At 40.2% G+C, this 144,179-nt stretch overlaps 3 protein-coding genes across 5 annotated transcripts in view; all 3 read left to right on the top strand.

Annotated features, from left to right (window-relative positions):
* Positions 1–35,672: 35,672 nt before the first annotated feature.
* On the top strand, positions 35,673–102,011 carry LOC110517777 (uncharacterized). Its single transcript, XM_090194550.1, has 16 exons — positions 35,673–35,724; positions 36,289–36,333; positions 42,562–42,822; positions 43,200–43,442; positions 48,980–49,105; positions 52,285–52,303; positions 52,622–52,626; positions 52,936–53,109; positions 64,437–64,784; positions 65,091–65,393; positions 68,221–68,343; positions 70,011–70,049; positions 74,061–74,093; positions 98,558–98,848; positions 99,120–99,161; positions 101,612–102,011. The coding sequence occupies exons 1-16, from the start codon at positions 35,700–35,702 to the stop codon at positions 101,956–101,958; spliced, it is 2,424 nt and encodes an 807-aa protein (XP_090050676.1). The 5' UTR covers positions 35,673–35,699; the 3' UTR covers positions 101,959–102,011.
* A 10,728-nt stretch (positions 102,012–112,739) lies between these two features.
* Positions 112,740–118,138, top strand: alkbh5 (alkB homolog 5, RNA demethylase). Its single transcript, XM_036973711.2, has 7 exons — positions 112,740–113,573; positions 114,612–114,782; positions 115,625–115,766; positions 116,174–116,390; positions 116,466–116,546; positions 116,674–116,796; positions 117,718–118,138. Exons 1-7 carry the CDS (start codon positions 113,358–113,360, stop codon positions 117,863–117,865), a joined length of 1,098 nt encoding a protein of 365 aa, XP_036829606.1. The 5' UTR covers positions 112,740–113,357; the 3' UTR covers positions 117,866–118,138.
* A 6,409-nt stretch (positions 118,139–124,547) lies between these two features.
* The window catches only part of mief2 (mitochondrial elongation factor 2), a 23,794-nt gene continuing 4,162 nt past the window's right edge, over positions 124,548–144,179 (top strand). The window contains exons 1-8 of one of the 3 annotated variants that reach the window (XM_090194650.1): positions 124,564–124,760; positions 127,148–127,420; positions 127,862–128,022; positions 128,355–128,520; positions 134,667–134,773; positions 137,946–138,122; positions 141,756–141,919; positions 143,147–143,299. In XM_090194650.1, coding sequence (XP_090050776.1) covers positions 127,366–127,420; positions 127,862–128,022; positions 128,355–128,520; positions 134,667–134,773; positions 137,946–138,122; positions 141,756–141,919; positions 143,147–143,299 — 983 coding nt within the window. In that variant the 5' untranslated portion in view covers positions 124,564–124,760; positions 127,148–127,365. Of the gene's footprint in view, positions 124,761–127,147; positions 127,421–127,861; positions 128,023–128,354; positions 128,521–134,666; positions 134,774–137,945; positions 138,123–141,755; positions 141,920–143,146; positions 143,300–144,179 lie in introns of all 3 variants that reach the window. The other 2 variants (XM_036972504.2, XM_036972506.2) reach the window with 2 other exon arrangements.

Genomic DNA, 144,179 nt, shown 5'->3' with positions numbered 1-144,179 from the left:
TGTATCTAGAGGTCATGCTATATATAGTGTATCTAAAGGTCATGCTATATATAGTGAATCTAGAGGTCATGCTATATATAGTGTATCTAGAGGTCATGCTATATAGTGTAGAGGTCGTGCTATATCTAGTGTAGAGGTCATGCTATATATAGTGTATCTAGAGGTCATGCTATATATAGTGTAGAGGTCATGCTATATATAGTGTATCTAGAGGTCATGCTATATATAGTGTAGAGGTCGTGCAATATATAGTGTAGAGGTCATGCTATATATAGTGTATCTAGAGGTCACGCTATATATAGTGTATCTAGAGGTCATGCTATATATAGTGTAGAGGTTGTGCTATATATAGTGTAGAGGTCATGCTATATATAGTGTAGAGGTCATGCTATATATAGTGTAGAGGTCATGCTATATATAGTGTAGAGGTCATGCTATATATAGTGTAGAGGTCATGCTATATATAGTGTATCTAGAGGTCATGCTATATATGGTGTATCTAGAGGTCATGCTATATATAGTGTAGAGGTCATGCTATATATAGTGTATCTAGAGGTCATGCTATATATAGTGTATCTAGAGGTCATGCTATATATAGTGTAGAGGTCATGCTATATATAGTGTAGAGGTCATGCTATATATAGTGTAGAGGTCATGCTATATATAGTGTAGAGGTCATGCTATATATAGTGTATCTAGAGGTCATGCTATATATAGTGTAGAGGTTGTGCTATATATAGTGTAGAGGTCATGCTATATATAGTGTAGAGGTCATGCTATATATAGTGTAGAGGTCATGCTATATATAGTGTAGAGGTCATGCTATATATAGTGTAGAGGTCATGCTATATATAGTGCAGAGGTCGTGCTATATATAGTGTAGAGGTCGTGCTATATATATATAGGCTATCTAGAGGTCATGCTATATGTAGTGTAGAGGTCATGCTATATATAGTGTATCTAGAGGTCATGCTATATATAGTGTATCTAGAGGTCATGCTATATATAGTGTATCTAGAGGTCATGCTATATATAGTGTAGAGGTTGTGCTATATATAGTGTAGAGGTCATGCTATATATAGTGTAGAGGTCATGCTATATATAGTGTAGAGGTCATGCTATATATAGTGTAGAGGTCATGCTATATATAGTGTAGAGGTCATGCTATATATAGTGTATCTAGAGGTCATGCTATATATAGTGTATCTAGAGGTCATGCTATATATAGTGTAGAGGTCATGCTATATATAGTGTATCTAGAGGTCATGCTATATATAGTGTATCTAGAGGTCATGCTATATATAGTGTAGAGGTTGTGCTATATATAGTGTAGAGGTCATGCTATATATAGTGTAGAGGTCATGCTATATATAGTGTAGAGGTCATGCTATATATAGTGTAGAGATCATGCTATATATAGTGTAGAGGTCATGCTATATATAGTGTATCTAGAGGTCATGCTATATATAGTGTATCTAGAGGTCATGCTATATATAGTGTAGAGGTTGTGCTATATATAGTGTAGAGGTCATGCTATATATAGTGTAGAGGTCATGCTATATATAGTGTAGAGGTCATGCTATATATAGTGTAGAGGTCATGCTATATATAGTGCAGAGGTCGTGCTATATATAGTGTAGAGGTCGTGCTATATATATATAGGCTATCTAGAGGTCATGCTATATGTAGTGTAGAGGTCATGCTATATATAGTGTATCTAGAGGTCATGCTATATATAGTGTATCTAGAGGTCATGCTATATATAGTGTATCTAGAGGTCATGCTATAGTGTATCTTGAGGTCATGCTATATATAGTGTATCTAGAGGTCATGCTATATATAGTGTATCTAGAGGTCATGCTATATATAGTGTATCTAGAGGTCATGCTATAGTGTATCTAGAGGTCATGCTATATATAGTGTATCTAGAGGTCATGCTATATATAGTGTATCTAGAGGTCATGCTATATATAGTGTAGAGGTCATGCTATATATAGTGTATCTAGAGGTCATGCTATATATAGTGTATCAAGAGGTCATGCTATATATAGTGTAGAGGTCATGCTATATATAGTGTATCTAGAGGTCATGCTATATATAGTGTATCTAGAGGTCATGCTATATATAGTGTATCTAAAGGTCATGCTATATATAGTGTAGAGGTCATGCTATATATAGTGTAGAGGTCATGCTATATATAGTGTAGAAGTCATGCTATATATAGTGTAGAGGTCATGCTATATATATAGTGCAGAGGTCGTGCTATATATAGTGTAGAGGTCGTGCTATATATATATATAGGCTATCTAGAGGTCATGCTATATGTAGTGTAGAGGTCATGCTATATATAGTGTATCTAGAGGTCATGCTATATATAGTGTATCTAGAGGTCATGCTATATATAGTGTATCTAGAGGTCATGCTATAGTGTATCTAGAGGTCATGCTATATATAGTGTATCTAGAGGTCATGCTATATGTAGTGTATCTAGAGGTCATGCTATATATAGTGTATCTAGAGGTCATGCTATAGTGTATCTAGAGGTCATGCTATATATAGTGTATCTAGAGGTCATGCTATATATAGTGTATCTAGAGGTCATGCTATATATAGTGTATCTAGAGGTCATGCTATATATAGTGTATCTAGAGGTCATGCTATATATAGTGTATCTAGAGGTCATGCTATATATAGTGTAGAGGTCATGCTATATATAGTGTATCTAGAGGTCATGCTATATATAGTGTATCAAGAGGTCATGCTATATATAGTGTAGAGGTCATGCTATATATAGTGTATCTAGAGGTCATGCTATATATAGTGTATCTAGAGGTCATGCTATATATAGTGTATCTAGAGGTCATGCTATATATAGTGTATCTAGAGGTCATGCTATATATAGTGTATCTAGAGGTCATGCTATATATAGTGTATCAAGAGGTCATGCTATATATAGTGTAGAGGTCATGCTATATATAGTGTATCTAGAGGTCATGCTATATATAGTGTATCAAGAGGTCATGCTATATATAGTGTAGAGGTCATGCTATATATAGTGTATCTAGAGGTCATGCTATATATAGTGTATCCAGAGGTCATGCTATAGTGTATCTAGAGGTCATGCTATATATAGTGTATCTAGAGGTCATGCTATATATAGTGTATCTAGAGGTCATGCTATATATAGTGTATCTAGAGGTCATGCTATAGTGTATCTAGAGGTCATGCTATATATAGTGTATCTAGAGGTCATGCTATATATAGTGTATCTAGAGGTCATGCTATATATAGTGTAGAGGTCATGCTATATATAGTGTATCTAGAGGTCATGCTATATATAGTGTATCAAGAGGTCATGCTATATATGGTGTAGAGGTCATGCTATATATAGTGTATCTAGAGGTCATGCTATATATAGTGTATCTAGAGGTCATGCTATATATAGTGTATCTAAAGGTCATGCTATATATAGTGTAGAGGTCATGCTATATATAGTGTAGAGGTCATGCTATATATAGTGTATCTAGAGGTCATGCTATATATAGTGTATCTAGAGGTCATGCTATAGTGTATCTAGAGGTCATGCTATATATAGTGTATCTAGAGGTCATGCTATATATAGTGTATCTAGAGGTCATGCTATATATAGTGTAGAGGTCATGCTATATATAGTGTATCTAGAGGTCATGCTATATATAGTCTATCTAGAGGTCATGCTATATATAGTGTATCTAGAGGTCATGCTATATATAGTGTATCTAAAGGTCATGCTATATATAGTGTAGAGGTCGTGCTATATCTAGTGTAGAGGTCATGCTATATATAGTGTATCTAGAGGTCATGCTATATATAGTGTAGAGGTCATGCTATATATAGTGTAGAGGTCATGCTATATATAGTGTATCTAGAGGTCATGCTATATATAGTGTAGAGGTCGTGCAATATATAGTGTAGAGGTCATGCTATATATAGTGTATCTAGAGGTCATGCTATATATAGTGTATCTAGAGGTCATGCTATATATAGTGTAGAGGTTGTGCTATATATAGTGTAGAGGTCATGCTATATATAGTGTAGAGGTCATGCTATATATAGTGTAGAGGTCATGCTATATATAGTGTAGAGGTCATGCTATATATAGTGTAGAGGTCATGCTATATATAGTGTATCTAGAGGTCATGCTATATATAGTGTAGAGGTCATGCTATATATAGTGTATCTAGAGGTCATGCTATATATAGTGTATCTAGAGGTCATGCTATATATAGTGTAGAGGTCATGCTATATATAGTGTATCTAGAGGTCATGCTATATATAGTGTATCTAGAGGTCATGCTATATATAGTGTAGAGGTTGTGCTATATATAGTGTAGAGGTCATGCTATATATAGTGTAGAGGTCATGCTATATATAGTGTAGAGGTCATGCTATATATAGTGTAGAGGTCATGCTATATATAGTGTAGAGGTCATGCTATATATAGTGTAGAGGTCATGCTATATATAGTGTATCTAGAGGTCATGCTATATATAGTGTATCTAGAGGTCATGCTATATATAGTGTAGAGGTTGTGCTATATATAGTGTAGAGGTCATGCTATATATAGTGTAGAGGTCATGCTATATATAGTGTAGAGGTCATGCTATATATAGTGTAGAGGTCATGCTATATATAGTGTAGAGGTCATGCTATATATAGTGCAGAGGTCGTGCTATATATAGTGTAGAGGTCGTGCTATATATATATAGGCTATCTAGAGGTCATGCTATATGTAGTGTAGAGGTCATGCTATATATAGTGTATCTAGAGGTCATGCTATATATAGTGTATCTAGAGGTCATGCTATATATAGTGTATCTAGAGGTCATGCTATATATAGTGTAGAGGTCATGCTATATATAGTGTATCTAGAGGTCATGCTATATATAGTGTATCTAGAGGTCATGCTATATATAGTGTAGAGGTCATGCTATATATAGTGTATCTAGAGGTCATGCTATATATAGTCTATCTAGAGGTCATGCTATATATAGTGTATCTAGAGGTCATGCTATATATAGTGTATCTAAAGGTCATGCTATATATAGTGTATCTAGAGGTCATGCTATATATAGTGTATCTAGAGGTCATGCTATATAGTGTAGAGGTCGTGCTATATCTAGTGTAGAGGTCATGCTATATATAGTGTATCTAGAGGTCATGCTATATATAGTGTAGAGGTCATGCTATATATAGTGTATCTAGAGGTCATGCTATATATAGTGTAGAGGTCGTGCAATATATAGTGTAGAGGTCATGCTATATATAGTGTATCTAGAGGTCACGCTATATATAGTGTATCTAGCGGTCATGCTATATATAGTGTAGAGGTTGTGCTATATATAGTGTAGAGGTCATGCTATATATAGTGTAGAGGTCATGCTATATATAGTGTAGAGGTCATGCTATATATAGTGTAGAGGTCATGCTATATATAGTGTAGAGGTCATGCTATATATAGTGTATCTAGAGGTCATGCTATATATGGTGTATCTAGAGGTCATGCTATATATAGTGTAGAGGTCATGCTATATATAGTGTATCTAGAGGTCATGCTATATATAGTGTATCTAGAGGTCATGCTATATATAGTGTAGAGGTCATGCTATATATAGTGTAGAGGTCATGCTATATATAGTGTAGAGGTCATGCTATATATAGTGTAGAGGTCATGCTATATATAGTGTATCTAGAGGTCATGCTATATATAGTGTAGAGGTTGTGCTATATATAGTGTAGAGGTCATGCTATATATAGTGTAGAGGTCATGCTATATATAGTGTAGAGGTCATGCTATATATAGTGTAGAGGTCATGCTATATATAGTGTAGAGGTCATGCTATATATAGTGCAGAGGTCGTGCTATATATAGTGTAGAGGTCGTGCTATATATATATAGGCTATCTAGAGGTCATGCTATATGTAGTGTAGAGGTCATGCTATATATAGTGTATCTAGAGGTCATGCTATATATAGTGTATCTAGAGGTCATGCTATATATAGTGTATCTAGAGGTCATGCTATATATAGTGTAGAGGTTGTGCTATATATAGTGTAGAGGTCATGCTATATATAGTGTAGAGGTCATGCTATATATAGTGTAGAGGTCATGCTATATATAGTGTATCTAGAGGTCATGCTATATATAGTGTATCTAGAGGTCATGCTATATATAGTGTAGAGGTCATGCTATATATAGTGTATCTAGAGGTCATGCTATATATAGTGTATCTAGAGGTCATGCTATATATAGTGTAGAGGTTGTGCTATATATAGTGTAGAGGTCATGCTATATATAGTGTAGAGGTCATGCTATATATAGTGTAGAGGTCATGCTATATATAGTGTAGAGATCATGCTATATATAGTGTAGAGGTCATGCTATATATAGTGTATCTAGAGGTCATGCTATATATAGTGTATCTAGAGGTCATGCTATATATAGTGTAGAGGTTGTGCTATATATAGTGTAGAGGTCATGCTATATATAGTGTAGAGGTCATGCTATATATAGTGTAGAGGTCATGCTATATATAGTGTAGAGGTCATGCTATATATAGTGTAGAGGTCATGCTATATATAGTGCAGAGGTCGTGCTATATATAGTGTAGAGGTCGTGCTATATATATATAGGCTATCTAGAGGTCATGCTATATGTAGTGTAGAGGTCATGCTATATATAGTGTATCTAGAGGTCATGCTATATATAGTGTATCTAGAGGTCATGCTATATATAGTGTATCTAGAGGTCATGCTATAGTGTATCTTGAGGTCATGCTATATATAGTGTATCTAGAGGTCATGCTATATATAGTGTATCTAGAGGTCATGCTATATATAGGGTATCTAGAGGTCATGCTATAGTGTATCTAGAGGTCATGCTATATATAGTGTATCTAGAGGTCATGCTATATATAGTGTATCTAGAGGTCATGCTATATATAGTGTAGAGGTCATGCTATATATAGTGTATCTAGAGGTCATGCTATATATAGTGTATCAAGAGGTCATGCTATATATAGTGTAGAGGTCATGCTATATATAGTGTATCTAGAGGTCATGCTATATATAGTGTATCTAGAGGTCATGCTATATATAGTGTATCTAAAGGTCATGCTATATATAGTGTAGAGGTCATGCTATATATAGTGTAGAGGTCATGCTATATATAGTGTAGAGGTCATGCTATATATAGTGTAGAGGTCATGCTATATATAGTGCAGAGGTCGTGCTATATATAGTGTAGAGGTCGTGCTATATATATATATAGGCTATCTAGAGGTCATGCTATATGTAGTGTAGAGGTCATGCTATATATAGTGTATCTAGAGGTCATGCTATATATAGTGTATCTAGAGGTCATGCTATATATAGTGTATCTAGAGGTCATGCTATAGTGTATCTAGAGGTCATGCTATATATAGTGTATCTAGAGGTCATGCTATATGTAGTGTATCTAGAGGTCATGCTATATATAGTGTATCTAGAGGTCATGCTATAGTGTATCTAGAGGTCATGCTATATATAGTGTATCTAGAGGTCATGCTATATATAGTGTATCTAGAGGTCATGCTATATATAGTGTATCTAGAGGTCATGCTATATATAGTGTATCTAGAGGTCATGCTATATATAGTGTATCTAGAGGTCATGCTATATATAGTGTAGAGGTCATGCTATATATAGTGTATCTAGAGGTCATGCTATATATAGTGTATCAAGAGGTCATGCTATATATAGTGTAGAGGTCATGCTATATATAGTGTATCTAGAGGTCATGCTATATATAGTGTATCTAGAGGTCATGCTATATATAGTGTATCTAGAGGTCATGCTATATATAGTGTATCTAGAGGTCATGCTATATATAGTGTATCAAGAGGTCATGCTATATATAGTGTAGAGGTCATGCTATATATAGTGTATCTAGAGGTCATGCTATATATAGTGTATCAAGAGGTCATGCTATATATAGTGTAGAGATCATGCTATATATAGTGTATCTAGAGGTCATGCTATATATAGTGTATCTAGAGGTCATGCTATATATAGTGTATCTAGAGGTCATGCTATAGTGTATCTAGAGGTCATGCTATATATAGTGTATCTAGAGGTCATGCTATATATAGTGTATCTAGAGGTCATGCTATATATAGTGTATCTAGAGGTCATGCTATAGTGTATCTAGAGGTCATGCTATATATAGTGTATCTAGAGGTCATGCTATATATAGTGTATCTAGAGGTCATGCTATATATAGTGTAGAGGTCATGCTATATATAGTGTATCTAGAGGTCATGCTATATATAGTGTATCAAGAGGTCATGCTATATATGGTGTAGAGGTCATGCTATATATAGTGTATCTAGAGGTCATGCTATATATAGTGTATCTAGAGGTCATGCTATATATAGTGTATCTAAAGGTCATGCTATATATAGTGTAGAGGTCATGCTATATATAGTGTAGAGGTCATGCTATATATAGTGTAGAGGTCATGCTATATATAGTGTAGAGGTCATGCTATATATAGTGTAGAGGTCATGCTATATATAGTGCAGAGGTCGTGCTATATATAGTGTAGAGGTCGTGCTATATATATATATATAGGCTATCTAGAGGTCATGCTATATGTTGTGTAGAGGTCATGCTATATATAGTGTATCTAGAGGTCATGCAAAAAATATAGTGTATCTAGAGGTCATGCTATAGTGTATCTAGAGGTCATGCTATATATAGTGTATCTAGAGGTTATGCGTAATATAGTGTATCTAGAGGTCATGCTATATATAGTGTATCTAGAGGTCATGCTATATATAGTGTATCTAGAGGTCATGCTATAGTGTATCTAGAGGTCATGCTATATATAGTGTATCCAGAGGTCATGCTATATATAGTGTATCTAGAGGTCATGCTATATATAGTGTAGAGGTCATGCTATATATAGTGTATCTAGAGGTCATGCTATATATAGTGTATCAAGAGGTCATGCTATATATAGTGTAGAGGTCATGCTATATATAGTGTATCTAGAGGTCATGCTATATATAGTGTATCTAGAGGTCATGCTATATATAGTGTATCTAAAGGTCATGCTATATATAGTGTAGAGGTCATGCTATATATAGTGTAGAGGTCATGCTATATATAGTGTAGAGGTCATGCTATATATAGTGTAGAGGTCATGCTATATATAGTGTAGAGGTCATGCTATATATATATATAGGCTATCTAGAGGTCATGCTATATGTAGTGTAGAGGTCATGCTATATATAGTGTATCTAGAGGTCATGCTATATATAGTGTATCTAGAGGTCATGCTATATATAGTGTATCTAGAGGTCATGCTATAGTGTATCTAGAGATCATGCTATATATAGTGTATCTAGAGGTCATGCTATATATAGTGTATCTAGAGGTCATGCTATATATAGTGTATCTAGAGGTCATGCTATAGTGTATCTAGAGGTCATGCTATATATAGTGTATCTAGAGGTCATGCTATATATAGTGTATCAAGCGGTAATGCTATATATAGTGTAGAGGTCATGCTATATGTAGTGTATCTATAGGTCATGCTATATATAGTGTATCTAGAGGTCATGCTATATATAGTGTATCTAAAGGTCATGCTATATATAGTGTAGAGGTCATGCTATATATAGTGTAGAGGTCATGCTATATATAGTGTAGAGGTCATGCTATATATAGTGTAGAGGTCATGCTATATATAGTGTAGAGGTCATGCTATATATAGTGCAGAGGTCGTGCTATATATAGTGTAGAGGTCGTGCTATATATATATATAGGCTATCTAGAGGTCATGCTATATGTTGTGTAGAGGTCATGCTATATATAGTGTATCTAGAGGTCATGCAAAAAATACAGTGTATCTAGAGGTCATGCTATATATAGTGTATCTAGAGGTCATGCTATATATAGTGTATCTAGAGGTCATGCTATAGTGTATCTAGAGGTCATGCTATATATAGTGTATCCAGAGGTCATGCTATATATAGTGTATCTAGAGGTCATGCTATATATAGTGTAGAGGTCATACTATATATAGTGTATCTAGAGGTCATGCTATATATAGTGTATCTAGAGGTCATGCTATATATAGTGTAGAGGTCATGCTATATATAGTGTATCTAGAGGTCATGCTATATATAGTGTATCTAGAGGTCATGCTATATATAGTGTATCTAAAGGTCATGCTATATATAGTGTAGAGGTCATGCTATATATAGTGTAGAGGTCATGCTATATATAGTGTAGAGGTCATGCTATATATAGTGTAGAGGTCATGCTATATATAGTGTAGAGGTCATGCTATATATAGTGCAGAGGTCGTGCTATATATAGTGTAGAGGTCGTGCTATATATATATATAGGCTATCTAGAGGTCATGCTATATGTAGTTTAGAGGTCATGCTATATATAGTGTATCTAGAGGTCATGCTATATATAGTGTATCTAGAGGTCATGCTATATATAGTGTATCTAGAGGTCATGCTATAGTGTATCTAGAGATCATGCTATATATAGTGTATCTAGAGGTCATTCTATATATAGTGTATCTAGAGGTCATGCTATATATAGTGTATCTAGAGGTCATGCTATAGTGTATCTAGAGGTCATGCTATATATAGTGTATCTAGAGGTCATGCTATATATAGTGTATCAAGAGGTAATGCTATATATAGTGTAGAGGTCATGCTATATGTAGTGTATCTATAGGTCATGCTATATATAGTGTATCTAGAGGTCATGCTATATATAGTGTATCTAAAGGTCATGCTATATATAGTGTAGAGGTCATGCTATATATAGTGTAGAGGTCATGCTATATATAGTGTAGAGGTCATGCTATATATAGTGTAGAGGTCATGCTATATATAGTGTAGAGGTCATGCTATATATAGTGCAGAGGTCGTGCTATATATAGTGTAGAGGTCGTGCTATATATATATATAGGCTATCTAGAGGTCATGCTATATGTTGTGTAGAGGTCATGCTATATATAGTGTATCTAGAGGTCATGCTATATATAGTGTATCAAGAGGTCATGCTATATATGGTGTAGAGGTCATGCTATATATAGTGTATCTAGAGGTCATGCTATATATAGTGTATCTAGAGGTCATGCTATATATAGTGTATCTAAAGGTCATGCTATATATAGTGTAGAGGTCATGCTATATATAGTGTAGAGGTCATGCTATATATAGTGTAGAGGTCCTGCTATATATAGTGTAGAGGTCATGCTATATATAGTGTAGAGGTCATGCTATATATAGTGCAGAGGTCGTGCTATATATAGTGTAGAGGTCGTGCTATATATATATATAGGCTATCTTGAGGTCATGCTATATGTTGTGTAGAGGTCATGCTATATATAGTGTATCTAGAGGTCATGCAAAAAATATAGTGTATCTAGAGGTCATGCTATAGTGTATCTAGAGGTCATGCTATATATAGTGTATCTAGAGGTTATGCTTAATATAGTGTATCTAGAGGTCATGCTATATATAGTGTATCTAGAGGTCATGCTATATATAGTGTATCTAGAGGTCATGCTATAGTGTATCTAGAGGTCATGCTATATATAGTGTATCCAGAGGTCATGCTATATATAGTGTATCTAGAGGTCATGCTATATATAGTGTAGATGTCATGCTATATATAGTGTATCTAGAGGTCATGCTATATATAGTGTATCAAGAGGTCATGCTATATATAGTGTAGAGGTCATGCTATATATAGTGTATCTAGAGGTCATGCTATATATAGTGTATCTAGAGGTCATGCTATATATAGTGTATCTAAAGGTCATGCTATATATAGTGTAGAGGTCATGCTATATATAGTGTAGGTCATGCTATATATAGTGTAGAGGTCATGCTATATATATATATAGGCTATCTAGAGGTCATGCTATATGTAGTGTAGAGGTCATGCTATATATAGTGTATCTAGAGGTCATGCTATATATAGTGTATCTAGACGTCATGCTATATATAGTGTATCTAGAGGTCATGCTATAGTTTATCTAGAGATCATGCTATATATAGTGTATCTAGAGGTCATGCTATATATAGTGTATCTAGAGGTCATGCTATAGTGTATCTTGAGGTCATGCTATATATAGTGTATCTAGAGGTCATGCTATATATAGTGTATCTAGAGGTCATGCTATATATAGTGTATCTAGAGGTCATGCTATATATAGTGTAGAGGTCATGCTATATATAGTGTATCTAGAGGTCATGCTATATATAGTGTATCAAGAGGTCATGCTATATATAGTGTAGAGGTCATGCTATATATAGTGTATCTAGAGGTCATGCTATATATAGTGTATCTAGAGGTCATGCTATATATAGTGTATCTAAAGGTCATGCTATATATAGTGTAGAGGTCATGCTATATATAGTGTAGAGGTCATGCTATATATAGTGTAGAGGTCATGCTATATATAGTGTAGCGGTCATGCTATATATAGTGCAGAGGTCGTGCTATATATAGTGTAGAGGTCGTGCTATATATATATATAGGCTATCTAGAGGTCATGCTATATGTAGTGTAGAGGTCATGCTATATATAGTGTATCTAGAGGTCATGCTATATATACTGTATCTAGAGGTCATGCTATATATAGTGTATCTAGAGGTCATGCTATAGTGTATCTAGAGGTCATGCTATATATAGTGTATCTAGAGGTCATGCTATATGTAGTGTATCTAGAGGTCATGCTATATATAGTGTATCTAGAGGTCATGCTATAGTGTATCTAGAGGTCATGCTATATATAGTGTATCTAGAGGTCATGCTATATATAGTGTATCTAGAGGTCATGCTATATATAGTGTATCTAGAGGTCATGCTATATATAGTGTATCTAGAGGTCATGCTATATATAGTGTATCTAGAGGTCATGCTATATATAGTGTAGAGGTCATGCTATATATAGTGTATCTAGAGGTCATGCTATATATAGTGTATCAAGAGGTCATGCTATATATAGTGTAGAGGTCATGCTATATATAGTGTATCTAGAGGTCATGCTATATATAGTGTATCTAGAGGTCATGCTATATATAGTGTATCTAGAGGTCATGCTATATATAGTGTATCTAGAGGTCATGCTATATATAGTGTATCTAGAGGTCATGCTATATATAGTGTATCAAGAGGTCATGCTATATATAGTGTAGAGGTCATGCTATATATAGTGTATCTAGAGGTCATGCTATATATAGTGTATCAAGAGGTCATGCTATATATAGTGTAGAGGTCATGCTATATATAGTGTATCTAGAGGTCATGCTATATATAGTGTATCTAGAGGTCATGCTATATATAGTGTATCTAGAGGTCATGCTATAGTGTATCTAGAGGTCATGCTATATATAGTGTATCTAGAGGTCATGCTATATATAGTGTATCTAGAGGTCATGCTATATATAGTGTATCTAGAGGTCATGCTATAGTGTATCTAGAGGTCATGCTATATATAGTGTATCTAGAGGTCATGCTATATATAGTGTATCTAGAGGTCATGCTATATATAGTGTAGAGGTCATGCTATATATAGTGTATCTAGAGGTCATGCTATATATAGTGTATCAAGAGGTCATGCTATATATGGTGTAGAGGTCATGCTATATATAGTGTATCTAGAGGTCATGCTATATATAGTGTATCTAGAGGTCATGCTATATATAGTGTATCTAAAGGTCATGCTATATATAGTGTAGAGGTCATGCTATATATAGTGTAGAGGTCATGCTATATATAGTGTAGAGGTCATGCTATATATAGTGTAGAGGTCATGCTATATATAGTGTAGAGGTCATGCTATATATAGTGCAGAGGTCGTGCTATATATAGTGTAGAGGTCGTGCTATATATATATATATAGGCTATCTAGAGGTCATGCTATATGTTGTGTAGAGGTCATGCTATATATAGTGTATCTAGAGGTCATGCAAAAAATATAGTGTATCTAGAGGTCATGCTATAGTGTATCTAGAGGTCATGCTATATATAGTGTATCTAGAGGTTATGCTTAATATAGTGTATCTAGAGGTCATGCTATATATAGTGTATCTAGAGGTCATGCTATATATAGTGTATCTAGAGGTCATGCTATAGTGTATCTAGAGGTCATGCTATATATAGTGTATCCAGAGGTCATGCTATATATAGTGTATCTAGAGGTCATGCTATATATAGTGTAGAGGTCATGCTATATATAGTGTATCTAGAGGTCATGCTATATATAGTGTATCAAGAGGTCATGCTATATATAGTGTAGAGGTCATGCTATATATAGTGTATCTAGAGGTCATGCTATATATAGTGTATCTAGAGGTCATGCTATATATAGTGTATCTAAAGGTCATGCTATATATAGTGTAGAGGTCATGCTATATATAGTGTAGAGGTCATGCTATATATAGTGTAGAGGTCATGCTATATATAGTGTAGAGGTCATGCTATATATAGTGTAGAGGTCATGCTATATATATATATAGGCTATCTAGAGGTCATGCTATATGTAGTGTAGAGGTCATGCTATATATAGTGTATCTAGAGGTCATGCTATATATAGTGTATCTAGAGGTCATGCTATATATAGTGTATCTAGAGGTCATGCTATAGTGTATCTAGAGATCATGCTATATATAGTGTATCTAGAGGTCATGCTATATATAGTGTATCTAGAGGTCATGCTATATATAGTGTATCTAGAGGTCATGCTATAGTGTATCTAGAGGTCATGCTATATATAGTGTATCTAGAGGTCATGCTATATATAGTGTATCAAGCGGTAATGCTATATATAGTGTAGAGGTCATGCTATATGTAGTGTATCTATAGGTCATGCTATATATAGTGTATCTAGAGGTCATGCTATATATAGTGTATCTAAAGGTCATGCTATATATAGTGTAGAGGTCATGCTATATATAGTGTAGAGGTCATGCTATATATAGTGTAGAGGTCATGCTATATATAGTGTAGAGGTCATGCTATATATAGTGTAGAGGTCATGCTATATATAGTGCAGAGGTCGTGCTATATATAGTGTAGAGGTCGTGCTATATATATATATATAGGCTATCTAGAGGTCATGCTATATGTTGTGTAGAGGTCATGCTATATATAGTGTATCTAGAGGTCATGCAAAAAATACAGTGTATCTAGAGGTCATGCTATATATAGTGTATCTAGAGGTCATGCTATATATAGTGTATCTAGAGGTCATGCTATAGTGTATCTAGAGGTCATGCTATATATAGTGTATCCAGAGGTCATGCTATATATAGTGTATCTAGAGGTCATGCTATATATAGTGTAGAGGTCATACTATATATAGTGTATCTAGAGGTCATGCTATATATAGTGTATCTAGAGGTCATGCTATATATAGTGTAGAGGTCATGCTATATGTAGTGTATCTATAGGTCATGCTATATATAGTGTATCTAGAGGTCATGCTATATATAGTGTATCTAAAGGTCATGCTATATATAGTGTAGAGGTCATGCTATATATAGTGTAGAGGTCATGCTATATATAGTGTAGAGGTCATGCTATATATAGTGTAGAGGTCATGCTATATATAGTGTAGAGGTCATGCTATATATAGTGCAGAGGTCGTGCTATATATAGTGTAGAGGTCGTGCTATATATATATATAGGCTATCTAGAGGTCATGCTATATGTTGTGTAGAGGTCATGCTATATATAGTGTATCTAGAGGTCATGCTATATATAGTGTATCAAGAGGTCATGCTATATATGGTGTAGAGGTCATGCTATATATAGTGTATCTAGAGGTCATGCTATATATAGTGTATCTAGAGGTCATGCTATATATAGTGTATCTAAAGGTCATGCTATATATAGTGTAGAGGTCATGCTATATATAGTGTAGAGGTCATGCTATATATAGTGTAGAGGTCCTGCTATATATAGTGTAGAGGTCATGCTATATATAGTGTAGAGGTCATGCTATATATAGTGCAGAGGTCGTGCTATATATAGTGTAGAGGTCGTGCTATATATAGTGTATCTAGAGGTCATGCTATAGTGTATCTAGAGGTCATGCTATATATAGTGTATCTAGAGGTCATGCTATAGTGTATCTAGAGGTCATGCTATATATAGTGTATCCAGAGGTCATGCTATATATAGTGTATCTAGAGGTCATGCTATATATAGTGTAGAGGTCATGCTATATATAGTGTATCTAGAGGTCATGCTATATATAGTGTATCAAGAGGTCATGCTATATATAGTGTAGAGGTCATGCTATATATAGTGTAGAGGTCATGCTATATATAGTGTAGAGGTCATGCTATATATAGTGTAGAGGTCATGCTATATATAGTGCAGAGGTCGTGCTATATATAGTGTAGAGGTCGTGCTATATATATATATATAGGCTATCTAGAGGTCATGCTATATGTTGTGTAGAGGTCATGCTATATATAGTGTATCTAGAGGTCATGCTATATATAGTGTATCAAGAGGTCATGCTATATATGGTGTAGAGGTCATGCTATATATAGTGTATCTAGAGGTCATGCTATATATAGTGTATCTAGAGGTCATGCTATATATAGTGTATCTAAAGGTCATGCTATATATAGTGTAGAGGTCATGCTATATATAGTGTAGAGGTCATGCTATATATAGTGTAGAGGTCCTGCTATATATAGTGTAGAGGTCATGCTATATATAGTGTAGAGGTCATGCTATATATAGTGCAGAGGTCGTGCTATATATAGTGTAGAGGTCGTGCTATATATAGTGTATCTAGAGGTCATGCTATAGTGTATCTAGAGGTCATGCTATATATAGTGTATCTAGAGGTCATGCTATAGTGTATCTAGAGGTCATGCTATATATAGTGTATCCAGAGGTCATGCTATATATAGTGTATCTAGAGGTCATGCTATATATAGTGTAGAGGTCATGCTATATATAGTGTATCTAGAGGTCATGCTATATATAGTGTATCAAGAGGTCATGCTATATATAGTGTAGAGGTCATGCTATATATAGTGTATCTAGAGGTCATGCTATATATAGTGTATCTAGAGGTCATGCTATATATAGTGTATCTAAAGGTCATGCTATATATAGTGTAGAGGTCATGCTATATATAGTGTAGAGGTCATGCTATATATAGTGTAGAGGTCATGCTATATATAGTGTAGAGGTCATGCTATATATAGTGTAGAGGTCATGCTATATATATATATAGGCTATCTAGAGGTCATGCTATATGTAGTGTAGAGGTCATGCTATATATAGTGTATCTAGAGGTCATGCTATATATAGTGTATCTAGAGGTCATGCTATATATAGTGTATCTAGAGGTCATGCTATAGTGTATCTAGAGATCATGCTATATATAGTGTATCTAGAGGTCATGCTATATATAGTGTATCTAGAGGTCATGCTATATATAGTGTATCTAGAGGTCATGCTATAGTGTATCTAGAGGTCATGCTATATATAGTGTATCTAGAGGTCATGCTATATATAGTGTATCAAGCGGTAATGCTATATATAGTGTAGAGGTCATGCTATATGTAGTGTATCTATAGGTCATGCTATATATAGTGTATCTAGAGGTCATGCTATATATAGTGTATCTAAAGGTCATGCTATATATAGTGTAGAGGTCATGCTATATATAGTGTAGAGGTCATGCTATATATAGTGTAGAGGTCATGCTATATATAGTGTAGAGGTCATGCTATATATAGTGTAGAGGTCATGCTATATATAGTGCAGAGGTCGTGCTATATATAGTGTAGAGGTCGTGCTATATATATATATAGGCTATCTAGAGGTCATGCTATATGTTGTGTAGAGGTCATGCTATATATAGTGTATCTAGAGGTCATGCAAAAAATACAGTGTATCTAGAGGTCATGCTATATATAGTGTATCTAGAGGTCATGCTATATATAGTGTATCTAGAGGTCATGCTATAGTGTATCTAGAGGTCATGCTATATATAGTGTATCCAGAGGTCATGCTATATATAGTGTATCTAGAGGTCATGCTATATATAGTGTAGAGGTCATACTATATATAGTGTATCTAGAGGTCATGCTATATATAGTGTATCTAGAGGTCATGCTATATATAGTGTAGAGGTCATGCTATATATAGTGTATCTAGAGGTCATGCTATATATAGTGTATCTAGAGGTCATGCTATATATAGTGTATCTAAAGGTCATGCTATATATAGTGTAGAGGTCATGCTATATATAGTGTAGAGGTCATGCTATATATAGTGTAGAGGTCATGCTATATATAGTGTAGAGGTCATGCTATATATAGTGTAGAGGTCATGCTATATATAGTGCAGAGGTCGTGCTATATATAGTGTAGAGGTCGTGCTATATATATATATAGGCTATCTAGAGGTCATGCTATATGTAGTTTAGAGGTCATGCTATATATAGTGTATCTAGAGGTCATGCTATATATAGTGTATCTAGAGGTCATGCTATATATAGTGTATCTAGAGGTCATGCTATAGTGTATCTAGAGATCATGCTATATATAGTGTATCTAGAGGTCATTCTATATATAGTGTATCTAGAGGTCATGCTATATATAGTGTATCTAGAGGTCATGCTATAGTGTATCTAGAGGTCATGCTATATATAGTGTATCTAGAGGTCATGCTATATATAGTGTATCAAGAGGTAATGCTATATATAGTGTAGAGGTCATGCTATATGTAGTGTATCTATAGGTCATGCTATATATAGTGTATCTAGAGGTCATGCTATATATAGTGTATCTAAAGGTCATGCTATATATAGTGTAGAGGTCATGCTATATATAGTGTAGAGGTCATGCTATATATAGTGTAGAGGTCATGCTATATATAGTGTAGAGGTCATGCTATATATAGTGTAGAGGTCATGCTATATATAGTGCAGAGGTCGTGCTATATATAGTGTAGAGGTCGTGCTATATATATATATAGGCTATCTAGAGGTCATGCTATATGTTGTGTAGAGGTCATGCTATATATAGTGTATCTAGAGGTCATGCTATATATAGTGTATCAAGAGGTCATGCTATATATGGTGTAGAGGTCATGCTATATATAGTGTATCTAGAGGTCATGCTATATATAGTGTATCTAGAGGTCATGCTATATATAGTGTATCTAAAGGTCATGCTATATATAGTGTAGAGGTCATGCTATATATAGTGTAGAGGTCATGCTATATATAGTGTAGAGGTCCTGCTATATATAGTGTAGAGGTCATGCTATATATAGTGTAGAGGTCATGCTATATATAGTGCAGAGGTCGTGCTATATATAGTGTAGAGGTCGTGCTATATATATATATAGGCTATCTTGAGGTCATGCTATATGTTGTGTAGAGGTCATGCTATATATAGTGTATCTAGAGGTCATGCAAAAAATATAGTGTATCTAGAGGTCATGCTATAGTGTATCTAGAGGTCATGCTATATATAGTGTATCTAGAGGTTATGCTTAATATAGTGTATCTAGAGGTCATGCTATATATAGTGTATCTAGAGGTCATGCTATATATAGTGTATCTAGAGGTCATGCTATAGTGTATCTAGAGGTCATGCTATATATAGTGTATCCAGAGGTCATGCTATATATAGTGTATCTAGAGGTCATGCTATATATAGTGTAGATGTCATGCTATATATAGTGTATCTAGAGGTCATGCTATATATAGTGTATCAAGAGGTCATGCTATATATAGTATAGAGGTCATGCTATATATAGTGTATCTAGAGGTCATGCTATATATAGTGTATCTAGAGGTCATGCTATATATAGTGTATCTAAAGGTCATGCTATATATAGTGTAGAGGTCATGCTATATATAGTGTAGGTCATGCTATATATAGTGTAGAGGTCATGCTATATATATATATAGGCTATCTAGAGGTCATGCTATATGTAGTGTAGAGGTCATGCTATATATAGTGTATCTAGAGGTCATGCTATATACAGTGTATCTAGACGTCATGCTATATATAGTGTATCTAGAGGTCATGCTATAGTTTATCTAGAGATCATGCTATATATAGTGTATCTAGAGGTCATGCTATATATAGTGTATCTAGAGGTCATGCTATAGTGTATCTTGAGGTCATGCTATATATAGTGTATCTAGAGGTCATGCTATATATAGTGTATCTAGAGGTCATGCTATATATAGGGTATCTAGAGGTCATGCTATAGTGTATCTAGAGGTCATGCTATATATAGTGTATCTAGAGGTCATGCTATATATAGTGTATCTAGAGGTCATGCTATATATAGTGTAGAGGTCATGCTATATATAGTGTATCTAGAGGTCATGCTATATATAGTGTATCAAGAGGTCATGCTATATATAGTGTAGAGGTCATGCTATATATAGTGTATCTAGAGGTCATGCTATATATAGTGTATCTAGAGGTCATGCTATATATAGTGTATCTAAAGGTCATGCTATATATAGTGTAGAGGTCATGCTATATATAGTGTAGAGGTCATGCTATATATAGTGTAGAGGTCATGCTATATATAGTGTAGCGGTCATGCTATATATAGTGCAGAGGTCGTGCTATATATAGTGTAGAGGTCGTGCTATATATATATATAGGCTATCTAGAGGTCATGCTATATGTAGTGTAGAGGTCATGCTATATATAGTGTATCTAGAGGTCATGCTATATATAGTGTATCTAGAGGTCATGCTATATATAGTGTATCTAGAGGTCATGCTATAGTGTATCTAGAGGTCATGCTATATATAGTGTATCTAGAGGTCATGCTATATGTAGTGTATCTAGAGGTCATGCTATATATAGTGTATCTAGAGGTCATGCTATAGTGTATCTAGAGGTCATGCTATATATAGTGTATCTAGAGGTCATGCTATATATAGTGTATCTAGAGGTCATGCTATATATAGTGTATCTAGAGGTCATGCTATATATAGTGTATCTAGAGGTCATGCTATATATAGTGTATCTAGAGGTCATGCTATATATAGTGTAGAGGTCATGCTATATATAGTGTATCTAGAGGTCATGCTATATATAGTGTATCAAGAGGTCATGCTATATATAGTGTAGAGGTCATGCTATATATAGTGTATCTAGAGGTCATGCTATATATAGTGTATCTAGAGGTCATGCTATATATAGTGTATCTAGAGGTCATGCTATATATAGTGTATCTAGAGGTCATGCTATATATAGTGTATCTAGAGGTCATGCTATATATAGTGTATCAAGAGGTCATGCTATATATAGTGTAGAGGTCATGCTATATATAGTGTATCTAGAGGTCATGCTATATATAGTGTATCAAGAGGTCATGCTATATATAGTGTAGAGGTCATGCTATATATAGTGTATCTAGAGGTCATGCTATATATAGTGTATCTAGAGGTCATGCTATATATAGTGTATCTAGAGGTCATGCTATAGTGTATCTAGAGGTCATGCTATATATAGTGTATCTAGAGGTCATGCTATATATAGTGTATCTAGAGGTCATGCTATATATAGTGTATCTAGAGGTCATGCTATAGTGTATCTAGAGGTCATGCTATATATAGTGTATCTAGAGGTCATGCTATATATAGTGTATCTAGAGGTCATGCTATATATAGTGTAGAGGACATGCTATATATAGTGTATCTAGAGGTCATGCTATATATAGTGTATCAAGAGGTCATGCTATATATGGTGTAGAGGTCATGCTATATATAGTGTATCTAGAGGTCATGCTATATATAGTGTATCTAGAGGTCATGCTATATATAGTGTATCTAAAGGTCATGCTATATATAGTGTAGAGGTCATGCTATATATAGTGTAGAGGTCATGCTATATATAGTGTAGAGGTCATGCTATATATAGTGTAGAGGTCATGCTATATATAGTGTAGAGGTCATGCTATATATAGTGCAGAGGTCGTGCTATATATAGTGTAGAGGTCGTGCTATATATATATATATAGGCTATCTAGAGGTCATGCTATATGTTGTGTAGAGGTCATGCTATATATAGTGTATCTAGAGGTCATGCAAAAAATATAGTGTATCTAGAGGTCATGCTATAGTGTATCTAGAGGTCATGCTATATATAGTGTATCTAGAGGTTATGCTTAATATAGTGTATCTAGAGGTCATGCTATATATAGTGTATCTAGAGGTCATGCTATATATAGTGTATCTAGAGGTCATGCTATAGTGTATCTAGAGGTCATGCTATATATAGTGTATCCAGAGGTCATGCTATATATAGTGTATCTAGAGGTCATGCTATATATAGTGTAGAGGTCATGCTATATATAGTGTATCTAGAGGTCATGCTATATATAGTGTATCAAGAGGTCATGCTATATATAGTGTAGAGGTCATGCTATATATAGTGTATCTAGAGGTCATGCTATATATAGTGTATCTAGAGGTCATGCTATATATAGTGTATCTAAAGGTCATGCTATATATAGTGTAGAGGTCATGCTATATATAGTGTAGAGGTCATGCTATATATAGTGTAGAGGTCATGCTATATATAGTGTAGAGGTCATGCTATATATAGTGTAGAGGTCATGCTATATATATATATAGGCTATCTAGAGGTCATGCTATATGTAGTGTAGAGGTCATGCTATATATAGTGTATCTAGAGGTCATGCTATATATAGTGTATCTAGAGGTCATGCTATATATAGTGTATCTAGAGGTCATGCTATAGTGTATCTAGAGATCATGCTATATATAGTGTATCTAGAGGTCATGCTATATATAGTGTATCTAGAGGTCATGCTATATATAGTGTATCTAGAGGTCATGCTATAGTGTATCTAGAGGTCATGCTATATATAGTGTATCTAGAGGTCATGCTATATATAGTGTATCAAGCGGTAATGCTATATATAGTGTAGAGGTCATGCTATATGTAGTGTATCTATAGGTCATGCTATATATAGTGTATCTAGAGGTCATGCTATATATAGTGTATCTAAAGGTCATGCTATATATAGTGTAGAGGTCATGCTATATATAGTGTAGAGGTCATGCTATATATAGTGTAGAGGTCATGCTATATATAGTGTAGAGGTCATGCTATATATAGTGTAGAGGTCATGCTATATATAGTGCAGAGGTCGTGCTATATATAGTGTAGAGGTCGTGCTATATATATATATAGGCTATCTAGAGGTCATGCTATATGTTGTGTAGAGGTCATGCTATATATAGTGTATCTAGAGGTCATGCAAAAAATACAGTGTATCTAGAGGTCATGCTATATATAGTGTATCTAGAGGTCATGCTATATATAGTGTATCTAGAGGTCATGCTATAGTGTATCTAGAGGTCATGCTATATATAGTGTATCCAGAGGTCATGCTATATATAGTGTATCTAGAGGTCATGCTATATATAGTGTAGAGGTCATACTATATATAGTGTATCTAGAGGTCATGCTATATATAGTGTATCTAGAGGTCATGCTATATATAGTGTAGAGGTCATGCTATATGTAGTGTATCTATAGGTCATGCTATATATAGTGTATCTAGAGGTCATGCTATATATAGTGTATCTAAAGGTCATGCTATATATAGTGTAGAGGTCATGCTATATATAGTGTAGAGGTCATGCTATATATAGTGTAGAGGTCATGCTATATATAGTGTAGAGGTCATGCTATATATAGTGTAGAGGTCATGCTATATATAGTGCAGAGGTCGTGCTATATATAGTGTAGAGGTCGTGCTATATATATATATAGGCTATCTAGAGGTCATGCTATATGTTGTGTAGAGGTCATGCTATATATAGTGTATCTAGAGGTCATGCTATATATAGTGTATCAAGAGGTCATGCTATATATGGTGTAGAGGTCATGCTATATATAGTGTATCTAGAGGTCATGCTATATATAGTGTATCTAGAGGTCATGCTATATATAGTGTATCTAAAGGTCATGCTATATATAGTGTAGAGGTCATGCTATATATAGTGTAGAGGTCATGCTATATATAGTGTAGAGGTCCTGCTATATATAGTGTAGAGGTCATGCTATATATAGTGTAGAGGTCATGCTATATATAGTGCAGAGGTCGTGCTATATATAGTGTAGAGGTCGTGCTATATATATATATAGGCTATCTTGAGGTCATGCTATATGTTGTGTAGAGGTCATGCTATATATAGTGTATCTAGAGGTCATGCAAAAAATATAGTGTATCTAGAGGTCATGCTATAGTGTATCTAGAGGTCATGCTATATATAGTGTATCTAGAGGTTATGCTTAATATAGTGTATCTAGAGGTCATGCTATATATAGTGTATCTAGAGGTCATGCTATATATAGTGTATCTAGAGGTCATGCTATAGTGTATCTAGAGGTCATGCTATTTATAGTGTATCCAGAGGTCATGCTATATATAGTGTATCTAGAGGTCATGCTATATATAGTGTAGAGGTCATGCTATATATAGTGTATCTAGAGGTCATGCTATATATAGTGTATCAAGAGGTCATGCTATATATAGTGTAGAGGTCATGCTATATATAGTGTATCTAGAGGTCATGCTATATATAGTGTATCTAGAGGTCATGCTATATATAGTGTATCTAAAGGTCATGCTATATATAGTGTAGAGGTCATGCTATATATAGTGTAGGTCATGCTATATATAGTGTAGAGGTCATGCTATATATATATATATAGGCTATCTAGAGGTCATGCTATATGTAGTGTAGAGGTCATGCTATATATAGTGTATCTAGAGGTCATGCTATATATAGTGTATCTAGACGTCATGCTATATATAGTGTATCTAGAGGTCATGCTATAGTTTATCTAGAGATCATGCTATATATAGTGTATCTAGAGGTCATGCTATATATAGTGTATCTAGAGGTCATGCTATATATAGTGTATCTAGAGGTCATGCTATAGTGTATCTAGAGGTCATGCTATATATAGTGTATCTAGAGGTCATGCTATATATAGTGTATCAAGAGGTAATGCTATATATAGTGTAGAGGTCATGCTATATGTAGTGTATCTATAGGTCATGCTATATATAGTGTATCTAGAGGTCATGCTATATATAGTGTATCTAAAGGTCATGCTATATATAGTGTAGAGGTCATGCTATATATAGTGTAGAGGTCATGCTATATATAGTGTAGAGGTCATGCTATATATAGTGTAGAGGTCATGCTATATATAGTGTAGAGGTCATGCTATATATAGTGCAGAGGTCGTGCTATATATAGTGTAGAGGTCGTGCTATATATATATATAGGCTATCTAGAGGTCATGCTATATGTTGTGTAGAGGTCATGCTATATATAGTGTATCTAGAGGTCATGCAAAAAATACAGTGTATCTAGAGGTCATGCTATATATAGTGTATCTAGAGGTCATGCTATATATAGTGTATCTAGAGGTCATGCTATAGTGTATCTAGAGGTCATGCTATATATAGTGTATCCAGAGGTCATGCTATATATAGTGTATCTAGAGGTCATGCTATATATAGTGTAGAGGTCATACTATATATAGTGTATCTAGAGGTCATGCTATATATAGTGTATCTAGAGGTCATGCTATATATAGTGTAGAGGTCATGCTATATATAGTGTATCTAGAGGTCATGCTATATATAGTGTATCTAGAGGTCATGCTATATATAGTGTATCTAAAGGTCATGCTATATATAGTGTATCTAGAGGTCATGCTATATATAGTGTATCTAGAGGTCATGCTATATATAGTCTAGAGGTTGTGCTATATCTAGTGTAGAGGTCATGCTATATATAGTGTATCTAGAGGTCATGCTATATATAGTGTAGAGGTCATGCTATATATAGTGTAGAGGTCATGCTATATATAGTGTATCTAGAGGTCATGATATATATAGTGTAGAGGTCGTGCTATATATAGTGTAGAGGTCATGCTATATATAGTGTATCTAGAGGTCATGCTATATATAGTGTATCTTGAGGTCATGCTATATATAGTGTAGAGGTTGTGCTATATATAGTGTAGAGGTCATGCTATATATAGTGTAGAGGTCATGCTATATATAGTGTAGAGGTCATGCTATATATAGTGTAGAGGTCATGCTATATATAGTGTATCTAGAGGTCATGCTATAGTGTATCTAGAGGTCATGCTATATATAGTGTATCTAGAGGTCATGCTATATATAGTGTATCTAGAGGTCATGCTATATATAGTGTATCTAGAGGTCATGCTATATATAGTGTATCTAGAGGTCATGCTATATATAGTGTATCTAGAGGTCATGCTATAGTGTATCTAGAGGTCATGCTATATATAGTGTATCCAGAGGTCATGCTATATATAGTGTATCTAGAGGTCATGCTATATATAGTGTAGAGGTCATACTATATATAGTGTATCTAGAGGTCATGCTATATATAGTGTATCTAGAGGTCATGCTATATATAGTGTAGAGGTCATGCTATATAGTGTAGAGGTCATACTATATATAGTGTATCTAGAGGTCATGCTATATATAGTGTATCTAGAGGTCATGCTATATATAGTGTATCTAGAGGTCATGCTATAGTGTATCTAGAGGTCATGCTATATATAGTGTATCTAGAGGTCATGCTATATATAGTGTATCTAGAGGTCATGCTATATATAGTGTAGAGGTCATGCTATATATAGTGTATCTAGAGGTCATGCTATATATAGTGTATCAAGAGGTCATGCTATATATAGTGTAGAGGTCATGCTATATATAGTGTATCTAGAGGTCATGCTATATATAGTGTATCTAGAGGTCATGCTATATATAGTGTATCTAAAGGTCATGCTATATATAGTGTAGAGGTCATGCTATATATAGTGTAGAGGTCATGCTATATATAGTGTAGAGGTCATGCTATATATAGTGTAGAGGTCATGCTATATATAGTGTAGAGGTCATGCTATATATAGTGTAGAGGTCATGCTATATATAGTGTAGAGGTCATGCTATATATAGTGCAGAGGTCGTGCTATATATAGTGTAGAGGTCGTGCTATATATATATATAGGCTATCTAGAGGTCATGCTATATGTTGTGTAGAGGTCATGCTATATATAGTGTATCTAGAGGTCATGCAAAAAATACAGTGTATCTAGAGGTCATGCTATATATAGTGTATCTAGAGGTCATGCTATATATAGTGTATCTAGAGGTCATGCTATAGTGTATCTAGAGGTCATGCTATATATAGTGTATCCAGAGGTCATGCTATATATAGTGTATCTAGAGGTCATGCTATATATAGTGTAGAGGTCATACTATATATAGTGTATCTAGAGGTCATGCTATATATAGTGTATCTAGAGGTCATGCTATATATAGTGTAGAGGTCATGCTATATATAGTGTATCTAGAGGTCATGCTATATATAGTGTATCTAGAGGTCATGCTATATATAGTGTATCTAAAGGTCATGCTATATATAGTGTATCTAGAGGTCATGCTATATATAGTGTATCTAGAGGTCATGCTATATATAGTCTAGAGGTTGTGCTATATCTAGTGTAGAGGTCATGCTATATATAGTGTATCTAGAGGTCATGCTATATATAGTGTAGAGGTCATGCTATATATAGTGTAGAGGTCATGCTATATATAGTGTATCTAGAGGTCATGATATATATAGTGTAGAGGTCGTGCTATATATAGTGTAGAGGTCATGCTATATATAGTGTATCTAGAGGTCATGCTATATATAGTGTATCTTGAGGTCATGCTATATATAGTGTAGAGGTTGTGCTATATATAGTGTAGAGGTCATGCTATATATAGTGTAGAGGTCATGCTATATATAGTGTAGAGGTCATGCTATATATAGTGTAGAGGTCATGCTATATATAGTGTATCTAGAGGTCATGCTATAGTGTATCTAGAGGTCATGCTATATATAGTGTATCTAGAGGTCATGCTATATATAGTGTATCTAGAGGTCATGCTATATATAGTGTATCTAGAGGTCATGCTATATATAGTGTATCTAGAGGTCATGCTATATATAGTGTATCTAGAGGTCATGCTATATATAGTGTATCTAGAGGTCATGCTATATATAGTGTATCTAGAGGTCATGCTATAGTGTATCTAGAGGTCATGCTATATATAGTGTATCCAGAGGTCATGCTATATATAGTGTATCTAGAGGTCATGCTATATATAGTGTAGAGGTCATACTATATATAGTGTATCTAGAGGTCATGCTATATATAGTGTATCTAGAGGTCATGCTATATATAGTGTAGAGGTCATGCTATATAGTGTAGAGGTCATACTATATATAGTGTATCTAGAGGTCATGCTATAGTGTATCTAGAGGTCATGCTATATATAGTGTATCTAGAGGTCATGCTATATATAGTGTAGAGGTCATGCTATATATAGTGTATCTAGAGGTCATGCTATAGTGTATCTAGAGGTCATGCTATATATAGTGTATCTAGAGGTCATGCTATATATAGTGTATCTAGAGGTCATGCTATATATAGTGTATCTAGAGGTCATGCTATATATAGTGTATCTAGAGGTCATGCTATATATAGTGTATCTAGAGGTCATGCTATAGTGTATCTAGAGGTCATGCTATATATAGTGTATCCAGAGGTCATGCTATATATAGTGTATCTAGAGGTCATGCTATATATAGTGTAGAGGTCATACTATATATAGTGTATCTAGAGGTCATGCTATATATAGTGTATCTAGAGGTCATGCTATATATAGTGTAGAGGTCATGCTATATAGTGTAGAGGTCATACTATATATAGTGTATCTAGAGGTCATGCTATATATAGTGTATCTAGAGGTCATGCTATATATAGTGTATCTAGAGGTCATGCTATAGTGTATCTAGAGGTCATGCTATATATAGTGTATCTAGAGGTCATGCTATATATAGTGTATCTAGAGGTCATGCTATATATAGTGTAGAGGTCATGCTATATATAGTGTATCTAGAGGTCATGCTATATATAGTGTATCAAGAGGTCATGCTATATATAGTGTAGAGGTCATGCTATATATAGTGTATCTAGAGGTCATGCTATATATAGTGTATCTAGAGGTCATGCTATATATAGTGTATCTAAAGGTCATGCTATACATAGTGTAGAGGTCATGCTATATATAGTGTAGAGGTCATGCTATATATAGTGTAGAGGTCATGCTATATATAGTGTAGAGGTCATGCTATATATAGTGTAGAGGTCATGCTATATATAGTGCAGAGGTCGTGCTATATATAGTGTAGAGGTCGTGCTATATATATAAATAGGCTATCTAGAGGTCATGCTATATGTTGTGTAGAGGTCATGCTATATATAGTGTATCTAGAGGTCATGCAAAAAATATAGTGTATCTAGAGGTCATGCTATAGTGTATCTAGAGGTCATGCTATATATAGTGTATCTAGAGGTTATGCTTAATATAGTGTATCTAGAGGTCATGCTATATATAGTGTATCTAGAGGTCATGCTATATATAGTGTATCTAGAGGTCATGCTATAGTGTATCTAGAGGTCATGCTATATATAGTGTATCCAGAGGTCATGCTATATATAGTGTATCTAGAGGTCATGCTATATATAGTGTAGAGGTCATGCTATATATAGTGTATCTAGAGGTCATGCTATATATAGTGTATCAAGAGGCCATGCTATATATAGTGTAGAGGTCATGCTATATATAGTGTATCTAGAGGTCATGCTATATATAGTGTATCTAGAGGTCATGCTATATATAGTGTATCTAAAGGTCATGCTATATATAGTGTAGAGGTCATGCTATATATAGTGTAGAGGTCATGCTATATATAGTGTAGAGGTCATGCTATATATAGTGTAGAGGTCATGCTATATATAGTGTAGAGGTCATGCTATATATAGTGTAGAGGTCATGCTATATATAGTGCAGAGGTCGTGCTATATATAGTGTAGAGGTCGTGCTATATATATATATAGGCTATCTAGAGTTCATGCTATATGTAGTGTAGAGGTCATGCTATATATAGTGTATCTAGAGGTCATGCTATATATAGTGTATCTAGAGGTCATGCTATAGTGTATCTAGAGATCATCCTATATATAGTGTATCTAGAGGTCATGCTATATATAGTGTATCTAGAGGTCATGCTATATATAGTGTATCTAGAGGTCATGCTATAGTGTATCTAGAGGTCATGCTATATATAGTGTATCTAGAGGTCATGCTATATATAGTGTATCAAGAGGTAATGCTATATATAGTGTAGAGGTCATGCTATATGTAGTGTATCTATAGGTCATGCTATATATAGTGTATCTAGAGGTCATGCTATATATAGTGTATCTAAAGGTCATGCTATATATAGTGTAGAGGTCATGCTATATATAGTGTAGAGGTCATGCTATATATAGTGTAGAGGTCATGCTATATATAGTGTAGAGGTCATGCTATATATAGTGTAGAGGTCATGCTATATATAGTGCAGAGGTCGTGCTATATATAGTGTAGAGGTCGTGCTATATATATATATAGGCTATCTAGAGGTCATGCTATATGTTGTGTAGAGGTCATGCTATATATAGTGTATCTAGAGGTCATGCAAAAAATACAGTGTATCTAGAGGTCATGCTATATATAGTGTATCTAGAGGTCATGCTATAGTGTATCTAGAGGTCATGCTATATATAGTGTATCCAGAGGTCATGCTATATATAGTGTATCTAGAGGTCATGCTATATATAGTGTAGAGGTCATACTATATATAGTGTATCTAGAGGTCATGCTATATATAGTGTATCTAGAGGTCATGCTATATATAGTGTAGAGGTCATGCTATATATAGTGTATCTAGAGGTCATGCTATATATAGTGTATCTAGAGGTCATGCTATATATAGTGTATCTAAAGGTCATGCTATATATAGTGTATCTAGAGGTCATGCTATATATAGTGTATCTAGAGGTCATGCTATATATAGTCTAGAGGTTGTGCTATATCTAGTGTAGAGGTCATGCTATATATAGTGTATCTAGAGGTCATGCTATATATAGTGTAGAGGTCATGCTATATATAGTGTAGAGGTCATGCTATATATAGTGTATCTAGAGGTCATGATATATATAGTGTAGAGGTCGTGCTATATATAGTGTAGAGGTCATGCTATATATAGTGTATCTAGAGGTCATGCTATATATAGTGTATCTTGAGGTCATGCTATATATAGTGTAGAGGTTGTGCTATATATAGTGTAGAGGTCATGCTATATATAGTGTAGAGGTCATGCTATATATAGTGTAGAGGTCATGCTATATATAGTGTAGAGGTCATGCTGTATATAGTGTATCTAGAGGTCATGCTATAGTGTATCTAGAGGTCATGCTATATATAGTGTATCTAGAGGTCATGCTATATATAGTGTATCTAGAGGTCATGCTATATATAGTGTATCTAGAGGTCATGCTATATATAGTGTATCTAGAGGTCATGCTATATATGGTGTATCTAGAGGTCATGCTATAGTGTATCTAGAGGTCATGCTATATATAGTGTATCCAGAGGTCATGCTATATATAGTGTATCTAGAGGTCATGCTATATATAGTGTATCTAGAGGTCATGCTATATATAGTGTAGAGGTCATGCTATATATAGTGTATCTAGAGGTCATGCTATATATAGTGTATCTAGAGGTCATGCTATATATAGTGTATCTAGAGGTCATGCTATATATAGTGTAGAGGTCATGCTATATATAGTGTATCTAGAGGTCATGCTATATATAGTGTATCTAGAGGTCATGCTATATATAGTGTATCTAGAGGTCATGCTATATATAGTGTATCTAGAGGTCATGCTATATATAGTGTATCTAGAGGTCATGCTATATATAGTTTATCTAGAGGTCATGCTATATATAGTGTATCTAGAGGTCATGCTATATATAGTGTATCTAGAGGTCATGCTATATATAGTGTATCTAGAGGTCATGCTATATATAGTGTATCTAGAGGTCATGCTATATATAGTGTATCTAGAGGTCATGCTATATATAGTGTATCTAGAGGTCATGCTATATATAGTGTATCTAGAGGTCATGCTATATATAGTGTAGAGGTCATGCTATATATAGTGTATCTAGAGGTCATGCTATATATACTGTATCTAGAGGTCATGCTATATATACTGTATCTAGAGGTCATGCTATATATAGTGTAGAGGTCATGCTATATATACTGTATCTAGAGGTCATGATACATATAGTGTAGAGGTCGTGCTATATATAGTGTAGAGGTCATGCTATATATACTGTATCTAGAGGTCATGCTATATATAGTGTAGAGGTCATGCTATATATACTGTATCTAGAGGTCATGCTATATATAGTGTAGAGGGCATGCTATATATAGTGTAGAGGTCGTGCTATATATAGTGTAGAGGTCATGCTATATATACTGTATCTAGAGGTCATGCTATATATAGTGTAGAGGTCATGCTATATATAGTGTAGAGGTCATGCTATATATAGTGTAGAGGTCATGCTATATATAGTGTAGAGGTCATGCTATATATAGTGCAGAGGTCATGCTATATATAGTGTAGAGGTCATGCTATATATACTGTATCTAGAGGTCATGATACATATAGTGTAGAGGTCATGCTATATATAGTGTAGAGGTCATGCTATATATACTGTATCTAGAGGTCATGCTATATATACTGTATCTAGAGGTCATGCTATATATAGTGCAGAGGTCATGCTATATATAGTGTAGAGGTCATGCTATATATAGTGTAGAGGTCATGCTATATGTACTGTATCTAGAGGTCATGCTATATATACTGTATCTAGAGGTCACGCTATATATACTGTATCTAGAGGTCATGCTATATATAGTGTAGACGTCATGCTATATATAGGTTAGAGGTCATGCTATATATAGTGTAGAGGTCATGCTATATATAGTGTATCTAGAGGTCATGCTATATATAGTGTAGAGGTCGTGCTATATATAGTGTAGAGGTCATGCTATATATAGTGTAGAGGTCATGCTATATATAGTGTAGAGGTCATGCTATATATAGTGTATCTATAGGTCATACTATATATAGTGTATCTAGAGGTCATGCTATATATAGTGTAGAGGTCGTGCTATATATAGTGTAGAGGTCGTGCTATATATAGTGTAGAGGTCATGCTATATATAGTGTAGAGGTCATGCTATATATAGTGTATCTAGAGGTCATACTATATATAGTGTAGAGGTCGTGCTATATATAGTGTAGAGGTCGTGCTATATATAGTGTAGAGGTCATGCTATATATAGTGTAGAGGTCATGCTATATACAGTGTATCTAGAGGTCATGCTATATATAGTGTGGAGGTCATGCTATATATAATGTAGAGGTCATGCTATATATAGTGTAGAGGTCATGCTATATATAGTGTAGAGGTCATGCTATATATAGTGTAGAGGTCATGCTATATATAGTGTAGAGGTCGTGCTATATATAGTGTAGAGGTCATGCTATATATAGTGTATCTAGAGGTCATGCTATATATAGTGAATCTAGAGGTCATGCTATATATAATGTATCTAGAGGTCATGCTATATATAGTGTAGAGGTCGTGCTATATATAGTGTAGAGGTCATGCTAAATATAGTGTAGAGGTCATGCTATATAGAGTGTATCTAGAGGTCATGCTATATATAGTGTATCTAGAGGTCATGCTATATATAGTGTAGAGGTCATGCTATATATAGTGTATCTAGAGGTCATGCTATAGTGTATCTAGAGGTCATGCTATATATAGTGTATCTAGAGGTCATGCTATATATAGTGTATCTAGAGGTCATGCTATATATAGTGTATCTAGAGGTCATGCTATATATAGTCTATCTATAGTTCATGCTATATATAGTGTAGAGGTCATGCTATATATAGTGTATCTAGAGGTCATGCTATATATAGTGTATCTAGAGGTCATGCTATATATAGTGTAGAGGTCATGCTATATATAGTGTATCTAGAGGTCATGCTATATATAGTGTATCTAGAGGTCATGCTATAGTGTATCTAGAGGTCATGCTATATATAGTGTATCTAGAGGTCATGCTATATATAGTCTATCTAGAGGTCATGCTATATATAGTGTATCTAGAGGTCATGCTATTTATAGTGTATCTAGAGGTCATGCTATATATAGTGTAGAGATCATGCTATATATAGTGTAGAGGTCATGCTATATATAGTGTAGAGGTCATGCTATATATAGTGTAGAGGAGACTCATTTAGATAGACATCACTTGGATGTGTGATTTGATCCCTCATTTAGATAGACATCACTAGGATGTATGATCAGGATCTGATCCCTCATTTAGATAGACATCACTAGGATGTATGATCAGGATCTGATCCCTCATTTAGATAGACATCACTAGGATGTATGATCAGGATCTGATCCCTCATTTAGATAGACATCACTAGGATGTGTACATCTGGCAGTGACATGACCAGAGTGCTCATCTCTGGCAGATTGTGGGCCAGGCTTGTGAGAGCTAGGTTCACTGAGTTGGGTGAACCTGCAGAAAAAGAGAGTCAGGGGGGTGTAAATCAGATTGCATAGCAGAGAAGGTATGGTGAGATTCGAAATGGTCGGTAATCTGTTTGTTGACTTGGCTTTCGAAGACCTTAGAAAGGCATGGTAGGATAGATATAGGTCTGTAGCAGTTTGGGTCAAGAGTGTCCCCCCCCTTTGAAGAGGGGGATGACCGCAGCTGCTTTCCAATCTTTGGGAATCTCAGAAAGAGCAGGCTAGTAATAGGGGTGGCAACAATTTCGGCAGATAATTTTAGAAAGAAAGGGTCCAGATTGTCTAGCCCGGCTGATTTGTAGGGGTCCAGATTTTGCAGCTCTTTCAGAACATCAGCTGAACGGATTTGGGAGAAGGAGAAATGGGGAAGGCTTGGGCGAGTTGCTGTGGGGGTTACAGTGCTGTTGACCGGGGTAGGAGTAGCCAGGTGGAAAGCATGGCCATCCGTAGAAAAATGCTTATTGAAATTCTCAATTATGGTGGATTTATCAGTGGTGACAGTGTTTCCTATCTTCAGTGCAGTGGGCAGCTGGGAGGAGGTGTTTTTATTCTCCATGGACTTTACAGTGTCCCAGAACTTTTTTGAGTTAGTGTTGCAGGAAGCAAATTTCTGCTTGAAAAAGCTAGCCTTGGCTTTTCTAACTGCCTGTGTATAATGGTTTCTAGCTTCCCTGAACAGCTGCATATCACGGGGGCTGTTCGATGCTAATGCAGAACGCCATCAGTTGTGTTGTTACAAGGTAGGTGTTGTATACAGAAGATAGCCCTATAAATCCATATTATGGCAAGAAAAACTCAAATAAGCATTCTTCTCTCTCTACCCCCCTTACATCACCACACGGTCTTTCACACCTCCCAGCCCTTCTCAGCAGAGAGGAAGTGGGCAGTGTGGAGGGAATAGGTGGGGTGGACAGGATATAAGTCATTAAAGAGTTTAGAGAGAGGAAGTGATAGAATACATTGAGATGGAACACACCTGTCTTCTACTCTGTGAGTAACTATATGGTTTAATACTTGTATAGTTTAATATCTTTATGGTTTAATACCTGTATAGTTTAATATCTGTATAGTTTAATATCTCTATAGTTTAATATCTGTATAGTTTAATATCTCTATAGTTTAATATCTATATAGTTTAATATCTCTATAGTTTAATATCTCTATAATTTAATATCTATATAGTTTAATATATATATATAGTTTAATATCTGTATAGTTTAATATCTATATAGTTTAATATCTCTATAGTTTAATATCTCTATAGTTTAATATCTGTATAGTTTAATATCTATATAGTTTAATATCTCTATAGTTTAATATCTCTATAGTTTAATATCTCTATAGTTTAATATCTCTATAGTTTAATATCTCTATAGTTTAATATCTATATAGTTTAATATCTCTATAGTTTAATATCTGTATAGTTTAATATCTCTATAGTTTAATATGTGTATAGTTTAATATCTGTATTGTTTAATATCCATATAGTTTAATATCTGTGGAACAGCTCAGTGTTTACATCATGTACCGTAGTGATTTTCCTCTGTGTTTCAGTGCTGTTCAGTGCACTGGTATACTCCGGCCTCGGTCATAATGGAGGTACGTATCTATTCATTCATCACCTGCTCAATTTTCCTCCTCCTCTTATTCTCCTCTTCTCTCTCTCTGTTTACTCCTGCTACTCCTCTCATATCAAGTCTCTCCCTCCTCTTCTCCTCCTCTTCTTCTCCTCTTCTCTCTCTCTCTGTTTACTCCTGCTACTCCTCTCATATCAAGTCTCTCCTTCTCTTCTCCTCCTCTTCTTCTCCTCTTCTCTCTCTCTCTCTACTCCTGCTACTCCTCTCATATCAAGTCTCTCCCTCCTCTTCTTCTCCTCTTCTTCTCCTCTTCTCTCTCTCTACTCCTGTTTCTCTTCTCATATCAAGTCTCTCCCTCCTCTTCTTCTCCTCTTCCTCTCCTCTCCTCTTCTCTCTCTCTACTCCTGTTTCTCCTCTCATATCAAGTCTCTCCCTCCTCTTCTTCTCCTCTTCCTCTCCTCTTCTCTCTCTCTCTACTCCTGCTACTCCTCTCATATCAAGTCTCTCCCTCCTCTTCTTCTCCTCTTCTTCTCATCTCCTCTTCTCTCTCTCTCTCTACTCCTGCTACTCCTCTCATATCAAGTCTCTCCCTCCTCTTCTTCTCCTCTTATTCTCCTCTCCTCTTCTCTCTCTCTCTCTCTCTACTCCTGCTACTCCTCTCATATCTAGTCTGTAGTTGTGATTCTCTGTCTGGTGTTGTGATCTTGTGTGTGTGTGTTGTGTGTGTTGTGTTTCTGCAACCAGTCAGTGAGCAGTACATAGGTTACTGAGTAGCTTACGCATGAGCAGGGCCAGAAGGAAGGTCTTGTGGTCAAGCAGGTAAAGCGTTTCTCTTCTCAGTTCCCTTCTCAGTTCTCTTCTAGCTAGACAAGACGACAACAAAAAACTGCACAGGAATACAATTGGGAGGTCTGTCTCCAACAACGTAGCAGACACAAGCTAGTTGTTTCTCTCTGTGAGGTCACCTTCCTGACAACCAAAGCTTGTTGTTTCTCTCTGTGAGGTCACCTTCCTGACAACCAAAGCTAGTTGTTTCTCTCTGTGAGGTCACCTTCCTGACAACCAAAGCTTGTTGTTTCTCTCTGTGAGGTCACCTTCCTGACAACCAAAGCTAGTTGTTTCTCTCTGTGAGGTCACCTTCCTGACAACCAAAGCTTGTTGTTTCTCTCTGTGAGGTCACCTTCCTGACAACCAAAGCTAGTTGTTTCTCTCTGTGAGGTCACCTTCCTGTCAACCAAAGCTAGTTGTTTCTCTCTGTGAGGTCATCTTCCTGACGTTCTAATTGTTTGGAGCAGATTTAGATTGTAAAATTCTTTCTTTAATCTTAAATGTGATTTAAGACGGCGCCGGAGTGGATGGCTGCTGTTTTATGGGCTCTGTGCTATTTTGTTCGTTTATTTTGCATTGTTTGTAACTTATTTTATGCATAATGTTGTTGCTACCCGTCTCTTATGACCGAAAAGAGCTTCTGGAAATCAGAACAGCGATTAGTCATTTTGAACTAGACAAATCATTTTTCTTTAAATGAGTCAGACGAGATGGATTTACTCCAGACAAAACCTTTTCCTCTTCAGTAGACTGAAAAGATTTAGCATGGGTCCTCAGAGCCTCAAAAGGTTTTACAGCTGCACCATCGAGAGCATCCTGACGGGTTGCATCACTGACTGGAATGGCTACTGCTCTGCCTCCGACCGCAAGGCACTACAGAGGGGAATGCATTCAACCCGGGACATCACTGGGGCTGAGCTGCCTGCCATCCAGGACCTCTATACCAGGCGGTGTCAGAGGAAGGCCCTTAAAATTGTCAAAGACTCCAGCCACACTAGTCATAGACTGTTCTCTCTGCTACCGCATGGCAAGCTGTACCAGAGTGCCAAGTATTCAGACTCCTGAACAGCTAATCGAATGGCTACCCAGACTACTCCCTGCTGCTACCCCCTGTATATAGTCTCCACATTGACTCAGTACCGGTACCCCCTGTGCATAGCCTCTACATTGACTCTGTACCGGTACCCCCTGTGCATAGCCTCTACATTGACTCTGTACCGGTACCCCCTGTGTATAGCCTCCACATTGACTCTGTACCGGTACCCCCTGTATATAGCCTCCACATTGACTCTGTACCGGTACCCCCTGTATATAGCCTCCACATTGACTCTGTACCGGTACCCCCTGTATATAGCCTCCACATTGACTCTGTACCGGTACCCCCTGTATATAGCCTCCACATTGACTCTGTACCGGTACCCCCTGTATATAGCCTCCACATTGACTCTGTACTGTAACACCCTGTATATAGCCTCCACATTGACTCTGTACCGATACCCCCTGTATATAGCCTCCACATTGACTCTGTACCGGTACCCCCTGTATATAGCCTCCACATTGAATCTGTACCGGTACCCCCTGTATATAGCCTCCACATTGACTCTGTACCAGTACCCCCTGTATATAGCCTCCACATTGACTCTGTACCGGTACCCCCTCTATATAGCCTCCACATGGACTCTGTACCGGTACCCCCTGCATTTAGCCTCCACATTGACTCTGTACCAGTACCCCCTGTATATAGCCTCCACACTGACTCTGTACCATAATAATAAGTCAACAGTTCACTGTAATACCTGTTGTGTTGGTTAAGGGCTTGTAAGTCACCAGTTCACTGTAATACCTGTTGTGTTGGTTAAGGGCTTGTAAGTCACCAGTTCACTGTAATACCTGTTGATTCTGTACTGTACTGTACTGATTCAGCACCTTTCTGGATGTGAGTCAGTGCTTTTTACCAGACTATTCTCTCTGTGATGACACCTGGATGTGAGTCAGTGCTTTTAGACTATTCTCTCTGTGATGACACCTGGATGTGAGTCAGTGCTTTTAGACTATTCTCTCTGTGACGTCACCTGGATGTGAGTCAGTGCTTTTAGACTATTCTCTCTGTGATGTCACCTGGATGTGAGTCAGTGCTTTTAGACTATTCTCTCTGTGATGACACCTGGATGTGAGTCAGTGCTTTTAGACTATTCTCTCTGTGACGTCACCTGGATGTGAGTCAGTGCTTTTAGACTATTCTCTCTGTGATGACACCTGGATGTGAGTCAGTGCTTTTAGACTATTCTCTCTGTGATGACACCTGGATGTGAGTCAGTGCTTTTAGACTATTCTCTCTGTGATGACACCTGGATGTGAGTCAGTGCTTTTAGACTATTCTCTCTGTGATGTCACCTGGATGTGAGTCAGTGCTTTTAGACTATTCTCTCTGTGATGACACCTGGATGTGAGTCAGTGCTTTTAGACTATTCTCTCTGTGATGTCACCTGGATGTGAGTCAGCTTTTAGACTATTCTCTCTGTGATGTCACCTGGATGTGAGTCAGTGCTTTTAGACTATTCTCTCTGTGATGTCACCTGGATGTGAGTCAGTGCTTTTAGACTATTCTCTCTGTGATGACACCTGGATGTGAGTCAGTGCTTTTAGACTATTCTCTCTGTGATGTCACCTGGATGTGAGTCAGCTAGTGCTTTTAGACTATTCTCTCTGTGATGACACCTGGATGTGAGTCAGTGCTTTTAGACTATTCTCTCTGTGACGTCACCTGGATGTGAGTCAGTGCTTTTAGACTATTCTCTCTGTGATGACACCTGGATGTGAGTCAGTGCTTTTAGACTATTCTCTCTGTGATGACACCTGGATGTGAGTCAGTGCTTTTAGACTATTCTCTCTGTGATGACACCTGGATGTGAGTCAGTGCTTTTAGACTATTCTCTCTGTGATGTCACCTGGATGTGAGTCAGTGCTTTTAGACTATTCTCTCTGTGATGACACCTGGATGTGAGTCAGTGCTTTTAGACTATTCTCTCTGTGATGTCACCTGGATGTGAGTCAGCTTTTAGACTATTCTCTCTGTGATGTCACCTGGATGTGAGTCAGTGCTTTTAGACTATTCTCTCTGTGATGTCACCTGGATGTGAGTCAGTGCTTTTAGACTATTCTCTCTGTGATGACACCTGGATGTGAGTCAGTGCTTTTAGACTATTCTCTCTGTGATGTCACCTGGATGTGAGTCAGCTAGTGCTTTTAGACTATTCTCTCTGTGATGACACCTGGATGTGAGTCAGTGCTTTTAGACTATTCTCTCTGTGATGACACCTGGATGTGAGTCAGTGCTTTTAGACTATTCTCTCTGTGATGACACCTGGATGTGAGTCAGTGCTTTTAGACTATTCTCTCTGTGATGACACCTGGATGTGAGTCAGCTTTTAGACTATTCTCTCTGTGATGTCACCTGGATGTGAGTCAGTGCTTTTAGACTATTCTCTCTGTGATGACACCTGGATGTGAGTCAGCTTTTAGACTATTCTCTCTGTGATGTCACCTGGATGTGAGTCAGTGCTTTTAGACTATTCTCTCTGTGATGTCACCTGGATGTGAGTCAGCTTTTAGACTATTCTCTCTGTGATGTCACCTGGATGTGAGTCAGTGCTTTTAGACTATTCTCTCTGTGATGTCACCTGGATGTGAGTCAGTGCTTTTTACAAGACTATTCTCTCTGTGATGACACCTGGATGTGAGTCAGTGCTTTTAGACTATTCTCTCTGTGATGACACCTGGATGTGAGTCAGCTAGTGCTTTTTACAAGACTATTCTCTCTGTGATGACACCTGGATGTGAGTCAGTGCTTTTAGACTATTCTCTCTGTGACGTCACCTGCCTGCAGTCTCAGTCAGCCTCTTCAACAGCCAACAGTTTGAATGACTGAGTCAATGATTTGGTTTAGTTGGAAAGACTACTGTGTAACAGAGGTGGTTTGTTGAAACACGCCCCCACGTGATGACAAGTAACCTGGTCTGAGACATGATGACTTGTATTGGGTACACGAGGCTTAAGCTCAGCGGGCTAAAACAGCCATTTGCAGTGCAGGAGATCTGGGTTCAAACCAGGGTCTCATATTGAATCTGGTGTAGACTGGTAGAACTAATCAATGGGTTTCATATTGAATCTGGTGTAGACTGGTAGAACTAATCCAAGGGTTTCATATTGAATCTGGTGTAGACTGGTAGAACTAATCAATGGGTCTCATTGAATCTGGTGTAGACTGGTAGAACTAATCAATGGGTTTCATATTGAATCTGGTGTAGACTGGTAGAACTAATCCAAGGGTTTCATATTGAATCTGGTGTAGACTGGTAGAACTAATCCAAGGGTTTCATATTGAATCTGGTGTAGACTGGTAGAACTAATCCAAGGGTTTCATATTGAATCTGGTGTAGACTGGTAGAACTAATCAATGGGTTTCATATTGAATCTGGTGTAGACTGGTAGAACTAATCAATGGGTCTCATATTGAATCTGGTGTAGACTGGTAGAACTAATCAATGGGTTTCATATTGAATCTGGTGTAGACTGGTAGAACTAATCAATGGGTCTCATATTGAATCTGGTGTAGACTGGTAGAACTAATCAATGGGTTTCATATTGAATCTGGTGTAGACTGGTAGAACTAATCAATGGGTCTCATATTGAATCTGGTGTAGACTGGTAGAACTCATCAATGGGTGTCATATTGAATCTGGTGTAGACTGGTAGAACTAATCAATGGGTTTCATATTGAATCTGGTGTAGACTGGTAGAACTAATCAATGGGTCTCATATTGAATCTGGTGTAGACTGGTAGAACTAATCAATGGGTCTCATATTGAATCTGGTGTAGACTGGTAGAACTAATCCAAGGGTTTCATATTGAATCTGGTGTAGACTGGTAGAACTAATCAATGGGTTTCATATTGAATCTGGTGTAGACTGGTAGAACTAATCAATGGGTCTCATATTGAATCTGGTGTAGACTGGTAGAACTAATCCAAGGGTTTCATATTGAATCTGGTGTAGACTGGTAGAACTAATCAATGGGTTTCATATTGAATCTGGTGTAGACTGGTAGAACTAATCAATGGGTTTCATATTGAATCTGGTGTAGACTGGTAGAACTAATCAATGGGTCTCATATTGAATCTGGTGTAGACTGGTAGAACTAATCAAAGAGTAACTTGGATGTGAGATTGATACAGCTCTCAGACTGACCCTTTCTCTCTCTTTCTGTCTCCCCTTCCTCTATCTCTCTCTGTCTCCCTGTCTCCCCCTCCTCTCTCTTTCTGTCTCCCCTTCCTCTCTCTCTCTCTGTCTCTCTGTCTCCCCCTCTGTCTTTCTGTCTCTCTGTGTCCCACTCCTCTCTGTCCCCCCCTCTCTCTTCCTCCAGTATCTCTGAGCGTCCATCCCAACCAATCTCAGTTCTTTGAATATGAGTCTTTAACTGTGAGCTGTGAGGTTCAGGGGAGCTCTGCTGGATGGACACTGAAGAGATACACATCGACTGGGAAGCTTTCAGCTTGTGGAAGCGACTGGGGAAAACAACAAGGTTCTTCATGCATCGTGTCACTAATACTATCAGACAGTGGAGTGTACTGGTGTGAGTCTGGGTCTGGAGAACACAGCACTGCTGTCAACATCACAGTACACGGTGTGTCCACAAATCTACTAATATTATAGTGTTTAGTGTTTAATCTGGTTTCAGATAGCTGATGTTATGTTTATATATGATGTTTATATATTATATACAGCTGGAGCTGTGATCCTGGAGAGACCTGTTTATATATTATATACAGCTGGAGCTGTGATCCTGGAGAGACCTGTTTATATATGATGTTTATATATTATATACAGCTGGAGCTGTGATCCTGGAGAGACCTGTTTATATATGATGTTTATATATTATATACAGCTGGGGCTGTGATCCTGGAGAGACCTGTTTATATATGATGTTTATATATTATATACAGCTGGGGCTGTGATCCTGGAGAGACCTGTTTATATATGATGTTTATATATTATATACAGCTGGAGGTGTGATCCTGGAGAGCCCTGCCCTTCCTGTGACTGAGGGAGATTCTGTGACTCTGCGCTGCAGATATCAGGGAACTCCCTCTGACCTCACAGCCGATTTCTACAAAGATGGATCCCTCGTCAGGACCGAGACTACTGGAGAGATGACCATCCCTGCAGTATCCAGGTCAGACGAAGGACTCTACAAGTGTTCCAACTCTGAAGGAGAATCACCGGAGAGACGGATGACTCTGACAGGTGTGAATTAAATCCCTCTTTGTACCATTAAGTTGATGCCTACGGTAAATACATCCATTAAACCTACAGTAAATACATCCATTAAACCTACGGTAAATACATCCATTAATTTGAAAACTGCGGTAAATACATCCATTAAACCTACGGTAAATACATCCATTAAACCTACGGTAAATAAATCCATTAAGTTGAAACCTACGGTAAATACATCCATTAAACCTACGGTAAATACATCCATTAAACCTACGGTAAATACATCCATTAAGTTGAAACCTACGGTAAATACATCCATTAAACCTACGGTAAATACATCAATTAAACCTACGGTAAATACATCCATTAAACCTACGGTAAATACATCCATTAAGTTGAAACCTACGGTAAATACATCCATTAAACCTATGGTAAATACATCCATTAAACCTACGGTCAATACATCCATTAAAGCTACGGTAAATACATCCATTAACATCCATTAAACCTACAGTAAATACATCCATTAATTTGAAAACTACGGTAAATACATCCATTAAACCTACGGTAAATACATCCATTAAACCTACGGTAAATACATCCATTAAACCTACGGTAAATACATCCATTAAGTTGAAACCTACGGTAAATACATCCATTAAACCTACGGTAAATACATCCATTAAACCTACGGTAAATACATCCATTAAACCTACGGTAAATACATCCATTAAGTTGAAACCTACAGTAAATACATCCATTAAACCTATGGTAAATACATCCATTAAACCTACGGTAAATACATCCATTAAGTTGAAACCTACGGTAAATACATCCATTAAACCTACGGTAAATACATTCTTTAAGTTGAAACCAACGGTAAATATATCCATTACACCTACGGTAAATACATCCATTAAACCTACGGTAAATACATCCATTAAGTTGTAACCTACGGTAAATACATCCATTAAGCCTACCGTAAATACATCCAGTAAACCTACGGTAGATACATCCATTAAGTTGAAACCTACGGTAAATACATCCATTAAGTTGAAACCTACGGTAAATACATCCATTAAGTTGAAACCTACGGTAAATACATCCATTAAACCTACGGTAAATACATCCATTAAACCTACGGTAAATACATCCATTAAACCTACGGTAAATACATCCATTAAGTTGAAACCTACGGTAAATACATCCATTATACCTACGGTAAATACATCCATTAAACCTAGGGTAAATACATCCATTAAACCTACGGTAAATACATCCATTAAACCTACGGTAAATACATCCATTAAACCTACGGTAAATGCATCCATGAAGTTGAAACCTACAGTAAATACATCCATTAAGTTGAAACCTACAGTAAATACATCCATTAAGTTGAAACCTACGGTAAATACATCCATTAAGTTGAAACCTACAGCAAATACATCCATTAAGTTGAAAACTACGGTAAATACATCCATTAAGTTGAAACCTACGGTAAATACATCCATTAAGTTGAAACCTACGGTAAATACATCCATTAAGTTGAAACCTACGGTAAATACATCCATTAAACCTACGGTAAATACATCCATTAAGTTGAAACCTACGGTAAATACATCCATTAAGTTGAAACCTACGGTAAATACATCCATTAAGTTGAAACCTACGGTAAATACATCCATTAAGTTGAAACCTACGGTAAATACATCCATTAAACCTACGGTAAATACATCCATTAAGTTGAAACCTACGGTAAATACATCCATTAAGTTGAAACCTACGGTAAATACATCCATTAAGTTGAAACCTACAGTAAATACATCCATTAAACCTACGGTAAATACATCCATTAAACCTACGGTAAATACATCCATTAAGTTGAAACCTACGGTAAATACATCCATTAAACCTACGGTAAATACATCCATTAAGCCTACGGTAAATACATCCAGTAAACCTACGGTAGATACATCCATTAAGTTGAAACCTACGGTAAATACATCCATTAAGTTGAAACCTACGGTAAATACATCCATTAAGTTGAAACCTACGGTAAATACATCCATTAAACCTACGGTAAATACATCCATTAAACCTACGGTAAATACATCCATTAAACCTACGGTAAATACATCCATTAAGTTGAAACCTACGGTAAATACATCCATTATACCTACGGTAAATACATCCATTAAACCTAGGGTAAATACATCCATTAAACCTACGGTAAATACATCCATTAAACCTACAGTAAATACATCCATTAAAACTACGGTAAATGCATCCATGAAGTTGAAACCTACAGTAAATACATCCATTAAGTTGAAACCTACAGTAAATACATCCATTAAGTTGAAACCTACGGTAAATACATCCATTAAGTTGAAACCTACAGCAAATACATCCATTAAGTTGAAAACTACGGTAAATACATCCATTAAGTTGAAACCTACGGTAAATACATCCATTAAGTTGAAACCTACGGTAAATACATCCATTAAGTTGAAACCTACGGTAAATACATCCATTAAACCTACGGTAAATACATCCATTAAGTTGAAACCTACGGTAAATACATCCATTAAGTTGAAACCTACGGTAAATACATCCATTAAGTTGAAACCTACGGTAAATACATCCATTAAGTTGAAACCTATGGTAAATACATCCATTAAACCTACGGTAAATACATCCATTAAGTTGAAACCTACGGTAAATACATCCATTAAGTTGAAACCTACGGTAAATACATCCATTAAGTTGAAACCTACAGTAAATACATCCATTAAACCTACGGTAAATACATCCATTAAACCTACGGTAAATACATCCATTAAGTTGAAACCTACGGTAAATACATCCATTAAACCTACGGTAAATACATCCATTAAACCTACGGTAAATACATCCATTAAACCTACGGTAAATACATCCATTAAACCTACGGTAAATACATCCATTAAGTTGAAACCTACGGTAAATACATCCATTAAACCTACGGTAAATACATCCATTAAACCTACGGTAAATACATCCATTAAGTTTAAACCTACAGTAAATACATCCATTAAACCTACGGTAAATACATCCATTAAAGCTACGGTAAATACATCCATTAAACCTACAGTAAATACATCCATTAAACCTACGGTAAATACATCCATTAAGTTTAAACCTACAGTAAATACATCCATTAAACCTACAGTAAATACATCCATTAAACCTACAGTAAATACATCCATTAAACCTACAGTAAATACATCCATTAAACCTACGGTAAATACATCCATTAAACCTACAGTAAATACATCCATGAAACCTACAGTAAATACATCCATGAAACCTACAGTAAATACATCCATTAAACCTACAGTAAATACATCCATTAAACCTACAGTAAATACATCCATTAAACCTACGGTAAATACATCCATTAAACCTACAGTAAATACATCCATTAAACCTACAGTAAATACATCCATTAAACCTACAGTAAATACATCCATTAAACCTACGGTAAATACATCCATTAAACCTACGGTAAATACATCCATTAAACCTACAGTAAATACATCCATTAAACCTACGGTAAATACATCCATTAAACCTACAGTAAATACATCCATTAAACCTACAGTAAATACATCCATTAAACCTACGGTAAATACATCCATTAAACCTACAGTAAATACATCCATTAAACCTATGGTAAATACATCCATTAAACCTACGGTAAATACATCCATTAAACCTACGGTAAATACATCCATTAAACCTACAGTAAATACATCCATTAAACCTACAGTAAATACATCCATTAAACCTACAGTAAATACATCCATTAAACCTACGGTAAATACATCCATTAAACCTACGGTAAATACATCCATTAAACCTACGGTAAATACATCCATTAAACCTACGGTAAATACATCCATTAAACCTACGGTAAATACATCCATTAAACCTACAGTAAATACATCCATTAAACCTACGGTAAATACATCCATTAAACCTACGGTAAATACATCCATTAAACCTACGGTAAATACATCCATTAAACCTACGGTAAATACATCCATTAAACCTACGGTAAATACATCCATTAAACCTACGGTAAATACATCCATTAAACCTACGGTAAATACATCCATTAAACCTACAGTAAATACATCCATTAAACCTACGGTAAATACATCCATTAAACCTACAGTAAATACATCCATTAAACCTACAGTAAATACATCCATTAAACCTACGGTAAATACATCCATTAAACCTACGGTAAATACATCCATTAAACCTACGGTAAATACATCCATTAAACCTACGGTAAATACATCCATTAAACCTACGGTAAATACATCCATTAAACCTACAGTAAATACATCCATTAAACCTACGGTAAATACATCCATTAAGTTTAAACCTACGGTAAATACATCCATTAAACCTACGGTAAATACATCCATTAAACCTACAGTAAATACATCCATTAAACCTACAGTAAATACATCCATTAAACCTACAGTAAATACATCCATTAAACCTACAGTAAATACATCCATTAAACCTACGGTAAATACATCCATTAAACCTACAGTAAATACATCCATTAAACCTACGGTAAATACATCCATTAAACCTACGGTAAATACATCCATTAAACCTACAGTAAATACATCCATTAAACCTACGGTAAATACATCCATTAAACCTACAGTAAATACATCCATTAAACCTACGGTAAATACATCCATTAAACCTACAGTAAATACATCCATTAAGTTTAAACCTACAGTAAATACATCCATTAAACCTACAGTAAATACATCCATTAAACCTACGGTAAATACATCCATTAAACCTACAGTAAATACATCCATTAAACCTACGGTAAATACATCCATTAAACCTACAGTAAATACATCCATTAAACCTACGGTAAATACATCCATTAAACCTACAGTAAATACATCCATTAAACCTACAGTATATACATCCATTAAACCTACGGTAAATACATCCATTAAACCTACAGTAAATACATCCATTAAACCTACGGTAAATACATCCATTAAACCTACGGTAAATACATCCATTAAACCTACGGTAAATACATCCATTAAACCTACGGTAAATACATCCATTAAACCTACGGTAAATACATCCATTAAACCTACGGTAAATACATCCATTAAACCTACAGTAAATACATCCATTAAACCTACGGTAAATACATCCATTAAACCTACAGTATATACATCCATTAAACCTACGGTAAATACATCCATTAAACCTACGGTAAATACATCCATTAAACCTACAGTAAATACATCCATTAAACCTACGGTAAATACATCCATTAAACCTACAGTAAATACATCCATTAAACCTACAGTAAATACATCCATTAAACCTACGGTAAATACATCCATTAAGTTGTATTTTGCAGTAACAAATATATTCATTTCAGGGGGAAAGAAATCCTTCAGTTAAAATGTGTGTATTAGTGTGTATGAAAGATTTTGTCAACTTTCTCCCCTGTCTCCAACCCCAAGACCCCACTACAGTGCCGGTGTTGTCCATGTCTCTGCCCAGGCTGCTGGGTAGTCTACTGGTGGTGTGTCCCTACCTGCTGGTGACCGTCATACTGCTGGTGAAAGGCAACAGACGTAGGGCTCAAGGTAAGAACCTGAGTTCATACATTCCACTGGCTCCAACAACCTGTTGTCCAAATACATTATAACGGGGTCACGACGCTGAACCATGGCATAGTGTTGATTACTGTATCTTTGATTGAACCATGTTGTAATGTGTTGATAACTGTAGCTCTGATTGAACCATGTCTTAGTGTTGATTACTGTATCTCTGATTGAACCATGTTGTAATGTGTTGATAACTGTATCTCTGATTGAACCATGTCTTAGTGTTGATCACTGTATCTCTGATTGAACCATGGCTTAGTGTTGATTACTGTATCTCTGATTGAACCATGTTGTAATGTGTTGATAACTGTATCTCTGATTGAACCATGTTGTAATGTGTTGATAACTGTATCTCTGATTGAACCATGTTGTAATGTGTTGATAACTGTATCTCTGATTGAACCATGTCTTAGTGTTGATCACTGTATCTCTGATTGAACCATGGCTTAGTGTTGATCACTGTATCTCTGATTGAACCATGTCTTAGTGTTGATCACTGTATCTCTGATTGAACCATGGCTTAGTGTTGATCACTGTATCTCTGATTGAACCATGGCATAGTGTTGATCACTGTATCTCTGATTGAACCATGTCTTAGTGTTGATCACTGTATCTCTGATTGAACCATGTCTTAGTGTTGATTACTGTATATCTGATTGAACCATGTCTTAGTGTTGATTACTGTATCTCTGATTGAACCATGTCTTAGTGTTGATCACTGTATCTCTGATTGAACCATGTCTTAGTGTTGATTACTGTATCTCTGATTGAACCATGTTGTAAAGTGTTGATAACTGTATCTCTGATTGAACCATGTTTAAAGTGTTGATAACTGTATCTCTGATTGAACCATGTTGTAAAGTGTTGATTACTGTATCTCTGATTGAACCATGTTGTAAAGTGTTGATAACTGTATCTCTGATTGAACCATGTCTTAGTGTTGATTACTGTATCTCTGATTGAACCATGTCTTAGTGTTGATCACTGTATCTCTGATTGAACCATGTCTTAGTGTTGATCACTGTATCTCTGATTGAACCATGTCTTAGTGTTGATCACTGTATCTCTGATTGAACCATGTCTTAGTGTTGATTACTGTATATCTGATTGAACCATGTCTTAGTGTTGATTACTGTATCTCTGATTGAACCATGTCTTAGTGTTGATCACTGTATCTCTGATTGAACCATGTCTTAGTGTTGATTACTGTATCTCTGATTGAACCATGTTGTAAAGTGTTGATAACTGTATCTCTGATTGAACCATGTTTAAAGTGTTGATAACTGTATCTCTGATTGAACCATGTTGTAAAGTGTTGATTACTGTATCTCTGATTGAACCATGTTGTAAAGTGTTGATAACTGTATCTCTGATTGAACCATGTCTTAGTGTTGATTACTGTATCTCTGATTGAACCATGTCTTAGTGTTGATCACTGTATCTCTGATTGAACCATGTCTTAGTGTTGATAACTGTAGCTCTGATTGAACCATGTTGTAGAGTGTTGATAACTGTATCTCTGATTGAACCATGTCTTAGTGTTGATAACTGTATCTCTGATTGAATCATGTCTTAGTGTTGATCACTGTATCTCTGATTGAATCATGTCTTAGTGTTGATAACTGTATCTCTGATTGAACCATGTTTAAAGTGTTGATAACTGTATCTCTGATTGAACCATGTTGTAAAGTGTTGATTACTGTATCTCTGATTGAACCATGTTGTAAAGTGTTGATAACTGTATCTCTGATTGAACCATGTCTTAGTGTTGATTACTGTATCTCTGATTGAACCATGTCTTAGTGTTGATCACTGTATCTCTGATTGAACCATGTCTTAGTGTTGATCACTGTATCTCTGATTGAACCATGTCTTAGTGTTGATCACTGTATCTCTGATTGAACCATGTCTTAGTGTTGATTACTGTATATCTGATTGAACCATGTCTTAGTGTTGATTACTGTATCTCTGATTGAACCATGTCTTAGTGTTGATCACTGTATCTCTGATTGAACCATGTCTTAGTGTTGATTACTGTATCTCTGATTGAACCATGTTGTAAAGTGTTGATAACTGTATCTCTGATTGAACCATGTTGTAAAGTGTTGATTACTGTATCTCTGATTGAACCATGTTTAAAGTGTTGATAACTGTATCTCTGATTGAACCATGTTGTAATGTGTTGATAACTGTATCTCTGATTGAATCATGTCTTAGTGTTGATCACTGTATCTCTGATTGAACCATGTCTTAGTGTTGATCACTGTATCTCTGATTGAACCATGTCTTAGTGTTGATCACTGTATCTCTGATTGAACCATGTTGTAGAGTGTTGATAACTGTAGCTCTGATTGAACCATGTTGTAGAGTGTTGATAACTGTATCTCTGATTGAATCATGTCTTAGTGTTGATCACTGTATCTCTGATTGAACCATGTCTTAGTGTTGATCACTGTATCTCTGATTGAACCATGTTGTAGAGTGTTGATAACTGTATCTCTGATTGAATCTTGTTGATTGACAGGTGACTAACCCTACTGATTCTATGTAATACTGTATATCTCTAAGTAACTAAACACAGTATTTCCATGTGATTAACAGGGGTTAAACCCTACTGATTCTATGTAATACTGTATATCTCTAAGTAACTAACCACAGTATTTCTGTGTAATTAACAGGGGTTAAACCCTACTGATTCTATGTAATACTGTATATCTCTAAGTAACTAAACACATACTACATTACTACAGTATTTCCATGTGATTGACAGGGGTTTAACCCTACTGATTCTATGTAATACTGTATATCTAAGTAACTAAACACAGTATTTCTGTGTGAGTGACAGGTGACTAACCCTACTGATTCTATGTAATGTAATACTGTATATCTCTAAGTAACTAAACACAGTATTTCTGTGTGATTGACAGGGGTTTAACCCTACTGATTCTATGTAATACTGTATATCTCTAAGTAACTAAACACAGTATTTCCATGTGATTAACAGGGGTTAAACCCTACTGATTCTATGTAATACTGTTTATCTCTAAGTAACTAAACACAGTATTTATGTGTAATTAACAGGGGTTAAACCCTACTGATTCTATGAAATACTGTATATCTCTAAATAACTAAACACAGTATTTCCGTGTGATTGACAGGTGACCGTTTTGTAGAACAGTGAGGCTGAGAAACACCTGATCACCATGACAACCTGACAACACTCAGAATAGAACACACAACATTCTAATTCTGGACCTGTTATTTACACCCAAAACATTTATTCTTCTCCTGACCCATAATAGTGGCATTTAAATAAATAAATAAAAATACGATTTATTTAACTGCTTTGATGTATTTGTCTTATTTTAAGCTGTTTCAATATATGTTGTGTTGTATAATTCATTCAGCAGCAGTCCTTTTAAATGGGTAATCTGCAGATCAAAAATACAATTCACCCAGCCACTGTTTTGGTAAACAGCTGTGTAACCTATACAGCCGACGTGTGTTTTTGTTCATGACATTGATATGACTACGACTATCTGAGAATATAACCGATTGATTTGAATATACAACTAATATAGGCCTCGTGTTTTTTATTTTTCAATTTAACATCTAGATACTATCTGACATTTTGTAACATAAATTCATTTCCTCATTCCTTTCTCCGTGCTTCCATAACCAACTAAACTCACGGTGAACCAAAGTGAAAGTAATTTTGTTTTGTGTCACTCTTCTACTTGCCGTCTTTCCTTGAACACGTTTGTGTCGCATTTAATTGTTATATTGGTCCTAGATTATGTTCCTATGAGACTTTTGTGCTTTTTTTCCCGGGTTTACTGACCGGAACTCAGTTTTAATTTCCTATTACAAACAGCTTTTAGCAACAATATTTAACAAAACAAAAACATGTGAAATGAAGACGTCAGCAGCTTGTTGTTTCGGGGGAATTATTCTGTGCATCGGCCTTTCGTTGAGAGCAGCAGGTAGGTTTAAACTTTAATTATAGTTTTTAATTCCGATACCAGAGAAATTTTATTAAAAAACCGGCACTTGTTTTTATCAAACCCTCCCGTTGATTTTCGGCCCCATCGTCAAAAAGACAGAACGACATGTTTTTTATTTCCTTACGCTCACAACGTAAGTAAATACTCTGTCCAGCGTCATGTCTGGAGACCATTCCAAGGCGACAGGTGTCGTTGACAACAAACCTTGGTTACATTCCAAACACTTAACAGACACACCTTCACATCTGATGACGAGTTTACACTTGCAAGGGGAGGGAGGAAGGAGGAAGGAGAAGGCCTATTCTGTTTACAAATTTACGAAGAAGACTGAAAAGTTGTATTTTGTTTATGTCTACAGTAACTAAGATGCTGTGTTACAGGTCTGCTCTGACTGTACACGTTTATTGTTCTATTTAGTTATTAACATATTTCCAAGTGAAAAAGGTCTTAGGAACGTGTATTTGTAAAACCTTTTTTATTCCATTTTTTGGGTGATCAGTTTTCATATGCAATTAAAATAGTAGGTACCCTTTAATTTAAATTATTATTTTGTATTTTATTTCTCAGAATAGTTCCTGATTACACTAAAGAGGGTTTTTGGTCTCTCTTACTACAGAGAACCCTTGGTTTGGTCTTGAACATCATTTTCTGTTCAGTTGAATTTCAAACGCCGGATAACGTCTAGCTCAGAGTTGATGGAATCAGCTATTTTCACTTTAAATTGACTTAAATGGTGCAGATCTCAGTTCCTTGTCGTTTACATTCACTGCTCCTACAGTTATTCATTTTATATAATCTTTGTTTGTTTTGTCTTTGTCTATAGTTTCTCTTAATGCTAGGGGGGGATACGAAACAATGTAAAAAGCACAAGGCCTTATTTTTATTTGCTAAACAATTTAGAACAGATTTAGAGTCTCACTCAATTTCGGCTGAGGCCAACTTCTGGAGGTCACAGTGGGGCGACGATATTTGTCTTTCCCATGGATCTGAACGCTCCGCTGGTGTCACTACAATGAAAAATACCTAATATTCTACACTCTGTGACCCCTTTGGTGGTAATATTCTACACTCTGTGACCCCTTTGGTGGTAATATTCTACACTCTGTGACCCCTCTGGTGGTAATATTATACACTCTGTGACCCCTTTGGTGGTAATATTCTACACTCTGTGACCCCTCTGGTGGTAATATTCTACACTCTGTGACCCCTCTGGTGGTAATATTATACACTCTGTGACCCCTTTGGTGGTAATATTCTACACTCTGTGACCCCTTTGGTGGTAATATTCTACACTCTGTTACCCCTTTGGTGGTAATATTCTACACTCTGTGACCCCTTTGGTGGTAATATTCTACACTCTGTGACCCCTTTGGTGGTAATATTCTACACTCTGTGACCCCTTTGGTGGTAATATTCTACACTCTGTTACCCCTTTGGTCACTTTATTTGTCTTGTGATCCGTTACAATGACATTACACTCATTACTGTAAACCTCTACGGGCACAACACCAAACATGAGAATGATGAGTTACAATGACATTACACTCATTACTGTAAACTTCTACGGGTACAACACCAAACATGAGAATGATGAGTTACAATGACATTACACTCATTACTGTAAACTTCTACGGGTACAACACCAAACATGAGAATGATGAGTTGCTTGAATCTATAGAGAAACATATACTTCATTGGTTATCTAAATGTATCTATTATCTACGTTTCCCAATTCGTTATTATTGATAGGAGGGGACTTTAACATCACTATAGGTAATTCAACTGATATATGGCCCTCAGGTAGGCCAACCAATCAGAATTTGGGTGTAATACTTTTTATGGAGAAGTTTGATCTTACTGATATATGGAGAGAGAGGTTTCCAACAAAACAGGTTCCAGACAACCCAGAATAGATTTAGGTTTATATCGAAATGTATTGAAAGTGAGTGTGTTACTACACATATTTGTACTGCTCCCCTCACAGACCATAGGGCTATTTACATTGATATCAACATATTTACCCCTGATACGAACCTTGGTAGAGCATCCTACTGGAAGCTAAATAGCTCGTTATTAAATAATGATTTAGTTAAGTTTGAGGTTAAATATCTGCTTTCACACTTTTGGGAAAGGGCTTGTGAAGAAAAATCTTACTGCAAGAACTGGGAGCTCTTTAAATTTGAGATCTTGCTAAAACCAGAAGAGCTGAGGAGGAAAGGGTGATCGGTAAGGTAACTTCCCTTTCTCAGAGGTCCCCAGCCAGCCTCTTGGATCATTAAGGTAACTTCCCTTTCTCAGAGGTCCTCAGCCAGCCTCTTGGATCATTAAGGTAACTTCCCTTTCTCAGAGGTCCCCAGCCAGCCTCTTGGATCATTAAGGTAACTTCCCTTTCTCAGAGGTCCCCAGCCAGCCTCTTGGATCATTAAGGTAACTTGCCTTTCTCAGAGGTCCCCAGCCAGCCTCTTGGATCATTAAGGTAACTTCCCTTTCTCAGAGGTCCCCAGCCAGCCTCTTGGATCATTAAGGTAACTTCCCTTTCTCAGAGGTCCCCAGCCAGCCTCTTGGATCATTAAGGTAACTTCCCTTTCTCAGAGGTCCCCAGCCAGCCTCTTGGATCATTAAGGTAACTTGCCTTTCTCAGAGGTCCCCAGCCAGCCTCTTGGATCATTAAGGTAACTTCCCTTTCTCAGAGGTCCCCATCCAGCCTCCCGGGGAAGGAGAAGATGGAACTGATGGAGTTACAAAATCAACTGGATAATAGAGGGAGATTAAAATCAACTGGATAATAGAGGGAGATTATAATCAACTGGATAATATAGGGAGATTATAATCAACTGGATAATAGAGGGAGATTATAATCAACTGGATAATAGAGAGAGATTAAATCAACTGGATAATAGAGGGAGATTCAATCAACTGGATAATAGAGGGAGATTATAATCATCTGGATAATATAGGGAGATTATAATCAACTGGATAATAGAGGGAGATTATAATCAACTGGATAATAGAGAGAGATTAAATCAACTGGATAATAGAGGGAGATTATAATCAACTGGATAATAGAGATGGATTCAATTCAACTTGATAATAGAGGGAGATTAAATCAACTGGATAATAGACATGGATTAAAATCAACTGGATAATCGAGATGGATTAAATCAACTGGATAATAGAGGGAGATTAAAATCAACTGGATAATAGAGATGGATTAAATCAACTGGATAATAGAGATGGATTAAAATCAACTGGATAATAGAGATGGATTAAATCAACTGGATAATAGAGGGAGATTAAATCAATTGGATAATAGAGATGGATTAAATCAACTGGATAATAGAGGGAGATTAAAATCAACTGGATAATAGAGGGAGATTAAATCAACTGGTTAATAGAGGGAGATTAAAATCAACTGGATAATAGAGAGAGATTAAATCAACTGGCTAATAGAGGGAGATTAAATCAACTGGCTAATAGAGGGATATTAAATCAACTGGATAATAGAGGGAGATTAAATCAACTGGATAATAGAGGGAGATTAAATCAACTGGATAATAGAGGGAGATTATAATCAACTGGATAATAGAGATGGATTAAATCAACTGGATAATAGAGGGAGATTAAATCAACTGGATAATAGAGGGAGATTATAATCAACTGGATAATAGAGATGGATTAAATCAACTGGATAATAGAGGGAGATTAAATCAACTGGATAATAGAGGGAGATTAAATCAACTGGATAATAGAGGGAGATTAAATCAACTGGATAATAGAGGGAGATTAAATCAACTGGATAATATAGGGAGATTATAATCAACTGGATAATATAGGGAGATTAAATTCTTCACACAGATATTATATATGAAGTAATCGGGACATATTGTATAAAAATAATTCTTTGTTTTCAGAATATTGGTTCCAAAATCGTATCCTATTGGAGCCAACTGGTAAATGCAGAGGGTCTTTTACTCAGTTATAAAGAATTCTGATCACTTTACAAGGTCCCTGTAACACCTAAAGATGTTGCCATTGTTTTAGATTCCCTCCGGTGTTGCTGTATTATTCAGGAACCTGTTAAGACCCTCAGACCTTCCAGGTATCTTCCATTGACCCTGTTGACTCATCGGTAGGGTCATGGCCGGCCCAGGTTTCTTCCATTGACCCTGTTGACTCATCGGACGCCGCCGGCCCAGGTATCTTACATTGACCCTGTTGACTCATCAGTAGGGTCATGGCCTCATGGGTCTGTAGCGGCCGGCCCAGGTATCTTCCATTGACCCTGTTGACTCATCAGTAGGGTCACGGCCTCATGGGTCTGTAGCGGCCGGCCCAGGTATCTTCCATTGACCCTGTTGACTCATCGGTAGGGTCATGGCCGGCCCAGGTATCTTCCATTGACCCTGTTGACTCATCAGTAGGGTCACGGCATCATGGGTCTCCCGGTCGCGGCCGGCACAGGTACCTTCCATTGACCCTGTTGAGTCATCGGTCGCGGCCGGCCCAGGTATCTTCCATTGACCCTGTTGACTCATCGGTAGGATCATGGCCTCATGGGTCTCCCGGTCGCGGCCGGCACAGGTATCTTCCATTGACCCTGTTGACTCATCGGTCGCGGCCGGCCCAGGTATCTTCCATTGACCCTGTTGACTCATCGGTCGCGGCCGGCACAGGTATCTTCCATTGACCCTGTTGACTAATCAGTAGGGTCATGGCCTCATGGGTCTGTAGCGGCCGGCCCAGGTATCTTCCATTGACCCTGTTGACTCATCAGTAGGGTCATGGCCTCAAGGGTCTCCCGGTCGCGGCCGGCACAGGTATCTTCCATTGACCCTGTTGACTCATCGGTCGCGGCCGGCCCAGGTATCTTCCATTGACCCTGTTGACTCATCAGTAGGGTCACGGCCTCATGGGTCTCCCGGTCGCGGCCGGCACAGGTATCTTCCATTGACCCTGTTGACTCATCGGTCGCCGCCGGCACAGGTATCTTCCATTGACCCTGTTGACTCATCGGTCGCGGCCGGCACAGGTATCTTCCATTGACCCTGTTGACTAATCAGTAGGGTCATGGCCTCATGGGTCTGTAGCGGCCGGCCCAGGTATCTTCCATTGACCCTGTTGACTCATCAGTAGGGTCATGGCCTCAAGGGTCTCCCGGTCGCAGCCGGCACAGGTATCTTCCATTGACCCTGTTGACTCATCGGTCGCGGCCGGCCCAGGTATCTTCCATTGACCCTGTTGACTCATCAGTAGGGTCACGGCCTCATGGGTCTCCCGGTCGCGGCCGGCACAGGTATCTTCCATTGACCCTGTTGACTCATCGGTCGCGGCCGGCCCAGGTATCTTCCATTGACCCTGTTGACTCATCGGTCGCGGCCGGCACAGTTATCTTCCATTGACCTTGTTGACTCATCGGTCGCGGCCGGCCCAGGTATCTTCCATTGACCCTGTTGACTCATCGGTCGTGGCCGGCACAGGTATCTTCCATTGACCCTGTTGACTTATCAGTAGGGTCATGGCCTCATGGGTCTCCCGGTCTGTAGCGGCCGGCACAGGTATCTTCCATTGACCCTGTTGACTCATCGGTCGCGGCCGGCACAGGTATCTTCCATTGACCCTGTTGACTCATCAGTAGGGTCATGGCATCATGGGTCTCCAGGTCGCGGCCGGCCCAGGTATCTTCCATTGACCCTGTTGACTCATCAGTAGGGTCATTGCCTCATGGGTCTCCCGGTCGCGGCCGGCACAGGTATCGACCCAGCATCTGTAGCAACGCAGTTTGCACTGCGATGCAGTGTCTTAGACCGCTGCGCCACCCGGGAGCCCCCATGATATAATGCTCATCAATTGCGCCAAATTCAAACAACAGAAATCTCATTAAATCTCATTAAAATTCCTCAAACATACAAGTATTTTACACCATTTTAAAGATTTTAAAGATATACTTCTTGTTAATCCCACCACAGTGTCTGATTTCAAAAAGGCTTTACGATGAAAGCAAACCATGCGATTATGTTAGGTGAGTTGCTTGTCACAGAAAAACACAACCATTTTTCCAGCCAAAGAGAGGAGTCACAAAAAGCAGAAATAGAGATAAATGAATTACTAACCTTTGATGATCTTCATCAGATGACACTCATAGGACTTCATGTTACACAATACATGTATGTTTTGTTCGATAAAGTTAATATTTATATAAAAAAATCTCAGTATACATTGACGCGTTATGTTCAGTAGTTCCAAAACATCCAGTGATTTTGCAGATGCAATTTTCAGAGAGCCACATCAATTTACATAGATACTCATAACAAACATTAAAAGATAAAAAGATAAAAGCTAAAAGATATGTTATGCTGTAACGGCTTTCTTCCTGGGAAGGAGAGGACCAAAGTGCAGTGAGTGTTCAACATCTTTAATAAAGACGAATAACCAGAGAATTCCTTTGTCTGTAGAAATGCAATGGAAAGCAAGCTAACTTTCACATGAACACGCGTGGTCAGCTCATGCCTCTCTGGCAGAGCCCTGACTCAATCCCCTCTCATTCCCCCCACTTCACAGTAGAAGCATCGAACAAGGTTCTAAAGACTGTTGACATATAGTGGAAGCCTTAGGAAGTGCAATATGACCCCATAGACACTGTATATTCGATAGGAAAAGAGTTGAAAAACTACAAACCTCAGATTTCCCACTTCCTGGTTGGATTTTTTCTCAGGTTTTTGCCTGCCAGATGAGTTATGTTATATTCACAGACATCATTCAAACAGTTTTAGAAACTTCAGAGTGTTTTATATCCAAAAATACTAATAATATGCATATCTTAGCTTCTGGGACTGAGTAGCAGGCAGTTTACTCTGGGCACCTTATTTATCCAAGCTACTCAATTCTGCCCCAGTCATAAGATGTTAAACAGTACTCTAAAATAATTTTATTTAAATGGTAATTTTATGTTTTGAGCACAGAAACAATGAGAAAATATGGATAAATAAATAATGAAATGTTAATTATGGAAAGCAGTCCATGCTTTCATCTGCCAGAGAGTATCCCCAATCGGCCCGAGCCCCAAGTAATACATTCAGGCCAGATAACTCATAACAAGTAATACATTTAGGCCAGATAACTCACACCGGAATCGGTGCAATAAAATGCAAATTAATTACTGCACAGTTTTTTTTAATTACTTAAAAATCATGCAATATGATTTTCTGGATTTTTGTTTTACAGTTGAAGTGTACAGACCTCTACATGCCTTGTAAGTAGGAAAACCTGCAAAATCGGCAGTGTATCAAATACTTCTCCCCACTGTATGTGTATTTGAGCTTCAAACTTTTCTCTTAGATGCTGAAAATACAGCCTTTTTGATTACATTTGACACTCCACGGAGAGTTTAACGCGTGACTACAGTTTGCATTGAATTGTGGGTCATATCAACCCCGCAAGTGACCAAAGTTGTTCACTCGCTCCCTCGAGCTAAATCGAGGGTCAAGGGGGGTCCAATGTTTGTGAATTGGACTTAAGATGGAAATCGAACTACATCCGGTTCCCCCCCCCCCCCCACCCGAGGGAAAGTGGCTAGCGCAAAGGGCAAAGGGCTGAGGGGGTAAAAAATAACATGTTTAGACTGCAGCCCCTGTTCAGATAATAATGGGGCGTTCACATGCTATCAGATAATAATGGGGCTTTCACTAACGGAGTTATCGGAAGCTCAGATAATAATGGGGCTTTCACTAACGGAGTTATCGGAAGCTCAGATAATAATGGGGCGTTCACTATCGGAGTTATCGTAAGCTCAGAAGTTACAAGTGGGAAATTTCATTTGAATGAGTCTAGACTGAATACCAGTCTTTTAGCTAACATTTGAATGAGTCTAGACTGAATACCAGTCTTTTAGCTAACATTTTAGTGAGTCTAGACTGAATACCAGTCTTTTAGCTAACATTCCACTCCTTTTCATCGTCAAAGAGACTGGCCTTTTAGTCAATGTCAATGTTAAATGTGCAGCCTGATTTGCAGCACAGTTTCTGATTGGTACTTGGAAACCACATCAATATTTTCCATGATGACGTTATGGAACATAAACTGCACGCAATTTTGGCTCAATTTAGAATTAGAATTTTCACAACAACATCAACAAACATAACCGCCGTGACCTTGTGAGAAGACAGTGGCAATGCAAGATCATGTTGTTCATAGCTGCTAGAGAGGACTGGAGAGGACTGGAGAGGACTAGAGAGGACTAGAGAGGACTAGAGAGGGCTAGAGAGGACTAGAGAGGACTGGAGAGGACTAGAGAGGACTAGAGAGGACTGGAGAGGACTAGAGAGGACTAGAGAGGGCTAGAGAGGACTGGAGAGGACTAGAGAGGACTAGAGAGGACTAGAGAGGGCTAGAGAGGACTAGAGAGGACTGGAGAGGACTAGAGAGGACTAGAGAGGACTGGAGAGGACTAGAGAGGACTAGAGAGGACTGGAGAGGACCGGAGAGGACTAGAGAGGGCTAGAGAGGACTAGAGAGGACTAGAGAGGGCTAGAGAGGACTAGAGAGGACTAGAGAGGGCTAGAGAGGACTGGAGAGGACTGGAGAGGACTAGAGAGGGCTAGAGAGGACTAGATAGGACTAGAGAGGACTAGAGAGGGCTAGAGAGGACTGGAGAGGACTGGAGAGGACTAGAGAGGGCTAGAGAGGACTAGAGAGGACTAGAGAGGGCTAGAGAGGACTAGAGAGGACTGGAGAGGACTAGAGAGGACTAGAGAGGACTGGAGAGGACTAGAGAGGACTAGAGAGGGCTAGAGAGGACTGGAGAGGACTAGAGAGGACTAGAGAGGGCTAGAGAGGACTGGAGAGGACTGGAGAGGACTAGAGATGGCTAGAGAGGACTAGAGAGGACTAGAGAGGGCTAGAGAGGACTAGAGAGGACTGGAGAGGACTAGAGAGGACTAGAGAGGACTGGAGAGGACTAGAGAGGACTAGAGAGGGCTAGAGAGGACTGGAGAGGACTAGAGAGGACTAGAGAGGGCTAGAGAGGACTGGAGAGGACTAGAGAGGACTAGAGAGGACTAGAGAGGACTGGAGAGGACTAGAGAGGACTAGAGAGGGCTAGAGAGGACTAGAGAGGACTGGAGAGGGCTAGAGAGGACTGGAGAGGACTAGAGAGGACTATAGAGGACTGGAGAGGACTGGAGAGGACTAGAGAGGACTAGAGAGGACTGGAGAGGACTGGAGAGGGCTAGAGAGGACTAGAGAGGACTGGAGAGGACTAGAGAGGGCTAGAGAGGACTGGAGAGGGCTAGAGAGGACTGGAGAGGACTAGAGAGGACTATAGAGGACTATAGAGGACTGGAGAGGGCTAGAGAGGACTAGAGAGGACTCCGTAATGAGAGATATATAATGATATATTCACTCAAGTTATATGGGGTCGTAGTAGTTACACTATATGACCAAAAGTATGTGGACACATAGAAAGAATTAGTGAACTCACGCACACAGACACAGACACACAGACACACAGACACACAGACACACAGACACACAGACACACACAGACACAGACACACACAGACACACACAGACACACACAGACACACACAGAAACACACAGACACACCCTAAAAGGACACACCAATCAAAGCCACCAGCGCAGCTCAGACATATGTCTCATTTTCCAGCTCAGACATATGTCTCCTTTCCTAAAAACATAGTCAACATTATTATTATCAAATGAATTGACCAGGAACGTTTGAATAGGGGGGAGAGAGACAGCTATAATATCAGTAACCATATCAGTGATACTGGTGATAGATGAGGTAGTTACAGTTGAAGTCGGAAGTTTACATACACCTTAGCCAAATACATTTAAATTCCGTTTTTGACACTGTGTGCTCGCGTTATAAGGGGACATCGGCAGACACGATCCTCTGTCAATTAGTAGACGACGTGAGAAACATTTTCACAGAACTACTGAAAGTAACAAAAATGCAGTTTTCATGTTCTAGTATCAAAACAGACATACAGTCATTAAAGTGGAAACCTACAGTCATTAAACACTGTCTACCACATACAGTCATTAAACACTGTCTACCCCATACAGTCATTAAACACTGTCTACCCCATACAGTCATTAAAGTGGAAACCTACAGTCATTAAACACTGTCTGCCACATACAGTCATTAAACACTGTCTGCCACATACAGTCATTAAACACTGTCTACCACATACAGTCATTAAACACTGTCTACCCCATACAGTCATTAAACACTGTCTACCCCATACAGTCATTAAAGTGGAAACCAGCCTGAAGCGGTTTCTGTTCTTCTTTTGGGCTCCTAATCCCCGACACATCTTTTATTTCTGAGGTGCCACATCCACGAGTGTATAAATTCTCGTGGACATTTTTTGGACTTCACTAATTTTCTCACGCCGAAACCAGATGAGATACATAGCTAGTTAAATCAGAGCTTAAAAGCCTAAAATATGACATTATCGACATCAGAGTGGACTGTTTTTTTTGTGACTTTACCCTTTTTTTGTGACTTTACCCTTTGCCAAATTGATAAGGAGTGCAACAGCGGATTGAGTTAATGCGCACACGCACACGAAAATATGCAAATAAATGCTTGAACGAGCCAATAGGATCTCACTAGCACGATTTTTGGCTCTTCCTTGCTTGTTCTGCCCACAATGATTCATTTTCTCCCATTGGAAACAACAGGCTGTGGTCTATCTTCGTCAGGCTGTGGGTAACTGGTGCATGGAATCAGGCGCAGGAGAGCAGAGATGAGTGTAGTAAGGTAATTTATTCCACAAACAGCACCAAGTATAAAACAAAGACTAAAGGTGTGTGAAATAACCGGTCACTCGTAAATAACGGGCGTAGCAACAAACCCGTCAAACAATACCAGCCAACAAGTAACGACCTGAACATTATATACAAACAATACCAGCCAACAAGTAACGACCTGAACATTATATACAAACACGCACACAAATATGGGGGAACCAGAGGGTTAAATAATGAACATGTAATTGGGGAATAGAAACAAGGTGTGTGGAAAACAAAAGACAAAACAAATGGAAAATGAAAAGTGGATCGGCGATAAGCTAGAAAGCCGGTGACGTCGACCGCCGAACGCCGCCCGAACAAGGAGAAGGACTGACTTTGGCGGAAGTCGTGACAATCTCGGGTTAGTTATGAAAACATTAGCTAACGTTAGCATGCTCGCGCTAGCTAAGACTCTTGTCAGTAGAGGGCGCACATAAGGAGAAAATTCAAGTATTTCATTCAGCGTGTCATTTTGTTTTTTTTTCTCCAGGGTCGTCTCAGATTCAACTTGTCGGTTCAGCTGATCCAGTCGTTGCCTTGGCTGGTGAAAACGTCATACTACCATGTTACCTGGAACCCAACGTCAGTGCTGTGGACATGATGGTGGAGTGGACAAGATCTGACCTGAAAACTCAAAGGGTCCATCTTTATCGTGAAGGTCGAGACTCCAACGGTGAACAGCTTCCGTCCTACAGGGGAAGGACATCACTGTTTAAAGAAGAACTGAAGAACAGCAATGTCTCTTTAAAACTGACCGGAGTTACCCTCTCTGATGCTGGAGACTACAAGTGCTTCATTCCAATACTGACCAGGGAAACAACCATTCCACTCATAGTTGGTAAATCATAAATACTGGAGTGGACAAGTGTTCAGAGGTTTCTGAGTACAATCATAGTACAATCATATGCTGAAAGGGGAAATGATCGTGTCTGTTTTTATCTTGTATCTGTGTAGGTGCTGTATCTCAGCCAGTGATCTCTGTTTTATCTTGTATCTGTGTAGGTGCTGTATCTCAGCCAGTGATCTCTATTTTATCTTGTATCTGTAGGTGCTGTATCTCAGCCAGTGATCTCTGTTTTATCTTGTATCTGTGTAGGTGCTGTATCTCAGCCAGTGATCTCTGTTTTATCTTGTATCTGTGTAGGTGCTGTATCTCAGCCAGTGATCTCTATTAATGGAACCAAAGACTGGGGGGTGGTCCTGAAGTGTGACTCCGGAGGCTGGTACCCACAGCCCGAGCTTGAGTGGTTGGACAGTCATGGAAACGTCCTCTCTGCTACTGAACCCACTGAGACAAGCAACTCAACAGAGACCGAGATGAACCCTGAGGGTCGCTACACCGTGAGACGATATGTCACCATCCGGAACACTGACAACAACAGGTTCACCTGTAGAGTTGTACAGCCGCAGATCAACCAGACAAGGGAGACACAGATTCATGTCCCAGGTGAGGTTTTCATTGGTTAACCCACGTACCTGAGGCCTTTTCTTTAGATAGACTAGTGGAAAAGATCGGGTTTCCAATAGGATGACCTTGATGGTCTAAGCTGTTTTGAGTTGTATTATGTTATATACTATAATTTACTCCCTGTCATACAGTAGATATATAGGTGTTATAATGTGTTATAATGGTTCTACCTGTCATACAGTAGATATATAGGTGTTATAATGTGTTATAATGGTTTTACCTGTCATACAGTAGATATATAGGTGTTATAATGGCTCTACCTGTCATACAGTAGATATATAGGTGTTGCAATGGTTCTACCTGTCATACAGTAAATATATAGGTGTTATAATGCGTCATAATGGTTCTACCTGTCATACAGTAGATATATAGGTGTTATAATGTGTCAGAATGGTTCTACCTGTCATACAGTAGATATATAGGTGTTATAATGTGTTATAATGGTTCTACCTGTCATACAGTAGATATATAGGTGTTATAATGTGTTATAATGGTTCTACCTGTCATACAGTAGATATATAGGTGTATTAATGGTTATACATGTCATACAGTAGATATATAGGTGTTATAATGGTTTTACCTGTCATACAGTAGATATATAGGTGTTATAATGGTTCTACCTGTCATACAGTAGATAAATAGGTGTTATAATGGTTCTACCTGTCATACAGTAGATATATAGGTGTTATAATGTGTCATAATGGTTTTACCTGTCATACATTAGATATATAGGTGTTATAATGTGTTATAAGGGTTTTACCTGTCATACAGTAGATATATAGGTGTTATAATGGTTCTACCTGTCATACAGTAGATATATAGGTGTTATAATGTGTTGTAATGGTTCTACCTGTCATACAGTAGATATATAGGTGTTATAATGGTTCTACCTGTCATACAGTAGATATATAGGTGTTATAATGGTTCTACCTGTCATACAGTAGATATATAGGTGTTATAATGTGTTATAATGGTTCTACCTGTCTAACAGTAGATATATAGGTGTTATAATGGTTCTACCTGTCATACAGTAGATATATAGGTGTTATAATTATTCTACCTGTCATACAGTAGATATATAGGTGTTATAATGTGTTATAATGGTTCTACCTGTCATACAGTAGATATAGGTGTTATAATGTGTTATAATGGTTCTACCTGTCTTACAGGAGATATATAGGTGTTATAATGCGTTATAATGGTTCTACCTGTCATACAGGTGATATATAGGTGTCATAATGCATTATAATGGTTCTACCTGTCATACAGGCGATATGTACGTGTTTTTATGTTGTGTAATGTTTTTATGTTATAATGGTTCTACCTGTCATACAGTAGATATATAGGTGTTATAATGTGTTAAGGGTTCTATCTGTCATACAGTAGATATATAGGTGTTATAATGTGTTATAATGGTTCTACCTGTCATACAGTAGATATATAGGTGTTATAATGTGTTATAAGGGTTCTATCTGTCATACAGTAGATATATCAATCAAATTTATTTTATCAATCCAATTTATTTTATATAGCCCTTCGTACATCAGCTGATATCTCAAAGTGCTGTACAGAAACCCAGCCTAAAACCCCAAACAGCAAGCAATGCAGGTGAAGAAGCACGGTGGCTAGGAAAAACTCCCTAGAAAGGCCGGAACCTAGGAAGAAACCTAGAGAGGAACCAGGCTATGTGGGGTGGCCAGTCCTCTTCTGGCTGTGCCGGGTGGAGATTATAACAGAACATGGTCAAGATGTTCAAATGTTCATAAATGACCAGCATGGTCGAATAATAATAAGGCAGAATAGTTGAAACTGGAGCAGCAGCATATATAGGTGTTATAATGGTTCTACCTGTCATACAGGAGATATATAGGTGTTATAATGGTTCTACCTGTTATACAGGAGATATATAGGTGTTATAATGCGTTATAATGGTTCTACCTGTCATACAGGAGATATATAGGTGTTATATTGCATTATAATGGTTCTACCTGTCATACAGGAGATATATAGGTGTTATAATGCGTTATAATGGTTCTACCTGTCATACAGGATATATATAGGTGTTATAATGTGTTATAATGGTTCTATCTGTCATACAGGAGATATATAGGTGTTATAATGGTTCTACCTGTTATACAGGAGATATATAGGTGTTATAATGCGTTATAATGGTTCTACCTGTCATACAGGAGATATATAGGTGTTATATTGCATTATAATGGTTCTACCTGTCATACAGGAGATATATAGGTGTTATAATGCGTTATAATGGTTCTACCTGTCATACAGGATATATATAGGTGTTATAATGTGTTATAATGGTTCTACCTGTCGTACAGGAGATATATAGGTGTTATAATGCATTATAATGGTTCTACCTGTCATACAGGCGATATGTATGTGTTTTTATGTTGTGTAATGTTTTTATGTTATAATGGTTCTACCTGTCATACAGGAGATATATATGTGTTATAATGGTTCTACCTGTCATGCAGTAGATATATAGGTGTTATAATGTGTTATAAGGGTTCTATCTGTCATACAGTAGATATATAGGTGTTATAATGCGTTATACTGGTTCTACCTGTCATACAGTAGATATGTATGTGTTTTTATGTTGTGTAATGTTTTAATGTTATAATGGTTCTACCTGTCATACAGTAGATATATAGGTGTTATAATGGTTCTACCTGTCATACAGTACATATATAGGTGTTATAATGGTTCTACCTGTCATACAGGAGATATGTATGTGTTTTTATGTTGTGTAATGTTTTAATGTTATGATGGTTCCTCTCTGTTTCAGACGATATGTTTCCTAGCGTGTGGTGGATTGTTGGTATAATAATACCAGCTGTAGCAGCCATTGTAGTTGTTGTTGTGCTGTTCTACTTTCGCAGAAAACATCGTCATAAACTCAAGAAAGAAGGTAGTTTTTTGTCTTGAACTCTGTGATTGTTACGATCAACTTCTTGGTTTTGTACCATTTTACTTGCTTGTTTCCTTCGTGCTGCCATTTTAATTATTGATTTGTAACTATTTATCTGTCATTTTAAGTGTTAAGGTACTGGCCTATTGTTTCAAATAACATTTTGTTTGTCACATGCTTCGTAAACAACAGGTGTAGACTAACACTGAAATGGTCCGTTTCCAACAACGCAGAGTTAAAGATAACATTTATTTTTAGCTTTGTTCTAGGAATACGATGCATTAAAACTAAAAGCAGATTTGCTCGTGGAGAACCTAGGAACCTCAAGAATTAATGGGTTACCCAACTCAGGTGTCTATACTTCAACTGCAAAGTTAGTTAAGACAGAAGTTTATGAAGAAGGGGCTTGTAAACAAAAAGGGAGGAATGCAGAGATCTATGGGTCCATGGTGAAGTCCAGCCAACCTCTTGATACAGAATGCAGTGTTGAGTATCATAACAGTCACCTGTAACAAAACGTAGGGCATTATGGGAGATGGCATCCAACAGTTTAAGAGCAGTAGCAGCTGCCCTTTAATAAATAATAGCATCACCATAATCAACAACCGATCAAAAGGTCAAGGCCTACCTTCAAACTCAGTGCCTCTTTGCTTGACATTGTGGGAAAATCAAAAGAAATCAGCCAAGACCTAAGAAAAAAATTGTAGACCTTCACAAATCTGGTTCATCCTTGGGAGCAATTTTCAAACGCCTAAAGGTACCACGTTCATCTGTACAAACAATAGTACGCAAGTATAAACACCATGGGACCACGCAGCCGTCATACCTCTCAGGAAGGAGACGCGTTCTGTCTCCTAGAGATGAATGTATTTTGGTGCGAAAAGTGAAAATCAATCCCAGAACAACAGCAAAGGACCTTGTGAAGATTCTGGAAGAAACAGGTACAAAAGTATCTATATCCACAGTAAAACGAGTTCTATATCGACATAACCTGAAAGGCCGCTCAGCAAGAATGAAGCCATTGCTCCAAAACCGCCATAAAAAAGCCAGACTACGGTTTGCAACTGCACATAGGGACAAAGATCGTACTTTTTGGAGAAATGTCCTATGGTCTGATGAAACAAAAACAGAACTGTTTGGCCATAATGACCATTGTTATATTTGGAGGAAAAAGGGGGAGGCTTGCAAGCTGAGGAACACCATCCCAACCGTGAAGCACGGGGGTGGCAGCATCATGTTGTGGGGGTGCTTTGCTGCAGGAGGGGCTGGTGCACTTCACATAATTGATGGCATCATGAGGTTGGAAAATTATGTGGATACATTGGAGCAACATCTCAAGACATCAGTGAGGAAGTTAAAGCTTGGACACAAATGGGTCTTCCAAATGGACAATGACCCCAAGCATACTTCCAAAGTTGTGGCAAAATGGCTTAAGGACAACAAAGTCAAGGTATTGGAGTGGACATCACAAAGCCTTGACGTCTGGCCCCATGACTTTGCGAATGTTAACCTGTTTAAAGGTCTTACTCACATCAGTTACGGAGAGCGTGATCACACAGTCATCCGGAACAGCTGGTGCTCTCATTCTTGGTTCAGTGTTTTTCTAAGTGTCGATACAGGATGTTATTTATTTGGTTTATTCATTTCTGTTTTCTTTGTATTTACAGTGAAAAAAAATCTAGATCTTCAGACTAAGCTGGATACAGGTAGGTGGACAATGTGTGTGTCAGACCTGAGAGGGCCAGAACACTAGTCTGTTATAGAATAGAGGGCCAGGTAGGTGGACAATGTGTGTGTCAGACCTGAGAGGGCCAGAACACTAGTCTGTTATAGAATAGAGGGCCAGGTAGGTGGACAATGTGTGTGTCAGACCTGAGAGGGCCAGAACACTAGTCTGTTATAGAATAGAGGGCCAGGTAGGTGGACAATGTGTGTGTCAGACCTGAGAGGGCCAGAACACTAGTCTGTTATAGAATAGAGGGCCAGGTAGGTGGACAATGTGTGTGTCAGACCTGGATTTAAATACCATTTGAAATGTAGTCTACATTCACTACATACTATTGAGGACATACTGTGTACTAATTATACTACACACTATTGAGGACATACTGTGTACTAATTATACTACATACTATTGAGGACATACTGGGTACTAATTATACTACATACTATTGAGGACATACTGGGTACTAATTATACTACATACTATTGAGGACATACTGTGTACTAATTATACTACATACTATTGAGGACATACTGTGTACTAATTATACTACATACTATTGAGGACATACTGGGTACTAATTATACTACATACTATTGAGGACATACTGGGTACTAATTATACTACATACTATTGAGGACATACTGTGTACTAATTATACTACATACTATTGAGGACATACTGTGTACTAATTATACTACAAGCTATTGAGGACATACTGTGTACTAATCATTCTACATACTATTGAGGACATACTGTGTACTAATCATTCTACATGCTATTGAGGACATACTGGGTACTAATCATACTACATGCTATTGAGGACATACTGGGTACTAATTATACTACATGCTATTGAGGACATACTGGGTACTAATTATACTACATACTATTGAGGACATACTGGGTACTAATTATACTACATACTATTAAGGACATACTGGGTACTAATTATACTACATACTATTAAGGACATACTGGGTACTAATTATACTACATACTATTAAGGACATACTGGGTACTAATTATACTACATACTATTAAGGACATACTGGGTACTAATTATACTACATACTATTAAGGACATACTGGGTACTAATTATACTACATACTATTAAGGACATACTGGGTACTAATTATACTACATACTATTGAGGACATACTGGGTACTAATTATACTACATACTATTAAGGACATACTGGGTACTAATTATACTACATACTATTAAGGACATACTGGGTACTAATTATACTACATACTATTAAGGACATACTGGGTACTAATTATACTACATACTATTAAGGACATACTGGGTACTAATTATACTACATACTATTGAGGACATACTGGGTACTAATTATACTACATACTATTAAGGACATACTGGGTACTAATTATACTACATGCTATTGAGGACATACTGGGTACTAATTATACTACATGCTATTGAGGACATACTGGGTACTAATTATACTACATGCTATTGAGGACATACTGGGTACTAATTATACTACATACTATTAAGGACATACTGGGTACTAATTATACTACATACTATTGAGGACATACTGGGTACTAATTATACTACATACTATTAAGGACATACTGGGTACTAATTATACTACATACTATTAAGGACATACTGGGTACTAATTATACTACATACTATTGAGGACATACTGGGTACTAATTATACTACATACTATTAAGGACATACTGGGTACTAATTATACTACATACTATTAAGGACATACTGGGTACTAATTATACTACATACTATTGAGGACATACTGGGTACTAATTATACTACATACTATTGAGGACATACTGTGTACTAATTATACTACATACTATTGAGGACATACTGTGTACTAATTATACTACATACTATTGAGGACATACTGTGTACTAATTATACTACATACTATTGAGGACATACTGGGTACTAATTATACTACATACTATTGAGGACATACTGTGTACTAATCATTCTACATACTATTGAGGACATACTGTGTACTCATCATACTACATACTATTGAGGACATACTGTGTACTAATTATACTACATACTATTAAGGACATACTGTGTACTAATTATACTACATACTATTGAGGACATACTGTGTACTAATTATACTACATACTATTGAGGACATACTGTGTACTAATCATTCTACATACTATTAAGGACATACTGGGTACTCATCATACTACATACTATTGAGGACATACTGTGTACTAATTATACTACATACTATTAAGGACATACTGGGTACTCATCATACTACATACTATTAAGGACATACTGTGTACTAATTATACTACATACTATTGAGGACATACTGTGTACTAATTATACTACATACTATTGAGGACATACTGTGTACTAATCATTCTACATACTATTAAGGACATACTGGGTACTCATCATACTACATACTATTGAGGACATACTGTTTACTAATTATACTACATACTATTAAGGACATACTGGGTACTCATCATACTACATACTATTGAGGACATACTGTGTACTAATTATACTACATACTATTGAGGACATACTGTGTACTAATTATACTACATACTATTGAGGACATACTGTGTACTAATTATACTACATACTATTGAGGACATACTGTGTACTAATTATACTACATACTATTGAGGACATACTGTGTACTAATTATACTACATACTATTGAGGACGTACTGTGTACTAATCATTCTACATACTATTGAGGACGTACTGTGTACTAATTATACTACATACTATTGAGGACATACTGTGTACTAATCATTCTACATACTATTGAGGACATACTGTGTACTAATCATTCTACATACTATTGAGGACATACTGTGTACTAATCATTCTACATACTATTGAGGACATACTGTGTACTAATCATTCTACATACTATTGAGGACATACTGTGTACTAATCATTCTACATACTATTGAGGACATACTGTGTACTAATCATTCTACATACTATTGAGGACATACTGTGTACTAATCATTCTACATACTATTGAGGACATACTGTGTACTAATCATTCTACATACTATTGAGGACATACTGGGTACTCATCATACTACATACTATTGAGGACATACTGTGTACTAATCATTCTACATACTATTGAGGACATACTGGGTACTCATCATACTACATACTATTAAGGACATACTGTTTAATAGAAACGTATGCAGTCAACAACAAATATCAACATACTAGTCTGATCTATAATAAGAAGGATTGATCTAATCTGTTTTACCTACAACTTACTAAAACTACATACCATGTACTCATCATACTACATACTATTTAGGAGATACTGTGTACTCATCATACTACATACTATTGAGGACATACTGTGTACTAATCATTCTACATACTATTAAGGACATACTGTTTAATAGAAACGTATGCAGTCAGCAACAAATATCAACATACTAGTCTGATCTATAATAAGAAGGATTGATCTAATCTGTTTTACCTACAACTTACTAAAACTACATACCATGTACTCATCACACTACACACTATTGAGGACATACTGTGTACTCATCATACTACATACTATTGAGGACATACTGTGTACTCATCATAGTACACACTATTGAGGACATACTGTGTACTCATCATACTACATACTATTGAGGACATACTGTGTACTCATCATAGTACACACTATTTAGGACAGGGATGGGCAACTTTAATTAAGGTGGGGCAGTGTCTCGTGGGTCTGTGTATCCAAATCCCTGATTTATAACAAACTGTTTCGTTAAAATGTAAGTTAACAATAAATCACCTACTAGGCTCATCCACACTGAGACTGCGTCAAGTCATCTAATGCACAACATTCGTTCATTTTGGACATCTGTGTGTGTGTGTGTGTGTGTGTGTGTGCGTGTGGGTCTGTGTGTATATATAGAGTTCATGATGCTAACTCTTATGTTAATTTGTTGTCTCTCAATCTACAGAGGAGCGCATTAGACAGCATGTAGAGGAGAAGGGTAAGTGTCTGTTTTTTTTAAAGGGATATCTGGGGGTGGTCTTAAAGGGATATCTGTGGGAGTCTTAAAGGGATATCTGGGGGAGTCTTAAAGGGATATCTGGGGGAGTCTTAAAGGGATAACTGGGGGGGGGGGTCTTAAAGGGATATCTGGGGGGGTCTTAAAGGGATTGAATAAAGAGAAACAAGACCTTAAAGGGATACTTTGGGTTTAGGGCCATTAAAAGGGCAGGTGGGTGGCGGGTTGAATAAAGAGAAACAACACCTTAAAGGGATACTTTGGGTTTAGGGCCATTAAAGGGGCAGGTGGGTGGTGTGTTGAATAAAGAGAAACAAGACCTTAAAGGGATACTTTGGGTTTAGGGCCATTAAAGGGGCAGGTGGGTGGCGGGTTGAATAAAGAGAAACAACACCTTAAAGGGATACTTTGGGTTTAGGGCCATTAAAGGGGCAGGTGGGTGGCGGGTTGAATAAAGAGAAACAACACCTTAAAGGGATACTTTGGGTTTAGGGCCATTAAAGGGGCAGGTGGGTGGCGGGTTGAATAAAGAGAAACAACACCTTAAAGGGATACTTTGGGTTTAGGGCCATTAAAGGGGCAGGTGGGTGGCGGGTTGAATAAAGAGAAACAACACCTTAAAGGGATACTTTGGGTTTAGGGCCATTAAAGGGGCAGGTGGGTGGCGGGTTGAATAAAGAGAAACAACACCTTAAAGGGATACTTTGGGTTTAGGGCCATTAAAGGGGCAGGTGGGTGGCGGGTTGAATAAAGAGAAACAACACCTTAAAGGGATACTTTGGGTTTAGGGCCATTAAAGGGGCAGGTGGGTGGCGGGTTGAATAAAGAGAAACAACACCTTAAAGGGATACTTTGGGTTTAGGGCCATTAAAGGGGCAGGTGGGTGGCGGGTTGAATAAAGAGAAACAACACCTTAAAGGGATACTTTGGGTTTAGGGCCATTAAAGGGGCAGGTGGGTGGCGGGTTGAATAAAGAGAAACAACACCTTAAAGGGATACTTTGGGTTTAGGGCCATTAAAGGGGCAGGTGGGTGGCGGGTTGAATAAAGAGAAACAACACCTTAAAGGGATACTTTGGGTTTAGGGCCATTAAAGGGGCAGGTGGGTGGCGGGTTGAATAAAGAGAAACAACACCTTAAAGGGATACTTTGGGTTTAGGGCCATTAAAGGGGCAGGTGGGTGGCGGGTTGAATAAAGAGAAACAACACCTTAAAGGGATACTTTGGGTTTAGGGCCATTAAAGGGGCAGGTGGGTGGCGGGTTGAATAAAGAGAAACAACACCTTAAAGGGATACTTTGGGTTTAGGGCCATTAAAGGGGCAGGTGGGTGGTGGGTTAAATAAAGAGAAACAACACCTTAAAGGGATACTTTGGGTTTAGGGCCATTAAAGGGGCAGGTGGGTGGCGGGTTAAATAAAGAGAAACAACACCTTTTAAAAAAAAAAAATCCATAAATGTATAATTCTAGTTCTAATTCTAGTCTACATTGATTTTTTTCTTTCATTATTATCAATCGCCAAAAAAAATGTTTTTGGGAACGGGCAGAAAAAGTTGACATCAATCCACGGAGGTAAAAAAAACAGACATTGTTGAAGTTTAATTCAATAATAGAAAAGCTGCGATATGGAGAGTTGAAAATAAATAGAAGAGAGGACCAGAACAGTAGTCTGTTATAGAATAGAGGACCAGAACACTAGTCTGTTATAGAAGGGCCAGAACACTAGTCTGTTATAGAATAGAGGACCAGAACAGTAGTCTGTTATAGAAGAGAGGACCAGAACAGTAGTCTGATATAGAAGAGAGGACCAGAACAGTAGTCTGTTATAGAAGAGAGGACCAGAACAGTAGTCTGTTATAGAATAGAGGACCAGAACACTAGTCTGTTATAGAAGGGCCAGAACAGTAGTCTGTTATAGAATAGAGGACCAGAACAGTAGTCTGTTATAGAATAGAGGACCAGAACACTAGTCTGTTATAGAAGAGAGGACCAGAACAGTAGTCCAATGTTATAGAAGAGAGGACCAGAACAGTAGTCCAATGTTATAGAATAGAGGACCAGAACAGTAGTCTGTTATAGAAGGGCCAGAACACTAGTCTGTTATAGAATAGAGGACCAGAACAGTAGTCTAATGTTATAGAAGAGAGGACCAGAACAGTAGTCTGTTATAGAATAGAGGACCAGAACAGTAGTCTGTTATAGAAGAGAGGACCAGAACAGTAGTCTGTTATAGAAGGGCCAGAACACTAGTCTGTTATAGAATAGAGGACCAGAACAGTAGTCTAATGTTATAGAAGAGAGGACCAGAACAGTAGTCTGTTATAGAAGAGAGGACCAGAACAGTAGTCTGTTATAGAAGAGAGGACCAGAACAGTAGTCTGTTATAGAAGAGAGGACCAGAACAGTAGTCTGTTATAGAAGAGAGGACCAGAACAGTAGTCTGTTATAGAAGGGCCAGAACACTAGTCTGTTATAGAATAGAGGACCAGAACACTAGTCTGTTATAGAAGAGAGGACCAGAACAGTAGTCTGTTATAGAAGGGCCAGAACACTAGTCTGTTATAGAATAGAGGACCAGAACACTAGTCTGTTATAGAAGAGAGGACCAGAACAGTAGTCCAATGTTATAGAAGAGAGGGCCAGAACAGTAGTCTGTTATAGAATAGAGGACCAGAACAGTAGTCTGTTATAGAATAGAGGACCAGAACAGTAGTATAATGTTATAGAATAGAGGGCCAGAACAGTAGTCTGTTATAGAATAGAGGACCAGAACAGTAGTCTGATATAGAAGAGAGGACCAGAACAGTAGTCTGTTATAGAAGAGAGGACCAGAACACTAGTCTGTTATAGAATAGAGGACCAGAACAGTAGTATAATGTTATAGAATAGAGGGCCAGAACAGTAGTCTGTTATAGAATAGAGGACCAGAACAGTAGTCTGTTATAGAATAGAGGGCCAGAACAGTAGTCTGTTATAGAATAGAGGGCCAGAACAGTAGTCTGTTATAGAATAGAGGGCCAAAACAGTAGTCTGATATAGAAGAGAGGACCAGAACAGTAGTCTAATGTTATAGAAGAGAGGACCAGAACAGTAGTCTAATGTTATAGAAGAGAGGACCAGAACAGTAGTCTAATGTTATAGAAGAGAGGACCAGAACAGTAGTCTAATGTTATAGAAGAGAGGACCAGAACAGTAGTCTAATGTTATAGAAGAGACGACCAGAACTGTAGTCTAATGTTATAGAAGAGAGGACCAGAACAGTAGTCTAATGTTATAGAAGAGAGGACCAGAACAGTAGTCTAATGTTATAGAAGAGAGGACCAGAACAGTAGTCTGTTATAGAAGGGCCAGAACAGTAGTCTGATATAGAAGAGAGGACCAGAACAGTAGTCTAATGTTATAGAAGAGAGGACCAGAACAGTAGTCTGATATAGAAGAGAGGACCAGAACAGTAGTCTGTTATAGAAGAGAGGACCAGAACAGTAGTCTGTTATAGAAGAGAGGACCAGAACAGTAGTCTAATGTTATAGAAGAGAGGACCAGAACAGTATTCTAATGTTATAGAAGAGAGGACCAGAACAGTAGTCTAATGTTATAGAAGAGAGGACCAGAACAGTAGTCTGATATAGAAGAGAGGACCAGAACAGTAGTCTGTTATAGAAGAGAGGACCAGAACAGTAGTCTGTTATAGAAGAGAGGACCAGAACAGTAGTCTAATGTTATAGAAGAGAGGACCAGAACAGTAGTCTAATGTTATAGAAGAGAGGGCCAGAACAGTAGTCTAATGTTATAGAAGAGAGGACCAGAACAGTATTCTAATGTTATAGAAGAGAGGACCAGAACAGTAGTCTAATGTTATAGAAGAGAGGACCAGAACAGTAGTCTGTTATAGAAGGGCCAGAACAGTAGTCTGATATAGAAGAGAGGACCAGAACAGTAGTCTAATGTTATAGAAGAGAGGACCAGAACAGTAGTCTGATATAGAAGAGAGGACCAGAACAGTAGTCTGTTATAGAAGAGAGGACCAGAACAGTAGTCTGTTATAGAAGAGAGGACCAGAACAGTAGTCTAATGTTATAGAAGAGAGGACCAGAACAGTATTCTAATGTTATAGAAGAGAGGACCAGAACAGTAGTCTAATGTTATAGAAGAGAGGACCAGAACAGTATTCTAATGTTATAGAAGAGAGGACCAGAACAGTAGTCTAATGTTATAGAAGAGAGGACCAGAACAGTAGTCCAATGTTATAGAAGAGAGGACCAGAACAGTAGTCCAATGTTATAGAAGAGAGGGCCAGAACAGTAGTCTAATGTTATAGAAGAGAGGGCCAGAACAGTAGTCTAATGTTATAGAAGAGAGGACCAGAACAGTAGTCTAATGTTATAGAAGAGAGGACCAGAACAGTAGTCCAATGTTATAGAAGAGAGGGCCAGAACAGTAGTCTAATGTTATAGAAGAGAGGACCAGAACAGTAGTCTAATGTTATAGAAGAGAGGACCAGAACAGTAGTCTAATGTTATAGAAGAGAGGACCAGAACAGTAGTTTAATGTTATAGAAGAGAGGACCAGAACAGTAGTCTAATGTTATAGAAGAGAGGACCAGAACAGTAGTCTGTTATAGAAGAGAGGACCAGAACAGTAGTCTAATGTTATAGAAGAGAGGACCAGAACAGTAGTCTAATGTTATAGAAGAGAGGACCAGAACAGTAGTCTGTTATAGAAGGGCCAGAACAGTAGTCTAATGTTATAGAAGAGAGGACCAGAACAGTAGTTTAATGTTATAGAAGAGAGGACCAGAACAGTAGTCTGTTATAGAAGGGCCAGAACAGTAGTCTAATGTTATAGAAGAGAGGACCAGAACAGTAGTTTAATGTTATAGAAGAGAGGACCAGAACAGTAGTCTAATGTTATAGAAGAGATGACCAGAACAGTAGTCTGTTATAGAAGAGAGGACCAGAACAGTAGTCTAATGTTATAGAAGAGAGGACCAGAACAGTAGTCAAATGTTTTTGAAGAGATGACCAGAACAGTAGTCTGTTATAGAAGAGAGGACCAGAACAGTAGTCTAATGTTATAGAAGAGAGGACCAGAACAGTAGTCTAATGTTATAGAAGAGAGGACCAGAACAGTAGTCTGGTAGAGAATAGAGGACCAGAACAGCAGTCTAATGTTATAGAAGAGAGGACCAGAACAGTAGTCTGGTAGAGAATAGAGGACCAGAACAGTAGTCTAATGTTATAGAAGAGAGAACCAGAACAGTAGTATAATGTTATAGAAGAGTGGACAGAACAGTAGTATAATAATATAGAAGAGAGGACCAGAACAGTAGTCTGATATAGAAGAGAGGACCAGAACAGTAGTATAATGTTATAGAAGAGTGGACAGAACAGTAGTCTGTTATATAAGAGAGGACCAGAACAGTATTCTAATGTTATAGAATAGAGGACCAGAACAGTAGTCTAATGTTATAGAAGAGAGGACCAGAACAGTAGTCTGTTATAGAAGGGCCAGAACAGTAGTCTGATATAGAAGAGAGGACCAGAACAGTAGTCTAATGTTATAGAAGAGAGGACCAGAACAGTAGTCTGATATAGAAGAGAGGACCAGAACAGTAGTCTGTTATAGAAGAGAGGACCAGAACAGTAGTCTGTTATAGAAGAGAGGACCAGAACAGTAGTCTAATGTTATAGAAGAGAGGACCAGAACAGTATTCTAATGTTATAGAAGAGAGGACCATAACAGTAGTCTAATGTTATAGAAGAGAGGACCAGAACAGTATTCTAATGTTATAGAAGAGAGGACCAGAACAGTAGTCTAATGTTATAGAAGAGAGGACCAGAACAGTAGTCCAATGTTATAGAAGAGAGGACCAGAACAGTAGTCCAATGTTATAGAAGAGAGGGCCAGAACAGTAGTCTAATGTTATAGAAGAGAGGGCCAGAACAGTAGTCTAATGTTATAGAAGAGAGGACCAGAACAGTAGTCTAATGTTATAGAAGAGAGGACCAGAACAGTAGTCTAATGTTATAGAAGAGAGGACCAGAACAGTAGTCTGTTATAGAAGGGCCAGAACAGTAGTCTGATATAGAAGAGAGGACCAGAACAGTAGTCTAATGTTATAGAAGAGAGGACCAGAACAGTAGTCTGATATAGAAGAGAGGACCAGAACAGTAGTCTGTTATAGAAGAGAGGACCAGAACAGTAGTCTGTTATAGAAGAGAGGACCAGAACAGTAGTCTAATGTTATAGAAGAGAGGACCAGAACAGTATTCTAATGTTATAGAAGAGAGGACCAGAACAGTAGTCTAATGTTATAGAAGAGAGGACCAGAACAGTAGTCTGATATAGAAGAGAGGACCAGAACAGTAGTCTGTTATAGAAGAGAGGACCAGAACAGTAGTCTGTTATAGAAGAGAGGACCAGAACAGTAGTCTAATGTTATAGAAGAGAGGACCAGAACAGTAGTCTAATGTTATAGAAGAGAGGGCCAGAACAGTAGTCTAATGTTATAGAAGAGAGGACCAGAACAGTATTCTAATGTTATAGAAGAGAGGACCAGAACAGTAGTCTAATGTTATAGAAGAGAGGACCAGAACAGTAGTCTGTTATAGAAGGGCCAGAACAGTAGTCTGATATAGAAGAGAGGACCAGAACAGTAGTCTAATGTTATAGAAGAGAGGACCAGAACAGTAGTCTGATATAGAAGAGAGGACCAGAACAGTAGTCTGTTATAGAAGAGAGGACCAGAACAGTAGTCTGTTATAGAAGAGAGGACCAGAACAGTAGTCTAATGTTATAGAAGAGAGGACCAGAACAGTATTCTAATGTTATAGAAGAGAGGACCAGAACAGTAGTCTAATGTTATAGAAGAGAGGACCAGAACAGTATTCTAATGTTATAGAAGAGAGGACCAGAACAGTAGTCTAATGTTATAGAAGAGAGGACCAGAACAGTAGTCCAATGTTATAGAAGAGAGGACCAGAACAGTAGTCCAATGTTATAGAAGAGAGGGCCAGAACAGTAGTCTAATGTTATAGAAGAGAGGGCCAGAACAGTAGTCTAATGTTATAGAAGAGAGGACCAGAACAGTAGTCTAATGTTATAGAAGAGAGGACCAGAACAGTAGTCCAATGTTATAGAAGAGAGGGCCAGAACAGTAGTCTAATGTTATAGAAGAGAGGACCAGAACAGTAGTCTAATGTTATAGAAGAGAGGACCAGAACAGTAGTCTAATGTTATAGAAGAGAGGACCAGAACAGTAGTTTAATGTTATAGAAGAGAGGACCAGAACAGTAGTCTAATGTTATAGAAGAGAGGACCAGAACAGTAGTCTGTTATAGAAGAGAGGACCAGAACAGTAGTCTAATGTTATAGAAGAGAGGACCAGAACAGTAGTCTAATGTTATAGAAGAGAGGACCAGAACAGTAGTCTGTTATAGAAGGGCCAGAACAGTAGTCTAATGTTATAGAAGAGAGGACCAGAACAGTAGTTTAATGTTATAGAAGAGAGGACCAGAACAGTAGTCTGTTATAGAAGGGCCAGAACAGTAGTCTAATGTTATAGAAGAGAGGACCAGAACAGTAGTTTAATGTTATAGAAGAGAGGACCAGAACAGTAGTCTAATGTTATAGAAGAGATGACCAGAACAGTAGTCTGTTATAGAAGAGAGGACCAGAACAGTAGTCTAATGTTATAGAAGAGAGGACCAGAACAGTAGTCAAATGTTTTTGAAGAGATGACCAGAACAGTAGTCTGTTATAGAAGAGAGGACCAGAACAGTAGTCTAATGTTATAGAAGAGAGGACCAGAACAGTAGTCTAATGTTATAGAAGAGAGGACCAGAACAGTAGTCTGGTAGAGAATAGAGGACCAGAACAGCAGTCTAATGTTATAGAAGAGAGGACCAGAACAGTAGTCTGGTAGAGAATAGAGGACCAGAACAGTAGTCTAATGTTATAGAAGAGAGAACCAGAACAGTAGTATAATGTTATAGAAGAGTGGACAGAACAGTAGTATAATAATATAGAAGAGAGGACCAGAACAGTAGTCTGATATAGAAGAGAGGACCAGAACAGTAGTATAATGTTATAGAAGAGTGGACAGAACAGTAGTCTGTTATATAAGAGAGGACCAGAACAGTATTCTAATGTTATAGAATAGAGGACCAGAACAGTAGTCTAATGTTATAGAAGAGAGGACCAGAACAGTAGTCTGTTATAGAAGGGCCAGAACAGTAGTCTGATATAGAAGAGAGGACCAGAACAGTAGTCTAATGTTATAGAAGAGAGGACCAGAACAGTAGTCTGATATAGAAGAGAGGACCAGAACAGTAGTCTGTTATAGAAGAGAGGACCAGAACAGTAGTCTGTTATAGAAGAGAGGACCAGAACAGTAGTCTAATGTTATAGAAGAGAGGACCAGAACAGTATTCTAATGTTATAGAAGAGAGGACCAGAACAGTAGTCTAATGTTATAGAAGAGAGGACCAGAACAGTATTCTAATGTTATAGAAGAGAGGACCAGAACAGTAGTCTAATGTTATAGAAGAGAGGACCAGAACAGTAGTCCAATGTTATAGAAGAGAGGACCAGAACAGTAGTCCAATGTTATAGAAGAGAGGGCCAGAACAGTAGTCTAATGTTATAGAAGAGAGGGCCAGAACAGTAGTCTAATGTTATAGAAGAGAGGACCAGAACAGTAGTCTAATGTTATAGAAGAGAGGACCAGAACAGTAGTCCAATGTTATAGAAGAGAGGGCCAGAACAGTAGTCTAATGTTATAGAAGAGAGGACCAGAACAGTAGTCTAATGTTATAGAAGAGAGGACCAGAACAGTAGTCTAATGTTATAGAAGAGAGGACCAGAACAGTAGTTTAATGTTATAGAAGAGAGGACCAGAACAGTAGTCTAATGTTATAGAAGAGAGGACCAGAACAGTAGTCTGTTATAGAAGAGAGGACCAGAACAGTAGTCTAATGTTATAGAAGAGAGGACCAGAACAGTAGTCTAATGTTATAGAAGAGAGGACCAGAACAGTAGTCTGTTATAGAAGGGCCAGAACAGTAGTCTAATGTTATAGAAGAGAGGACCAGAACAGTAGTTTAATGTTATAGAAGAGAGGACCAGAACAGTAGTCTGTTATAGAAGGGCCAGAACAGTAGTCTAATGTTATAGAAGAGAGGACCAGAACAGTAGTTTAATGTTATAGAAGAGAGGACCAGAACAGTAGTCTAATGTTATAGAAGAGATGACCAGAACAGTAGTCTGTTATAGAAGAGAGGACCAGAACAGTAGTCTAATGTTATAGAAGAGAGGACCAGAACAGTAGTCAAATGTTTTTGAAGAGATGACCAGAACAGTAGTCTGTTATAGAAGAGAGGACCAGAACAGTAGTCTAATGTTATAGAAGAGAGGACCAGAACAGTAGTCTAATGTTATAGAAGAGAGGACCAGAACAGTAGTCTGGTAGAGAATAGAGGACCAGAACAGCAGTCTAATGTTATAGAAGAGAGGACCAGAACAGTAGTCTGGTAGAGAATAGAGGACCAGAACAGTAGTCTAATGTTATAGAAGAGAGAACCAGAACAGTAGTATAATGTTATAGAAGAGTGGACAGAACAGTAGTATAATAATATAGAAGAGAGGACCAGAACAGTAGTCTGATATAGAAGAGAGGACCAGAACAGTAGTATAATGTTATAGAAGAGTGGACAGAACAGTAGTCTGTTATATAAGAGAGGACCAGAACAGTATTCTAATGTTATAGAATAGAGGACCAGAACAGTAGTCTAATGTTATAGAAGAGAGGACCAGAACAGTAGTCTAATGTTATAGAAGAGAGGACCAGAACAGTAGTCTAATGTTATAGAAGAGAGGACCAGAACAGTAGTCTGTTATAGAAGAGAGGACCAGAACAGTAGTCTAATGTTAGAGAAGAGAGGACCAGAACAGTAGTCTAATGTTATAGAAGAGAGGGCCAGAACAGTAGTCTAATGTTATAGAAGAGAGGACCAGAACAGTAGTCTGTTATAGAAGAGAGGACCAGAACAGTAGTCTAATGTTATAGAAGAGAGGACCAGAACAGTAGTCTGTTATATAAGAGAGGACCAGAACAGTATTCTAATGTTATAGAATAGAGGACCAGAACAGTATTCTAATGTTATAGAAGAGAGGACCAGAACAGTAGTCTAATGTTATAGAAGAGAGGACCAGAACAGTAGTCCAATGTTATAGAAGAGAGGGCCAGAACAGTAGTCTAATGTTATAGAAGAGAGGACCAGAACAGTATTCTAATGTTATAGAATAGAGGACCAGAACAGTAGTCTAATGTTATAGAAGAGAGGACCAGAACAGTAGTCTAATGTTATAGAAGAGAGGACCAGAACAGTAGTCCAATGTTATAGAAGAGAGGACCAGAACAGTAGTCCAATGTTATAGAAGAGAGGGCCAGAACAGTAGTCTAATGTTATAGAAGAGAGGGCCAGAACAGTAGTCTAATGTTATAGAAGAGAGGACCAGAACAGTAGTCTAATGTTATAGAAGAGAGGACCAGAACAGTAGTCCAATGTTATAGAAGAGAGGGCCAGAACAGTAGTCTAATGTTATAGAAGAGAGGACCAGAACAGTAGTCCAATGTTATAGAAGAGAGGGCCAGAACAGTAGTCTAATGTTATAGAAGAGAGGACCAGAACAGTAGTCTAATGTTATAGAAGAGAGGACCAGAACAGTAGTCTAATGTTATAGAAGAGAGGACCAGAACAGTAGTCTAATGTTATAGAAGAGAGGACCAGAACAGTAGTCCAATGTTATAGAAGAGAGGGCCAGAACAGTAGTCTAATGTTATAGAAGAGAGGACCAGAACAGTAGTTTAATGTTATAGAAGAGAGGACCAGAACAGTAGTCTAATGTTATAGAAGAGAGGACCAGAACAGTAGTCTGTTATAGAAGAGAGGACCAGAACAGTAGTCTAATGTTATAGAAGAGAGGACCAGAACAGTAGTCTAATGTTATAGAAGAGAGGACCAGAACAGTAGTCTGTTATAGAAGGGCCAGAACAGTAGTCTAATGTTATAGAAGAGAGGACCAGAACAGTAGTTTAATGTTATAGAAGAGAGGACCAGAACAGTAGTCTAATGTTATAGAAGAGATGACCAGAACAGTAGTCTGTTATAGAAGAGAGGACCAGAACAGTAGTCTAATATTATAGAAGAGATGACCAGAACAGTAGTCTGTTATAGAAGAGAGGACCAGAACAGTAGTCTAATGTTATAGAAGAGAGGACCAGAACAGTAGTCTGTTATAGAAGAGAGGACCAGAACAGTAGTCTAATGTTATAGAAGAGAGGACCAGAACAGTAGTCTGTTATAGAAGGGCCAGAACAGTAGTCTGATATAGAAGAGAGGACCAGAACAGTAGTCTAATGTTATAGAAGAGAGGACCAGAACAGTATTCTAATGTTATAGAAGAGAGGACCAGAACAGTAGTCTAATGTTATAGAAGAGAGGACCAGAACAGTAGTCTGTTATAGAAGGGCCAGAACAGTAGTCTGATATAGAAGAGAGGACCAGAACAGTAGTCTAATGTTATAGAAGAGAGGACCAGAACAGTAGTCCAATGTTATAGAAGAGAGGACCAGAACAGTAGTCCAATGTTATAGAAGAGAGGGCCAGAACAGTAGTCTAATGTTATAGAAGAGAGGGCCAGAACAGTAGTCTAATGTTATAGAAGAGAGGACCAGAACAGTAGTCTAATGTTATAGAAGAGAGGACCAGAACAGTAGTCTAATGTTATAGAAGAGAGGACCAGAACAGTAGTCCAATGTTATAGAAGAGAGGGCCAGAACAGTAGTCTAATGTTATAGAAGAGAGGACCAGAACAGTAGTTTAATGTTATAGAAGAGAGGACCAGAACAGTAGTCTAATGTTATAGAAGAGAGGGCCAGAACAGTAGTCTAATGTTATAGAAGAGAGGACCAGAACAGTAGTCCATTATAGAAGAGAGGACCAGAACAGTAGTCTAATGTTATAGAAGAGAGGACCAGAACAGTAGTCTAATGTTATAGAAGAGAGGACCAGAACAGTAGTCTGTTATAGAAGAGAGGACCAGAACAGTAGTCTAATGTTATAGAAGAGAGGACCAGAACAGTAGTCTAATGTTATAGAAGAGAGGACCAGAACAGTAGTCTGTTATAGAAGGGCCAGAACAGTAGTCTAATGTTATAGAAGAGAGGACCAGAACAGTAGTTTAATGTTATAGAAGAGAGGACCAGAACAGTAGTCTAATGTTATAGAAGAGATGACCAGAACAGTAGTCTGTTATAGAAGAGAGGACCAGAACAGTAGTCTAATGTTATAGAAGAGAGGACCAGAACAGTAGTCTAATATTATAGAAGAGATGACCAGAACAGTAGTCTGATATAGAAGAGAGGACCAGAACAGTAGTCTAATGTTATAGAAGAGAGGACCAGAACAGTAGTCTAATGTTATAGAAGAGAGGACCAGAACAGTAGTCTGGTAGAGAATAGAGGACCAGAACAGCAGTCTAATGTTATAGAAGAGAGGACCAGAACAGTAGTCTGATGGTATAGAAGAGAGGACCAGAACAGTAGTCTAATGTTATAGAAGAGAGGACCAGAACAGTAGTCTAATGTTATAGAAGAGAGAACCAGAACAGTAGTCTGATATAGAAGAGAGGACCAGAACAGTAGTATAATGTTATAGAAGAGAGGACAGAACAGTAGTATAATAATATAGAAGAGAGGACCAGAACAGTAGTCTGTTATAGAAGAGAGGACCAGAACAGTAGGCTGATGTTCTAGAGGAGAGGACCAGAACAGTAGTCTAATGTTATAGAAGAGAGGACCAGAACAGTAGTCTGTTATAGAAGAGAGGACCAGAACAGTAGTCTGTTATAGAAGAGAGGACCAGAACAGTAGTCTGTTATATAAGAGAGGACCAGAACAGTATTCTAATGTTATAGAAGAGAGGACCAGAACAGTAGTCTAATGTTATAGAAGAGAGGACCAGAACAGTAGTCTAATGTTATAGAAGAGAGGACCAGAACAGTAGTCTGTTATAGAAGGGCCAGAACAGTAGTCTGATATAGAAGAGATGACCAGAACAGTAGTCTAATGTTATAGAAGAGAGGACCAGAACAGTAGTCTGTTATAGAAGGGCCAGAACAGTAGTCTAATGTTATAGAAGAGAGGACCAGAACAGTAGTCTAATATTATAGAAGAGATGACCAGAACAGTAGTCTGTTATAGAAGAGAGGACCAGAACAGTAGTCTAATGTTATAGAAGAGAGGACCAGAACAGTAGTCTAATGTTATAGAAGAGAGGACCAGAACAGTAGACTAATGTTATAGAAGAGAGGACCAGAACAGTAGTCTAATGTTATAGAAGAGAGGACCAGAACAGTAGTTTAATGTTATAGAAGAGAGGACCAGAACAGTAGTCTGTTATAGAAGGGCCAGAACAGTAGTCTAATGTTATAGAAGAGAGGACCAGAACAGTAGTCTAATGTTATAGAAGAGAGGACCAGAACAGTAGTCTAATGTTATAGAAGAGATGACCAGAACAGTAGTCTGTTATAGAAGAGAGGACCAGAACAGTAGTCTAATGTTATAGAAGAGAGGACCAGAACAGTAGTCTAATATTATAGAAGAGATGACCAGAACAGTAGTCTGTTATAGAAGAGAGGACCAGAACAGTAGTCTAATGTTATAGAAGAGAGGACCAGAACAGTAGTCTAATGTTATAGAAGAGAGGACCAGAACAGTATTCTAATGTTATAGAAGAGAGGACCAGAACAGTAGTCTAATGTTATAGAAGAGAGGACCAGAACAGTAGTCTGTTATAGAAGGGCCAGAACAGTAGTCTGATATAGAAGAGAGGACCAGAACAGTAGTCTAATGTTATAGAAGAGAGGATCAGAACAGTAGTCCAATGTTATAGAAGAGAGGACCAGAACAGTAGTCCAATGTTATAGAAGAGAGGGCCAGAACAGTAGTCTAATGTTATAGAAGAGAGGGCCAGAACAGTAGTCTAATGTTATAGAAGAGAGGACCAGAACAGTAGTCTAATGTTATAGAAGAGAGGACCAGAACAGTAGTCCAATGTTATAGAAGAGAGGGCCAGAACAGTAGTCTAATGTTATAGAAGAGAGGACCAGAACAGTAGTCTAATGTTATAGAAGAGAGGACCAGAACAGTAGTCTGTTATAGAAGGGCCAGAACAGTAGTCTGATATAGAAGAGATGACCAGAACAGTAGTCTAATGTTATAGAAGAGAGGACCAGAACAGTAGTCTGTTATAGAAGGGCCAGAACAGTAGTCTAATGTTATAGAAGAGAGGACCAGAACAGTAGTCTAATATTATAGAAGAGATGACCAGAACAGTAGTCTGTTATAGAAGAGAGGACCAGAACAGTAGTCTAATGTTATAGAAGAGAGGACCAGAACAGTAGTCTAATGTTATAGAAGAGAGGACCAGAACAGTAGACTAATGTTATAGAAGAGAGGACCAGAACAGTAGTCTAATGTTATAGAAGAGAGGACCAGAACAGTAGTCTAATGTTATAGAAGAGAGGACCAGAACAGTAGTTTAATGTTATAGAAGAGAGGACCAGAACAGTAGTCTGTTATAGAAGGGCCAGAACAGTAGTCTAATGTTATAGAAGAGAGGACCAGAACAGTAGTCTAATGTTATAGAAGAGAGGACCAGAACAGTAGTCTAATGTTATAGAAGAGATGACCAGAACAGTAGTCTGTTATAGAAGAGAGGACCAGAACAGTAGTCTAATGTTATAGAAGAGAGGACCAGAACAGTAGTCTAATATTATAGAAGAGATGACCAGAACAGTAGTCTGTTATAGAAGAGAGGACCAGAACAGTAGTCTAATGTTATAGAAGAGAGGACCAGAACAGTAGTCTAATGTTATAGAAGAGAGGACCAGAACAGTATTCTAATGTTATAGAAGAGAGGACCAGAACAGTAGTCTAATGTTATAGAAGAGAGGACCAGAACAGTAGTCTGTTATAGAAGGGCCAGAACAGTAGTCTGATATAGAAGAGAGGACCAGAACAGTAGTCTAATGTTATAGAAGAGAGGACCAGAACAGTAGTCCAATGTTATAGAAGAGAGGACCAGAACAGTAGTCCAATGTTATAGAAGAGAGGGCCAGAACAGTAGTCTAATGTTATAGAAGAGAGGGCCAGAACAGTAGTCTAATGTTATAGAAGAGAGGACCAGAACAGTAGTCTAATGTTATAGAAGAGAGGACCAGAACAGTAGTCCAATGTTATAGAAGAGAGGGCCAGAACAGTAGTCTAATGTTATAGAAGAGAGGACCAGAACAGTAGTCTAATGTTATAGAAGAGAGGACCAGAACAGTAGTCTGTTATAGAAGGGCCAGAACAGTAGTCTGATATAGAAGAGATGACCAGAACAGTAGTCTAATGTTATAGAAGAGAGGACCAGAACAGTAGTCTGTTATAGAAGGGCCAGAACAGTAGTCTAATGTTATAGAAGAGAGGACCAGAACAGTAGTCTAATATTATAGAAGAGATGACCAGAACAGTAGTCTGTTATAGAAGAGAGGACCAGAACAGTAGTCTAATGTTATAGAAGAGAGGACCAGAACAGTAGTCTAATGTTATAGAAGAGAGGACCAGAACAGTAGACTAATGTTATAGAAGAGAGGACCAGAACAGTAGTCTAATGTTATAGAAGAGAGGACCAGAACAGTAGTCTAATGTTATAGAAGAGAGGACCAGAACAGTAGTTTAATGTTATAGAAGAGAGGACCAGAACAGTAGTCTGTTATAGAAGGGCCAGAACAGTAGTCTAATGTTATAGAAGAGAGGACCAGAACAGTAGTCTAATGTTATAGAAGAGAGGACCAGAACAGTAGTCTAATGTTATAGAAGAGATGACCAGAACAGTAGTCTGTTATAGAAGAGAGGACCAGAACAGTAGTCTAATGTTATAGAAGAGAGGACCAGAACAGTAGTCTAATATTATAGAAGAGATGACCAGAACAGTAGTCTGTTATAGAAGAGAGGACCAGAACAGTAGTCTAATGTTATAGAAGAGAGGACCAGAACAGTAGTCTAATGTTATAGAAGAGAGGACCAGAACAGTATTCTAATGTTATAGAAGAGAGGACCAGAACAGTAGTCTAATGTTATAGAAGAGAGGACCAGAACAGTAGTCTGTTATAGAAGGGCCAGAACAGTAGTCTGATATAGAAGAGAGGACCAGAACAGTAGTCTAATGTTATAGAAGAGAGGACCAGAACAGTAGTCCAATGTTATAGAAGAGAGGACCAGAACAGTAGTCCAATGTTATAGAAGAGAGGGCCAGAACAGTAGTCTAATGTTATAGAAGAGAGGGCCAGAACAGTAGTCTAATGTTATAGAAGAGAGGACCAGAACAGTAGTCTAATGTTATAGAAGAGAGGACCAGAACAGTAGTCCAATGTTATAGAAGAGAGGGCCAGAACAGTAGTCTAATGTTATAGAAGAGAGGACCAGAACAGTAGTCTAATGTTATAGAAGAGAGGACCAGAACAGTAGTCTAATGTTATAGAAGAGATGACCAGAACAGTAGTTTAATGTTATAGAAGAGAGGACCAGAACAGTAGTCTAATGTTATAGAAGAGAGGACCAGAACAGTAGTCTGTTATAGAAGAGAGGACCAGAACAGTAGTCTAATGTTATAGAAGAGAGGACCAGAACAGTAGTCTAATGTTATAGAAGAGAGGACCAGAACAGTAGTCTGTTATAGAAGGGCCAGAACAGTAGTCTAATGTTATAGAAGAGGGGACCAGAACAGTAGTCTAATGTTATAGAAGAGAGGACCAGAACAGTAGTTTAATGTTATAGAAGAGAGGACCAGAACAGTAGTCTAATGTTATAGAAGAGATGACCAGAACAGTAGTCTGTTATAGAAGAGAGGACCAGAACAGTAGTCTAATGTTATAGAAGAGAGGACCAGAACAGTAGTCTAATATTATAGAAGAGATGACCAGAACAGTAGTCTGTTATAGAAGATAGGACCAGAACAGTAGTCTAATGTTATAGAAGAGAGGACCAGAACAGTAGTCTAATGTTATAGAAGAGAGGACCAGAACAGTAGTCTGGTAGAGAATAGAGGACCAGAACAGCAGTCTAATGTTATAGAAGAGAGGACCAGAACAGTAGTCTGATGGTATAGAAGAGAGGACCAGAACAGTAGTCTAATGTTATAGAAGAGAGGACCAGAACAGTAGTCTAATGTTATAGAAGAGAGAACCAGAACAGTAGTCTGATATAGAAGAGAGGACCAGAACAGTAGTATAATGTTATAGAAGAGAGGACAGAACAGTAGTATAATAATATAAAAGAGAGGACCAGAACAGTAGTCTGTTATAGAAGAGAGGACCAGAACAGTAGACTGATGTTCTAGAGGAGAGGACCAGAACAGTAGTCTAATGTTATAGAAGAGAGGACCAGAACAGTAGTCTGTTATAGAAGAGAGGACCAGAACAGTAGTCTAATGTTAGAGAAGAGAGGACCAGAACAGTAGTCTGTTATAGAAGAGAGGACCAGAACAGTAGTCTGTTATATAAGAGAGGACCAGAACAGTATTCTAATGTTATAGAAGAGAGGACCAGAACAGTAGTCTAATGTTATAGAAGAGAGGACCAGAACAGTAGTCTAATGTTATAGAAGAGAGGACCAGAACAGTAGTCTAATGTTATAGAAGAGAGGACCAGAACAGTAGTCTAATGTTATAGAAGAGAGGACCAGAACAGTAGTCTAATGTTATAGAAGAGAGGACCAGAACAGTAGTCTAATGTTATAGAAGAGAGGACCAGAACAGTAGACTAATGTTATAGAAGAGAGGACCAGAACAGTAGTCTAATGTTATAGAAGAGAGGACCAGAACAGTAGTCTAATGTTATAGAAGAGAGGACCAGAACAGTAGTCTGTTATAGAAGGGCCAGAACAGTAGTCTGATATAGAAGAGAGGACCAGAACAGTAGTCTGTTATAGAAGGGCCAGAACAGTAGTCTGATATAGAAGAGAGGACCAGAACAGTAGTCTAATGTTATAGAAGAGAGGACCAGAACAGTAGTCCAATGTTATAGAAGAGAGGACCAGAACAGTAGTCCAATGTTATAGAAGAGAGGGCCAGAACAGTAGTCTAATGTTATAGAAGAGAGGGCCAGAACAGTAGTCTAATGTTACAGAAGAGAGGACCAGAACAGTAGTCTAATGTTATAGAAGAGAGGACCAGAACAGTAGTCCAATGTTATAGAAGAGAGGGCCAGAACAGTAGTCTAATGTTATAGAAGAGAGGACCAGAACAGTAGTCTAATGTTATAGAAGAGAGGACCAGAACAGTAGTCTAATGTTATAGAAGAGAGGACCAGAACAGTAGTTTAATGTTATAGAAGAGAGGGCCAGAACAGTAGTCTAATGTTATAGAAGAGAGGACCAGAACAATAGTCTAATGTTATAGAAGAGAGGACCAGAACAGTAGTCTGTTAGAGAATAGAGGACCAGAACAGTAGTCTGTTATAGAAGAGAGGACCAGAACAGTAGTCTGTTAGATAATAGAGGACCAGAACAGTATTCTAATGTTATAGAAGAGAGGACCAGAACAGTAGTCTAATGTTATAGAAGAGAGGACCAGAACAGTAGTCTAATGTTATAGAAGAGAGGACCAGAACAGTAGTCTGTTATAGAAGGGCCAGAACAGTAGTCTGATATAGAAGAGATGACCAGAACAGTAGTCTAATGTTATAGAAGAGAGGACCAGAACAGTAGTCTGTTATAGAAGGGCCAGAACAGTAGTCTAATGTTATAGAAGAGAGGACCAGAACAGTAGTCTAATATTATAGAAGAGATGACCAGAACAGTAGTCTGTTATAGAAGAGAGGACCAGAACAGTAGTCTAATGTTATAGAAGAGAGGACCAGAACAGTAGTCTAATGTTATAGAAGAGAGGACCAGAACAGTAGACTAATGTTATAGAAGAGAGGACCAGAACAGTAGTCTAATGTTATAGAAGAGAGGACCAGAACAGTAGTCTAATGTTATAGAAGAGAGGACCAGAACAGTAGTTTAATGTTATAGAAGAGAGGACCAGAACAGTAGTCTGTTATAGAAGGGCCAGAACAGTAGTCTAATGTTATAGAAGAGAGGACCAGAACAGTAGTCTAATGTTATAGAAGAGAGGACCAGAACAGTAGTCTAATGTTATAGAAGAGATGACCAGAACAGTAGTCTGTTATAGAAGAGAGGACCAGAACAGTAGTCTAATGTTATAGAAGGGAGGACCAGAACAGTAGTCTAATATTATAGAAGAGATGACCAGAACAGTAGTCTAATGTTATAGAAGAGAGGACCAGAACAGTAGTCTAATGTTATAGAAGAGAGGACCAGAACAGTAGTCTAATGTTATAGAAGAGAGGACCAGAACAGTAGTCTAATGTTATAGAAGAGAGGACCAGAACAGTAGTCTAATATTATAGAAGAGATGACCAGAACAGTAGTCTAATGTTATAGAAGAGAGGACCAGAACAGTAGTCTAATGTTCTAGAAGAGAGGACCAGAACAGTAGTCTAATGTTATAGAAGAGAGGACCAGAACAGTAGTCCAATGTTATAGAAGAGAGGACCAGAACAGTAGTCTAATGTTATAGAAGAGAGGACCAGAACAGTAGTCCAATGTTATAGAAGAGAGGACCAGAACAGTAGTCCAATGTTATAGAAGAGAGGGCCAGAACAGTAGTCTAATGTTATAGAAGAGAGGGCCAGAACAGTAGTCTAATGTTATAGAAGAGAGGACCAGAACAGTAGTCTAATGTTATAGAAGAGAGGACCAGAACAGTAGTCCAATGTTATAGAAGAGAGGGCCAGAACAGTAGTCTAATGTTATAGAAGAGAGGACCAGAACAGTAGTCTAATGTTATAGAAGAGAGGACCAGAACAGTAGTCTAATGTTATAGAAGAGATGACCAGAACAGTAGTTTAATGTTATAGAAGAGAGGACCAGAACAGTAGTCGAATGTTATAGAAGAGAGGACCAGAACTGTAGTCTAATGTTAGAGAAGAGAGGACCAGAACAGTAGTCTGTTATATAAGAGAGGACCAGAACAGTAGTCTGTTATAGAAGAGAGGACCAGAACAGTAGTCAAATGTTATAGAAGAGAGGACCAGAACAGTAGTCTAATGTTATAGAAGAGAGGACCAGAACAGTAGTCTGTTATAGAAGGGCCAGAACAGTAGTCTAATGTTATAGAAGAGGGGACCAGAACAGTAGTCTAATGTTATAGAAGAGAGGACCAGAACAGTAGTTTAATGTTATAGAAGAGAGGACCAGAACAGTAGTCTAATGTTATAGAAGAGATGACCAGAACAGTAGTCTGTTATAGAAGAGAGGACCAGAACAGTAGTCTAATGTTATAGAAGAGAGGACCAGAACAGTAGTCTAATATTATAGAAGAGATTACCAGAACAGTAGTCTGTTATAGAAGATAGGACCAGAACAGTAGTCTAATGTTATAGAAGAGAGGACCAGAACAGTAGTCTAATGTTATAGAAGAGAGGACCAGAACAGTAGTCTGGTAGAGAATAGAGGACCAGAACAGCAGTCTAATGTTATAGAAGAGAGGACCAGAACAGTAGTCTGATGGTATAGAAGAGAGGACCAGAACAGTAGTCTAATGTTATAGAAGAGAGGACCAGAACAGTAGTCTAATGTTATAGAAGAGAGAACCAGAACAGTAGTCTGATATAGAAGAGAGGACCAGAACAGTAGTATAATGTTATAGAAGAGAGGACAGAACAGTAGTATAATAATATAGAAGAGAGGACCAGAACAGTAGTCTGTTATAGAAGAGAGGACCAGAACAGTAGACTGATGTTCTAGAGGAGAGGACCAGAACAGTAGTCTAATGTTATAGAAGAGAGGACCAGAACAGTAGTCTGTTATAGAAGAGAGGACCAGAACAGTAGTCTAATGTTAGAGAAGAGAGGACCAGAACACTAGTCTGTTATAGAAGAGAGGACCAGAACAGTAGTCTGTTATATAAGAGAGGACCAGAACAGTATTCTAATGTTATAGAAGAGAGGACCAGAACAGTAGTCTAATGTTATAGAAGAGAGGACCAGAACAGTAGTCTAATGTTATAGAAGAGAGGACCAGAACAGTAGTCTAATGTTATAGAAGAGAGGACCAGAACAGTAGTCTAATGTTATAGAAGAGAGGACCAGAACAGTAGTCTAATGTTATAGAAGAGAGGACCAGAACAGTAGTCTAATGTTATAGAAGAGAGGACCAGAACAGTAGACTAATGTTATAGAAGAGAGGACCAGAACAGTAGTCTAATGTTATAGAAGAGAGGACCAGAACAGTATTCTAATGTTATAGAAGAGAGGACCAGAACAGTAGTCTGTTATAGAAGGGCCAGAACAGTAGTCTGATATAGAAGAGAGGGCCAGAACAGTAGTCCAATGTTATAGAAGAGAGGACCAGAACAGTAGTCTAATGTTATAGAAGAGAGGACCAGAACAGTAGTCTAATGTTATAGAAGAGAGGACCAGAACAGTAGTCTAATGTTATAGAAGAGAGGACCAGAACAGTAGTCCAATGTTATAGAAGAGAGGACCAGAACAGTAGTCCAATGTTATAGAAGAGAGGGCCAGAACAGTAGTCTAATGTTATAGAAGAGAGGGCCAGAACAGTAGTCTAATGTTATAGAAGAGAGGACCAGAACAGTAGTCTAATGTTATAGAAGAGAGGACCAGAACAGTAGTCTAATGTTATAGAAGAGAGGACCAGAACAGTAGTCTAATGTTATAGAAGAGAGGACCAGAACAGTAGTCCAATGTTATAGAAGAGAGGGCCAGAACAGTAGTCTAATGTTATAGAAGAGAGGACCAGAACAGTAGTCTAATGTTATAGAAGAGAGGACCAGAACAGTAGTCTAATGTTATAGAAGAGAGGACCAGAACAGTAGTTTAATGTTATAGAAGAGAGGGCCAGAACAGTAGTCTAATGTTATAGAAGAGAGGACCAGAACAATAGTCTAATGTTATAGAAGAGAGGACCAGAACAGTAGTCTGTTAGAGAATAGAGGACCAGAACAGTAGTCTGTTATAGAAGAGAGGACCAGAACAGTAGTCTGTTAGATAATAGAGGACCAGAACAGTAGTCTGGTAGAGAATAGAGGACCAGACCAATAGTCTGGTAGAGAATAGAGGTGGGAGACTCTGTCCATAGGACAACAATCAGTCGTACATTGCACAAATCTGGCCTTTATGGAAGAGTGGCAAGAAGAAAGCCACTTCTTAAAGATATCCTAAAAAAGTGTTGTTTAAAGTTTGCCACAAGCCACATGGGATACACACCACACATGTGGAAGAAGGTGCTCTGGTCAGATGAAACCAAAATTGAACTTTTTGGCAACAATGCAAAACGTTATGTTTGGTGTAAAAGCAACACAGCTCATCACCCTGAACACACCATCCCCACTGTCAAACATGGTGGTGGCAGCATCATGGTTTGGGCCTGCTTTTCTTCAGCAGGGACAGGGAAGATGGTTAAAATTGATGGGAAGATGGATGGAGCCAAATACAGGACCATTCTGGAAGAAAACCTGATGGAGTCTGCAAAAGACCTGAGACTGGGACGGAGATTTGTCTTCCAACAAGACAATGATCCAAAACATAAAGCAAAATCTACAATGGAATGGTTCAAAAATAAACATATCCAGGTGTTAGAATGGCCAAGTCAAAGTCCAGACCTGAATCCAATCGAGAATCTGTGGAAAGAACTGAAAACTGCTGTTCACAAATGCTCTCCATCCAACCTCACTGAGCTCGAGCTGTTTTGCAAGGAGGAATGGGAAAAAATGTCAGTCTCTCGATGTGCAAAACTGATAGAGACATACCCCAAGCGACTTACAGCTGTAATCGCAGCAAAAGGTGGCGCTACAAAGTATTAACTTAAGGGGGCTGAATAATTTTGCACGCCCAATTTTTCAGTTTTTGATTTGTTAAATTTTTTTGAAATATCCAATAAATGTCGTTCCACTTCATGATTGTGTCCCACTTGTTGTTGATTCTTCACAAAAAAATACAGTTTTATATCTTTATGTTTGAAGCCTGAAATGTGGCAAAAGGTCGCAAAGTTCAAGGGGGCCGAATACTTTCGCAAGGCACTGTAATATGAACTGTAGGTCTATAACCTCTCATATAATATGAACTGTGGTTGTATAACCTCTCTTATAATATGAACTGTAGGTCTATAACCTCTCATATAATATGAACTGTGGGTCTATAACCTCTCATATAATATGAACTGTAGGTCTATAACCTCTCATATAATATGAACTGTAGGTCTATAACCTCTCATATAATATGAACTGTAGGTCTATAACCTCTCATATAATATGAACTGTAGGTCTATAACCTCTCATATAATATGAACTGTAGGTCTATAACCTCTCATATAATATGAACTGTAGGTCTATAACCTCTCATATAATATGAACTGTAGGTCTATAACCTCTCATATAATATGAACTGTAGGTCTATAACCTCTCATATAATATGAACTGTAGGTCTATAACCTCAATATGAACTGTAGGTCTATAACCTCTCATATAATATGAACTGTAGGTCTATAACCTCTCATATAATATGAACTGTAGGTCTATAACCTCTCATATAATATGAACTGTAGGTCTATAACCTCTCATATAATATGAACTGTAGGTCTATAACCTCTCATATAATATGAACTGTAGGTCTATAACCTCTCATATATTATGAACTGTAGGTCTATAACCTCTCATATAATATGAACTGTAGGTCTATAACCTCTCATATAATATGAACTGTAGGTCTATAACCTCTCATATAATATGAACTGTAGGTCTATAACCTCTCATATAATATGAACTGTAGGTCTATAACCTCTCATATAATATGAACTGTAGGTCTATAACCTCTCATATAATATGAACTGTAGGTCTATAACCTCTCATATAATATGAACTGTAGGTCTATAACCTCTCATATAATATGAACTGTAGGTCTATAACCTCAATATGAACTGTAGGTCTATAACCTCTCATATAATATGAACTGTAGGTCTATAACCTCTCATATAATATGAACTGTAGGTCTATAACCTCTCATATAATATGAACTGTAGGTCTATAACCTCTCATATAATATGAACTGTAGGTCTATAACCTCAATATGAACTGTAGGTCTATAACCTCTCATATAATATGAACTGTAGGTCTATAACCTCTCATATAATATGAACTGTAAAACCTTAATATTAATTCCTGCAGAGTTAATCATTTTCTTACATTAAAATACAGAGACATGATCTGACGTAATCTCCTTGTTTCGGTCTAAATGTAATATATTCTTCTCTTTTCAGTGGTCGGGTTTTTGGATGCGCGCAGGCCGAAGCTCGTTGACAATGTTACCGAGGTGATGCCATTAGCAGACGCCCTGAGGCCCATGATCCAACAACAGGATTACTCTGATATCTGTGCTGCTGGGACCAGCGTGGAGAAGATGAGGGTTCTGTTCACGGCCGTAGATTCAGGCGGGGAAAAGGTGAAATCAGCTTTTTACAAGAGTCTGATGAGAGAAGAACCTGCTTTAGTCTTAGACATTCTGAAAGAAGAACCTGATCGAGTCATAAACCTACTGGGTGAAGAACTGGGTAAGAATCTGTCTACCTATGTTGGATATATACAGTATCACTGGGAAAAAAATATTGTTTTATGTTGTCATAGTTTTCAAATTCAGTTCAACGTTTCTACAAACTACTGTCTTTACTGGTTGAGCAGCTAAAACCAGGTTTGAGCCGATGTGAGATAAATCCATTGATTATTATCATTATTCACTGTGTCAATCCAAGGTGTTATTAATTTAGAGAGGAAACAGATTTAGTTGGAGATCTTGGTGTTCTCTAACTTACTCTGTTCTTTTAGGCATCTATCCACAAACAGATGTTGTTGATGATGATCTACCTGTTAAGTATCTGCCTGTCTTCCTGTCTTCCTTACTGCCTACCTGTCGTCCTTACTGCCTGCCTGTCTTCCTTACTGCCTGCCTGTCTTCCTTACTGCCTGCCTGTCTGCCTGTCTTCCTTACTGCCTGCCTGTCTTCCTTACTGCCTGCCTGTCTTCCTTACTGCCTACCTGTCTTCCTTACTGCCTGCCTGTCTTCCTTACTGCCTACCTCTCTTCCTTACTGCCTGCCTGTCTTCCTTACTGCCTGCCTGTCTGCCTGTCTTCCTTACTGCCTGCCTGTCTTCCTTACTGCCTGCCTGCCTGCCTGTCTTCCTTACTGCCTGCCTGCCTGTCTTCCTTACTGCCTGCCTGTCTTCCTTACTGCCTGCCTGCCTGTCTTCCTTACTGCCTGTCTGTCTTCCTTACTGCCTGCCTGCCTGTCTTCCTTACTGCCTGTCTTCCTTACTGCCTGTCTTCCTTACTGCCTGTCTGTCTTCCTTACTGCCTGCCTGCCTGTCTTCCTTACTGCCTGTCTTCCTTACTGCCTGCCTGCCTGTCTTCCTTACTGCCTGTCTGTCTTGCTTACTGCCTGCCTGTCTTCCTTACTGCCTGCCTGTCTGCCTGTCTTCCTTACTGCCTGCCTGTCTTCCTTACTGCCTGCCTGCCTGCCTGTCTTCCTTACTGCCTGCCTGCCTGTCTTCCTTACTGCCTGCCTGCCTGTCTTCCTTACTGCCTGCCTGCCTGTCTTCCTTACTGCCTGTCTGTCTTCCTTACTGCCTGCCTGCCTGTCTTCCTTACTGCCTGTCTTCCTTACTGCCTGTCTTCCTTACTGCCTGTCTGTCTTCCTTACTGCCTGCCTGCCTGTCTTCCTTACTGCCTGTCTTCCTTACTGCCTGCCTGCCTGTCTTCCTTACTGCCTGTCTGTCTTGCTTACTGCCTGCCTGCCTGTCTTCCTTACTGCCTGTCTGTCTTGCTTACTGCCTGCCTGTCTTCCTTACTGCCTGTCTTCCTTACTGCCTGCCTGTCTGTCTGTCTGTCTGTCTGTCTGTCTGTCTGTCTGTCTGTATGTCTGTCTGTCTGTCTGTCTGTCTGTCTCTGTCTGTCTGTCTGTCTGTCTGTCTCTGTCTGTCTGTCTCTCCGTCCCACATTCCTGTAACATACAGTAATGTCACATATCAACAACTCTCCGAGATAGGAAATTATTACCAGTTGATGTCACCCACCTCAATAAATATGTTGTTTGCCACACAGAATGATTTAAATTATTATATATAAGACCTCAGGCTTTATGAGTCTAATGTGTAATTACTGGTCAGGTTATTAATGTTGTTGTCCTCAGGGAGAGAAGACCTCAGGCTTTATGAGTCTAATGTGTAATTACTGGTCAGGTTATTAATGTTGTTGTCCTCAGGGAGAGTAGACCTCAGGCTTTATGAGTCTAATGTGTAATTACTGGTCAGGTTATTAATGTTGTTGTCCTAAGGGAGAGAAGACCTCAGGCTTTATGAGTCTAATGTGTAATTACTGGTCAGGTTATTCATGTTGTTGTCCTCAGGGAGAGTAGACCTCAGGCTTCATGAGTCTAATGTGTAATTACTGGTCAGGTTATTAATGTTGTTGTCCTAAGGGAGAGAAGACCTCCGGCTTTATGAGTCTAATGTGTAATTACTGGTCAGGTTATTCATGTTGTTGTCCTCAGGGAGAGTAGACCTCAGGCTTTATGAATCTAATGTGTAATTACTGGTCAGGTTATTCATGTTGTTGTCCTCAGGGAGAGTAGACCTCAGGCTTTATGAGTCTAATGTGTAATTACTGGTCAGGTTATTCTGTGTGAATGTTGTTGTCCTCAGGGAGAGTAGATCTCAGGCTTTATGAGTCTAATGTGTACTGTAATTACTGGTCAGGTTATTAATGTTGTTGTCCTCAGGGAGAGAAGACCTCAGGCTTTATGAGTCTAACGTGTAATTACTGGTCAGGTTATTAATGTTGTTGTCCTCAGGGAGAGAAGACCTCAGGCTTTATGAGTCTAATGTTTAATTACTGGTCAGGTTATTAATGTTGTTGTCCTCAGGGAGAGTAGACCTCAGGCTTTATGAGTCTAATGTTTAATTACTGGTCAGGTTATTAATGTTGTTGTCCTCAGGGAGAGAAGACCTCAGGCTTTATGAGTCTAACGTGTAATTACTGGTCAGGTTATTAATGTTGTTGTCCTCAGGGAGAGAAGACCTCAGGCTTTATGAGTCTAATGTTTAATTACTGGTCAGGTTATTAATGTTGTTGTCCTCAGGGAGAGTAGACCTCAGGCTTTATGAGTCTAATGTTTAATTACTGGTCAGGTTATTAATGTTGTTGTCCTCAGGGAGAGAAGACCTCAGGCTTTATGAGTCTAATGTGTAATTACTGGTCAGGTTATTCTGTGTGAATGTTGTTGTTTCCTTCTGAATCATCCTTTCTATATTTTATTTCAACAGATGAGTCTGGGAGTAACAGAGTTGAAATGATGGAGATGCAACCTTTACTGGGTCCTGGATCAGAGACGGAGAAAGGAGGAAGACAGGCTGTTGATGCTCTAGAAGACCAGGAGAGAGAGGAGGGAAGACAGGCTGTTGATGCTCTAGAAGATCAGGAGAGAGAGGAGGGAAGACAGGCTGTTGATGCTCTAGAAGACCAGGAGAGAGAGGAGGGAAGACAGGCTGTTGATGCTCTAGAAGACCAGGAGAGAGAGGAGGGAAGACAGGCTGTTGATGCTCTAGAAGACCAGGAGAGAGAGGAGGGAAGACAGGCTGTTGATGCTCTAGAAGATCAGGAGGCCACCTAAGACAGTACTGGGTTGGTTAGGACGTTCTGGTTAATTAAAGTTTATTTTGAAAAGAGAAGAGTGAGAGAGCGAGAGACACGACTCTCTCTCTCTCTCGATGGAGTTTTTATTATTATTATTTTAAAGGAGATGGGAATTCCAACCTCCTTAATCATCTTTATTTAAATTTGGACGGTACAGCGTGTAGAGATGGAGACAGATAGTAGGGGCATAGACGGAGGGTGGTTTGAGATGGGACTCAAACCCCTCTTCGCCCTGAAGTCTAGAGATTAGACTGTTACACCAGACTGCAGCACATTGTGGATGGGTTTAAAGACCAACTCATGTTACAGCCTGCTGGAAAACGTATGATCAGGGACTGACCTGTAGTAGAATTTAATTAGTAAGGCCTGAGGTGGTGACTATTACCTTTAGTACAACCTGGATACAGCCCTTAGTACAGCCTGGATACAGCCCTTAGTACAACCTGGATACAGCCCTTAGTACAGCCCTTAGTACAGCCTGGATACAGCCCTTAGTACAGCCTGGATACAGCCCTTAGTACAGCCTGGATACAGCCCTTAGTACAGCCTGGATACAGCCCTTAGTACAGCCTGGATACAGCCCTTAGTACAGCCTGGATACAGCCCTTAGTACAGCCTGGATACAGCCCTTACTACAGCCTGGATACAGCCCTTAGTACAGCCCTTAGTACAGCCCTTAGTACAGCCTGGATACAGCCCTTACTACAGCCTGGATACAGCCCTTAGTACAGCCTGGATACAGCCCTTAGTACAGCCTGGATACAGCCCTTAGTACAGCCTGGATACAGCCCTTAGTACAGCCTGGATACAGCCCTTAGTACAGCCTGGATACAGCCCTTAGTACAGCCTGGATACAGCCCTTAGTACAGCCTGGATACAGCCCTTAGTACAGCCTGAATACAGCCCTTAGTACTGCCTGGATATAGCCCTTAGTACAGCCCTTAGTACAGCCTGGATACAGCCCTTAGTACAGCCCTTAGTACAGCCTGGAAACAGCCCTTAGTACAGCCCTTAGTACAGCCCTTAGTACAGCCTGGATACAGCCCTTAGTACAGCCTGAATACAGCTCTTAGTACAGCCTGAATACAGCCCTTAGTACAGCCTGGATATAGCCCTTAGTACAGCCCTTAGTACAGCCTGGATACAGCCCTTAGTACAGCCCTTAGTACAGCCCTTAGTACAGCCTGGATACAGCCCTTAGTACAGCCTGAATACAGCTCTTAGTACAGCCTGAATACAGCCCTTAGTACAGCCTGGATATAGCCCTTAGTACAGCCCTTAGTACAGCCTGGATACAGCCCTTAGTACAGCCCTTAGTACAGCCTGGATACAGCCCTTAGTACAGCCCTTAGTACAGCCTGGATACAGCCCTTAGTACACCCTGGATACAACCCTTAGTACAGCCCTTAGTACAGCCTGGATACAGCCCTTAGTACACCCTGGATACAACCCTTAGTACAGCCCTTAGTACAGCCCTTAGTACAGCCCTTAGTACAGCCTGGATACAGCCCTTAGTACAGCCCTTAGTACAGCCCTTAGTACAGCCTGGATACAGCCCTTAGTACAGCCCTTAGTACAGCCTGGATACAGCCCTTAGTACAGCCTGGATACAGCCCTTAGTACAGCCTGGATACAGCCCTTAGTACAGCCCTTAGTACAGCCCTTAGTACAGCCCTTAGTACAGCCTGGATACAGCCCTTAGAACAGCCTGGATACAGCCCTTAGTACAGCCCTTAGTACAGCCCTTAGCACTGAGTCCCCTGTTAGAAGGAACAAGCTACCAACCTGTTAGAAGGAACAAGCTACCCCACTGAGTCCCCTGTTAGAAGGAACAAGCTACCCCGCTGGGTCCCCTGTTAGAAGGAACAAGCTACCTCACTGAGTCCCCTGTTAGATGGAACAAGCTACCCCGCTGAGTCCCTTGTTAGAAGGAACAAGCTACCCTGCTGAATACCCTGTTAGAAGGAACAAGCTACCCTGCTGAATACCCTGTTAGAAGGAACAAGCTACCCCGCTGAGTCCCCTGTGATATATATATATAGTATAGCAGGAAGAGACACGGGGGCATTATGAAACGTTATAGTATAGCAGGAAGAGACACGGGGAGGAAGGTAGAAAGAGACATCTTGGCAAATCCAGTCCCACTACTTTGTTTCCATTTCAATCAGGGACCGATTTAGACCTTTCACAACAAAGTGTGTTAATTATCAGGTTGAACAGAAACCCAGCCGGATCCCATTTGTATTTATATTTATTTAACCTTTATTTAACCTTTATTTAACCTGGGTTAGAGTTGAATACTACAGCAGTAGTCTACATATATATATAACGTGTCAGTGATTGGACACCAAGTCGATTGACAAACTGATTAGTTAAGACTCTGGAATCTGTTTTCAGTACAGTAACGTACAAGGTTTAGTTTGTCAGACTGTTTACATCATGTGGATGTTGTTTAGTTTGTCAGACTGTTTACATCATGTGGATGTTGTTTAGTTTGTCAGACTGTTTACATCATGTGGATGTTGTTTAGTTTGTCAGACTGTTTACATCATGTGGATGTTGTTTAGTTTGTCAGACTGTTTACATCATGTGGATGTTGTTTAGTTTGTCAGACTGTTTACTGGACCATGTTTACATCATGTGGATGTTGTTTAGTTTGTCAGACTGTTTACATCATGTGGATGTTGTTTAGTTTGTCAGACTGTTTACATCATGTGAATGTTGTTTAGTTTGTCAGACTGTTTACATCATGTGGATGTTGTTTAGTTTGTCAGACTGTTTACATCATGTGGATGTTGTTTAGTTTGTTAATGAATACACTTGAATAAAAATGCTGTACATCTTTCAGGATTTTTTATTTTTATTTAACCTTTATTTAACCTTTATTTAACCTTTATTTAACCTTTATTTAACCTTTATTTAACATTTATTTAACTAGGCAAGTTAAGAACAAATTCTTATTTTCAATGACAGCCTAGTGGGTTAACTGCCTGTTCAGGGGTAGAACGACAGATTTGTACCTTGTCAGTCCGGGGTTTGAACTTGCAACCTTCCGGTTACTAGTCCAACGCTCTAACCACTAGGCTACCCTGCCGCCCCGATAAAAAAAACTTCTACTAAATTACTGCATTGTAAAGGGCCAATATCCCCACTAAATTACTGTGTCGTAAAGGGACAATATCCCCACTAAATTACTGTGTTGTAAAGGGACAATATCACCACTAAATTACTGTATTGTAAAGGGACAATATCACCACTAAATTACTGTATTGTAAAGGGACAATATCCCCACTAAATTACTGTGTTGTAAAGGGACAATATCAGCACTAAATTACTGTATTGTAAAGGGACAATATCACCACTAAATTACTGTGTTGTAAAGGGACAATATCACCACTAAATCCCTATAGAAGACAGTAGTCAATAATATCACCACTAAATTACTGTGTTGTAAAGGGACAATATCAGCACTAAATTACTGTGTTGTAAAGGGACAATATCACCACTAAATCTCTATAGAAGACAGTAGTCAATAATATCACCACTAAATTACTGTGTTGTAAAGGGACAATATCAGCACTAAATTACTGTGTTGTAAAGGGACAATATCACCACTAAATTACTGTGTTGTAAAGGGACAATATCCCCACTAAATTACTGTATTGTAAAGGGACAATATCCCCACTAAATTACTGTGTTGTAAAGGGACAATATCACCACTAAATTACTGTAATGTAAAGGGACAATATCACCACTAAAATACTGTGTTGTAAAGGGACAATATCACCACTAAATTACTGTGTTGTAAAGGGACAATATCACCACTAAATTACTGTGTTGTAAAGGGACAATATCCTAACTAAATTACTGTATTGTAAAGGGACAATATCACCACTAAATTACTGTGTTGTAAAGGGACAATATCACCACTAAATTACTGTGTTGTAAAGGGACAATATCACCACTAAATTACTGTGTTGTAAAGGGACAATATCACCACTAAATTACTGTGTTGTAAAGGGACAATATCACCACTAAATTACTGTATTGTAAAGGGACAATATCCCCACTAAATTACTGTGTTGTAAAGGGACAATATCACCACTAAATTACTGTGTTGTAAAGGGACAATATCACCACTAAATTACTGTGTTGTAAAGGGACAATATCACCACTAAATTACTGTGTTGTAAAGGGACAATATCACCACTAAATTACTGTGTTGTAAAGGGACAATATCACCACTAAATTACTGTATTGTAAAGGGACAATATCACCACTAAAATACTGTGTTGTAAAGGGACAATATCACCACTAAAATACTGTGTTGTAAAGGGACAATATCACCACTAAATTACTGTGTTGTAAAGGGACAATATCACCACTAAATTACTGTGTTGTAAAGGGCCAATATCACCACTAAATTACTGTGTTGTAAAGGGACAATATCACCACTAAATTACTGTGTTGTAAAGGGACAATATCACCACTAAATTACTGTGTTGTAAAGGGACAATATCACCACTAAATTACTGTGTTGTAAAGGGACAATATCACCACTAAATTACTGTGTTGTAAAGGGACAATATCACCACTAAATTACTGTGTTGTAAAGGGCCAATATCACCACTAAATTACTGTGTTGTAAAGGGACCAGAGCATGGTAAAGGGACCAGAGCATGGTAAAGGGGCCAGAGCATGGTAAAGGGGCCAGAGCATGGTAAAGGGGCCAGAGCATGGTAAAGGGGCCAGAGCATGGTAAAGGGACCAGAGCATGGTAAAGGGACCAGAGCATGGTAAAGGGACCAGAGCATGGTAAAGGGACCAGAGCATGGTAAAGGGACCAGAGGGACCAGAGCATGGTAAAGGGACCAGAGGGACCAGAGCATGGTAAAGGGACCAGAGGGACCAGAGCATGGTAAAGGGACCAGAGCATGGTAAAGGGACCAGAGGGACCAGAGCATGGTAAAGGGACCAGAGCATGGTAAAGGGACCAGAGCATGGTAAAAGGACCAGAGCATGGTAAAGGGACCAGAGGGACCAGAGCATGGTAAAGGGACCAGAGCATGGTAAAGGGACCAGAGCATGGTAAAGGGACCAGAGGGACCAGAGCATGGTAAAGGGGCCAGAGCATGGTAAAGGGGCCAGAGGGACCAGAGCATGGTAAAGGGGCCAGAGGGACCAGAGCATGGTAAAGGGGCCAGAGCATGGTAAAGGGACCAGAGGGACCAGAGCATGGTAAAGGGACCAGAGCATGGTAAAGGGACCAGAGGGACCAGAGCATGGTAAAGGGACCAGAGGGACCAGAGGGACCAGAGCATGGTAAAGGGACCAGAGGGACCAGAGCATGGTAAAGGGACCAGAGCATGGTAAAGGGACCAGAGCATGGTAAAGGGGCCAGAGGGACCAGAGCATGGTAAAGGGGCCAGAGCATGGTAAAGGGACCAGAGCATGGTAAAGGGGCCAGAGCATGGTAAAGGGGCCGGAGCATGGTAAAGGGACCAGAGCATGGTAAAGGGGCCAGAGCATGGTAAAGGGACCAGAGGGACCAGAGCATGATAAATCACCATGAGAGGCCAGAGCATGGTAAAGGGACTAGAGCATGATAAATCACCATGAGAGGCCAGAGCATGGTAAAGGGAACAGAGCATGATAAATATCCATGAGAGGCCAGAGCATGGTAAAGGGACTAGAGCATGATAAATCACCATGAGAGGCCAGAGCATGGTAAAGGGACTAGAGCATGATAAATCACCATGAGAGGCCAGAGCATGGTAAAGGGACTAGAGCATGATAAATCACCATGAGAGGCCAGAGCATGGTAAAGGGACCAGAGCATGATAAATCACCATGAGAGGCCAGAGCATGGTAAAGGGACTAGAGCATGGTAAAGGGACTAGAGCATGATAAATCACCATGAGAGGCCAGAGCATGGTAAAGGGAACAGAGCATGATAAATCACCATGAGAGGCCAGAGCATGGTAAAGGGACTAGAGCATGATAAATCACCATGAGAGGCCAGAGCATGGTAAAGGGACTAGAGCATGATAAATCACCATGAGAGGCCAGAGCATGGTAAAGGGACTAGAGCGTGATAAATCACCATGAGAGGCCAGAGCATGGTAAAGGGACTAGAGCATGATAAATCACCATGAGAGGCCAGAGCATGGTAAAGGGACCAGAGCATGATAAATCACCATGAGAGGCCAGAGCATGGTAAAGGGACCAGAGCATGATAAATCACCATGAGAGGCCAGAGCATGGTAAAGGGAACAGAGCATGATAAATCACCATGAGAGGCCAGAGCATGGTAAAGGGACTAGAGCATGATAAATCACCATGAGAGGCCAGAGCATGGTAAAGGGACCAGAGCATGATAAATCACCATGAGAGGCCAGAGCATGGTAAAGGGACCAGAGCATGATAAATCACCATGAGAGGCCAGAGCATGGTAAAGGGACCAGAGCATGATAAATCACCATGAGAGGCCAGAGCATGGTAAAGGGAACAGAGCATGATAAATCACCATGAGAGGCCAGAGCATGGTAAAGGGAACAGAGCATGATAAATCACCATGAGAGGCCAGAGCATGGTAAAGGGACTAGAGCATGATAAATCACCATGAGAGGCCAGAGCATGGTAAAGGGACCAGAGCATGATAAATCACCATGAGAGGCCAGAGCATGGTAAAGGGACTAGAGCATGATAAATCACCATGAGAGGCCAGAGCATGGTAAAGGGACTAGAGCATGATAAATCACCATGAGAGGCCAGAGCATGGTAAAGGGACTAGAGCATGATAAATCACCATGAGAGGCCAGAGCATGGTAAAGGGAACAGAGCATGATTTTTATTTATCTGTTATTTTACCAGATAAGTTGACTGAGAACACGTTCTCATTTGCAGCAACGACCTGGGGAATAGTTACAAGGGAGAGGATGGGGATGAATGAGCCAATTGTAAACTGGGGATTATTAGGTGACCGTGATGGTTTGAGGGCCAGATTGGGAATTTAGCCAGGACACCGGGGTTAACACCCCTACTCTTACGATAAGTGCCATGGGATCTTTAATGACCTCAGAGAGTCAGGACACCCGTTTAACTTCCCACCCGAAAGACGGCACCCCACACAGGGCAGTGTCCCCAATCACTGGCCTGGGGCATTGGGATATTTTTTTAGACCAGAGGAAAGAGTGCCTCCTACTGGCCCTCCAACACCACTTCCAGCAGCATCTGGTCTCCCATCCAGGAACTGACCAGGACCAACCCTGCTTAGCTTCAGAAGCAAGCCAGCAGTGGTATGCTGGCTTGAGATGCTCTGGTTTGAGAGGCCAGAGCATGGTAAAGGGACTAGAGCATGATAAATCACCATGAGAGGCCAGAGCATGGTAAAGGGACTAGAGCATGATAAATCACCATGAGAGGCCAGATAAATCACCATGAGAGGCCAGAGCATGGTAAAGGGACTAGAGCATGATAAATCACCATGAGAGGCCAGAGCATGGTAAAGGGACCAGAGGGACCAGAGCATGGTAAAGGGACTAGAGCATGATAAATCACCATGAGAGGCCAGAGCATGGTAAAGGGACTAGAGCATGATAAATCACCATGAGAGGCCAGAGCATGGTAAAGGGACCAGAGCATGATAAATCACCATGAGAGGCCAGAGCATGGTAAAGGGAACAGAGCATGATAAATCACCATGAGAGGCCAGAGCATGGTAAAGGGACTAGAGCATGATAAATCACCATGAGAGGCCAGAGCATGGTAAAGGGAACAGAGCATGATAAATCACCATGAGAGGCCAGAGCATGGTAAAGGGACTAGAGCATGATAAATCACCATGAGAGGCCAGAGCATGGTAAAGGGACTAGAGCATGATAAATCACCATGAGAGGCCAGAGCATGGTAAAGGGACTAGAGCATGATAAATCACCATGAGAGGCCAGAGCATGGTAAAGGGGCCAGAGCATGGTAAAGGGAACAGAGCATGATAAATCACCATGAGAGGCCAGAGCATGGTAAAGGGACTAGAGCATGATAAATCACCATGAGAGGCCAGAGCATGGTAAAGGGACTAGAGCATGATAAATCACCATGAGAGGCCAGAGCATGGTAAAGGGAACAGAGCATGATAAATCACCATGAGAGGCCAGAGCATGGTAAAGGGACTAGAGCATGATAAATCACCATGAGAGGCCAGAGCATGGTAAAGGGACTAGAGCATGATAAATCACCATGAGAGGCCAGAGCATGGTAAAGGGACTAGAGCATGATAAATCACCATGAGAGGCCAGAGCATGGTAAAGGGACCAGAGGGACCAGAGCATGGTAAAGGGACCAGAGGGACCAGAGGGACCAGAGCATGGTAAAGGGAACAGAGCATGATAAAGGGGCCAGAGCATGGTAAAGGGGCCAGAGCATGGTAAAGGGAACAGAGCATGGTAAAGGGACCAGAGCATGGTAAAGGGACTAGAGCATGGTAAAGGGGCCAGAGCATGGTAAAGGGACCAGAGCATGGTAAAGGGACCAGAGCATGATAAATCACCATGAGAGGCCAGAGCATGGTAAAGGGACTAGAGCATGATAAATCACCATGAGAGGCCAGAGCATGGTAAAGGGACTAGAGCATGATAAATCACCATGAGAGGCCAGAGCATGGTAAAGGGACCAGAGCATGGTAAAGGGGCCAGAGCATGGTAAAGGGACTAGAGCATGGTAAAGGGGCCAGAGCATGTTAAAGGGGCCAGAGCATGGTAAAGGGACCAGAGCATGGTAAAGGGACCAGAGCATGGTAAAGGGACCAGAGCATGGTAAAGGGACCAGAGGGACCAGAGCATGATAAAGGGACCAGAGCATGGTAAAGGGACCAGAGGGACCAGAGCATGATAAAGGGACCAGAGCATGGTAAAGGGACCAGAGGGACCAGAGCATGGTAAAGGGACCAGAGCATGGTAAAGGGACCAGAGGGACCAGAGCATGGTAAAGGGACCAGAGCATGGTAAAGGGACCAGAGGGACCAGAGCATGGTAAAAGGACCAGAGGGACCAGAGCATGGTAAAGGGACTAGAGCATGATAAATCACCATGAGAGGCCAGAGCATGGTAAAGGGACCAGAGCATGATAAATCACCATGAGAGGCCAGAGCATGGTAAAGGGACCAGAGCATGGTAAAGGGGCCAGAGCATGGTAAAGGGGCCAGAGCATGGTAAAGGGACCAGAACATGATAAATCACCATGAGGGATGATTGTTTGATTCACCATGATTGTTATATAATAGGGGAATGGATGAGTTTACCTGTTATAGAGTGTGAATTTCTTAATAGGTGAATGGATGAGTTTACCTGTTAGAGAGATAGTCAACTTGTTAATAGATAAATGGATGAGTTTACCTGTTAGACAGAGTCAACTTGTTAATAGGTGAATGGATGAGTTTACCTGTTAGAGAGAGAGTCAACTTGTTAATAGGTAAATGGATGAGTCTACCTGTTAGACAGAGTCAACTTGTTAATAGATGAATGGATGAGTTTACCTGTTAGAGAGAGAGTCAACTTGTTAATAGATGAATGGATGAGTTTTACTCCTCTCCTCGATGGGTATCTGAAGGTGGATAATGTTGTGTGTGTTAACTGTAGAGGGGGTGATGTTGTTGGGTATCAGAAGGTGGATAATGTTGTGTGTGTTAACTGTAGAGGGGGTGATGTTGCTGGGGATCAGAAAGTCTCCGGTGTGAGAGAGACAGGTTAAAATGGCCAGAGTCAGAGTCGTGCAGAAGGTGTTGTATGCTGAGGCAGTGAAGAAAGTCGAGGAGGATGGGTCACGGGGCGAGGGGGATCCTAAGAGGATCCCTGTGAGTAGTAGAATTTGTTCCAGCGCATTAGGGATCAGCAAACGCTTGATTTATACTTCAGTAAAGGTTGGCTTCTTAGCATTCATAACAATGTTTATAACACTGTACCACATAAACTACTGCAGCATAAATACTGGAGGCTGAGACAGATCTTAGCATTCATAACAATGGTTATAACACCGTACCACATAAACTACTGCAGCATAAATACTGGAGGCTGAGACAGATCTTAGCATTCATAACAATGGTTATAACACTGTACCACATAAACTACTGCAGCATAAATACTGGAGGCTGAGACAGATCTTAGCATTCATAACAATGGTTATAACACTGTACCACATAAACTACTGCAGCATAAATACTGGAGGCTGAGACAGATCTTAGCATTCATAACAATGGTTATAACAATGGTGTCTCGTCTTATCAGACCTATGTCCTATGGTGAAACGAGCAGATAGGGGTCAAAGTGTGTGGGAATGGGGTAAGTGGCTTTTTAAAAATGAGTACAGACGGTGATGTCAAGGGGCTCTATTTACTTTCTTTCTTAGAGGAACAAGACTAATGAAGAGAATTGAATGTAGATATTTTTTGCCTTCATCTCCCTTATCTCACCTCATTGGCTCACATTGTATACAAGACTCATGTTTCTACTGTATTATTGACTGTATGTTTTGTTTTACTCCATGTGTAACTCTGTGTTGTTGTTTTGTGTCGAACTGCTTTGCTTTATTCTTGGTCAGGGTCGCAGTTGTAAATGAGAACTTGTTCTGGTTAAATAAAGGTGAAATAAAAATAGATCAACTAAACAGACCGACCACGTCGGTGAACTGCCCTCTCACTCCAGTCCGGTAGGTGGCGGTGTATAAAAACACACCTAACAGTTGGACGCGATCCGCCAAGAAGAAAGTCCCCGAGTCTGTAGTTGGTTCAGACCCCCCGGGTCAGAGGAATGACAAATGCGTGGTGCTCATAACTAGAGGTGTTGTTTTGTTTTTTTTAACGAGTTTTACTTATATAATAACGATTTAAAAAATTAAATAAAAAGCTTCCGTTAAAAATCATATGGACAAGACAACACCGTAAGAACCTAATTATTATATTTTTTTTTACCGATTTTGCCTCGTCACTTGAAATGCCGTTTTTGTACTTCCGACACTGTTGCTGAACGGGTTGCTAACCAGTTAGCCATGCTAACTATCTAGCCTGTATTCACATCAAAATAGTCAAATAACAGGACAGGAATAACGCAACGACTAAACTAATAGACGCAGATGAATTCCGTGTCATTTAACTCGTAAAAATAGTAAACATTTACTACTTGAATCGTTTACTTTTGTTGGTTGGAAAACAACCCGTTTTAAGTGAGCTAAGTTGTTAGCCACATCACAACATAACTACCGTGAGGACGGTCACCGGGAGCCTCCCGGTCCCTGCGTCTACAGACGGACAATTATGGAAGTTAAATAACTATAATATAACCAACTCCTACATTTCATATTGTTCATTTATATATAAAATAAAACATGTCAGCCAGTGGTTTCTCCGACCTGCGGGAAAAGCTGAAGTCCATGACTCCTCACCGGGACAATTACAAAAACAAAGTTACCGATAAGGACGACAGCTACAAAAATAGGAAAGTTAAAGTTACCGACGGAGGTAGTAGTAACGGGAACGGCCGGAAGCGGAAGCACCGAGATTCCTCCGAGGATGAGGTCGAGCCTGTGGAGTCCCGTGAGCAGGTATGATGACCCTGAACCTGCTGTTGACACTGAACTTCTCTGAGATGAATCCAATTCAAAGTATGAATCAATATTTCTGTCTTTCCCCCCCACTTTCTTTCTCTCTCTCCATCCATCTCTCTCTCCATCTCTCTCTCCCCCTCATCTCTCTCTCCCTCCATCTCTCTCTCCATCCATCTCTCTCTCTCCATCCATCTCTCTCTCCATCCATCTCTCTCTCCATCCATCTCTCTCTCTCCCTCCATCTCTCTCTCCCTCCATCTCTCTCTCCATCCATCTCTCTCTCTCCCTCCATCTCTCTCTCCATCCATCTCTCTCTCCATCCATCTCTCTCTCTCCCTCCATCTCTCTCTCCATCCATCTCTCTCTCTCCCTCCATTTCTCTCTCCATCCATCTCTCTCTCCATCCATCTCTCTCTCTCCCTCCATCTCTCTCTCCCTCCATCTCTCTCTCCCCCTCATCTCTCTCTCCCTCCATCTCTCTCCCTCCATCTCTCTCCCTCCATCTCTCTCCCTCCATCTCTCTCTCCCTCCATCTCTCTCTCCCTCCATCTCTCTCTCCCTCCATCTCTCTCTCCCTCCATCTCTCTCTCCCCCTCATCTCTCTCCCCCTCCATCTCGCTCTCCCTCCATCTCGCTCTTCCTCCATCTCTCTCTCCCTCCATCTCTCTCTCCCTCCATCTCTCTCTCCCTCCATCTCTCTCTCCCTCCATCTCTCTCTCCCTCCATCTCTCCCTCCATCTCTCTCTCCCTCCCTCCATCTCTCTCTCCCTCCATCTCTCTCTCCCTCCCTCCATCTCTCTCTCCCTCCCTCCATCTCTCTCTCCCTCCCTCCATCTCCCTCTCTCTCCCTCCATCTCTCTCTCCCTCCATCTCCATCTCTCTCCCTCCATCTCTCTCTCCCTCCATCTCTCTCTCCCCATCTCTCTCTCCCCCCATCTCTCTCTCCCCATCTCTCTCTCCCCCCATCTCTCTCTCCCCATCTCTCTCTCCCCCCATCTCTCTCTCCCCATCTCTCTCCCCCCCATCTCCCTCCAGGAGGCGAGGCGTGTCCAGAGTGGCATTGTTCAGGTAGAGGTCTTCTCTAAAGAGGACTGTGATGTCATTGAGGGCAAGATAAATGAGGTGGTTGCTAACGGAGAAGCAGGGCTTTACCGGGAACACACCGTAGATCGGGCACCGCTACGGAACAAATATTTCTTTGGAGAGGTGAGGTCACGCACCTGTTCCTCTCTCGGTCTCTACCCCCCCATCTTCCTCTCTGTCTCTAACATTCTCTTTTGCTCTGTCTCTAAACCCCTCTCTTCCTCCCTCTCTCTGTCTCTAAACCCCTCTCTTCCTCCCTCTCTCTGTCTCTAAACCCCTCTCTTCCTCCCTCTCTCTGTCTCTAAACCCCTCTCTTCCTCCCTCTCTCTGTCTCTAAACCCCTCTCTTCCTCCCTCTCTCTGTCTCTAAACCCCTCTCTTCCTCTCTCTCTGTCTCTAAACCCCTCTCTTCCTCCCTCTCTCTGTCTCTAAACCCCTCTCTTCCTCCCTCTCTCTGTCTCCAAACCCCTCTCTTCCTCCCTCTCTCTGTCTCTAAACCCCTCCCTCTCTCTGTCTCTAAACCCCTCTCTTCCCCTCTCTCTGTCTCTAAACCCCTCTCTTCCTCTCTCTCTGTCTCTAAACCCCTCTCTTCCTCCCTCTCTCTGTCTCTAAACCCCTCCCTCTCTCTGTCTCTAAACCCCTCTCTCTCTCTAAACCCCTCTCTTCCTCTCTCTCTGTCTCTAAACCCCTCTCTTCCTCCCTCTCTCTGTCTCTAAACCCCTCCCTCTCTCTGTCTCTAAACCCCTCCCTCTCTCTGTCTCTAAACCCCTCCCTCTCTCTGTCTCTAAACCCCTCTCTTCCCCTCTCTCTGTCTCTAAACCCCTCTCTTCCTCTCTCTCTGTCTCTAAACCCCTCTCTTCCTCCCTCTCTCTGTCTCCAAACCCCTCCCTCTCTCTGTCTCTAAACCCCTCTCTCTCTCTAAACCCCTCTCTTCCTCTCTGTCTCTCACCTCGTCTCGTCTTCCAGGGCTATACATACGGGGCCCAGCTAGAGAAGAGAGGACCTGGTCAGGAGAGATTGTACCCTAAAGGAGAGGTGGACGACATCCCGACCTGGGTTCACGACCTCGTCATCACTAAACTGGTCGCCAGCGGGGTCGTACCTGAAGGTAATAACTTTTAACCTCTAACAACGTGCTCCAGCCCACTTCCTGTCTCAGATTTTACCTTAACGTGCTCCAGCCCACTTCCTGTCTCCGATTTGACCTTAACTGTGCTCCAGCCCACTTCCTGTCTCTGATTTGACCTTAACTGTGCTCCAGCCCACTTCCTGTCTCAGACTTCACCTTAACTGTGCTCCAGCCCACTTCCTGTCTCAGACTTGACCTTAACTGTGTTCCAGCCCACTTCCTGTCTCCGATTTGACCTTAACGTGCTCCAGCCCACTTCCTGTCTCAGATTTTACCTTAACGTGCTCCAGCCCACTTCCTGTCTCCGATTTGACCTTAACGTGCTCCAGCCCACTTCCTGTCTCCAGGAAAAGCCTGTTGTTGATGATGTTGTTGTTGTCCTGTAGGTTTTGTGAACTCAGCGGTGATCAACGACTACCAACCAGGCGGCTGCATCGTGTCACATGTCGACCCGCTCCACATCTTCGCCCGGCCAATCGTATCTGTGTCCTTCTTCTCAGACTCGGCCCTCTGCTTTGGCTGCCGCTTCCAGTTTAAACCAATCAGAGTGTCTGAGCCCGTCCTGGAGCTTCCTGTCAGGAGAGGAAGTGTTACTGTCCTCAGGTAGGCGAGGGAGGTGGAGAGAGAGAGAGTGTGAGAGGGAGAGGTGTGATGTCATAGTGTTCTCTCTCCTCTCAGTGGCTACGCGGCTGATGACATCACCCACTGTATCCGCCCCCAGGACATCAAGGAGAGACGAGCCGTCATCATCCTCAGGAAGTATGTCTGTCACCATGACAACCAAGAGTTAGCAGGTTGACTGTGGCGTCAGGCTATTGCACTAACTCTCTCTCTCTCTCTCTCTCTCTGTGTGTGTGTGTCTATGGTGTGGTATTGGTGTGTGCAGGACGAGACCAGATGCTCCCCGTGTAGACCAGAGCCCCTCCCCTAACCCCTCCCCCCCTGAGAGACACGCCCCTCTGAAGGCCAAACGCTCTCACCGCAGAGCTGACCCAGACGCTGCACACAGGTACTCACACACTGGGAGACATACACAGGTACTCACACACTGGTAGACACACAGGTAGACACACACAGGTAGACACACACTGGTAGACATACACTCACACACTGGTAGACACACACTCACACACTGGTAGACACACACTCACACACAGGTACTCACACACTGGTAGACACACACTCACACACAGGTACTCACACACTGGTAGACACACAGGTAGACACACACACACTCACACACAGGTACTCACACACTGGTAGACACACAGGTAGACACACACTCACACACAGGTACTCACACACTGGTAGACACACACTCACACACAGGTACTCACACACTGGTAGACACACTCACACACAGGTACTCACACACTGGTAGACATACACTCACACACAGGACCAGAGCCCCTCACCTAACTCCTCCTACCTGAGATACAGGACTAGAGCCCTCCCCGAACTCCTCCTACCTGAGATACAGGACCAGAGCCCCTCACCTAACTCCTCCTACCTGAGATACAGGACCAGAGCCCCTCACCTAACTCCTCCTACCTGAGATACAGGACCAGAGCCCCTCCCCTAACTCCTCCTAGCTGAGATACCAGACCAGAGCCCCTCCCCTAACTCCTCCTACCTGAGATACAGGACTAGAGCCCCTCCCCTAACTACTCCTACCTGAGATACAGGACTAGAGCCCCTCCCCTAACTCCTCCTACCTGAGATACAGGACTATAGCCCCTCCCCTAACTACTCCTACCTGAGATACAGGACTAGAGCTCCTCCCCTAACTCATCCTACCTGAGATACAGGACTAGAGCCCCTCCCCTAACTCCTCCTACCTGAGATACAGGACTAGAGCCCCTCCCCTAACTCCTCCTACCTGAGATACAGGACTAGAGCCCCTCCCCCCTAACTCTTCTCTCTCTGTCAGACCGAGGGTTCTGGAGATGGATAAGGAGGAGAATCGTCACTCCTCCTCTTCGTCCCGCCTTCATCGCCGTAGCAACAGCTCCGAGAACTACTGGAGGCGGAGCCAAGACGGCGACGTGTCACGCAAGGTCAAGATGCGGCGTCACTGAACACCGGACTGGATGGGCTCAGAGAGAGAGAGAGAGAGAGAGAGTGTGTGTGTGTGAGTGAGGGCGTTGGATCGTCAGTCTGTTAAACCCCCCCCTGCATGCTTGGATGGATGGAACACGCCACGAGGCTGTCAGCCAATCAGAGACTGGCCTGAGGACAGGGGGCGGGGTTACAGTAAGACTGTGGGAAATTCTGTTGTTGCTACGCTGCCCCCCCCTGTTGCTACGCCGCCCCCCCCCCCTCCCATGTCCTAGTAAACAGTGTTTCTGTAGGAACTAACTCCTCCGTGGTTCATTGGACAGAGACCCTATGGGGGAGATGAATGGTGTTTCTGTAGGAACTAACTCCTCCGTGGTTCATTGGACAGAAACCCTATGGGGGAGATGAATGGTGTTTCTGTAGGAACTAACTCCTCCGTGGTTCATTGGACAGAGACCCTATGGGGGAGATGAATGGTGTTTCTGTAGGAACTAACTCCTCTGTGGTTCATTGGACAGAAACCCTATGGGGGAGATGAATGGTGTTTCTGTAGGAACTAACTCCTCCGTGGTTCATTGGACAGAGACCCTATGGGGGAGATGAATGGTGTTTCTGTAGGAACTAACTCCTCCATGGTTCATTGGATAGAGACCCTATGATGTTAACAGACTGATATTATCAGAGAACCACAACGTGAAGACTTCATCATTAAGGTGATGTTAACTGACTGATATTATCAGAATGTCTGAACGAAGCAGTAGGAATGGCTGAACGAACCAGTAGGAATGGCTGAACGAACCAGTAGGAATGGCTGAACGAACCAGTAGGAATGTCTGAACGAACCAGTAGGAATGGCTGAACGAACCAGTAGGAATGGCTGAACGAACCAGTAGGAATGGCTGAACGAACCAGTAGGAATGGCTGAACGAACCAGTAGGAATGTCTGAACGAACCAGTAGGAATGGCTGAACGAACCAGTAGGAATGGCTGAACGAACCAGTAGGAATGGCTGAACGAACCAGTAGGAATGGCTGAACGAACCAGTAGGAATGGCTGAACGAACCAGAGGAAAGTCATTTCCAGGTTTTTAGGTCTACAAGCTGGCCAGATCTTTCCCCATAGGGTTTGTCCGTTAGTATCTGTTCCTGGATCAGTGATCTACCCTGTCACCCTGAACCATTATAGGGCGGTAGTATCTGTTCCTGGGTCAGTGATCTACCCTGTCACCCTGAACCATTATAGGGAGGTAGTATCTGTTCCTGGATCAGTGATCTACCCTGTCACCCTGAACCATTATAGGGAGGTAGTATCTGTTCCTGGATCAGTGATCTACCCTGTCACCCTGAACCATTATAGGGAGGTAGTATTTGTTCCTGGATCAGTGATCTACCCTGTCACCCTGAACCATTATAGGGAGGTAGTATCTGTTCCTGGGTCAGTGATCTACCCTGTCACCCTGAACCATTATAGGGAGGTAGTATCTGTTCCTGGATCAGTGATCTACCCTGTCACCCTGAACCATTATAGGGAGGTAGTATCTGTACCTGGATCAGTGATCTACCCTGTCACCCTGAACCATTATAGGGAGGTAGTATCTGTACCTGGATCAGTGTTTTCCATAGCTCTGGTCCTGGGCGTTCTTCTGCTAACCGCCTGTACCCATGTACCCTGATAATCATAGACAGAGTAGGGGGGGGGGGCCCTCCGTCTGCCTGGGGGGGGGGGACGACACACCTACAGTAGTAACGCCTTGGACCAGAGCTACATCTTCCTCTAGTTTCTCTAAGCCCCTCCCCCCCCGTCCTGCATGTTACGTTGTTTACTACAGGACCTGTTGTTACAGTCACCTCTTTTACTTCTACATCTTTACCTGGACTTTCCCCATTGGTTGATTGTTAGTTATTTTATTGTTAGTTTGGCTGTTGGACAGGCGAGGGTAGGGGGCGGGGGGAGAGGGTAGGGGGCGGACAGGCGAGGGTAGGGGGCGAGGGTAGGGGGCGGGGGGCTCGTTCTCTTGTGGACAGATGCACCTAACATAAATGGCATAAGTAGCTGTCTGTCCACAGACTGTTGGATTCGCGAGGAGCTGTTATTTCCCCTGCGCTGATCAATTAGACAAATCACCAATTCTCAGGTGCTGATTTGGCCCGTAGACTTAATGAAACGTCAGAGGGGTGGAGAGGAGTCACGGCAGTACGTTTTTCAAACCCCCTCCTCCCTCCAGCACTTTAATTTGAGCATCTGACATCATTAAACACACAGGATTTAACTAAAGGGTGTAACCGTGGTTACAGCTAAACACCTGACCAGGGGCCACGTTCAGTCGCCAAACGTTGTGAAACGTGAGCGGCTAGAAATGTAACGGATAGAGCCGACCACGGTTCCTTATCCTACGTCTGTCAGAGAGTTCGTGTTTCTTCTACATAGCATATTTCTACCTGAACGTTTTTCCACACCTTACGTCCCGCTGTAACCGTGGTAACCGTGTCAACACCCCCCTTCACCGGTCCGACCGGCCAGTCAAACGTTCTGTTGCATATTCTAGAAAACATATATCTATGCTATATCCCTTTTTATTGTTCAGCTCAAACGGCATCCTGTTCTCTAGGTAACACTACTACTGGCCAGAGGGTCAGCCACCATCCTGTTCCCTAGGTAACACTACTACTGGCCAGAGGGTCAGCCACCATCCTGTTCCCTAGGTAACACTACTACTGGCCAGAGGGTCAGCCACCATCCTGTTCCCTAGGTAACACTACTACTGGCCAGAGGGTCAGCCACCATCCTGTTCCCTAGGTAACACTACTATTGGCCAGAGGGTCAGCCACCATCCTGTTCCCTAGGTAACACTACTATTGGCCAGAGGGTCAGCCACCATCCTGTTCCCTAGGTGACACTACTACTGGCCAGAGGGTCAGCCACCATCCTGTTCCCTAGGTAACACTACTACTGGCCAGAGGGTCAGCCACCTCATCAGAACCTAATATCTAACAAATGACACAACAAACACCTGATTAACACCTAAAACATAGTGGCTGAAGTAGTGCACTATAATAGGGAATAGGGAGCCGTTCGGGAGTGGGCTGACCTAAAGTAGTGCACTATAATAGGGAATAGGGAGCCGTTCGGGAGTGGGCTGACCTAAAGTAGTGCACTATAATAGGGAATAGGGAGCCGTTCGGGAGTGGGCTGACCTCTTAGTTTGTGTATGTTCAGATGCCATGAGGATGATGATGATGACATGTATGTAACCATTGTTTGTAATAAGATGTACAGTTTAAAGACATTTATGAACAGAGCTGACTGACTGGCTGGTTTACTGCCTGGTTTACTGCCTGGTTTACTGCCTGGTACACAGAGGAACCGTGGACTGTATAACGTGTCCTATTGGTACACTGTTCCCTGTGCTGTGCTCTTTGCTAGACCAGGGGGGGGTAGCCCAATGGGTCCTGGTCAAACCTAGTTCACTACAGGAAGCCATTTGGGATGCAGGTGAGTGTGGGGGGGGTTTGTTCAGTGAAGCCCTGTTGTAAACCTGCTGTTAGACCAGGGGGGGTTTGTTCAGGGAAGCCCTGTTGTAAACCTGCTGTTAGACCAGGGGGGGTTTGTTCAGGGAAGCCCTGTTGTAAACCTGCTTTTAGACCAGGGGGGGTTTGTTCAGGGAAGCCCTGTTGTAAACCTGCTGTTAGACCAGGGGGGGTTTGTTCAGGGAAGCCCTGTTGTAAACCTGCTGTTATACCAGGGGGGGTTTGTTCAGTGAAGCCCTGTTGTAAACCTGCTGTTCGACCAGGGGGGGTTTGTTCAGTGAAGCCCTGTTGTAAACCTGCTGTTAGACCAGTTGGGGTTTGTTCAGGGAAGCCCTGTTGTAAACCTGCTGTTAGACCAGGGGGGGGTTTGTTCAGGGAAGCCCTGTTGTAAACCTGCTGTTAGACCAGGGGGGGTTTGTTCAGGGAAGCCCTGTTGTAAACCTGCTGTTAGACCAGGGGGGGTTTGTTCAGGGAAGCCCTGTTGTAAACCTGCTGTTAGACCAGTTGGGGTTTGTTCAGGGAAGCCCTGTTGTAAACCTGCTGTTCGACTGACAGGGTTCATGTATAAAGAACTGTGGACTGATACATAATAGTAATGATCTGTTTAGGTTTTAGTTTAAACTGTAAAAAAAAGAACTGTTCCACAAAAATGCTTCCGTTTTAAAATAATATCTTCCTAAACTGTTTCTCTTCTTATTGGACTGAGTGGTTGTAAAGTTATACTCCTCCTGGGAGAGGTGGACAGGACCAGAGTGGGACAGGACCAGAGTTGTAAAGTTCTACTCCTGGGAGAATTGGACAGGCTCAATGTGACAAGTCTAGGTCCAGAGTGACAGGCTCAACTGGACAGGTCTAGGTCCAGAGAGTGACAGGCCCCAAGACATGCCACCAGAGGTCTCTTCACAGTCCCCCAAGTCCAGAGGGAGGCGCACAGTGGTACATAGAGCCATGACTACATGGAACTCTATTCCACATCAGGTAATAACAGGGACTGTGAAGAAAAAACAGGCACAGACACATGACAACACACACGTTTGCATGGATTTTGTGTTGTAGATATGTGGTAGTAGAGTAGTGACTTGACACTCAATGTGTTGTGAAATGTATTGGAATGGTTTACTTTTTTTTTATATAACTGCCTTCACTTTACTGGACCCAGCTAGCTGCAGGAACTAATGGGGATCCATAATAAACCACTGGAAGAGTAGCTGCTTTGGCAGGAACTAATGGGGATCCATAATAAACCCCAGCAAGAGTAGCTGCTGCCTTGGCAGGAACTAATGGGGATCCATAATAAACCCCAGGAAGAGTAGCTGCTGCCTTGGCAGGAACTAATGGGGATCCATAATAAACCCCAGGAAGAATAGCTGCTGCCTTAACAGGAACTAATGGGGATCCATAATAAACCCCAGGAAGAGTAGCTGCTGCAGGAACTAATGGGGATCCATAATAAACCACAGGAAGAGTAGCTGCTTTGGCAGGAACTAATGGGGATCCATAATAAACCACAGGAAGAGTAGCTGCTGCCTTGGCAGGAACTAATGGGGATCCATAATAAACCCCAGGAAGAGTAGCTGCTTTGGCAGGAACTAATGGGGATCCATAATAAACCCCAGGAAGAGTAGCTGCTTCCTTGGCATGAACTAATGGGGATCCATAATAAACCCCAGGAAGAGTAGCTGCTGCCTTGGCAGGAACTAATGGGGATCCATAATAAACCCCAGGAAGAGTAGCTGCTTCCTTGGCATGAACTAATGGGGATCCATAATAAACCCCAGGAAGAGTAGCTGCTGCCTTGGCAGGAACTAATGGGGATCCATAATAAACCCCAGGAAGAGTAGCTGCTGCCTTGGCAGGAACTAATGGGGATCCATAATAAACCCCAGGAAGAGTAGCTGCTGCCTTGGCAGGAACTAATGGGGATCCATAATAAACCCCAGGAAGAGGAGCTGCTGCCTTAACAGGAACTAATGGGGATCCATAATAAACCCCAGGAAGAGTAGCTGCTTTGGCAGGAACTAATGGGGATCCATAATAAACCCCAGGAAGAGTAGCTGCTGCCTTGGCAGGAACTAATGGGGATCCATAATAAACCCCAGGAAGAGTAGCTGCTGCCTCGGCAGGAACTAATGGGGATCCATAATAAACCACAGGAAGAGTAGCTGCTGCCTTGGCAGGAACTAATGGGGATCCATAATAAACCCCAGGAAGAGGAGCTGCTGCCTTGGCATGAACTAATGGGGATCCATAATAAACACAACAACAACCAAAATAAGAGAAAAACGCGGGATTATACGGTAATTAATGATCAAAACCAGGTCGAATTAATGTTCTCCGCAAATTGAAAAGGTAATAACTCTGAAATGTCCAACTTGCTAACTATTTGAACACAGGCAAACCAGTTAGCAGGTCGGAAATGTCCTAGTTCCGACTAAATTATGTTTTACACACAATATTTGTATGCGTGTTTTGGGGTAAAATATAAATAAATACAACTCCCACCCCTTCAGCTGCAAAGACCCCAAACGTCAACGTCAGAACATAACGTCTCCTGCCATTGGTCCGCCTGGTTGTCAATTATATGGACAATGTAATGGGCGTATTCCTCTGCACAGGCGTTTCTTCCGCCCTCCAGATGTTTTATAAAAAAATGTATTAACAACAAATCAATACATAAAGCACATGAGGGAACACAAGCATACAAACAATGGACAATCGAGCTAGGGGGTACAATATCACATTACAATTACACAAGGACCTTAATGCATATACTTACAATTCTAACAGCTTTTTTGTCCCGCCTGCCAGATCTTACAACGCCTTGACAGGTATTTTACGTGTCATCTAAGAATATATATATATATATTTATATATATATAAAAATTACAAATATATATATATAATGTTCTTAGATTTAAAAAAATAAATATATATATATATATATATATTTTTTTTTAAATATATTCTAAGAACATTATATATATATATATATAATGTTCTTAGATTTAAAAAAATAAATATATATATATATATATATATATATTTTTTTTAAATATATTCTAAGAACATTATATATTTTTTTTACAAATTGTAAATCTAAGAACATTATATATATATATATATATATTTTTTTTTAAAACATGTTTTAATATATTTTTAATCTAAGAACATTATATGCCATCCGATGACGTGAGGCATGTAACGTTTGAGAGAGGGAATCCGACCCTAGGTAACCGTAACTATGTATGACGTGTGTTCTTTTCATGGTGACAGATAATCAAAAGACAAGATATGGTCGACTAGTCGGCTAAATAACGGTGCTTTTATATTTTTTATTTTAACAAAATGGATTGGAGTTTGAATACAATATAGCAGAAGTTGTAGATTGGTGAGTAGTCCCCGAACAGCTAAGCTAAATGATAACAACAGCTGTAGCTAGCTAACGTAATGTGGCTAACTTAGCTAGCTAACGTAATGTGGCTAACTTAGCTAGCTAACGTAATGTGGTTAACTTAACCTGCTAACGTAATGTGGCTAACTTAACCTGCTAACGTAATGTAGCTAACTTAGCTAGCTAACGTAATGTGGCTAACTTAACCTGCTAACGTAATGTGGCTAACTTAGCTAGCTAACGTAATGTGGCTAACTTAACTAGCTACATGGCTAACAAGTTTCTCTTGTTAGGATGCAAAACAAAAGTTTTGTCCCGCCCATGTTGATGTGCGGTGAGATCCGGGCCGCTGTCTTTTCACAGTAACATTACAGCGTTTTTACGAATAGTTGATTTACTGCTAACCAGCTAACCTAGCTAGTTTCAAAACAAACGTTTAAATGTACGGCGCCCATCCCACCTAACCAGACCAGCTGCAATTAAACACTGCGCGAAGGGGAGATAAACAGAGACGGTGCACCTGTATTAGCTTTGTAACTACTATCTCAGGCTAGCTAGCTATCACACACGTCCTCTTAACCTTGTCAATAGATATGGCTACAGCGAGTTAGATATATCGACCCCGTTATGTTGATGTGTGCTATTGTACTAGAAAAGGGTCAACATTTGGTGAATGAATAGCTAGCTCCCTTTCTCAGCTGATGCCTGGAATTTGGAATTGGACAACGTGTCTCGGGTTGCACATACTGACACAGGGAGAATAAGTCAATATGGTCCATGGCAGGTACATATGTAGAGAGTTTGGACGTTGAGGTTCTGGTCCCTGGTAGTTGGTTGGTGGTTGTTATATCTGAGCAGGTCCAGGAATATACAGTAGCTGGAATATAATGTGACCTGCACAAATGGAGCTCATCTCAGTCTTTAAATAGACTGGGCTGAATCCCAAATGACACCCATTTCCCTATATAGTGCACTACTTTTGGCCAGGGCCCATAGCACCCTTTTCCCTATATAGTGCACTACTTTTGGCCAGGGCCCTAGCACCCTTTTCCCTATATAGTGCACTACTTTTGGGCAGGGCCCTAGCACCCTTTTCCCTATATAGTGCACTACTTTTGGTCTGGGCCCTAGCACCCTTTTCCCTATATAGTGCACTACTTTTGGCCAGGGCCCATAGCACCCTTTTCCCTATATAGTGCACTACTTTTGGCCAGGGCCCATAGCACCCTTTTCCCTATATAGTGCACTACTTTTGGCCAGGGCCCATAGAGAATAGGGTGCCATTTGGGATGAAGTCTTGGGCTCCGTCTAGTGCCAGGGTAGCCAAGGGGACATCCTATGACCTGACTCTGCTTTCTGTCAGAGTGATCTGCTGAGGCTATTTCTGTCTGCCAGGTGCAGCAGGAGATAAATATGACACCAACAGAAAACGGTCACGTAGAGCTGGGAAAGGAAAGTGTGACACAGGCCTGTCAGTCAACACCAGAGATAGGACTGGTTCAGTCTCTGGGATCTGGGACCTGTCACCTATCTCTGGTGTTGACTGACAGGACTGGTTCAGTCTCTAGGACCTAGACCTGTCACCTCCTATCTCTGGTGTTGACTGACAGGACTGGTTCAGTCTCTACGACCTAGACCTGTCACATCCTATCTCTGGTGTTGACTGGTTCAGTCTCTAGGACCTAGACCTGTCACCTCCGGTCTCTGGTGTTGACTGACAGGACTGGTTCAGTCTCTACGACCTAGACCTGTCACATCCTATCTCTGGTGTTGACTGGTTCAGTCTCTAGGACCTAGACCTGTCACCTCCGGTCTCTGGTGTTGACTGACAGGACTGGTTCAGTCTCTACGACCTAGACCTGTCACCTATCTCTGGTGTTGACTGACAAGACTGGTTCAGTCTCTAGGACCTAGACCTTTCACCTCCTATCTCTGGTGTTGACTGACAGGACTGGTTCAGTCTCTAGAACCTAGACCTGTCACCACCTGTCTCTGGTGTTGACTGATACGACTGGTTCAGTCTCTAGAACCTAGACCTGTCACCACCTGTCTCTGGTGTTGACTGACAGGACTGGTTCAGTCTCTAGAACCTAGACATGTCACCTAGACATGTCACCTATCTCTGGTGTTGACTGACAGGACTGGTTCAGTCTCTAGGACCTAGACCTGTCACCTCCTATCTCTGGTGTTGACTGACAGGACTGGTTCAGTCTCTAGATGCTAGACCTGTCACCTCCTATCTCTGGTGTTGACTGATAGGTCTAGGTTCTGGAGACTGAACCAGTCGTATACAGTACCAGTCAAAAGTTTGGACATTGTAGAATAATAATGAAGGCAAAAATCATGGTTTGTGCTTAGTGGGACTATAATTTGTTTTTCAACAGGACAATGACCCAACACACCTCCAGGCTGTATAAGGGCTATTTGACCAAGAAGGAGGGTGATGGAGTGCTGCATCAGATAACCTGGCCTCCACAATCACCCGACCTCAACCCAATTGAGATGGTTTGGGATGAGTTGGACCGCAGAGTGAAGGAAAAACAGCCAACAAGTGCTCAGCATATGTGGGAACTCCTTCAAGACTGTTGTAAAAGCATTCCTCATGAAGCTGGTTGAGAGAATTCCAAGAGTGTGCAAAGCTCTCATCAAGGCAAAGGGTTGCTACTTTGAAGAATCTCAAATATTAAATATATTTTGATTTGTTTAACACTTTTTTTGGTTACTACATGATTCCATATGTGTTATTTCATAGTTTTGATGTCTTCACTATTATTCTACAATGTAGAAAATAGTAAAAATAAAGAAAAACCCTTGAATGAGTAGGCGTGTCTAAACTTTTAACTGGTACTGTATATTTTTAAAAATTCCAGTCAGATAAACACTCATAAACCCGACTGAACCAGTCTGCATGGTCCTAAAGCCTTGTTTTGTATCACATTCCAATGATAAAACTGGGGGGGGGGACAAAAATGCCATTTCAGAATGTGGGGCGGGGGGGGGGCATCTCCCCAGTGAAAGTTACGCCCCCCTGCCTATACATATATACCCCTCAACAGAAACGGAAAGTCATCTCTCTCTCTGCTTCTTGTTTCTATCAGGTGACTCTGCCGGACAGGAAGTGATGGACTTCCGGTGGGGGAGGAGCCGGGGCGAGGAGGGCATCGCCGTGGTGATAAACTTCCTGCTGGCTAATGCCCGATTGGTCCTGGGAGTGGGAGGGGCCGCGGTGCTGGGCATCGCTACGTTGGCTGTCAAGAGGGTGAGAGAGAGAGAGTGTGACTTTCATCTGACTGAAAAAATCAACTATCATCATAATTACTCATTACCGTTTTGTAGGTATTTAAGTCAGTCACAATTTACCCACAATGCATCACAGATTTTATGCACTCAAACAGGGCCTGTGTGTGTGTGAGAGAGCGCATATGTGTGTGTCTGAACGATGGAAGTTCAGGTTTATAATATGTCTGTAGTTGATAGAATGTGCAGGTTTATAATGTGTGTGTGTGTCTGTAGTTGATAGAATGTGCAGGTTTATAATGTGTGTCTGTAGTTGATACAACGTGCAGGTTTATAATGTGTGTGTGTCTGTAGTTGATAGAACGTGCGGGCCGAGCGGCGGAGGACGAGAAGGTGGAACAGAAGATGTCAGAGAGCTGGGAGGAGCTTGGCTTAGTCTCCGCCTCCCCCAAGTCCATAAGGAAGGGGCTGGAGAGTGTGGTCATGAAACATGTCGCCAAGGCAACCAAACCACAGAAAGGTACAGGACACTGATCACCACACCACTAATGATCCAGAAAGGTACAGGACACTGATCACCACACCACTAATGATCCAGAAAGGTACAGGACTCTGATCACCACACCACTAATGATCCAGAAAGGTACAGGACACTGATCACCACACCACTAATGATCCAGACAGGTACAGGACACTGATCACCACACCACTAATGATCCAGAAAGGTACAGGACACTGATCACCACACCACTAATGATCCAGAAAGGTACAGGACACTGATCACCACACCACTAATGATCCAGAAAGGTACAGGACACTGATCACCACACTACACCACTAATGATCCAGAAAGGTACAGGACACTGATCACTACACCACTAATGATCCAGAAAGGTACAGGACACTGATCACCACACCACTAATGATCCAGACAGGTACAGGACACTGATTACCACACCACTAATGATCCAGAAAGGTACAGGACACTGATCACCACACCACTAATGATCCAGAAAGGTACAGGACACTGATCACCACACCACTAATGATCCAGAAAGGGACAGGACACTGATCACCACACCACTAATGATCCAGAAAGGGACAGGACACTGATTACCACACCACACCACTAATGATCCAGAAAGGTACAGGACACTGATTACCACACCACTAATGATCCAGAAAGGGACAGGACACTGATCACCACACCACTAATGATCCAGAAAGGTACAGGACACTGATTACCACACCACTAATGATCCAGAAAGGTACAGGACACTGATCACCACACCACTAATGATCCAGAAAGGTACAGGACACTGATCACCACACCACTAATGATCCAGAAAGGGACAGGACACTGATCACCACACCACTAATGATCCAGAAAGGTACAGGACACTGATCACCACACCACTAATGATCCAGAAAGGGACAGGACACTGATTACCACACCACACCACTAATGATCCAGAAAGGTACAGGACACTGATCACCACACCACTAATGATCCAGAAAGGTACAGGACACTGATTACCACACCACTAATGACCCAGAAAGGTACAGGACACTGATCACCACACTACACCACTAATGATCCAGAAAGGTACAGGACACTGATTACCACACCACTAATGATCCAGAAAGGTACAGGACACTGATCACCACACCACTAATGATCCAGAAAGGTACAGGACACTGATCACCACACCACTAATGATCCAGAAAGGGACAGGACACTGATCACCACACCACTAATGATCCAGAAAGGTACAGGACACTGATCACCACACCACTAATGATCCAGAAAGGTACAGGACACTGATCACCACACCACTAATGATCCAGAAAGGTACAGGACACTGATCACCACGCCACTAATGATCCAGAAAGGTACAGGACACTGATCACTACACCACTAATGATCCAGAAAGGGACAGGACACTGATTACCACACCACACCACTAATGATCCAGAAAGGTACAGGACACTGATCACCACACCACTAATGATCCAGAAAGGGACAGGACACTGATCACCACACCACTAATGATCCAGAAAGGTACAGGACACTGATCACTACACCACTAATGATCCAGAAAGGGACAGGACACTGATTACCACACCACACCACTAATGACCCAGAAAGGTACAGGACACTGATTACCACACTACACCACTAATGATCCAGAAAGGTACAGGACACTGATTACCACACCACACCACTAATGATCCAGAAAGGTACAGGACACTGATCACCACACCACTAATGATCCAGAAAGGTACAGGACACTGATCACCACACCACTAATGATCCAGAAAGGTACAGGACACTGATCACTACACCACTAATGATCCAGAAAGGTACAGGACACTGATCACCACACCACTAATGATCCAGAAAGGTACAGGACACTGATCACCACACCACTAATGATCCAGAAAGGGACAGGACACTGATTACTACACCACTAATGATCCAGAAAGGTACAGGACACTGATTACCACACCACTAATGACCCAGAAAGGGACAGGACACTGATCACTACACCACTAATGATCCAGAAAGGTACAGGACACTGATTACCACACCACTAATGATCCAGAAAGGTACAGGACACTGATTACCACACCACTAATGATCCAGAAAGGTACAGGACACTGATCACCACACTACACCACTAATGATCCAGAAAGGTACAGGACACTGATCACTACACCACTAATGATCCAGAAAGGTACAGGACACTGATCACCACACCACTAATGATCCAGACAGGGACAGGACACTGATTACCACACTACACCACTAATGACCCAGAAAGGTACAGGACACTGATCACCACACCACTAATGACCCAGAAAGGGACAGGACACTGATTACCACACCACTAATGACCCAGAAAGGTACAGGACACTGATTACCACACCACTAATGATCCAGAAAGGGACAGGACACTGATTACTACACCACTAATGATCCAGAAAGGTACAGGACACTGATCACCACACCACTAATGACCCAGAAAGGTACAGGACACTGATTACCACACCACTAATGATCCAGAAAGGGACAGGACACTGATTACCACACCACTAATGACCCAGACAGGTACAGGACACTGATTACCACACTACACCACTAATGACCCAGAAAGGGACAGGACACTGATCACCACACCACTAATGATCCAGAAAGGTACAGGAAACTGATTACCACACCACTAATGACCCAGAAAGGGACAGGAGACTGATTACCACACCACTAATGACCCAGACAGGTACAGGACACTGATTACCACACTACACCACTAATGACCCAGAAAGGGACAGGACACTGATCACCACACCACTAATGATCCAGAAAGGGACAGGACACTGATCACCACACCACTAATGACCCAGAAAGGTACAGGACACTGATCACCACACCACTAATGATCCAGAAAGGTACAGGAAACTGATCACCACACTACACCACTAATGACCCAGAAAGGGACAGGACACTGATCACCACACCACTAATGATCCAGAAAGGTACAGGACACTGATTACCACACCACTAATGATCCAGAAAGGGACAGGACACTGATCACCACACCACTAATGACACAGAAAGGTACAGGACACTTATTACCACACCACTAATGATCCAGAAAGGTACAGGACACTGATCACCACACCACTAATGATCCAGAAAGGTACAGGACACTGATTACCACACCACTAATGACCCAGAAAGGTACAGGAAACTGATCACCACACTACACCACTAATGATCCAGAAAGGTACAGGACACTGATTACCACACCACTAATGATCCAGAAAGGTACAGGACACTGATCACCACACCACTAATGATCCAGAAAGGTACAGGACACTGATCACCACACCACTAATGACCCAGAAAGGTACAGGACACTGATCACCACTAATGATCCAGAAAGGTACAGGACACTGATCACCACACCACTAATGACCCAGAAAGGTACAGGACACTGATCACCACTAATGATCCAGAAAGGTACAGGAAACTGATTACCACACCACACCACTAATGATCCAGACAGGTACAGGACACTGATTACCACACCACTAATGACCCAGAAAGGTACAGGACACTGATTACCACACCACACCACTAATGACCCAGAAAGGTACAGGAAACTGATTACCACACCACACCACTAATGATCCAGACAGGTACAGGACACTGATTACCACACCACTAATGACCCAGAAAGGTACAGGACACTGATTACCACACTACACCACTAATGATCCAGAAAGGTACAGGACACTGATCACTACACCACTAATGATCCAGAAAGGGACAGGACACTGATCACCACACCACACCACTAATGATCCAGAAAGGTACAGGACACTGATTACCACACCACTAATGATCCAGAAAGGTTCAGGACACTGATTACCACACCACTAATGACCCAGAAAGGTACAGGACACTGATTACCACACCACACCACTAATGATCCAGAAAGGTACAGGAAACTGATTACCACACCACTAATGATCCAGAAAGGTTCAGGACACTGATTACCACACCACTAATGACCCAGAAAGGTACAGGACACTGATTACCACACCACACCACTAATGATCCAGAAAGGTACAGGACACTGATTACCACACCACTAATGATCCAGAAAGGTACAGGACACTGATTACCACACTACACCACTAATGACCCAGAAAGGTACAGGACACTGATCACCACACCACTAATGATCCAGAAAGGTACAGGACACTGATCACCACACCACTAATGACCCAGAAAGGTACAGGAAACTGATTACCACACCACACCACTAATGATCCAGAAAGGTACAGGACACTGATTACCACACTACACCACTAATGATCCAGGAAGGTACAGGACACTGATTACCACACGACTAATGATCCAGAAAGGGACAGGACACTGATCACCACACCACTAATGATCCAGAAAGGGACAGGACACTGATTACCACACCACTAATGACCCAGACAGGTACAGGACACTGATTACCACACCACTAATGATCCAGAAAGGTACAGGACACTGATTACCACACCACTAATGATCCAGAAAGGGACAGGACACTGATTACCACACGACTAATGATCCAGAAAGGGACAGGACACTGATTACCACACGACTAATAATCCAGAAAGGGACAGGAAACTGATTACCACACCACTAATGATCCAGAAAGGGACAGGACACTGATTACCACACGACTAATGATCCAGAAAGGGACAGGACACTGATTACCACACCACTAATGACCCAGACAGGTACAGGACACTGATTACCACACGACTAATGATCCAGAAAGGGACAGGAAACTGATTACCACACCACTAATGATCCAGAAAGGTTCAGGACACTGATTACCACACCACTAATGACCCAGAAAGGTACAGGACACTGATCACCACACCACTAATGACCCAGAAAGGTACAGGACACTGATCACCACACTACACCACTAATGATCCAGGAAGGTACAGGACACTGATTACCACACCACTAATGACCCAGAAAGGTTCAGGACACTGATTACCACACCACTAATGACCCAGAAAGGTACAGGACACTGATCACCACACCACTAATGACCCAGAAAGGTACAGGACACTGATCACCACACCACTAATGATCCAGAAAGGGACAGGACACTGATTACCACACGACTAATGATCCAGAAAGGGACAGGACACTGATTACCACACGACTAATGATCCAGAAAGGGACAGGACACTGATTACCACACGACTAATGATCCAGAAAGGGACAGGACACTGATTACCACACGACTAATGATCCAGGAAGGGACAGGACACTGATTACCACACGACTAATGATCCAGAAAGGGACAGGAAACTGATTACCACACGACTAATGATCCAGAAAGGGACAGGACACTGATTACCACACGACTAATGATCCAGAAAGGGACAGGACACTGATTACCACACGACTAATGATCCAGAAAGGGACAGGACACTGATTACCACACGACTAATGATCCAGAAAGGGACAGGACACTGATTACCACACGACTAATGATCCAGAAAGGTACAGGACACTGATTACCACACCACTAATGACCCAGAAAGGTACAGGACACTGATCACCACACTACACCACTAATGATCCATGACGACACTATATCTCTACTGTTAACGTTGGTGGATTGGAGACTCGTTGGGCGTTGTAGTCGTCTTCAGAGACTGACTATCCTACAAATCACCTTGCGTTATAAATACTCATTATTTGTAGATCAGTCAGTTACAATTTACCCATGATGCATCAGGGTTTTAATGCTCTCCGACACGGCCATTCTCTTTCCTATCTCTTCCTCCTTTCACTCTCTTGCTCTCTCTTTCTCACCCCATCCTCGCTTTCCTCTCTTTCTCACCCCACCCCACCCTCTCTCTCCTCTCTCTTCTTTCTCACCCCATCCTCTCTCTCCTCTCTCTTCTTTCTCACCCCACCCCACCCTCTCTCTCCTCTCTCTTCTTTCTCACCCCACCCTCTCTCTCCTCTCTCTTCTTTCTCACCCCATCCTCTCTCTCCTCTCTCTTCTTTCTCACCCCACCCTCTCTCTCCTCTCTCTTCTTTCTCACCCCATCCTCTCTCTCCTCTCTTTCTAGCTGACCTGTGCCAGCCCCAGCAGCAGAAGTCTAGTCTGAATGATAGGCCTGTCAAAGCAGCAGAGCCCCAGAGACCCAAGAGCCTACAGCTGTCTCTCACCCTGCAGGTATGACCCTTGACCTCTAGCCAGGAGTTTACGTTGGTGTTCCTGGCTGACTGCATTGCATCAACATGACTGTGTGCGATCTGATTGTGTGGCCCAGTTGGTAGAGCGTGGTACTTGCAACGTCAAGGATCGTGGGTTCGATTCCTGCTAGGGACAACCCTACGAAAAACCATTTTTCCACACGTTGTTACGTTACAGCCTTATTCTAAAAGTTATTACATATTTTTTTTTAAGGTATATAAGGTATTTCTGTTTTTTATTTTGAATATATTTGTCAACATTCCTGAACTGTTTGTCTTTGTCGTTATGAGGTATTGTGTATAGATTAATGAGGGGAAACAATTGAATTCATTTTAGAATAAGGCTGTAACGTAACAAAATGTGGAAAAAGTCAAGGGGTCTGAATTCTTTCTTAATGCCGTGCATGTTATGATGTGGTTAGCTGGTATGTTATGATGTGGTTAGCTGGTATGTTATGATGTGGTTAGCTGGTATGTTATGATGCGGTTAGCTGGTATGTTATGATGTGGTTAGCTGGTATGTTATGCTGTATGTTATGATGTGGTTAGCTGGTATGTTATGATGTGGTTAGCTGGTATGTTATGATGTGGTTAGCTGGTATGTTATGATGTGGTTAGCTGGTATGTTATGATGTGGTTAGCTGGTATGTTATGATGTGGTTAGCTGGTATGTTATGCTGTATGTTATGATGTGGTTAGCTGGTATGTTATGATGTGGTTAGCTGGTATGTTATGCTGTATGTTATGATGTGGTTAGCTGGTATGTTATGATGTGGTTAGCTGGTATGTTATGCTGTATGTTATGATGTGGTTAGCTGGTATGTTATGATGTGGTTAGCTGGTATGTTATGCTGTATGTTATGATGTGGTTAGCTGGTATGTTATGATGTGGTTAGCTGGTATGTTATGATGTGGTTAGCTGGTATGTTATGATGTGGTTAGCTGGTATGTTATGATGTGGTTAGCTGGTATGTTATGATGTGGTTAGCTGGTATGTTATGATGTGGTTAGCTGGTATGTTATGATGTGGTTAGCTGGTATGTTATGATGTGGTTAGCTGGTATGTTATGATGTGGTTAGTTGGTATGTTATGCTGTATGTTAAGATGTGGTTAGCTGGTATGTTATGATGTGGTTAGCTGGTATGTTATGCTGTATGTTATGATGTGGTTAGCTGGTATGTTATGATGTGGTAAGCTGGTATGTTATGATGTATGTTATGATGTGGTTAGCTGGTATGTTATGATGTGGTTAGCTGGTATGTTATGATGTGGTTAGCTGGTATGTTATGTTGTATGTTATGATGTGGTTAGCTGGTATGTTATGCTGTATGTTATCATGTGGTTAGCTGGTATGTTATGATGTGGTTAGCTGGTATGTTAAGTATCTATCCAGACGTTGGTCTGTAGTCTGGTAGGAACATCTCTCCTGTCGGCTTTCATCCACTGGGCCATCTTCAAGACATTCCTAGTGGATCACCAACCATTTCATCCACTGGCCCATCTACAAGGCATTCCTAGTGGATCACCAACCATTTCATCAACTGGGCCATCTACAAGGCATTCCTAGTGGATCACCAACCATTTCATCCACTGGCCCATCTACAAGGCATTCCTAGTGTATCACCAACCTGTCGGTTTTCATCCACTGGCCCATCTTCAAGGCATTCCTAGTGGATCACCAACCATTTCATCCACTGGGCCATCTTCAAGGCATTCCTAGTGGATCACCAACCATTTCATCCACTGGTCCATCTACAAGGCATTCCTAGTGGATCACCAACCATTTCATCCACTGGGCCATCTTCAAGGCATTCCTAGTGGATCACCAACCTGTCGGTTTTCATCCACTGGCCCATCTTCAAGGCATTCCTAGTGGATCACCAACCATTTCATCCACTGGCCCATCTTCAAGGCATTCCTAGTGGATCACCAACCATTTCATCCACTGGGCCATCTTCAAGGCATTCCTAGTGGATCACCAACCATTTCATCCACTGGGCCATCTACAAGGCATTCCTAGTGGATCACCAACCATTTCATCCACTGGGCCATCTACAAGGCATTCCTAGTGGATCACCAAACATTTCATCCACTGGGCCATCTACAAGGCATTCCTAGTGGATCACCAACCATTTCATCCACTGGGCCATCTTCAAGGCATTCCTAGTGGATCACCAACCATTTCATCCACTGGCCCATCTACAAGGCATTCCTAGTGGATCACCAACCTGTCGGTTTTCATCCACTGGCCCATCTTCAAGACATTCCTAGTGGATCACCAAACATTTCTGGAGAAAAGATGAGGCCCTGCTGTCGGCAGGTGCAATTGATTCAGCTGCCCTGGTGGCTGCAGGTGCGCTTGATTCAGCTGCCCTGTTGGCTGCAGGTGCGCTTGATTCAGCTGCCCTGTTGGCTGCAGGTGCGCTTGATTCAGCTGCCCTGTTGGCTGCAGGTGCGCTTGATTCAGCTGCCCTGGTGGCTGCAGGTGCGCTTGATTCAGCTGCCCTGTTGGCTGCAGGTGCGCTTGATTCAGCTGCCCTGTTGGCTGCAGGTGCGCTTGATTCAGCTGCCCTGTTGGCTGCAGGTGCGCTTGATTCAGCTGCCCTGTTGGCTGCAGGTGCGCTTGATTCAGCTGCCCTGGTGGCTGCAGGTGCGCTTGATTCAGCTGCCCTGGTGGCTGCAGGTGCGCTTGATTCAGCTGCCCTGTTGGCTGCAGGTGCAATTGATTCAGCTGCCCTGTTGACCAGAGGTCGTCCACAGAGCTGAGTCTAGCTCTAGATATCTGACCTCTAACCTCTCTCTCTCTCTCTGTAGGACCGTCTCCAGCAGTATTACTCAACCAGAGCAGCTTTAGCCCCAGAGGTCGTCCACAGAGCTGAGTCTCGCGCTAGATATCTGACCTCTAACCTCTCTCTCTCTCTGTAGGACCGTCTCCAGCAGTATTATTCAACCAGAGCAGCTTTAGCCCCAGAGGTCGTCCACAGAGCTGAGAGTCTAGCTCTAGATATCTGACCTCTAACCTCTCTCTCTCTCTGTAGGACCGTCTCCAGCAGTATTTTTCAACCAGAGCAGCTTTAGCCCCAGAGGTCGTCCACAGAGCTGAGAGTCTAGCTCTAGATATCTGACCTCTAACCTCTCTCTCTCTCTGTAGGACCGTCTCCAGCAGTATTATTCAACCAGAGCAGCTTTAGCCCCAGAGGTCGTCCACAGAGCTGAGAGTCTCGCTCTAGATATCTGTATAGAGGTACAAGGCTTCCTGCACAGCACAAACCCTGACATGCCTCTGGGAGAGATGTCACTGGGAGGGTCCCTGCTCGACGACCTACAGGTACCAGGCACTGAATCACACGCACTGAATCACACGCACTGAATCACACGCACTGAATCACACGCACTGAATCACACGCACTGAATCACACGCACCGAATCACACGCACCGAATCACACGCACCGAATCACACGCACCGAATCACACACACTGAATCACACGCACTGAATCACACGCACTTAATCACACGCACTGAATCACACGCACTGAATCACACACACCGAATCACACACACCGAATCACACACTGAATCACACACACTGAATCACACACACCGAATCACACACACTGAATCACACAATAATTGTTCATGTTGAATGGACTAAGTAAGTCTTTCTGAATAAGAGTGTCTTTCTAAATGGCCGACATCAGGGTTGAACAATTCAGTGAATTCACAACGAAATGTGCAATATCAATATTACAGGAGATCTACAGTATCAATATTACAGGAGATCTACAGTATCAATATTACAGGAGATCTACAGTATCAATATTACAGGAGATCTACAGTATCAATATTACAGGAGATCTACAGTATCAATATTACAGGAGATCTACAGTATCAAAATTACAGGAGATCTACAGTATCAATATTACAGGAGATCTACAGTATCAACATTACAGGAGCTCTACAGTATATCACAGTATCAATATTACAGGAGATCTACAGTATCAATATTACAGGAGATCTACAGTATCAATATTACAGGAGATCTACAGTATCAATATTACAGGAGATCTACGGTATCAATTTTACAGGAGATCTACAGTATATCACAGTATCAATATTACAGGAGATCTTCAGTATCTATATTACAGGATCAATTTTACAGGAGATCTACAGTATATCACAGTATCAATATTACAGGAGATCTACAGTATCAATATTACAGGAGATCTACAGTATCAATATTACAGGAGATCTACAGTATCAATATTACAGGAGATCTACGGTATCAATTTTACAGATCTACAGTATATCACAGTATCAATATTACAGGAGATCTTCAGTATCTATATTACAGGATCAATTTTACAGGAGATCTACAGTATATCACAGTATCAATATTACAGGAGATCTTCAGTATCTATATTACAGGATCTACAGTATCAATATTACAGGAGATCTACAGTATATCACAGTGTCAATATTACAGGAGATCTACAGTATCAATATTACAGGAGATCAACAGTATCAATATTACAGGAGATCAAAAGTATCAATATTACAGGAGATCTACAGTATCAATATTACAGGAGATCTACAATATCAATATTACAGGAGATCTACAATATCAATATGACAGGAGATCTACGGTATCAATTTTACAGGAGATGTACAGTATATCACAGTATCAATATTACAGGAGATCTTCAGTATCTATATTACAGGATCAATTTTACAGGAGATCTACAGTATATCACAGTATCAATATTACAGGAGATCTTCAGTATCTATATTACAGGATCTACAGTGTCAATATTACAGGAGATCTACAGTATATCACAGTGTCAATATTACAGGAGATCTACAGTATCAATATTACAGGAGATCAACAGTATCAATATTACAGGAGATCAAAAGTATCAATATTACAGGAAATCTACTGTATCAATATTACAGGAGATCTACAGTATCAATATTACAGGAGATCTACCGTATCAGTATTACAGGAGATCTACAGTATCAGTATTACAGGAGATCTACAGTATCAAAATTACAGGAGATCTACAGTATATCACAGTATCAATATCACATGATATCTACAGTATCAATATTACAGGAGATCTACAGTATCAATATTACAGGAGATCTACAGTATCAATAATACAGGAGTAATGTAATATTTTGAAACGCCACTCGGCCTCTTGTTGGTGGTGATGAAGCTAGTCGTGTTGTGTCTGTCTAGGTGGTGATGAAGCTAGTTGTTCTGGTGGTGATGAAGCTGGTCGTGTTGTGTCATTCATGGTGGTGATAAAGCTAGTCATGTTGTGTCTGTCTAGGTGGTGATAAAGCTAGTCATGTTGTCTGTCTAGGTGGTGATGAAGCTGGTCATGTTGTGTCTGTCTAGGTGGTGATGAAGCTGGTCATGTTGTCTGTCATGGTGGTGATAAAGCTAGTCGTGTTGTCTGTCATGGTGGTGATGAAGCTGGTCATGTGTCTGTCATGGTGGTGATGAAGCTGGTCGTGTTGTGTCTGTCTAGGTGGTGATGAAGCTAGTTGTTCTGGTGGTGATGAAGCTGGTCATGTTGTCTGTCTAGGTGGTGATGAAGCTAGTCATGTTGTCTGTCATGGTGGTGATAAAGCTGGTCGTGTTGTCTGTCATGGTGGTGATAAAGCTAGTCATGTTGTGTCTGTCATGGTGGTGATGAAGCTGGTCATGTCTGTCTAGGTGGTGATGAAGCTAGTCGTGTTGTGTCTGTCTAGGTGGTGATGAAGCTAGTTGTTCTGGTGGTGATGAAGCTGGTCATGTTGTCTGTCATGGTGGTGATGAAGCTGGTCATGTTGTCTGTCATGGTGGTGATAAAGCTAGTCATGTTGTGTCTGTCTAGGTGGTGATGAAGCTGGTCATGTTGTCTGTCATGGTGGTGATAAAGCTGGTCATGTTGTGTCTGTCTAGATGGTGATGAAGCTAGTTGTTCTGGTGGTGATGAAGCTGGTCGTGTTGTCTGTCTAGGTGGTGATGAAGCTGGTCTTGTTGTCTGTCTAGGTGGTGATGAAGCTGGTCGTGTTGTCTGTCTAGGTGGTGATGAAGCTGGTCATGTTGTCTGTCATGGTGGTGATGAAGCTAGTCATGTTGTCTGTCTAGGTGGTGATGAAGCTGGTCATGTTGTCTGTTTATGGTGGTGATGAAGCTAGTCATGTTGTCTGTCATGGTGGTGATGAAGCTAGTCATGTTGTCTGTCTAGGTGGTGATGAAGCTGGTCATGTTGTGTCTGTCTAGGTGGTGATGAAGCTGGTCATGTTGTGTCTGTCATGGTGGTGATAAAGCTGGTCATGTTGTGTCTGTCTAGGTGGTGATGAAGCTGGTCGTGTTGTGTCTGTCTATGTGGTGATGAAGCTAGTTGTTCTGGTGGTGATGAACCTGGTCATGTTGTCTGTCTAGGTGGTGATGAAGCTGGTCATGTTGTCTGTCATGGTGGTGATGAAGCTGGTCGTGTTGTGTCTGTCTAGGTGGTGATGAAGCTAGTTGTTCTGGTGGTGATGAAGCTAGTCATGTTGTGTCTGTCTAGGTGGTGATGAAGCTGGTCGTGTTGTCTGTCATGGTGGTGATGAAGCTGGTCGTGTTGTGTCTGTCTAGGTGGTGATGAAGCTAGTTGTTCTGGTGGTGATGAAGCTGGTCATGTTGTCTGTCTAGGTGGTGATGAAGCTAGTCATGTTGTCTGTCATGGTGGTGATAAAGCTAGTCATGTTGTGTCTGTCTAGGTGGTGATGAAGCTGGTCATGTTGTCTGTCTAGGTGGTGATGAAGCTGGTCATGTTGTCTGTCATGGTGGTGATGAAGCTGGTCATGTTGTGTCTGTCTAGGTGGTGATAAAGCTAGTCATGTTGTGTGGTGGTGATGGTGGTGATGAATGTGGTGATGAAGCTAGTTGTTCTGGTGGTGATGAAGCTGGTCATGTGTCTGTCTAGGTGGTGAGAGCGGACCATGCGTGCCTGCTGGTTCCCCTCCAGCTAGAACCCAGTCTGTGGAGACTGATCCCTGGGGAGGAGACTCTCCTAACACACCCTTTACACTGGATGGTCCGGCGAGTCAACCTGGAGTACTTCCCTAGAGGACGCAGCTACTGGGACCGGTACACCCTTTACATACTGTCTAGGGGTATTTAAATCTGTTCTGCCTGATCATTATCCATACTGTCTAGGGGTATTTAAATCTGTTCTGCCTGATCATTATCCATACTGTCTAGGGGTATTTAAATCTGTTCTGCCTGATCATTATCCATACTGTCTAGGGGTATTTAAATCTGTTCTGCCTGATCATTATCCATACTGTCTAGACCAGGGGTATTTAAATCTGTTCTGTTCTACCTGATCATTATACATACTGTCTAGGGGTATTTAAATCTGTTCTGTTCTGCCTGATCATTATCCATACTGTCTAGGGGTATTTAAATCTGTTCTACCTGATCATTATACATACTGTCTAGGGGTATTTAAATCTGTTCTGCCTGATCATTATCCATACTGTCTAGGGGTATTTAAATCTGTTCTGCCTGATCATTATCCATACTGTCTAGACCAGGGGTATTTAAATCTGTTCTACCTGATCATTATACATACTGTCTAGGGGTATTTAAATCTGTTCTGCCTGATCATTATCCATACTGTCTAGGGGTATTTAAATCTGTTCTGCCTGATCATTATCCATACTGTCTAGGGGTATTTAAATCTGTTCTGTCTGATCATTATCCATACTGTCTAGGGGTATTTAAATCTGTTCTGCCTGATCATTATCCATACTGTCTAGGGGTATTTAAATCTGTTCTGCCTGATCATTATCCATACTGTCTAGACCAGGGGTATTTAAATCTGTTCTGCCTGATCATTATCCATACTGTCTAGGGGTATTTATATCTGTTCTGCCTGATCATTATCCATACTGTCTAGACCAGGGGTATTTAAATCTGTTCTACCTGATCATTATACATACTGTCTAGGGGTATTTAAATCTGTTCTGTTCTGCCTGATCATTATCCATACTGTCTAGGGGTATTTAAATCTGTTCTGCCTGATCATTATCCATACTGTCTAGACCAGGGGTATTTAAATCTGTTCTGTTCTACCTGATCATTATACATACTGTCTAGGGGTATTTAAATCTGTTCTGTTCTACCTGATCATTATCCATATTGTCTAGACTCTGTCTCTCTAGACCTCGAGGTCTAAATCCCTGGGAACGATGGGGGGGAAAAAAAGCAGTGGAACTAGCTTGGAGGTCCAGATTTTAATTTTGAGGGATCTCTAGATTTCTGGCCCAGCTATTAATTGTCTGTGTTTGTCTGTCTCCTCTCCTCTCCTAGGTTCCTAGTTGGAGGTTATCTGTCCTGCCGGGCGCTGGTGAGCATGCTCAGTAAGGCTGTGATGGAAACCATGAACTGGCCGTCTCTGTCCTCCACTCTGGACTGTCTGGTCAGGCCTGTCCTCGGGGGAGATGAACTGAAACTAGAGATACGGTATCTCTCTCACACACACACACACACACACACACAGATATATATTTTAGTCAGCAGACGATCTTATCCAGAGAGACTAACAGTCAGTCAGAGATATCTAGGTGGGACAGGCCACATATCTCATAGTCACATGTTTCCTCAGTAAACAAGTTATCAGCAGTCAGTAGCAGTTTTACTGTGAACACTGAGGCTGTACCCACTAAGTTACAGTTTTACTGTGAACACAGAGGCTGTACCTGCTTTAAGTTACAGTTTTACTCTGAACACTGAGGCTGTACCCACTAAGTTACAGTTTTACTGTGAACACAGAGGCTGTACCCACTAAGTTACAGTTTTACTGTGAACACAGAGGCTGTACCCACTAAGTTACAGTTTTACTGGGAACACTGAGGCTGTACCTGCTTTAAGTTACAGTTTTACTGTGAACACTGAGGCTGTACCTGCTTTAAGTTACAGTTTTACTGTGAACACTGAGGCTGTACCTGCTTTAAGTTACAGTTTTACTGTGAACACTGAGGCTGTACCCACTAAGTTACAGTTTTACTGTGAACACTGAGGCTGTACCCACTAAGTTACAGTTTTACTGGGAACACTGAGGCTGTACCTGCTTTAAGTTACAGTTTTACTGTGAACACTGAGGCTGTACCTGCTTTAAGTTACAGTTTTACTGTAAACACTGAGGCTGTACCTGCTTTAAGTTACAGTTTTACTGTGAACACTGAGGCTGTACCTGCTTTAAGTTACAGTTTTACTGTGAACACTGAGGCTGTACCCACTAAGTTACAGTTTTACTGTGAACACTGAGGCTGTACCCACTAAGTTACAGTTTTACTGTGAACACTGAGGCTGTACCTGCTTTAAGTTACAGTTTTACTGTGAA

This window comes from Oncorhynchus mykiss, chromosome 13, assembly GCF_057628025.1.
Source record: "Oncorhynchus mykiss isolate SJ-2025 chromosome 13, ASM5762802v1, whole genome shotgun sequence".
NCBI classification, from domain to species: domain Eukaryota; kingdom Metazoa; phylum Chordata; class Actinopteri; order Salmoniformes; family Salmonidae; genus Oncorhynchus; species Oncorhynchus mykiss.
This window is presented reverse-complemented; position numbering and strand designations above follow the sequence as displayed.

Coding starts and splice junctions, on each gene's coding strand:
- LOC110517777 (XM_090194550.1), top strand. CDS start 35,700: ATGGAACACACCTGTCTTCTACTCT. Junction 36,334..42,561: donor CGGCCTCGGTCATAATGGAG/GTACGTATCTAT, acceptor CTCTTCCTCCAG/TATCTCTGAGCGTCCATCCC. Junction 98,849..99,119: donor CCTACTGGGTGAAGAACTGG/GTAAGAATCTGT, acceptor CTGTTCTTTTAG/GCATCTATCCACAAACAGAT.
- alkbh5 (XM_036973711.2), top strand. CDS start 113,358: ATGTCAGCCAGTGGTTTCTCCGACCTGCGGGAAAAGCTGAAGTCCATG. Junction 113,574..114,611: donor CTGTGGAGTCCCGTGAGCAG/GTATGATGACCC, acceptor ATCTCCCTCCAG/GAGGCGAGGCGTGTCCAGAG. Junction 115,767..116,173: donor CAGCGGGGTCGTACCTGAAG/GTAATAACTTTT, acceptor GTTGTCCTGTAG/GTTTTGTGAACTCAGCGGTG.